General features: G+C 41.3%; 5 protein-coding genes across 17 annotated transcripts in view; 2 read left to right on the top strand and 3 right to left on the bottom strand.

Annotated features, from left to right (window-relative positions):
- Positions 1-63,047, top strand: part of ntrk2a (neurotrophic tyrosine kinase, receptor, type 2a) — a 73,837-nt gene extending 10,790 nt beyond the window's left edge. Inside the window, exons 6-19 of the mRNA XM_086111428.1 lie at positions 1,551-1,684; positions 2,317-2,449; positions 2,604-2,675; positions 4,191-4,439; positions 4,548-4,574; positions 5,514-5,551; positions 5,616-5,715; positions 30,201-30,389; positions 35,826-35,956; positions 42,639-42,811; positions 43,257-43,412; positions 44,642-44,726; positions 53,654-53,812; positions 56,337-63,047. Coding sequence (XP_085967554.1) covers positions 1,551-1,684; positions 2,317-2,449; positions 2,604-2,675; positions 4,191-4,439; positions 4,548-4,574; positions 5,514-5,551; positions 5,616-5,715; positions 30,201-30,389; positions 35,826-35,956; positions 42,639-42,811; positions 43,257-43,412; positions 44,642-44,726; positions 53,654-53,812; positions 56,337-56,522 — 1,832 coding nt within the window. The 3' untranslated portion in view covers positions 56,523-63,047. The remainder of the gene's footprint in view (positions 1-1,550; positions 1,685-2,316; positions 2,450-2,603; positions 2,676-4,190; positions 4,440-4,547; positions 4,575-5,513; positions 5,552-5,615; positions 5,716-30,200; positions 30,390-35,825; positions 35,957-42,638; positions 42,812-43,256; positions 43,413-44,641; positions 44,727-53,653; positions 53,813-56,336) is intronic.
- Positions 63,048-86,087: 23,040 nt separating this feature from the next.
- On the bottom strand, positions 86,088-112,394 carry agtpbp1 (ATP/GTP binding carboxypeptidase 1). Of its 3 annotated transcripts, XM_086110711.1 has the most exons (27): positions 112,090-112,394; positions 110,336-110,394; positions 108,061-108,191; positions 104,796-104,863; positions 104,377-104,440; positions 102,706-102,852; positions 101,708-101,839; positions 101,515-101,608; positions 100,792-100,829; positions 99,731-99,939; positions 98,959-99,136; positions 98,807-98,845; positions 97,845-97,942; positions 97,650-97,766; positions 96,759-97,357; positions 95,200-95,283; positions 95,004-95,093; positions 94,777-94,925; positions 93,953-94,040; positions 93,612-93,756; positions 93,384-93,534; positions 92,741-92,921; positions 92,544-92,673; positions 92,290-92,421; positions 92,035-92,211; positions 89,428-89,579; positions 86,088-86,352 (listed from the first exon to the last, which is right to left on the bottom strand). In XM_086110711.1, exons 2-27 carry the CDS (start codon positions 110,365-110,367, stop codon positions 86,133-86,135), a joined length of 3,645 nt encoding a protein of 1,214 aa, XP_085966837.1. In that variant the 5' UTR covers positions 110,368-110,394; positions 112,090-112,394; the 3' UTR covers positions 86,088-86,132. The 3 variants fall into 3 exon arrangements, with proteins under 3 accessions (XP_085966837.1, XP_085966838.1, XP_085966839.1); XM_086110712.1 differs by lacking the exon at positions 98,807-98,845 and having other exon boundaries at positions 104,365-104,440; XM_086110713.1 differs by lacking the exon at positions 98,807-98,845.
- On the top strand, positions 111,748-119,979 carry naa35 (N-alpha-acetyltransferase 35, NatC auxiliary subunit). 2 transcript variants are annotated; one of them, XM_086110715.1, is made up of 23 exons: positions 111,748-112,140; positions 113,540-113,668; positions 113,742-113,775; positions 113,868-113,982; positions 114,650-114,724; positions 114,813-114,980; positions 115,059-115,125; positions 115,216-115,259; positions 115,342-115,392; positions 115,749-115,832; positions 115,901-116,015; positions 116,121-116,299; positions 116,592-116,651; positions 116,724-116,830; positions 117,249-117,315; positions 117,407-117,505; positions 117,719-117,897; positions 117,971-118,107; positions 118,317-118,384; positions 118,458-118,598; positions 118,852-118,974; positions 119,551-119,631; positions 119,697-119,979. In XM_086110715.1, the coding sequence occupies exons 2-23, from the start codon at positions 113,548-113,550 to the stop codon at positions 119,754-119,756; spliced, it is 2,175 nt and encodes a 724-aa protein (XP_085966841.1). In that variant the 5' UTR covers positions 111,748-112,140; positions 113,540-113,547; the 3' UTR covers positions 119,757-119,979. The 2 variants fall into 2 exon arrangements, with proteins under 2 accessions (XP_085966841.1, XP_085966840.1); XM_086110714.1 differs by lacking the exon at positions 111,748-112,140 and adding an exon at positions 112,449-112,559.
- A 421-nt stretch (positions 119,980-120,400) lies between these two features.
- On the bottom strand, positions 120,401-129,928 carry LOC147205055 (protein GOLM2-like). Of its 2 annotated transcripts, none has more exons than XM_086110716.1 (11): positions 129,502-129,928; positions 125,325-125,460; positions 124,847-125,026; positions 124,719-124,773; positions 124,341-124,443; positions 123,518-123,626; positions 123,309-123,432; positions 122,132-122,281; positions 121,367-121,531; positions 120,900-120,998; positions 120,401-120,765 (listed from the first exon to the last, which is right to left on the bottom strand). In XM_086110716.1, exons 2-10 carry the CDS (start codon positions 125,451-125,453, stop codon positions 120,901-120,903), a joined length of 1,113 nt encoding a protein of 370 aa, XP_085966842.1. In that variant the 5' UTR covers positions 125,454-125,460; positions 129,502-129,928; the 3' UTR covers positions 120,401-120,765; position 120,900. The 2 variants fall into 2 exon arrangements, with proteins under 2 accessions (XP_085966842.1, XP_085966843.1); XM_086110717.1 differs by having other exon boundaries at positions 129,667-129,928.
- Positions 129,929-130,143: 215 nt separating this feature from the next.
- On the bottom strand, positions 130,144-142,950 carry LOC147205054 (G protein-coupled receptor-associated protein LMBRD2B-like). 9 transcript variants are annotated; one of them, XM_086112061.1, is made up of 17 exons: positions 142,803-142,950; positions 141,611-141,840; positions 141,440-141,549; positions 140,924-141,022; positions 140,337-140,504; positions 139,706-139,916; positions 139,530-139,604; positions 139,345-139,449; positions 134,830-135,013; positions 134,324-134,505; positions 133,253-133,386; positions 133,071-133,176; positions 132,190-132,287; positions 131,915-132,018; positions 131,755-131,801; positions 130,706-130,808; positions 130,144-130,628 (listed from the first exon to the last, which is right to left on the bottom strand). In XM_086112061.1, exons 2-17 carry the CDS (start codon positions 141,782-141,784, stop codon positions 130,558-130,560), a joined length of 1,971 nt encoding a protein of 656 aa, XP_085968187.1. In that variant the 5' UTR covers positions 141,785-141,840; positions 142,803-142,950; the 3' UTR covers positions 130,144-130,557. The 9 variants fall into 9 exon arrangements, 7 of the variants coding, with proteins under 7 accessions (XP_085968187.1, XP_085968190.1, XP_085968189.1 ...); XM_086112064.1 differs by having other exon boundaries at positions 141,611-141,700; positions 142,803-142,943; XM_086112063.1 differs by having other exon boundaries at positions 133,253-133,326; positions 141,611-142,945.
- Between the last annotated feature and the right edge of the window lie 1,229 nt (positions 142,951-144,179).

Genomic DNA, 144,179 nt, shown 5'->3' with positions numbered 1-144,179 from the left:
GGACCTGATAAGAAATCTGTCCGGTTAAATGTGCAATTGCTGTCAACGCCTCGCCATCTCCTCTGGCTGACTGGCTTCGGGCCTGTGAGGACTGTCTCTTCATTTTTATGTGGTCCGAAATAACTAATGCATAAGGTGGACATAACTTTCATTACCTGATTGGGATCTAGGCATGGACAAGCAGGTTGGTAACGGCACTTTTACAGTGGAACCCTTTATATGGCACTGATTAAAAAAAATTATGAATAATTATGACCGTAGTGTAATTATAGTGCTGAAAATGCAAGAATCATTATCCTATGGATTCATGACATTATTGAACTTTGAGGTGCAGGTTTTGCAGTAGTTGTGCCATCATTTTAGTGCATATTATAATAATAATAATAATAGATTTTATTTATAAGCAGGGCGGCCCGGTAGTCCAGTGGTTAGCACGTCGGCTTCACAGTGCAGAGGTACCGGGTTCGATTCCAGCTCCGACCTCCCTGTGTGGAGTTTGCATGTTCTCCCCGGGCCTGCGTGGGTTTTCTCCGGGTGCTCCGGTTTCCTCCCACATTCCAAAAACATGCATGTCAGGCTGATTGGACGCTCTAAATTGTCCCTAGGTGTGAGTGTGGGCGTGGATGGTTGTTCGTCTCTGTGTGCCCTGCGATTGGCTGGCAACTGATTCAGGGTGTCCCCCGCCTACTGCCCGGAGATGGCTGGGGTAGGCTCCAGCACCCCCCGCGACCCTAGTGAGGATCAAGCGGTTCGGAAAATGGATGGATGGATGGATTATAAGCGCCTTTCAAGACACCCAAGGACACTTTACAATAACAAAAAACACAAAACAATACGGGTTGAGCAGCGGCAGCCAAAACGCGCCAGTCAGAAAGAAACAATATAAGTAAATTACATATCTGAAGAGTCCACTTTAATTTGATGTGTGATTTTTATTTATTTATTTATTTACATTCCCTGAGGTCAAATTCAATCAACAACTCGATTAAATAAATTCACTGTTGATTTTTTTTCCTTTTTTTTAAACTACATTTACCCTTGCCAGGACCACAATCTATAGACAGAGACAAACATGTAAATGACATATTGTGTCTTGTTTGGACTTTGGCGAGATTACAGTGATTAATAAGGTGCTTGATTTAGGTCAAAAGTCATCTGTCTTTTGTTGTCTGGTCTTCTGAGATGAATCAAATTTGTCATGCACGCATCACGTCCTTGTTATCCTCGTTCATGTGCCCGCCGCGCATGCACACACACACACACACGCAGACACACGCGCACACACTCACAGAGGCACACAAAAGTAAGTGTGTCCAATTAGTTTATTAGCAGTCCGCTTGCCGGAGAAATGCAGTGGTAATGAGTGTAACTGCTTCTTTGTTTGTGTGCACAGTCACAAATGAAAGGCGAGGGCGCCGAGTTTGAATCCAAGGTCTTTCTATTGACTCCTGTGTGTGTGTGTGTGGGGGGGGGGGTGTCTACGTGCAAAGTGTTTCAATGGGAGGAAAAAAAAATTCTAATTCCCTTCTCCTCCATCACATCTTCCTCAGAGCTTCCCATGGCGACACTGACGGCGTCCAAAGTGACCGTCAAGGAGGGTGAGAACATGCGGCTGTCCTGCACCACCTCCGGAGTTCCCTCGCCCGACCTCATTTGGAACATGACACTGGTCACAAACTACGAGGTCCGTACACTCGCAACCTCTGCCCCCTAAACACGCCCATAGACATAAAGTACACGTACTGTACGTAGCTCAGTCATGAAAACGAGCCCAATGAAGCATCGTTGACTAGAGTCATCGTCAGTAAATCAAACTAATGGTTTCAGGATTCGGAAATTAATGGTGCTATTGTAAGAATAATTGCTAATGTCTTTTCGGAGGATTAATTCTACACTTTGCAGCACTTGCGCTTGTCTGATAGACTGATAATATTTGCATTTGGGGTGTTGTTTGAGCATAATTGAAGATGACTCCATATTGAAGAAGCACTGAAGGAATTATGCAATAGAAAATCACCATGATGACTAGGAACATGTATACATTAGAATCAGTTAGATTTGAAATGAGTTACACCAAGGCCGTATTGTGTGTGTGTGTTTTTTTTACTGTACTGGCAATGTTTCAAGTAACACTGAAGCATTTTTCGGTGTCATACCGAAAGTAAGAATAACTGTACGGTACACGGATCAACAATGTATGCAAAAAATGAAATTCCGACAAATATTCTCATGAGTGCAATGAAAATGACACTTGGAAAAGACTTTTGAGCGCACCCATTTCGACTAAAATGGGTTCACGCTTCATTCCGTTGACAGATCGCGACAGCAGGTCAGATCTCCACGCTATGGTTGTCCAACTTGTCATCGTTGGACCATAACAGTAAGATCAGCTGCACCGCACAGAACATCGTCGGCGAGAAAGAATCCTCGCTGCTCTTGGACATACTCTGTACGTTTGCCCCTTTTTTTTTTTTGTGTTGCAAAAATCCAATTAGATGAAAGTCTTCCATGCAGAGCCACACAAGACGGACCTTCTATGCATTTAATGCTTCACTTGTGCTAACCTTCTTTTTTGTGTCTGCTGCTGCTGCTGATCTCCTCAGTTCCTCCGAATATCACCAAGCTGAGTGACGCCATCTCAGACCACCACTGGTGCATCCCCTTTAGTGTCGCAGGTAAGATCGGGATTGCACTGTTGCCTGTCATTCACCACGCACTATTGAGTGACCAAGTGGAATTATTGACATTGACTTTAAATGATCATTTTTCAAACAATAAAGCTGCAATTTAATGAGTCAAAAGCAATAATAACAAAGAGAAAAGGAAAGTGGAAATTTGAAAAGAATGTTTTTGGAATGGGCGGCCCGGTGGTCAACCGGTTAGCACGTCAGCCTCACAGTGCACAGGTGCAGGGTTCGATTCCAGCTTTGACATTCCTGTGTGGAGTTTGCAAGTCCTCCCAGTGCCTGTGTGTGTTTTCTCCGGGTACTCCTGTTTCTTCCCACATTTCAAAAACATGCATGGCCGGTTAATGGAACACTCTAAATTAAGGGTTTCAAACTCATTTTTGTCGCGGGCCACATTTTAGTTACCGTTTCCGTTGGAGGGCCGTTAAAAGAAGTCAAAAGTAACTGTTGATTCAACTCTTGTTTAAGTTACTATCATAAGGGATTTGGTCACAAGAAAATCAGAATCAGAATCATCTTTATTGGCCAAGTATGTAGAACACACAAGGAATTTGTCTCCGATGTAACACTCTGCATTAGTATCATCATAAACAAGGACAAATAGGTATGGAAGGACATTTCCTAATGTAAGTGAACCGTATGCGGTGGTACCACCCAGTGACAACTGTGAGACAATGTGCAAAGTATCAAGCAGAGCTAAAGTGATCAGTGGTAGAATACAATACTATGACAGTTGTACAGTTGGTGTAGAAAATCATTGAACCGCATTGAAATGCTTAGAATATGTCTTTTATTTATAACACATGAGAAATAAAATTTTTGACAGACATTTTAGAAAGAATTATGAAAGTTGGCAAGTTTGATCTGCTTTTACGGGCCACATAAAATGATCTGGGTGGCCAGATCTGGCCCCCGGGCCTTGAGTTTGACACCTGTTCTCGAAATTGTCCCTCGGTGTGATTGTGAGCACGGAATGGTTGTTCGTCTATGTGTGCCCTGCGATTGTCTGGCAATCAGTTGAGGGTTTCCCCCACCTGCTGCCCGAAGACAGCTGGGATAGGCTGCAGCACACCCCGCGTCCCCCGTGAGGACACCCGGATTACAAAATGGATGGATGGATGTGTAATTTTATGAGGAATAAAGTCGTAACCTTGTGCAAGAAATACACATTTTTCTGAAAATTGAGTAATCATAAACGAAAAGCTTTTAAAGTTAATTTCATTCACATACGATAATGCTTTTATTCTCATACAATTGCATCCCAGTCCTTTTTCTGTCATAATACTCTGACTTTTGCCTCATAAAATTTCCACTTCCTTGGAAATCATTCTACTTGAATCCAAATAATCATTTTACAATTGTATTAAGCAGTACAGGGATTTTAATGGATGGATGTTTAGGAGATGTGTGAAAGGAGAGATTTTCAGAGGCCAACAAATAATGTATATTACTGACTCAAGAAGGATTTTCAGAATGCCGAAAGCAAATCTTTGTGTTTCCTAGGCAACCCCGAACCTCACATGCAGTGGTTTCTGAACGGCAAAGCGGTGACGGAGGACAAATTCATCAAGACCATCATCTATGAGGTGACCGAACGCGAGTATCACGGCTGCCTGCAGCTGGACAGCCCCACCCACCTCAACAACGGCCTCTACACGCTATTGGCCAAGAACGACTACGGAACAGACCAGAAGCGGGTCGAGGCCCACTTCATGCATAAACCCTGGGATGGTGAGGACCCACACTTGACAGGTCATTATGTCGCACACCGCATTTGAATTCTACAAAATCCAAAGCCTTCCTGCAGGGCCTTGTCTGTTTGATCTGACTTTCAAGTCATTCTTTTGAATCTTTGTGCAGGAACTGACAAAGATTCGTACTACTACGGTGAGTGAAGTGTTTTCTTGAATGAATTGTTCATAAAAAATAGTTATAATATTAGTCATAATCTGTAAAAAAAAAAAAAGTAAGCGGAATTACTTTACAAGAAAATAATGAACAAGTTAAAAAAACCACCAAATTTTAACTGATGGCTCGACATTTTAAGTCATTTACAAGAGAACTCTTTTTTTTTTTTTTTTTCTGAAGGGCAAGGTCAGAATTTTATAGCATAAACGTGCACCTGAGTCTCAGACTGTTGAGAATTTGGACGCTCCCTCAATAAAATGACCACTTTAGTTTTGTAATAGTCTGACTTCAATTGGAAAAAAAAGAGAATATTAAATGACACATTTTTTTTTTCAATCTGATTTATTTTCATGTGGAACATTTATTTTTCTTTGCTGTTTTTTTTTTTGGATTTCGTTTTGGTCCTCATCATTAATGGCAAATAAAAACTTTTCTGCTTATGTCCTTCAAGTTGTTTTGGCAAGGCGTTGTAATTTTTACATCCTTGCACTGAGGATGACGGTCGACACGACTGTCGCTTTCCTCCTCACGTTTAATTTTATGTCCGTTTTCTCTTCTTTTTTCTTTGCGGCTTTGCATGCTTCATGCGTGTGGTTATTGTGCTTGTGTGGTTAATAAGCTGAATTCTGGCACTCACAAACTTGATAGATGACATCCTTTATTTATTAGCGGCATGGTAAGGAAAAACAGTGTTGAGATATTGCGACTTTTTTGTGGTCTAATTTATTTTTCCTTTTTTCTCTCTTGCTGCTTCTTAACATCACCTTCTCTGGCTGCAGACTTCCCCATAGGTACTGCTACAAATACGTATTTATTTATTTTTTGTGCCACCCTTAGTATGTTCTCTAAAAAAAGTCATAATGATCATTCCCTTGTTGAATGATGTATTTATTATTATTGTTATTATTTTATAAACAGATGGACCCACTTCAGACCCGCCAGAGGACAGAGTCGCCGTAAGTCCTCAATCAACATTCCACCAGCTGCGTTCGCTTGTCGTAAATTCTGCCCAATCTGCAGGTGTACGTGGTGGTGGGCATCGCAGCCGTCGCCTTCTTCGGTTTCCTGATTATGTTGGCCATTCTCAAGTTTGGCGGCAACTCCAAGTTTGGCATCAAAGGTAAGACTGCGCTCATTGTCCGTTCTGTTATGAGAAGACGCGAGAAGAAAGTCGCGATGGAGGGGTCCAGAATGGATGGCTTCATGAAGACAAAATATAGCCGCTCTCCCGCACGGGGATACTGAAGAAATTCTATTTCTTGTAAAGTGGAACACCCAGGAAGTTGTGCAACTGGGATCTTCTCTGGAAAATTATACCTCTCTTAATCACAAAATCAAAAAATACACATCAACCATGGGATCGAAGATCAGTTCTCATTTGATTTTAGGTCTATTATTCTTTCTGCTATTACGGTATATTGCATTCGGCGTGTTGTGATACTGGGCTTTGCATCGCACGGTTTATTGCCTTTCCTTATGATACTTTAGCCTACGGTGCATTACGTTCTGTTACGGTGCATTGTGTTGTGGTTGCATTACGGTATGTGATGTTGCATTACAGTATGTTGCTATATGTTGAGTTATGGCATGTTGCATTATGGTATGTCATACCATGGTCCATTGCATTATGGCACGATGCATTTCGGCAAGTTGCTTTATGGTTACCGCGCAGCGCATTAGACTACGTTACCATATATTGGGTTGCGTTCAGGCCTGTCATGTTAAACTACGTTGCGTTACAATAATTTGTGTTCTAGCATTTTGCGTTACGCTGCATTAGAGTAAGTGGTTACGGTAGGTGGCGTTATGGTATGTTTTGTAATGGTGTGTTACGCTACATTAAATTGCATTTCGGTGAGGACTTTGCGTTGGGCTCTGTTATGGTGCGTTGCTTTGTAGTGCGATACGTTACGGTGTTTTCGCATTACGGCGCTGTTACCCTAGATTGTGTTTAGCTGCATCCTGGAATGTGAAGTTAAGGCAATGCATTTTTATATTTAGGGGGATTAACTTTTTTTTTCTCCAACACTTATTTTAATCAATGAGAGAAAAAAATATAATTTTATTTCAACATGGAACTGAATATTTCTATTTGGATCCCGAAGGAAAATTGAGTTCCAGTCTTTGAGGTTCCACTATAATTGCCACCCTTGTTTTTGTGTTTTGCTGCTCTCATTGGAATAACACAGTGTTCATAAAAATCATTTAAAAAAAACAGAGGCTGCGTCTCCATGAATCCATCCAGTCCAAGTGGTAGGTGGTCGTAACCACTGGGAAACTTTTCTTATTTCTTTCCGCTCAACATTACTGAAGTTTTTGTCAGTGGCTCTCTATGACCGTTTGCTTCTTTGTAATGTGACGTAGTGTGTAGATTTGGCTCATATCTTATCTTGTCTTTCTCATTCTTTGTGAACTAAACATAACTGCTGCACATAACATGCATGTGTTGGCTTTGCGACATGATTCATACAGTATTGGCTTTCAACACTATGTAACCCCTCAAAGCTTTTTCAAATAAATCGTGTGTGCTGGAGTCTCAGCTATGACAGTTGAAGTGCAGTATTTTGGTCGAGATTGATTTACAGCCCTCCAGGGAGAGCTGGCGATCGTGACAGATGGGCCATGAGCTCTGTGTTTGTGTTTTTAGTCTCCTTCTTTCACCAGAAGCTTACAAATGTGGCCATTCGGAATGAAAGACGTTAAAGCTGCCTCAGTAATGTCTACATATGTGTGGGGGGGGAAAAAAAAACATTAGCGTGAATTGTTCCCACAGGAGATGTAGCGCATGTTGTGATGTCAGAACCAAGGGTGTCACAAGGTTTTATGGATGCGGGTAAGACCACAGAAGGTGCAGAGGGTATGAGCCAATGTTGCACACAAGAACAAATTTCACATCGAGCTAAATAAAAGACAGAAATTGCTTTTCAATTTAACAAGATACAATCCTGTGTACAAGTTTTAGGCCAGCATTACATTTCCAGTACCTCTGGAGCTCTCAGTCCTTCGCTGACCGATGCCCATTTTGCTGACGACTGACCGGGGATTTCTTAGAGAAGATTACAATGGGAATTAAAAAACTTCAGCTAAGTCCTACCTGAACAGTAAATGCAGCAAAAAAAAAAAAAGAAAGCCTGGTGATGATAATAACATGTTTCTATACACTTTCACTCTTTATAAATTGGGAAATACAGACAGCTCTTCACAGATTATGCTTCAAAAGCAGGTTGGGATGAGTGAGGTGGATCACTCTCCTTTTTTTATTAGTAAAATGAGGTGGACTGTATTCAAACATTACATTTCAACAAACGACTGGGTTTTTTTTCAACTTTTGAGCTTGTTAAAAAGAACATAGTCAAAAAAAAAAAAAAAGTAATATCATCATCTGTCAAATTATGGGAGTGCTTCAGCCCCTCTAAAAATAGGCTGGACATGGCTATGGACCAAAGACTTTTGCACCGTACTGTACATTGACGACTCAACGGTGCGACAATACATTTTGTTTGGGTTCCAGCGAGGAACCAGAATTTACATTTTGAGTAACAAATACTCCGAATGGTGACACACCATGCATTAAAATGCCAATTAGATCGTAAACAATGTGAAATGAAAAGATCTCTGAAAGTTACAATCAAAACTGAACATTGCATAGCCTACAGATGCACTGATGTACCACACACACACACACACTAACATCAGCGATGTTGGCAGTCAAGTTGGGAATGTGTGAAGTGAGCGTTTCGCGCCGTGTCTTCTCAACGGATGTGTATGAGGGGAAAAAAAGCACTTTTTGTGTGTGTTTGTGTGTTAGTGTGTGTGAACCATTTCCCTGCTATCGCTGATGTTTACATTATTCATCAGTTCCACGCTATTGTGCTCCTCTCTCATCAATAACAAATGGGCAACATTTGGTAGCAGGTTGCTTCTTACGATATGCTCGATTCTTGATACACCTGGATGGCGCTTTTATGTCTGTCAGTAATGTTGCGTGCACTTGTGGGTTTATTGTGCGAGCGTGTCTGAGTGTTATGGCAGACAGCTGCGAAAGTGGCATCCACCAAGGTGCAACGCAGCAACCGGCATGCTGTGGAACTTCCCAGGTCGAGCGCAGTCTGTTCCAGCGCATAGCAAACAATGGGAAGCAGGTACTTTATTTATAAGTATGGTAATTCCTTGTTTTTCCGCGGTTAATAAGGACCAGATCATCGAAGGCTTGTGCATAGTGAACTTCTCACCATTTGAGTGACAACTGTAGTCATTTTTTGTGGTGCTATTTGACACTTCTGGAGAGTATGGCAGTCCCTCCCAGAGCAGAAAGCGTTTAACCGTCTGCTTCCAGACTGCGAATGAATGGTCCTTGCTCAAAGGCATAACTGGCTATTTTAACCTTGTCACACTCGGTAAAAGCAAGCTTCCATAAAGTTTGGATTGTATATTCACTCGTGGATGTTAGATAACTCTTCATCGAGACATTCGAGTATGAGCCCATAACACCTAGTGTGTATGTGTGGTCACACTGCAGCTTTGTTTACTCTTAGGCTTTGACATGATGTGATGATAAAATTTGGGAAAATTCCGACCAGCTCGCTGAGAGACTTTCAGAAATGTTTTTTTTAGATTTCAAATGTTATGCTTGGACAGGGGTGGTGGTGGGACAGCCCGGTGGTCCAGTGGTTAGCGCGTCAACCTCACAGTGCAGAGGTACCAGGTTCAATTCCAGCTCCGGCCTCCCTGTGTGGAGTTTGCGTGTTCTCCCCGGGCCTGCGTGGGTTTTCTCCGGGTCCTCCGGTTTCCTCCCCCATGCATAGCAGGCTGATTGAACGCTCTAAATCAGTGGTCCCCAAACTTTTTCCTGTGAGGGCCACATAACTTTTCGCTTCTCTGATGGGGGGGCCAGGGTCAGTTTGTAACAGCAAAAGTGTGACTGCAAGAGTACCTAGACGTAAAAATGTATTGTTTCCCAGAAACCCACACAAAATCAAATAACTTTTTTTGATACACTCGCGGTATTAAAGACGTCTTTCTTCTCAGGACACACCACCTCTGCGACAGCATTCATGCATTTCTTGACAGCTGGTTCAGCTGAGCTTGGCGTACAAATGTATTTTGCTGAGCTAACGTTCCTCTTTTTAGCGTTGACAGTTTGTCTGCTCTCATTTGCCCATGCAAAAAATTGTACTTGTTGTTGTGACGGGATTCATAGTGTCTCCGCAGATTGTATTCTTTGAATACCGCCACCGACAGATGAGACAGACAATCTTTTCTTTGCATTGAAAAAAAAAATAGTTTCTCCATTTTGGGTTAAATTCCCTGTATTCTGAATAATTTTTTTTCTCTTACCTCACCTTTTCGCCATGATTACTGGGGTTGCCAGATAACGCACAGACCGCAGAAGGATGGAACAAATGTCACGTTACACTGTATGTGTTTATGAAATTGTTACTAGCTAATAGTTAATCATGAAAATAGTTCATAACTAAGGAATATTTTATTGCAAAAGCCAAATTTTATGATAAAATACAAATATACATAGATGAAAAATAAATCAAAAGACTCTGGTATTGTTCAGGGGGGTCGGACCAAATGTGGAGGCGGGCCGGATCCGGCCCGCGGGCCGTAGTTTGGTGACCACTGCTCTAAATTGTCCCGAGGTGTGGGTGTGAGCGTGGATGTTTGTTCATTTCTGTGTGCCCTGCGATTGGCTGGCAACCGGTTCAGGGTGTCCCCCGCCCACTGCCCGAAGACGGCTGGGATAGGCTCCAGCACTCCCTGCAACCCTTGTGAGGATTAAGCGGAACAGAAAATGGATGGATGGATGGACAGGCACCTCAGTTACTACAACCGCAGTTGCCTTGAGATACGTGTCTATTTTATTCTTTGACAATACTCATAAATCAGACTACTTGTATCATATTTCCCCCAAAATTCCAACCAATAATGGAAATGACTAATGTAGATTTAAGGAAACGGCAGCTAATAAAGAATATATGCACATTTCAAATATAAAAAAAGTTTTATCTTGGCTTTAGTTAACCATACCATTAAAATAATGCATATATGACCAACAATCAAATGCAAATCCAAATATTTGGAGTTGCGATAGAGGAGCGAGCCGGTCAAGAGTACAAAAAGACAGGTGAGAGAAAGTGAAGTTGCGGAGCCAACGGGACAAATAGCGGAAACGAGGGCGTATGCTGAAGTTGACGTGAAGAGAAGCTTTGGCTGTCCACATGCCATCAATGATTCATCATTAGCGGAGGTTTCGGCTTTCTCCTTGTTTGGGGAAGTTGCGCGCCCCCTCCCCTCACTTTCCCCGACGCACCCGCGCAGCCTCAGTCTTGATCGATCGATATGACACCCTCAAGGTCATCCCGACTCCACCGTAGGCCAGATGTGCTACTGAGCATGCTCGGCACACACCGCCCCCTCGCTCTCTTGCTCTCCCATCAGACAAGTCAGCTATGGTTTGTCGATCGCAATGGCCTTGCTGCATAAGTGGATAACGTTATGCTCTCTAGCCAGCCGTTTTCTATCGCGCTTGTCCTCGTGCAGGTTACGGGTGAGCTGGGGTCTATTTCAGTTTACTTTGGACTTGGATCATTCATACTCGCACCTATGGAAAATTGAGAGGCTTCAGTGAACCAAATATGCATGATTTTGGAATGTGGGCGGAAGCTGGAGTATCTGGAGAAAACCCATGAGCACATTCCAGCTCCACACATGCCCAGGTCTGAATCCCCAACCTCAGAACTTCACACGCGTCAAAGTCAAGACCCGGGGGCCAGATCCGGCCCGCCACATCATTTTATGTGGCCCGTGAAAGGCAAATCATGTGTCGTGACTTGATCCTTCTTGCTAAAATTGTAATAACCTTAAGATATTGCAAGCATTTTTTTGTTACCAATCAAACTTTGAAAATAAATTGAATACTAGTTGAACAAACTTTTTCTGGATTCTGATTTTTGAATCTAGTTTTCCATCAATTTTTGTGTAAACGTAATGATATGAGGTAATCATACATTAATGTGGTTGCACTCCTAACGGGCCTTCATGCTTTTATTTACAAAATACTTTAGTGTGAATGTGAATTGTTTTTTGTCTGTTTATATGTGCCTTGCAATTTGCCCCTGACCAGTCCCGGGTGTCGGGTGTCCGACCAGTCTTGCCCGAAGTTGGTTGAGATGCTAATGAGGATAAGGTGAATAGAAATTTTCAGGCATTCTTGAGACTTCTTTGGTTCTATTCATGATATATTACTACTGTCGACCAAATTTTGTGTTCCCGAGGGAAATTGGCTTCACGCCGCCAATATTCGGTGACTATTTAAGTATGGCAAAGTCCTCAAAATGGCAATCAAATCCACCACTCTTCATTTAAATTCATGACATGAGTCTATCAACTGCACTATTTTTGCCAGGAGGCACTCATCATGCTTATCCAGCATGGCATCCCCCGCCCCCCCCCCCCCCACCCCATCCGTGCGTAAAGTGTAATGAGGAGGCGTTCAAAGTACTACCTGCGTAAATGTCGGCGCTGCCAGACAGCTTCCGGCTGCGTCAACAGGATTTTTTATTTTTATTTTTTAACTGACAGGTGTCCTCAACAAGGGGCAATGATAATGAGGCTTTAGCTATTGATCAAGTCCTTGTTGCACAAGATGCCGGGTGGCCAACAAACACACACACACACACACACACACACACACAAATGGAACTATGCTGCTTCCCTGAATGTGGAAAAGCGCTGGCAAAGATGATTGCCAATAACATTTAGTGTGGCTGTTTGTTTTTGTGCTGTACATTTGGAGGCCAGTGGCAAGGAGTGTGTGTGTGCGTGTGCTAGTGTGCACGTCTGCGTGTGGCGGCAGCAGCAGTACTGAGTGATTGTGGACAGCACTCTACCAGATAGAGGTTTATTGATCGATCGATTGATTGCATGCCCATCAGGATGTGTCTCTCATCTTGGCCACGCCTCCTCATCATTGGCTAATGGTAAGCATCTCTGCTGGTGTGTGTGTGTGTGTGTGTGTGTGTGTGTGTGTGTGTGTGTGTGTGTGTGTGTGTGTGACTGACAAGCTAAAGATGAGCGTTGAGAGATGGAGACTTAATGAAGTAGAATAGAAGTGATCGAGGGCAGACAACGCATTATTTAGTTACATTTTTTGCTTCTGCATGTTCGCTCAAGGGGCACGTCCTGAAAGACTTCCGAGAACTGTCACTTGGATTTACCTCTTGTAGCTTTGTTTGTGGTTCGGTGCCAAAAGTTGAGAGCCCGTTATTTGTTTTGCCTTCCACTGACATCAACAGCTACCTAAAAGGATGCTGGTGGGCAAAGAAAATGCAGCTAATGAAACAGGCAGATGGTGTAGTCAGAATGACAACAAAAGCATATGGTAGGTTTTGGAAGACAGCTCTTCGGTTTATACATGATCTCTCGAAGCAGACCAGACAGGTTTATGGCTAATGTTTAGTCATCAAAAAATGAAGATATGATGCAAACCTGAGGATAAAGCGGTTCAGATATGGCTGAATGGATCAAAGGAACTTAAAAAGTGACACCACAACACGATTACAAACTCTTCACTCGGTTGTTAACTTTTTTGGACTATCGTCTGACAGAAATCAAGTATGCGTGATTGTAGTAGGCCCCAAAAAGCATGGAGGCGGGAGAGCCAGGGGAGTACTGAACAAAATGTAAAATGAACAAATGAACAAAAAACACTTGCAGGGGTACACTGGAAGAACTTGATCCAAAACACAAAGTCCTAAAAAAAAAAACATAAACAAAAATAAACCCAGTTTAAAAAAAAAACATGACAGAAGCACAAAACAATGTGACAGCAACAGAAACAAAAAAAACATGGCAACGATCCGAACCCAAGTGATCGGTGTAGCCGTCTTTTGAAAAGAAAAGTACGAATGGCATGATGACCAACAGGTGCGAGGCTGGAGGAGAAGCCCTCCAATGCCACCTGTTGGTTAAAAATGGAACGGAAATATAACAGTAAACTATGAAACAAAACCTTATCTAAACAGAACACCCACCCACACACGTGTGTGTGTGTGTGTGTGTGTGTGTGTGTGCGGGTGTGTATATATATATATATATATATATATATATATATATATATATATATATAGAGAGAGAGAGATCCATCTATCCATCCATCCATTTTCTGTTCCGTTTAATCCTCACAAGGGTCGCGGGGGGTGCTGGAGCCTATCCCAGCCGTCTTCGGGCAGTAGGCAGGGGACACCCTGAACCAGTTGCCAGCCAATCGCAGGGCACACAGAGACGAATAACCATCCACGCTCACACCCACACCTAGGGACAATTTAGAGTGTTCAATCAGCCTGCTATGCATGTTTTTGGAATGTAGGAGGAAACCGGAGTACCCGGAGAAAACCCACGCAGGCCCGGGGAGAACATGCTGGAATTTAACACGGTACCTCTGCACTGTGAGGTCAACGCGCTAACCACTGGTCCACCGGGCTGCTGAACGAATCAAACGCCACAGGATGGCTTGGTCGACATGCTGATTGTTCGACTTGCATGGGGAGAACTCGTAGTTTGGTCTGGAAGAATATTTATTTGTGACACCCGTCCAGTGACATTTCTGACACACATCGTAAAGGGAAGACAAATTTAGAGTCCTGTATCAAAAAATGGTGCTTTTGCCCATCAGAAGTTTGATCCTGATTTATAAATCTTTTTGTAAACGTTTGAACTTGGGGTGAATTGTCTCTCAACATAACCGTAACGTAGACATCTGTTCATTATCCGAAGGGTTGAGCCTAGCCCAGACCAGATTGGGCAAACCCAAAAAAGAAGCCTTTAGACTTTGTGTGGCACTGCCTTGGTCACCTTCTGTTACCTCGTTGCATGCAGTTACCATGGCAACTCCCGCCATTGCCGAAAAGGAAATCCTTATCACAAGCAGAGTGAATTACTGCCTTCAGACGCACAGACAAGAAGGCATGAAGCGTGTCAACAAAGGACGTCAAAGCCCCTGTGTTCATTACCCAGGATCTTCTCAGCTGTGTTTGCGGCTCTCAGTTATCCAGTGAGTCATTGCAGGGAAAAAATATTATTCACTCCTTCCATTTATGACTGGCAACCAAGCATCTGCATAGACAAAACAATTTGTTTCTTCCTACTGTGATTGTGGGAAGTCCAGCGCGTTAGAAGGCAAATCTGTTCTATATTACTTGGGAATATTTACAAGCTTTGCTCACTCCAAGGCAAACAACAAGCAGATGCTCACCTGTTCTCAACCCCAATTGATCATCTGTTATGTCCCACTATGAAGACATTACTTCTCTGGAACGTAAAAAGACATTTTTTACAGGAGAATACTTGGACCAGAACTCTGGCTTTGCTACTCATACATGCTGATGATTCCCATGAGACGCACGTATTTTATCTCCACTGCAACCTGAGACTGTTTCTTTACATTCTGGCACTTTTATCCTTACAGGGACAGGACTCCTTAAAGATCGCCTCATTGTCTTTAGGAAATGCTGTGGCTTAGTATGTGTCACTTGCGGAGTTCTTCATAGGGGGCCTTGTGATTTCAGAAGTTGGGAAGAATAGTTTTTGAGAATCTAAGGTGCCCCCACCCCTCAATACCCCATGTCCCTCCTCACCAAGTCTTCCTATAGCGTTGTGGTAACGAAAGTCATACATGACACTGGCCCCGCAGTTTGGGAGGCAGAAATTTGTAAGCTTGCTGACAGGGTGGACAATGACATGGTGGACATTTAGCTCATGTTTGCACTTTATGGGCAACATGGTGGATCTTGACTGAGCAACATGAGTTGATGAGGGAACTGACAATGTACTGTTTACGTAATCTATTGCACATTTCTAAAAAGGTTCACACACTTGATCGCATGCTCGCGACCCATATTTGATAAAAATGATACAATTTAAGTATAAATATATATTTTTTCACTCTTCACTCAATTAAAGATTGTATTTATTTATTTTTGTCATGAGCAGAGCTAACGGGCCTTAAAGCTAACAGAGCTAACGGAGCTAACCATTTAGCCATAGCAAAATCACATGCATTCAATGAAAACCAAAATGCTATAAAATGAAGGAAACACATTTTAAGAAATGTATAATTGTACTGGCATGTGTGCAAATGTTTAACTTCTTATGCGAGGAGTTTTGAGATTTTGTTATCCTGTCACCATAATTGAGTGATTCTGTTATGGACACCAAAGGCACTTTGTAGTGACATTGACCAACGTCACAGGTGTTATTAAGACACGGGGGCACTGTTTGAAATTGTGGGTGGAAACCACAGCATTTCCTTAGATGTCTTTTTTTATTTTTTGTATGTTCAGGATCAACTGCTGGGTTCCAACAATCTTTGTTTAATGCTATACATGCTGCCGTTGTTGTGAAAAGTACTGCATAGCAAATAAATTAGTTTCGCTAGTGGCATTCTTTTGAACTTCCCTAAGTCTAGGTCTGAAATTTCAAAATTCCCAGTCACCAAGTATGAGTGACAGAAATATATATATATTTTTTGGGGTTGCCTTGTTCACTGGTAAACTGATTTCCCCACGCCCCCCAGTTTTCACCAAGTAGAAATGACCAAGCTGGCGTCAGAAAGTTGCGGGCAGCAAGTTGTTGATTTTTGGCTCATCTCGCAATGTCCTTTATCACCAAGTGTCAGCCGCCTGGTGTTGTTTTCTTACTTGCGTTCTCCTCCTGACAGACGTGTGAGCCATTACTTTACCTCGCCTCCACTTCATTTGCCACAGCACATGCTCCTTAATTGCATATTGAGCAGACGCTGCAGTGGAATTGTTTTTTGGGTTTTTTTTTTTTTGTTTTTGCTTTGGAGTTTTTTTTGGAGGGGGGGGGGGGTAAAAACGGTCCAACACATTTTTGCAGCTGCTGACTGGAAATGTAATTCGTACGTTCCCATTGTCAAAATATCCATTCATCCATCCATTTTCTAGTTCGCTTATCCTCACTAGGTTCGCTGGCGTGCTGGAGCCTATCCCAGCTGTCTTCGGGCAGTAGGCGGGTACCAAGGGCTCAGAGGGGATCAGGGTTTTTATTGCTAGTCATTCCAAAGGCAGCAACCATCATCTTTCAACTGTTTTTGTTTCAATATATCTGATTTTAACATTATTTCTAGTACTTTGTATGCAGCTGTGGTTGTTTTTTTTTTCTTGAAATAAAGTTGAGCAGAGTTCGTCAGCGGTTCTTTTTCCAGTTTGAATTTCGAGCTTCTTCCGTGATGATGAAATGCATTTGAGAGGTGTCGCATCTCCGACTTGGTGCCACCTCTGCCGGAACCTTGTTAAGATGGCGCTAATCCTCCAAACCGGGTACTTGGTATTGAACTGCAAATTGTCAGGGAAATACAACAAAGTAAACATGCGGAACAGTTGGAAGGGGGAAGACAGTAAAGTGGACTTGTGTGTCTGTACAAGAGTGACATTGATGGGCTTTGTCGTGGCGACCGTGTGAAAAGGTCACCACACCCTGGCTGTGAGTAAATTGTTGTGTATTTTTTAATATACTAAACAAACACGCTCTTGACTGCCACACGGCTCTGCTGTGAATTTGTCAAACGCGCTCAGAGTGACATTGACCTTTGCTGAATAATTGATGTTTAATATACTTGACATTATCACTCACTGGCAGTGACGCTTGCTGCTTGTTCTTCCCCATCTCTGTACAGTACCTCGGCAGCAACAGTCATGGAAGAGGTAATTTAGGTTGCCTAGTTGTGAGAATCCGAGATTGTGTTCATCATTAGATTGTTCCATTGTGCCGCCGTAAACGGGGATGAAGCAAGTTTGCATTGGTTGTTCATTCGCAAGATAACCCGAACCTTAACTCTTAACACTAACACTAAACTTTAACCCAATGCTAACTCTAACGCTAAACCTAAATGGGCTTCAGCATCTACAAGAGGATAACCACAGGGGGTCTTCGGTTTTCGGTTTACCACATGCAACATTTTAATGTGACAAATGGCGCGTAATTGTACTGCGGTGTAAAAATATGCTTAGTTATTGTTAGAGTGACCGTTTTTCGTCCAGTTGTTCTGTATTTGTGGCCTTAAATTGTTTTTCATGCAAATATTTACTGCAGTTGTGACATCCTGAGGTGACCGAAAAATCTTTTCTGTAATTGTGGCGTTTTGAGGAGACACATGACGAGCAATGACCTCGTTGCGCAGCAGCGTAAGAATACCTGGTCATGTGGTACAAGATGGCACACTCAGGCTCCGCCCATATGACTGATTTTCCATTAGATCGTTTTCTATTTCTGGTTTATTTTTAAATGTTTGTCAAACTGTTTTTTTCTGTAACTATGACTTAACTACTACTTAACCCTTTCAGGGACAGCGGTTACTACAGCGGACAGCTTATCGTATTATCAAGTGACAGGGTGCATGAAAGGGTTAAGCGTAGGTCAGTGATAAACTACGACACTTTTAATTTCTGACTTGTATTGAAAATCGGTTTACATTGTCACCATGGGAAGGGAACACCGTCGTAAACCGAGGACCCCTAAATTCGATGAAATACAGTCTTAAGCTCCATAGAGTGTTATGTCAATAACAAATACTAATACATACAGGCTCATCTCAGCCGCACTAACCTCACTGCCATTTTAATATTATTTTTACTATGATCATCGTTGAATGTATTTCTATTTCTGTTCATATTTTTCTGTTATGTTCATTTTGTTGTTGTTTCCCTTCAGGATGTGTGAACATCCCAGTGGAGGCGATCTCACACTAATGGACGCGGACACACACGAGGCTAAAAGAAAGACTGAAACAATTCTTGCTTGGGCATTGGAAAGAGGGCAAAGAAGTGGTTACAGTACAACTATATACAAACATCAACAACAAATATATACAACATAGTCAAGTACCGGGCCCGGAAAACCTCATTAACCAATCACAGCGAACCTTGAAGCCAAAAGGCTTCACCCATTGACTGAATTATTTACACCAGATGGGTGCAGATGGCCATTGACCTGTATCTCCCACCCACACACGCTCTTCTGACCTGCCCCCCCCCCCACCCCCATTTTCCTACCTGGTGCCAGTGAATACGACAGTACAAGCAACTGCTATTAATCTATTTTCGTGAGGTTTATGTTGGTAACCTTAACAATTGGTATCAGCTTCCTGTGCCATTCAACATCTTTTACATCTCTGCTAGCGTCTCAGAAGGTGGAATATAATGACGAACTTCATTCTCTCAGATCAGTGGCGGCTGATGATGATTTTGCGATGCTGCATTACCATCCAGCCGGCTGAAATGCCTTTAGAGTGGAAAGGTAACAGTGATAGTCATCGTAAATCTGGATGACGGCGTGCTCTCGAACTGCTAGATGGCCATCATAAATAAGCTCTGCAGTTACTCGACATATACCGTGTCTGTCAAAACATCCCGAGTATCCGCTTCAGGACAGCCTTTCCTCCCTCGTCCATTTGCCGGCAAGTCTGTTGGAGTCAACATTTTGTTCCACTCGTAAACCATGAAAATGGTGATTTTTACACCACACACAACCCAAGCGAATGTGACGCTTATGATTTCTCTGTAAATGCTAATCTTAGCTATATGATGATTGTGTATGTTACAATTCGTAAAGGAGAGGGAGCGGAGGGGGGCAATAAGAAAACTGTTACGCAGCAACGTATTTCCGATAAATTCCCAGTTATTAGGCAGATTCATAACTTTCATGTCTATGGCGGGGACATAAATTGTTGCTCAATTGTCATTTGAGTCATTCCAAACCATCTGACGCCGACATGTTGACACTAAGCTCGCATCGTCATCAAAGCACTGCGTTCGTATTTTACGCTGGAATCGGAGTGACAAATTCAGACTCGCATCAGTAAAAAAGCAACCTTTTATTGTTAATCAACTGCTCAAAACATGACCTTAGCAATCAAAGCTTGTCGAAAACAAAGCAAGATTGATTGGCTTTTTCCTCATAACTTGCTTTGTTATCAAATGGCTTCGGAAAGAAAGATGTTTCTTTGATTGTTTAGTTGCATGCTGTTATCGGGATGTGGAAAGATGCTCAGTCAAAATCATTCCAAAGTGCTTTTTCGTTGGACAACGTCATGTCTGATGACATCAAGATGAAATCGTACATGCCCACATTATTTCGTCTGGCACCTCCATTTGTACACATTTCTAAAAGTATTGTCATTGTTTGACCATTTCCTGTCAAGTCATGTTTCTGTACTTTTCGCTGCAGAGTTTCTACTTTTTTGGGGACTGACTGAAACTGAAACCGAGGCAGATGCGAGGGGAATATTTGATTCCTTAGGTTGCGGCGTGAAGATCTTGTTTATCCTCAAGGCCCGGGAAGCCAAGCGACACATAATCCATCTGCTAACGTGCTAATTAGCAAAAACCTAATCATATCCCAAACTCATCATACTTATTATTTGAGCAATAGAAAGGTGATTTCAATTGATTCAATTATACTCCAAATGACAAATTGTGTCATTATGTTTGTGGGTGTGTATGAGAAGACATCAATCTTTTTTTTTTTTTTTTTTTACACGCAATGTCAAATTTGTTCTCATTAGGACCCGGGACAATGTCTGCCATAAAGTAGCACCCACTAATTAGACTCCTTGAATGTTTTGAACCCCTGTTAGCATCAATCGATTCCACAAAATCGACAGAATTATTAATGATGTCTTTATTGATGAGTTCCATCCATAGTGGAAATGCCGGCCACATGAAAATTTACTGTGGCGCGCTAAACTGAGCTGCAACACTTGGTAGAAATGTGACTTAAAGAAATGAAAAAAAAAAGGATCAAAAGTATTATATTCTACTCCTATTGTTTGGCCTGTAGTTTATATTTTTTATGTACTTTAATGCTCTTGTTTTGTAATTCATTTATTTGCACATAATTGTGAATTTATCAGTTTTGATTATCGTGACTTGTACGCTGTTCGATTTTCTAAAAAAGAAAAATAACACAAATATGAGATTCAAAAGTTTTTACTGTGTTGTTTTCTGTTTTATCTTTATTTGTCTTGTTCGTTGAATTTGTTCGTATCTCATTTTATATGTCTCCATTGACAGTAGTATAAAAGTAGTGTCCTACTCCCGGAAAAGCAAGCAAACATTTACGTGTCGGAATTTCAAGGACTTTTGTGGCTCTAGAGCGTCTCCATAAACTGCAGATTGTGTGTTTTAAAGCTACCTTCGAGGGGCTTGGATCTGCTTATTTGAAACATATTCCTTCCTTTTCGGGCATTTCTTTCAATAAAGGCAATTGTTTATTAGTGTTGTGTGTGTGTGTGTGTGTGTGTGTGTGTGTGTGTGTGTGTGCGCGCCTTTATATTCATTATTCCAGTTTGAACACTTTTTACCCAGCGGCGCCTTTCTTTACGTCCCCAAAATTCACACAAAAATGCCGCGGCATCAATGTGAAAGTGAAAAGCGTTGCTCGTTAACAAATATCACCTGCCTCCTTCAAAACACTGTTGCCATCGGCGACGAGTGCACAATCTGCCTCAGGCTTACACCGAGTCTGTTGATATGCTGTCGAGTAAAAAGTTAAATAGCGTGCATCCTGTACCATCTCTGAACAGTTGTGCTGTTGTGAATCGATGAAGGAAATACTGCTTGCCTTGGTATTTTATATATATATTTTTTAAACCAAAGGTGTTAAGAGTCAAAAGCAGAGGTCAGTGCTGACTAGTGCATTAGTTCAGTGTGCGGATTTATTGCAGTTGCTTGCGGCAAAGCAAATGTGTCTTTTGGGTGTTGTAATAATTGATGCAGTGGTTATGTGGGTTTCCTCTTGGTGCCCCTCAGCAGTAGCGTAAGTGGTCTCTATATCATTGTCTCTTACCTGGTTTCTGTTCCAAGCAGTACAGAATGGTTGAGAGGTGGTACGGTATGCATTTTGGAGCATTTTGGACCCCGGTCATCTCTACTCTGCTTTATTCTGTTGTCCACCTCAAAATAGCATGGCGGGAAACTAAAAACCACGCTGCACTGAATGCATCAGTGTGATTGAGAGATGCTTACAAACACCAACAATGAACAATACCACCACTCTTATGTTTTTAAATCTGTGCACGATACGGAGATGCCTTTATTGAGGAGGAGACGAAGGGCTGCTGCAGCAAAATGGAGTCACTAACCCTTTCAGGGACAGCGGTTACTACAGTGGACAGCTTATCATGTTATCAGGTTACACTGTTAAAAAAGCTGCAACCTGCAGACCTCAGAAAGAGCAACAGGCTAAGCGCACGTGTGTGTGTGTGTCATTTCTCGCCACCGATCCTGTCGCAAGACAAATCTGCTCAACCATTATGGGGTCAGCTAAGCATGTTTGAAGCCCCACCAGAAAAGTACCCAAGAAGAAATCAGACTTCAAGCACGTCACTGGAGATGAGGGCTGGAATTTTTTTTTTTAATTGCAAGTCTCGAACCGAGGAAATAAAACGAGGAGGATGTTGAGAGAAAAGAAAAACAAGAGGGTGACTCAAGCAAGTGGGGTGGTGTCGAAGTGAGAGATGATAGAGTGGAAAACATCAGGAATTCCTCCTGATGAGAGGAAGAAATGACTATTTTCATCCGCGGGTGTGTGTATAGCGATGTAGAAAATGTGAGAGGCCTGTGCATCAGGGCCCAAGTGGAGGAGGCCGACTCATGTCGTCATTATCTAACCGCAATGTGGAGGAGCCCGCATCCTTCTGCCGATACCAGCCTTGTGTGTGAAACATGAATCCTAAAAAAATATGGCCAATGTAACCGTTTATGTATGAAGGCCAAGATCATAAAATCTTTAACCATTCGGTTTACGCGGAATGTCACATGACCAAATTCGGCAAACAGGTTAGCGGGATTCCTGTGTGTGCTGAAATAACTAGCGTTAACTACTGCTTGATGAAATTGGACCTGAATTTGCTAAAACGTCCTTTTCTTATTGCTAGCGCCATCAAAAAGAAGTTGGGTGTGAATTTCAAAACATTGAACGCAGCTATGGTCGTGTCACCGTACTGTTGACTGTCAAAACACTCACAGTTGGAAATTCATCACGATGGCCATACTCATTTACTTTTATTTTAGTGTCTTTCCCATGTTTGTTGCAATTAGCATCGGTTTGATAGGACTTTGTATTATTGACCAACATTTGTATACAAAGTACTTTGAGTAGTATATGGCACTGGAGTCTGTCTGTTTGTCCTTTTTCACAGGGAGCAATGTTGACAGAAAATCTACTTGGTTTTGTTAGCTTCTTGCGCTAACTATAAATCTATTCAAGCATCATACTTTGAGTTGTATATGGCACTTGAGTCCATCAGTTTGTCATTTTTGACAAGGAACAATGCGAACGAAAAATGTACTTGGTTTTGTTAGCTTCTCGCGCTCACAATAAATCTGTTCAAGCATTATTGCCTTCGAGGTAACAAATGTAGCGTCCTCACGCCAAATCCCTTCCCTGCGCTGAAAAACACTTTGAAGTCAACTTCAATTTTTAAATTTCACCATTATTCACTAATCACTGTCCTTGTTCCTCCCCGGACATGAGACATGCAAAGGTTCTCTGAGAGTCTATCTGACAGGCCCCGGTGTTCTGAAATCCCACTATAGCCTCTCAACATCTATCGCCCCAGGCAACAGGCGCGACAAATGGCCACACTTTGCGTGCAGTGCACCCGGCGAGCCTGAGGTAGATCAATGTCGTCGCTCAGTCGTCATTTCTATTGGGCTCCTGCATGGGCTGTAAAACTTCTGATCCAATGTCCCCCGAGGCCCTCACAGCAATCACAACAGCTCCAAATTAAAGACTTTAAAAAAAAACCCAAAAATAACCTGTTAACCTACATGGCCCAGTGAGCATTATAGCTGGCTCACAGTCACTGCACAATCTAATCAGAGCCACAAAAAAAAAAAAAAAACTGTTTAAAAATTGTTGCCTTAACAAAAGATACTAGTGTTTGCTTTAAATTGATGTGCTGCACTTTCCAGAACCTAAATAATTCCGCCCACCGTATCCGGCTGGCAATACTCAAGTGAATCTCAATTTCATTCCCCTCTCAAGAAATTGAAGCCACAAAGTGTGGGTGTTCACAAATTACAATAAATAGTATATTTTTTAAGTCCACTGTTTATCATTTTCAAATGTCTTTTCCATCACTGTTATTCATAGCCTCCCAACAGGGTGTCTACTATTTATGAAAAGCCATCTGTTCTTTTTTTTTTTTTTTAACTAAGCAGCTAATTGCATTGTTGAGCACAAACCTCTGCTGAAACAGGCAAGCAAGGATGGCATCGCGCTAATTTGACAGTCCGACTATGAACAAGATGTACTGTGATTAAAGCGCCACCATTGTTCGACCTCGTCTGACACAACGCAGCTGCTCTGTCAAACGACTGTCGTCGTCATCTACCGAGTAAAATGCCTCTTCGCTCGAGGAAATTCAATCCCTTAACCTGACAAGGATTCGTGGAAAACAATTAAGAACTGACAAAAATGATGGTGTTGACCAACAAGCTTTAAAAGCATGAATAAGAAAATTCCATCTCATACAGCACTGGCAATTAATGTTATTGGTTATGAAATACATATGGAGAAATGTAAAGAAGAGAATTATTCTGTTGATTTTGAAGAGTACGCATCCCAAATTTAAAGAACGTAAACATTTTATGTCGCATAGTGGCCTCTACTCCACCAGGTGTCATATCATCTAAACCAGTGTGGTGGATGTTGTTGCCGTTTCCGAACGAAGCAGTAGAGGTCGCTGTGGCATGCCGAGGTTGGATTATACTTTTGCGGAAGGCTTTTTTTCATTGTAGTGAATCTAGGTGCGAGGCAAGAGCAGAGAAAAAGATTTTGTATAACGGAACAGGGGGACCTTTCGTTGTAGGGGGGGGGGCAGAAAAGTGGGCATGGCTTTCATGCATGAAAGTGTTTTCACACTAGGGGGTATTTTCACCCATGTAGGTTTCATTGTAGAGGAGTTTCACTGTACAAGTAAACAGCTCCTTGAAATCAGCGGTGCCCAACCTTTTTTGTGTCACGTTTCAGTTGAGACAAGTTTGTGCTGTTTGAGGACCGGCAACCATTTCTTTTTAAATTGTCAGTTTTAAAGCGCTGGTAACTGGCAACAAAGATAATTATCAAGTCATTAAATTTTTTTCATTGATTTCAAACAGTGCTATTCTATTCTGCAACAAATGTTGAATAAAATAAAATAACACAGTGAACTATTAAGAAATGGACCAATCAGGAATAATAAATGCGCCTTATTATGCAAACATCATAATTTTTTAAAGTTATAGCCTACATAAGGCGTAAGTATCAATGCTATTTGCAAACGTGACTGATCAAAATATGACACGATTGATTGCTGCTTTCATCTGGTGGCTGCTGGCTAGTTATTGGCGATGAAACTGCTAATGTTTACGCGGGCAGGCTGTGCAAACTCTGCTGCCATTTTCATGCTTTCCACATGATCACTTGGGTGCTGCTTGTTTAAATGATTTAACAGGTTTCTTGTTTGGCCTTGTTTTTGACAACATACCATGCACAACAGTTTCCTCCTCCACGTCGCTCTAGAGATACCGCCAGGGGAGGAACTTCTCCTGTCAAAACAGCTTCACCCCTTGGAAGTCATGGCTGCTCATCAGCTGCGCGTTTAGATGTACATTTGCTGACTGCTTCTTCTTTCATTTATTGGTGGATTTGGTGTGTTTCAACTAGAAAAACAACGGTAGAAAAATCTTTCTCTGCATGGCCCGGTCCAAAATTGGACGAGGCCCAGTGTAGGTCTGCGGACCGGTGATTGGGGACCCCTTCTTTAAATGGTATTTCAGCGAATTCACTTTATAGACGCTATCGTTCACACGGACAATTAAGAGTTACCAGGTAAACCCCATTTGAACTCCATTTCTAACCAAAACAACAGCGCCTTGCAAAGTACCTGAGCCACCTGGACCATTGACAGTGGATGCAGGACAACACTGATGACTATCTAGTTTTTATTGACACTACCTTAAAATAACAGAAAGCATATCTTCAATACTTGAACAAATAAACGCCTGCCAAATCCTCACCTTCTTTTGATGTTGACTCAGTGCACTCGCTTTGTGCTGTGCTTCAAATGCACAGAAATCCCATTTGAACACAAACACAAAATGCAGCCGTTTGGATCACAGTGTGACATACGGTACCTGAAATGCCAACATGATGGGAAAGAAAAAACAAGGAATGTATTTTTCTAAATACTAAAAGTATATTTGGATTGGAACCGCTTTTGAAAACTGTCCAAACTGTTTCAACTGTTTGAGTTCGGTCCTCATGTCTCCCATTCAGTTCGTCATGCAGAACTCAAGATTGAGTGGCTTGACTTACGACTTGCTTAACCCACATGATGACGTGACTCAACTTGCTTGAACCTTCACGGGGACTCGAGTTGACTAGCTTGACCTTTGACACAGTAAATTGGGACTTGCTTTGAAAGTTGGCGGTGAAGACTCGAGACTTACTTGGCCACGCACGTGCAGGATGTGATTTACTCCCAACTCAGCTGATGGAATGCTGATTCATACTCTCGTACACTTTGACTTGCTTAACATTTGAAGGTTGAGAATAATTCATTCTGGGAACATGTTTATTGGCTTCCACGATAGCATCTTTTGACCCCATAAGCTGCATTTAGGGGGTATGTAAAAAAAAAGAAAAAGATGTGTGTGTCTGACTTTAACACGCAATCGCCACCCAGCTTTCAGCCATGACCGCTAATGATTTATTGACAGTTAAATGGAGGATTCACCACCCGACAGACCAGTTTAAACATGGCTTCCATGTCTATTAACCTAATCCCACTTATACTTTCACCTCACCCTTCCATCTTCACCTTCATTTATTTTTTTTTTACCAAGCCACGCCACCTCACTCTGCCTTCAGAGACGCACACACACACACACACACACACACACACACACACACACACACACACACACACACACACACACACACACACACACACACACACACACACACACACACACACACACACACACACACACACACACACACACAGCCTCCTTCTGCCCCTCGGCTTAACCACATTTCTAATGATCTGACCCCGAGACCTCTGTATGTTAATGATCTTCAACTCCTCCTACAGACACGCACGTGCACAACAGAGAATATCCTACACGTGTGTGTGTGTGCGTGTGTGTGCGCGTGTGTGTGTATGTCCTTCCTTTTGTTACACAAAGGCAACCTCAGAATGCTAAACAAATGAGCAATTAGCCGGCAGACATAAACAAGCAGCCCGGGTTTCTTGAAGGAATTAGGAACAATGTGTTTGTTCTTCATCCTTGAGAGAAATTGGATTGTCCAAAATGAAGGCCTTTATTATCTTTTGGCACTTGCAAGGTATCCGAGGATCCTTAATCCTTAAACCTGACGTTGAAAGACTTAACAAATACCGGTGCCTCAGACACAATAATACATCGTTATATTTGCACATAATACATAATATAATAATATAAATAATATAAATATATTTGCATCTTAGCATAACAGAGATCGGAATTAAACGAACCATCAAGAATTGTTTTTTTGGGGGGTGGTGGGGGAGCGGCATCTAAAAATAATATTTCTGATTGATCATCTAGATTTTTTTATTAAATGTTTTATTTCAATTACTTTTTTAAATAGCACACATGGCTAATTATCATATTTAGTTGAGATGGCTTAAATATGATCAAAGTGGGTCTTCAGGAGTCTTAACATTGCAGGCACTCTGACATATCGCCAATTGCACAACTGATGCGCAGTTAAGTTCAGGGTTTGTCATTTTCTCTCGTCTTCTGTGACATCAGTTTTCTGCATTTGGGGTAAAATTTGGGTTGCAGGTGATGAGTCAAATTGGGTCCAAGGTTGGAAAGAGAAACTTGTAATAGAATTAACAGTGTGTAATACTATTACACACTGAATAGGTCTTTTTTGAGTTGGTGGTCTGAAATTTCAGATTTCCCAGTGTTCTATAATACAAATTTAGAATACAATTTAGCTCACAGACCCACACAGAAGCACTTAAAAGTGCCATGATGGTCACGGAAGTCTTGCTCTCCAAAACTTAAAGGTCCATAATTATTTCTGAAATAAAAATTAGTTTACTTTCTTGTGGTATTTCCATCGCTGTTCATAACTAGAGATGGGCGTTTGCGCCGTTGTGGGAATGACCACATACAACTTTCTTTCTGGCTAATGGAAGCAGCTACTCTTATTCCCTTTAAATTCATGTGTCCGGTCTAGATGGCCGGAAGGTGCTTTTTGAAAGATATGAAACATGATAATAAAACAAAATCAATTGATTTCTACAATGATGATTCAGAGGGTTCGTTGCGCACTTTTGTCATATTTCTGAATGAAATACGATGCTATCCAACACACACATCCATGGAGCTCAGAATCCTTCTGCCTGCATCTCGTTCAAATGCACCAAAATCACGTTAGACTACCTTGCGCCAAAATTTAGGCCTCGCTTCTTTCGATTCGCTTCTTTCCAGCCATCAAAGTGTCAGGTGCCCTCGGGGAGTGTAAAAAACGTCTGCCGTAACACCCAGCACGGCACAGTCTGCCAAATTCCCATTCTCGCAAAAGGAGACTTGCACCTGCACGACAATCAAGTTACACCGGTTTTTACAAAGTCATCACGTTTTATAGATATATCATTTAGGTATTTAATATAGTGCATAATCATGTGATAAACGATTGAGTCTATGTCGCCCACTCCCTGGGGTCATATTCATTAAGTGAGAGGTCTTAAATTTGATCAAAGTGGCCTTAAAGTATACCATTTCTCTTCTTTAAGCTAGCAGCTGGCAAAAGCTGGCAGCCCCCCCCCCCACCCCGTCGCTGTTCTGTATGAAAAGCGTTCATACAAAATAGGCGAATGGACTTCCAGCACGACAACAACTGCAACAACACACAGCTTTTCTATAAAAACATCTACCGCTGGGCTATTTTCATTCTGCTCCCCTATCGAGGCTTCGTCAATCCCCACGAGTCATCGACATGCGCACGTCCACGCCAGCTGGTCAAGCTTGGACCGCACAACACACACCCGAACAAACGCTTTATTCTTGGCCACGTCCCCTTGGCTGCAGCTGGATGTTAAAATTCATTTGAAGCGGCCGCATGAGAGGAAAGACATCCATTGTCATTTTATGCTCATGGGAAATCAATCCCCGCTCATAATGCACTGGCCTTGAACCATGCTGATGTTTTTAATATGGATGTGTGTTTGTGTGTTTGAATAATTTTTCTCTGTCTGTGACGTGACCCAAACTGAGATGAATTTTCTCCCCGCTGCCAATTTTGCGATGTTGTTCGTAGGCTCGCGCTACTCGCACACAAACTTGGCAACAATATCGAGACGGCGCACGAAGATACAAAGTTTCTGTTTTCACTGTCTTAATTACATGCTAATGACACCTGCACGCTGTTGCCAAAACAAACCCATTTCCCCCTCCGTCGCAGGGGAAGACTCGCTCGCTGTTGCATCTTGTCACTTTCGCAGTCTTTCTTCAAGTTCACGCTGCGTTTTAGCTTTGAATGCCTGCTGGGTGTTGAGTGTGGAGGAAGGTTATTTTAGTTCATGAAAACTAATGAAATAACCAAGATTAGAATTGAAAAAAAAAACGTTTTTTTTTTTGTTAGCAAAGTAAAATTAAAAACAAAAATGCTTTTTTTTTCCTCCAAAAAAGCCAAAACCACCTGAAACTACACTTTCTGTTGATAAAACGAACCAAAACGAACTGGAATTATCCCAAACGTCCTTTGTTTTCGTCTTATATCTTACATGAGGTCTTTGGGTTTATCAGATATTGTTGCACACCTTTAGCTGCAGAAAAAGGTAAATTGTTTGAGAATTATAGTTTACGACACAATGCTTTCTTTCTTATATCTTGCACTTGCCAAATACACCATATATTAAATTTTTTTTAACTTACACCAAAACTAAAATGAAGCTTTTTTAAAAAATGTTAAATATAACACTCAACAGGAAATTTTAATCAGAGATGGCTGCATTTGTTCCTTCATGAATTGTTTTTCGGAGTGCATCACGTTTTTCACTTACCGTATTTTAATTTTTAGCTTAGTTGACTTGCATCTCGGATATACAAAAATAAAAAATAAAAATAGTAAATATCTGTTGACCAGTCTAATCAAAAACAAAGTTGCTCTAAAGACCAATTAAAACTAACTGAATTTAAAAAACATCACTATTTGATGAAATGCAATTATTTATTTTAGAGTCCAGTCATTCATCGAATGTCACACGGAATGAATCTACCCAACAGGTGTTGGGACATTTTGAGTGACAAAACATTTTGCTTCCCTACAGGAGCCTGTTTGGATCAATAACATAACTTAAGTGCCTCTCCTTAAGTCTTCATCTCCTCCATCTTGGCTAATAACAACTTAACAACCTAATAAAGTCGCCCATGCACCTTACACAATTAGAGTGGCTGTGGCGGCCATATGCGGTGTGTGTGGTTCGGCACGCCATCCTCATAAAGATACGATCCGCTTGTCTCCGCTCTCATTCAGGACCGTCCTCGGTCATCAGCAACGACGACGACTCTGCCTCGCCCCTCCACCACGTCTCCAATGGCAGTAACACGCCATCCTCCTCTGAGATGGGGCCGGACGCCGTAATCATCGGCATGACGAAGATCCCCGTCATCGAGAACCCACAATACTTCAGGAGCTCCAACAGCTTGCTCAAGACAGACACCTGTAAGTAGCATACCGAGACCAACCCCGAAACCGATTGTGTCCAAAGCTTGACCCTGCCGCACATTTTTTTTTTTTTAGTGGCCCATTTGACACATCTATAACTATTTGCCTCATCACCTGTATCAGAAAGTTCCGATGCAGCAGTTCTTCCAAATAACTACAACATAACCTACTCACAAAAAGTTTGAGATATTCAGCTTTCGAGTAAAATTTCAGGATGATCTTAAAATGCGTGATTCATTTGGCAGTACGTTTTGCCCAATTTGGTGTTCTCCAACAAGGAGCTGAATGGCAAAATTCACCACCAAAGTTTGATTTATGAAGCTCTGCACATATGCTGGTTCAAATAGAATTGGTATTTAAACAGTCCAATTCAACATGCTGTTCACATTTTGACCCTACGAAACCAAGATAACGCCAAATTCGTTGACTGAAAGTTCCTTGCCATTCGAGGAAGTGGCCACTGATATTATGGTTATATTGTATGTACAGTGCTGTGGAATAATATTTGCCCCCTTCCTGATTTCTGTGTTCTCTGTCTATGACATACAAAGGTTTCAAGTCATCAAACCAATTTTAATATCACACAGTGACTACCCAAGAAAATACAACGTGCAGTGTGTGATAAATATGCAAAGAACACAGAAATCAGGAAGGAGGCAATTTTTTTTGATGGCACTGTAAATGGAATGAGATAATTTATTGATGGATTGGTTTTAGCATGTTGTGAGTCCTCAACTGACAAACCCCATTTTCATGAGCAGCTACATTCTTTGGTGCACAGAGAGATGCTTTTTATGGTGCACAGAGAGATGCTTTTTACACAAGCGGCAGCGCTTAAATTAACTGTGAAAGTTGTTTCTAGGTTGCCGTGGTGAAATAGCGGCTCCTGTCATGGCAATGACCTTGTGGAGAATCAGCCAGTGTCTGTTCTGAGGGATGATTAGAAAGAAGGAACGCACATGTAGGCGGCCCGGTAGTCCAGTGGTTGGCACGTCGGCTTCACAGTGCAGAGGTACCGGGTTCGATTCCAGCTCCGGCCTCCCTGTGTGGAGTTTGCATGTTCTCCCCGGGCCTGCGTGGGTTTTCTCCGGGTGCTCCGGTTTCCTCCCACATTCCAAAAACATGCGTGGCAGGCTGATTGGATGCTCTAAATTGTCCCTAGGTGTGAATGTGAGCGTGGATGGTTGTTCGTCTCTGTGTGCCCTGCGATTGGCTGGCAACTGATTCAGGGTGTCCCCCGCTTACTGCCCGGAGACGGCTGGGATAGGCTCCAGCACCCCCCGCGACCCTAGTGAGGATCAAGCGGTTCGGAAAATGGATGGATGGATGGATGGAACGCACATGTGAGCAGACGCTAGGCATCGTTACCGTTCATAAAAATGTAACGTAACTTACCTGGTACTTGTGATTGGTTCACACTCACCGGTTACTTGAATCATAAAGCCAAAGAACATGAGCATGAATACACGCACGCACGCGCGCGCACACTCTCCGTTATTGACCTGTTCCATCAATGTGACATTATGATTATTGGCAAGTCATAAAAGCTCTTTCAGGCTGCGACCTTGTGTAGCAAATTAGCTAAGAGAGGTGGAGTGGGGTGGGGGTTGTAGGGGTGGGAGGGGGGGGGGGGGTTATATAATAATGGTAAATGGGGGATTGACCTCTTAAGGCCTGCAACACAAGTGAGCAATACAGTAGGATTTACGACATGAGAGAATAATAAAAGCAGCCAGATCAATGCCGGTCAATATTTTGTGTGTTTTGTGTATAATACAGCCATTAAAAGTAATAAACAGGGCGCTTACTGACGGTTTGATTGTGGTGCATATGGACCTATTTTTTTTTTTTTTTGTCAGCAGCTTTGATGAGGCTGCAGTATAATGCACTTAAACGTGGCAAGTGAGAAATGTATTCGATCATCCACTATGCTGATATGCTGTAAATGCCTCATTAACATTAACACCTTACTTGACAACGATGATGTGGCATGAGTCAATGTATGGAAACACTCAAGGTTTACGGTTGCTTTCCTGTGGATGCGATGCAGGGGCTGGAAATGTTACAGTGGGGTGGCCAGAGTGACAACACCTCAGTGAGGAGGTGGCCAGAGGTGCAGCCCACGCGTGACAGATAAGATATTAGACGCCTGCAATCAATTCGATGCGGATGAGTGAGAACGCTAACATGAATGTTAAAGTGAATAGGAAGGAATTTGTATTTGTTTCCTTCTTGACCTCACAGACCGCAATGATATTATCCCATATAGAAATCGCTTACATTCGGGCTAGCGGTACTACATTTCCCATGATTCTTAGACACAGAAGCAGGAAATAGTCCTAGTTCCAGTATGACGAAAACATATAGATGCCTGCTAGCAATGAGATGAGGATGAGAATGAAAATGCAAACATAATCGGAAGGAATTTGAATTCAAGACGACCAATAGAAAAGCATTACAAGGCGCACTGTTGACTTTTCAGAAAAATTAAGCAATTTAAGTGCACCTTATCATCTGAAAAATACAATATTTAAATGTGCCCAATTAAGTGACAAGGTTCGACTTCTGAGACACACGGTAGTTCTCCAGGAAGTAATGGTTGAACTCCAAACTGTCGCACATTTAGAGCCTTCCACTGTATATTATTATGTTGCACAGGCAAAGAGCAGCCATCCAATTTTGTTGATATAGCTTTTATGTGCGGTTTTTATTTCAGGTCGGGTCGTGGAAAGATTTGGAACAGAGATTGCGGAAGGCGATTCAGGAAATAAGATGTTGATGAAGGCGGGTGAAAGGTGTGTGTGTGTCGGGGGGGAGTGTGTCTGTGTGCGAGTGTGCAGATGGCCACATATTGTAAAGGGAGCAGGCAAAATAATTGAAAAAGTGTAGGGTGCTTGATGGGAAATGACAGAGCAGGCGCTTTTAGACATTGCCGCAAACAGAAAAACAACTGACGCAATTAGACTGCTGGAGTTGAAGAATGAGTGAGATAATGTGGCAGGGTGCAAATGATGGAAGGGGGAGGAATGTTAATTAAAAAGCAAGAGGGAGTAAACAACGGGGCCAACAGAGATCTTCCATAAAGACAGAGTGTGACGCAACAGCACCTTTTACACTGCCTGTAAAAGCCAGCATTTTTCTGCTGTGTGCTTTTGCTAGGTTACGTACAAAAGGCAAAGGAAGATGAATGTTCTATTCCAGCTCTGATGTGGCAATTTTACAGGATCTCTGTTGCAAAGAGGCTCAAGTTTACATGTCTACATCCAGTTTTATCAGTTTTACTGCAAAGGAATGGTTAATAATTGGGTATTATGCGTTTCGAGCACTAGAAAAGGGACAAAAGCTATACTGTATCAACAAAATTGGATGGCTGCTCTTTGCCTGTGCAACACACAAAACAATGATCAATGTCAATACAAAAAGGGTTGAGATACTTTAACTCCCTGAATGAAAAGTGGTACAAATATGGCTTAGAAAGCAAAAATACTCAGATCAGTTCTTTACAAAACGCCAGGCAAAAAACACATCTGAGAGAGAACATGGACTAAAGAAAGCAAAAAATGATGAGGACGCAGTTAAAAGTTAAATGACCATCATTTTTATTCTTTGTTCTTTTTTTTTTTTTTTTTTTACATTTTGCGCAACTCTCATTTATTGTGCAATAATCTAATTGTAACATGTATTTGTTACATGTTTTGATGCATTTTTATGCTTAGGGAAAATGTTATGTCTGAATTTTGGGGATCTTGGAACGAATTAGGGCATTTACATGGAAAACGCGTCTCTACTTACAACATTTTCTAGTTAAGAAATGTTTTCCAGAACCAATTAATTTTGTAAGTAGAGGTCCCATTGTATAACATTTGCGATCGTTGACCCCGACTGTTTTCCGCGCAAACTCGGAAGGAAATTTGCTCATGATGTATCCCACACCACAAAGACAATCACTCAAGATAATCTTTCAGCAATGTGTCATAATCGAGCCTTTGGTGACTTTGATCAGAAGGCTGGTTGGAATGCTCAAATTCGGCTAGCTTATTGGCATTTGTGCACCCCGCTTCACCTAGCGTACCGCTACCTCACGCGCTCTTTCTCACTATTCTCACAAGCATGCGTTTTTATTCTTCTATCGAACAAAAACTTTCAGGCATGTTGCCAGTTTTGAAATAAAGACACCAACACATCCACTTAGCCAGCACCCCAACCGTTTAACCAGCTGATTGTCTCTCCGCACTATTAAGCAATAAGCACTGAGCCACATGAAGACTCCAAGCTTCGCACTTCTCTTGAATCAACATCTCGCATTGTGAACTCGGTGATGTGTGGACACCGCTTGAGGTTGTTTGCACATCTTCAAATTTGTGGCGCTATTGCGCCACTGCCTGCTACCATACAGCGTATGCTAAGAATGACAATCAAGAAGGTCCAATGAAAAGCAAGTTATTTTATCTTGCCTTTTGCGTGTGGCTTCTTCTATCCAAAATGAACTTCACCTGTCATAGATGTCAACTTTCACTCAACATTGCCCCTATTTGCTGTCATTTTCAAGAGCCTCTTTCACACACATACCGACAGTCACATTTGCGTTTCTCCTCACTTGCAATCATCGATTCTTGGCTTTCTCTCAAAGATTATCCTGAGTGATTATCATATGGTGTGGGATGTTTTTTATTTTTTTCCCTCCTCGGTCTGCTGAGATAACGGCCAAGTTTGAAAACTAGATGTGCTTACCCCGCTTTAGATAATTAGATGACATCAGATGTAAAAACGCTTCTAAAATTGTGATTTTTGCAGACAGTTTAAGGGGCTTCTCTCATTCTCACTCTCATTCGCCCTCAGTGTAAATCGATGCAGCCTCTAAGGGACCGGTCGGATCTTAATGTGATATTCTGAGTGGACAGCTTTTCTTCAAATGTGCTTCCTAATCACATCATAGATATATCTCGTCGCGCGTGTGTGCGCTGGGATGTGTTCACACGCAAGCCGGCAGTTACATATCCGACTGCACGCGGTACATTGTCACATTCTTAAGGGCTGTGCAGAATAAAGGGAAACACACATCATCACGGTGAGATGTTAAAGGTTCTCAAAATGATCTGACGTGGAGTCACAGGTTGCCAAGCAACAAAGCGGGTTTGCCAAGTGATTCAGCTGTAGGCGAGCAGAAGACAGTGAAGGATAACACACGCACAAAAAGACTCCCCAAATGTGATCAAATAATACCTTTCCCGATGTTTGGAATAATGATGAGCATGATAAAAATGAATGGATTTTGGGGGCTTTGAAACATTGGAGTGTCATTGTACTCCAAAAACGCTGTCTGAAGAAGACGCAACGTAACATTCAGTCATCGGTGCTCTTCTGTCTGTGATTTAGGTTTCCATGCTCACGCTATTTTTCGCTAAGAGGACTTTCTTTCTCCTCCTCCTCTAGTCGTCCACCACATCAAGAGGCACAACATCGTGTTGAAAAGGGAACTGGGAGAGGGAGCCTTCGGCAAAGTCTTCCTCGCCGAATGTTACAATTTGTCGCCTGACCAGGAGAAGATACTGGTGGCTGTCAAGGTATAACATCAATGACATAGAGTAAATTGAATTTAAAGGTGGATTGCTTATCTTGTGTTTAATATTCAGTCCTGCCAACCATCCATTCTCTTTATTGCCCTTACTGCGCCGGAATCGAAGAGATCTGCATGTCAAATCAAGCTGGCAATCGAAGCCGACTCGTTGTACACAAATAAAAGCCAATAACGTTGTTCTCGACGGGGGAAGTTATTGTGAGCGTGGCAATATTTTTGCTGCAGAACTGCATCGCCGCAGCATGTTCGGGAATATTAAGCAGTTTACTGCACTGAATCCAACATGCACTCTCCTGAGAAATCTGGACATTCAATGTGTGTTACACAACTACTTCCTTTGCTCAAAAAGTCATAACCCACTTCTAGTCTATCAACTTGCTGCAGGAAACTCCCAAGCGAATGGTGGCAAAGGGTTACTTTTTTTTCCAAATGAAACTCCTCTACTCACTTCAACATAGTCTGATAATTTACCCCAAAAAAGAGCAAATATGGGATTTTTTTTCACCAGTGGTTCATTGTGTATCTCTCTCTCTCTCTCTCTCTCTCTCTCTCTCTCTCTCTCTCTCTCTCTCTCTCTCTCTCTCTCTCTATATATATATATATATATATATTGATATCGGGATCGAACCCACAGTGCAGAGGTCATGGGTTCGATCCTGGCTCCGGCCTTCCTGTGTGGAGTTTGCAGGTTCTCTCCGGGCCTGCGTGGGTTTTCTCCGGGTACTCCGGTTTCCTCCCACATTCCAAAAACATGCATAGTGGGCTGACTGAACACTCTAAATTGTCCCTAGGTGTGAGCACGGATGTCTGTGTGTGCCCTGCGATTGGCTTGCAACCAGTTCAGGGTGTCCCCTGCCGACTGCCCGAAGACGGCTGGGATAGGCTCCATAGATATGTATATATATATATATAAATGCCACTTCAGGTAGAAATAGTTAAATAGTCATCCTTCATTTTCCAACCCAGTCTTCGTCTGGTCTCGCAGTTCACTTCCTCACTCGGCATTTTGTCGCCAGCAATCCGTCGAATTTGAACCTAAGCCGCAGACTTCCGGCTCGAATTGAGCCAGTTTGCCTCCACCAGCAAATCCTCATGTATTCATCCATCTCTCCATCGGGGATGTGAAACTCAATCTGACTGAGGAAGTCATTAACAATACATGACCTGTAAGAGACCCCCCCCCCCCAACCCCCAAGTATAGTTCACATGCTCCACTTTCTCTTCACCTGCATTACCTTTACTTCTTCTGTCACAATAGCAAATTGTTGTATTTTGGCAGCAGCACGATACTAGTTGAACCTTCATGTCCAAGTTTTTTGAGGTGCGAGTGTTTGCACGGTCAGTGCCCTACTTTGTTGTTGCCAACCAAAATTTTAGTCTCAAGCAGGGTTACTATAGTAGGTTTTTAATTTCATTTGACTTTTGTTGTTTAAATTCAGTTAGGTTCAATTAGTAATTGGAACGGGTAAGTTAATTTTATTAGGTTTTATTTTCGAAAATGTTTTTTTTTTGGGTTTAGTTTACCAGTCTTATAATTCATTTTATTTTATTTTTTTTACATAAGGAGTATTTGTAGAATGCAAAAAAAAGTCACAATAAAGACTGTGTAATAAGGTAAACTATAATTCCCTCACGACTGTTCACTCTTTCTTCTTCCATACGGCCATACAGTCATGCTGAAACAATTACATTTCAAATCAACCCCAAAAGTAATTGACAGAGATGAAAACAAAGGACATTTTTGTAACGATACTTTTACTTGGTTTCATAATTTTAGTTACCTTTCGGACATTTTTTTTAATGTAGACGAATTTTAATTTGATTTTGTTCATTCAAAATGTTTTTTTCAGTTTTAGTTTCAGTTATTTTGTTCATTTTGACAAACTATTATCACCTTGGTCACAAGCAAACTTCAGATACACCCCCGCTCCAGTGAAGTCGGGAAAAAAAACAAAGGAGCGTAACAATCAGAAGTGGACTTTCAGCTGATTATTGAACAGGACAAACAAGGAACACACAAAATGAAAACACTCACAAGGAGCATGAAGGAGACGCTCTCACTCAGCAGATCTGTGACTTTCGGATGAATAACACTACATAAAACGGATTTCTTAAAATTTTTCTTATAATTAGTTTTTTATTTATATTTTAAAATAAAGCGCGTTTCTCATATATGATGATGATGATGATGATTATTATTATCATTATTATGATTATTGATTATTAATCGTGGGTTTTTGATCGGAGGGCAGGAAAGATTTTGATTCGTTTCAATGAGGAAATTTTATTTGATTATCCAGTACTAAGATTGTACACGCGCACCTCAGGTTGTACTCTTAAAGCTGCAGCTTCACTAATGTGCATTCATCATTAAATAATTACAGTCAGTCCATTGATTGGACTCCACTGAGATTTTTTTTCCAATTAGTTAATGTAGCACGTTTTCTCTCTCTCTCTCTCTCTCTCTCTCTCTCTCTCTCTCTCCCCTCCTCCCTCTGCTGAAATGCTGAGTCACCATTTCTCACCAGGGTTTCTCCTCCTCCTTCTCCCCCCCCTCCCTTTTTGCTGCATCAACTATTGGCACATTAAACGAGGCTGTCGGAAATAAATAAGATGGCTTCAACCAACATATGTAATTGTCAATCAAATAAATCGTTTTTACATTGAAATGTGACGTCAGGTGCTCGTAGTACAGTATTTCTACCATCTGTCGGATCGTAGTGTACCGCGGAAATGAAATATAATACAGAATGTATTGACTCAACTGCAGACGGTACTAAAGTGTCTATTAATGCCAAGTAGCAACACCACCAGAGAACTTGGTTCTTCCCCTCCATGTGGATATGACTCACCCAATAGTTAATAGAGTCAGAGTCTGTATTAGAACAAAGGCTACTATTTGAGGAAATGTGTTACTTTACATTATTATTTCGGGTTGTATGTTCATTAGCCATTACATCACGGACTGGGAGACACCTTACAGCAACACTTTTTTTTCTTGATAATGCACCTGCTGTAGTTGGTGCATTATTAGAGAGGAGTTCTTCATTTGAAGAAACAAAGTATTTTATTCTGTTTGATCTGGCTGGATGTTAATCAGCAATCCAGTCACATTCCAGAGTTTCCTTGAAGCAACATTTTGATGTGATACAGGGAGGGAATGTGTTTGTTTTGTTTTGGGGGGTTTTTTTCTTTTTTTAACATCATTTATCCTGACCCTGTGTTAATTTGGCATTAAATTGCAAACTGGAAGATCTGTAAAGCAACACTATTTCTCTTTATGCATAACACACCCAATGATTCATTGGGGCAAGGTGTTTATGAGAGTGGATGCCATACCTGGTGATTATTTGGGGCTTGGCGTTTATCAGAGTGCAGGCCACCATTGGAGGGAAAATGTTTTTTGCAAAAAGATTATTTGATTTTTTAAAAAGTGCACCCTCAAACCGGTTGTACAAGCACATGTGGCATAGACTCTCCGAAACAACCCAGGCTAAACTTACTTCCTTTCTGTATCACCTCATCATACTCCTTTGGACTAATTATTTTACTGTTTTCCTATTTGAACAGGTATCTGGCACCATCTTGTGGCTGGTTCGGGCGTTTCAGAAAGACCACATGAAACATGAATTGCTCGTTTGTTCAGCGAATAGCTGAGTGACAATGTGGCTTTAAAATCTCCACAGATCTTCAACACATCTTCACATTAACCTTCTCTGCATAATCTTTGCGTTTAATAAACACCCAAATTACCCCAACGCTCTGTCATGTACGCTACACTACAGAAACACGTGCACGTCACAATAACATACGCGCTCCAGCAGAGATAATGATCCTGACTTATTGTAAGGCTTGGCTATCAATCAGTCACTGGCCCATAACGCCAAGGCAAGACTTGTACTGTATTATACTGTACTGTATATACTGCTTGGTGGCATTGATCACTGGCTCTCTTTAACAGCATACACACACACAGGCTTCCCCAACTGCGGATCATCAATCATGAACTCTTTCAATAATGCTTCCTCCAACACATGTAAATGTAGTTGCTACACCCCCCCCCCCCCCCCCAGCCCGCAGATGTTGATTGTTTTTATTTGCAGTGGGAGCCAAATGCACCACGCGCGCATTACTTGTATTCATTGAACCCAGCGCATGGAGGCTCAGACGATGCATTCAGGGAGTCATCACATTTGATTGCTGTCACCTCGCGTTGTCATGACGATAAATTTGCACCGTGCCGCACTCATATACTATTATTGTCTACCTGCAGCAATGACTTTTTTCACTTCTCGTTTCACACCGTGACCAAGTCAGGCCAAGTCAACTTTATTGTCAAATGTGCTACATGTGCAACATATATTCCTCTCAACCACAGGACAGAGAGGAGCCGCTGCGGGTACCTGTGCCTGACCACGTCAGGGGCTGACCCCCAGTAGAGCACTCAATGTTTACACAAATGGAGATGAATAAAATCAGATTTTTCGGTCCTATATTTTTCTTTTCGCTGCATCATTGCTCAAGTCTCGTTGGACCGATTCGATATTGAAATAAATACACAAATGCAGCCGGCAAACGCCACGCTATTTAATAAATCATGTTTTACACTTTCATGAATGTTTTATGCTCTCAATGCAAAGCACATTAGCGGTTTTCGAGCTGCTGCTCAGGATTTCTCATCATGAAACGTGAGCTCGATTTGGTTATTAATTAAGAAATCCGCGGGGTGAAATTGGAAAAACAAAAAGGCCGTTATTACATGAATACATTTAGTATTGTGTTTATTTTACAGCGGATCCTTGAAGGTTAAAATTTGTGTTAAGATTTTGCTCCACAGGAAAGAATGAAAATGGAAATGACACTTTAATTATCAAACATTGAAGGCAAATAGTGTTAAAGGACCTCTTGCCCTACCCTGATGCAGAGTGCAGCTCTGCTTACCTTTTAACTTCAATGCCATATCCTGATTGAAATATTTACTTGAAAAAAAAATAAAACAAGATAAAGCATACAGCTGCATCACAATGAATTAAAATATCATTTAAAAAAATTATTCCCCCCACTCCCCAAAATAAGCTTTGGACTGCAAAGGAAACTTTAGACAGCCTACTCCCAGATTTTCCATATAACATCAACATCAATATTTCCATCTTTTGTACTGTAATAATCTCCATTGTCAAGACAGTTCGCATTACAGCCCATAATGGTCTCGGGTGAGACTCGATTGGTTGATAACAGGTGGGGGCGGGGTTATGGTCCATCTCATTTTCTGGCATCTCAGCATTCCAGCTGCCGCGAGGTCATCGTGTCATTTTTTTTCCCGCCCCCTCTGAGCCTTTTTAGCAACTTGTCCTTGTGCCCCGGACCTATATTTGTAACCAGACCTTTTGTTTCTTTCTTTGTGGAAAGAGGAACATATATGCACGACATTTACAGTAGCAAGACTATCTATTATTCATGTAGGGCAAAAGTGATTGCATATATTTTTCCCTGCTCCGAGGCGAGATGCATACATAGCCGGTATCATTTTCATTTCCTTTGTCTCGCTTATGACAGTCGACGTTTTCAATCTGTCACAAACACATGCCTTATGTAACCCTGGCTGATGGGAATGATGACAGATTGGATTCGAGCGAAGATGGGAATATAATCAGCAAATAGGAGGGTCTGAGCATGCAGACCCTTTTCAAAGTGCTTAGTTTCTTCACTGTGATTATTCGTGGGCGAAAACCCCCCAAAACTAAACTAAAAAAAACATTTTGACGGTTTTCCCATAGTTGAAAACGAACCCTGTTGGTGAGTGACTGATGATGTTTTTTTAGAATTCAACCCTTGAAGCCAGTTTTACTTAGCATCATAAAAATAAGCTTAAAAATTACTTTACTGGCATTGTAACAGGTAGAACAAAGCTAAACATGCTCCAAAGGTCCTGGAACAAAAGTCTGAAGGTATCCAGGATGGAGGTCCGCTGTCGTTCTTGTGCAGCAAAAAAAAAAAAAAGACAGCTGCAAGTCATCCTCTGGGCCGAGGTGACAACCCATTGAAATGTTTTCCTCTCTGCCACTCTGCAGCTTGCAAACCCCACATAGACGCATTATATCAGGAAGCTCTTAATGGAGCATTGGGAAGAGAATGCAAACAATTTCTGTTGTTGTTTCTGAGGCAGCTTTGGTGATGGCACACCAGGTCAGATCATCCTCAACGTGTCCGCCTTGTAACTGGATATTGGAGACGCTCTCCACGTAATGACTATCAATGACAAGATGTCTAAAGGTCCAAAAAAAAACACAAAAAAAACCCCACAGAAAGCCTGCCATTTTTGTCGAAGTGGCCATTTTACATGACTTTTGACCTTTTCCATCCATCCCACTCTGAAAACAATCCTAGGCGCTCCACAGGCATAACTCTGATCCCGATACTCTGTACAGTATCCTCACATTGAGCACAACTCTCAACTATTCGTCGCCGCCCGCAGTAATTTCTTCTCATAATCAATCCGTGCTAGGTCTCATTTACCGTAACTCACTTTTACAAGGCGGGAGAATTTCTTTTCCTCTCCATTCAGTAGACATGACTAATTGATCTTTGTAAGTGTGGCAGAATGTTTTTCCATTTGTCAGTTTAATAAAATGTCACCATGCGTGCGTGCGCTTTTCGGTTTGTGTCAGACACTTAAAGAGGCCAGCGAAAATGCTCGCAAGGACTTCCACCGCGAGGCTGAGCTCCTGACCAACCTCCAGCACGAGCACATCGTCACCTTCTACGGCGTGTGCGTGGAGAGTGACCCCCTCATCATGGTGTTCGAGTACATGAAACACGGAGACCTCAACAAGTTTCTCAGGCGAGGATCGTCAATTTTTTTTTCCAGACTGAAGTGCTGTACACTGTGCACAGCCTCTTTCGCAAAGAGATGCCACAAAATGGTTGCAAGACAAGACCTGGCGTGTGTGCACTTGTGCCTTTTGCACAGAACCCAATGTAGCAGCATATTGCCACTCGTGAGTGCACTTTAACCCTTTCAGGAACAGCGGTTACTACAACGGACAGCTTATCATGTTATTAGGTTGCAGGATGCATGAGTGTGTTAACATAGCAGCATTCTCCCATCAATTCCCCACCAATTGGATGTTTTTATGCAGGAGCTGCAGGGAAGGGAACAACTCAAAATTTCCTTCTGCTTAACCTTCCATTTGCCCGACAGTAATACTTTTGTCCACCACAAGCATTAGTGAACATGAAGGACAGAACAAACCTTAACAGGCTTCTCCACATGCTCTCCAATTTAGGGCTCACGGTCCGGATGCAGTTCTGATGGCAGAAGGCCAGACCACCAGACCAGTGGAGCTGACTCAGTCGCAAATGCTGCACATCGCCCAGCAGATAGCGTCCGGAATGGTCTACTTGGCGTCACAACACTTTGTGCACCGCGACCTGGCCACCAGGTTTGTCACTTATGTCATGACTGTATAACACACGAACCATTAATAGGCCCAATGAGGGCATAACAATACTGACCGCCCTTGCTAGGTTTGTTTGATTTAAATCAAAGCACAAGAAAGTGAATTTACTCAAGAACTCCAAATTCAGCAGCATTTTATTTCAACGTGTCTTCAAGCCAATAATTTTAAGATATTCAATAAGTCCCATATTGCACTTCTCATACTGTAGCCCAGGGGTGTCAAATTCATTTTATGTCGTGGGCCACTTCGGAGTTATGGCTTCCCTCGGAGGGTCGATGCAAAATCTCAACGTTATTTATTACCCATGACAATTTGACATTTCGGTACAGATTTCAGCAAGGATCATGAAAGTTGACACACATGATTTGCTCCGGCGGGCCACATAAAATGACGTGGCGGACCGGATCTGGCCCTCGGGCCTTGACTTTGACACCTGTGCTCTAACCCAAGCATTGCCATGAAATAAGGTTTGAAACTAGAATCTTAGCGAGTAAACCAGCCTATTCCAAAATATTATCAGATCATTCTTACAACAAATGCTAACCTACATAGCGATACTCTCTCAAATTACTTCCCATTACATGTGATAATACAGAATTCTTAGCGAATACTAATACCAAAAATAATCCCCGTTCAATGTGCTACAATAGTAATTGTCATAAATACGTACGCTTTTCCTATTATAAACAACAAAATCATTCATTGTAGCAAATGTTCCTGTTTTAATGTTACCTGTAGTAGGACCAACAATTTTTTGTTTGTAATCCTCGGAGATGCCCGATCTGTTGTAATAAACTATTATCTCATATGGTGGTCTGACAGTTCCGCAACGAGCATGTGATTTTCAAAAGTAGGATTTAGTTGGATCATGAGGAACAGTGTGTTTTAAAATGGATTAAAATCAGCCCATTTGTTTGAATGTTAACAGGCATAGTAAATGAGGAAACACAGTCTAGAAAATGGATGGATGGAAATGAATTGTCATCCCAGGCCTGCACAAAATCTGACTTTTACTTGTCCTTTAAAATGTTCGGTATGTACACTGTAGCTGTTTCCCGAATTGAAGCCGGACGCCACAGCTAATCCATAAAACGCAGCTCAATCTGCAGTTGAACCAAATGTAAAAAGTTACACTGCAATTTCCGAGCGTCAAATCAATACCTGACTATCCTGACACGCCATGTTTCTCGACTGACGTGTTTTGTCAACAGGAACTGCTTGGTGGGCGAAAACCTGCTGGTGAAAATCGGAGACTTTGGGATGTCCAGAGACGTGTACAGCACTGACTACTACAGGGTAGGTGTATGTGTCCAACTTCATTGCTTTTACACTTATTGGCCCCACCCCCCACACACTACACTACCTCCATGATAATATAATAATAATAATAGATTTTATTTATAAGCGCCTTTCAAGACACCCAAGGACACTTTACAATAACAAAAAACACAAAACAATACGGGTTGAGCAGCGGCAGCCAAAACGCGCCAGCGTTCACTCAACCCGAAAGTCAGAAAGAAACAAGGGAGGGAGAGGGGGAGAAAAAAAAACCACGCTCGATGCATGAGGCCCCCCTTTTGCTCCCCCAGACCTGCATGGGCATGGGTGATTACTTGCTAGTCACATTCCACAGATGCCAACAAACATAGCATTAAACTGACAACCAGTTTTGTCACTATTGAATTAGAAGTACACATTTTAACAGTGATGTCTGAGAATAAAGTTATTATCAACCCTTCCATGCACAAAATGATAAGCTACATCAGGATTTTTTTTTCTTAAGTGTTTTTTATTAGTCTGTAGGCATGAAAAATAAATAAGGGCAGTGGATGGCAACACACATAAGCATCCATTTTTGTGGTTGATGCACATCTGTGACCTTTAGATTCATTCATATTAGAGAAAACAACATTAGAATCGCTGTCCACTCTCGTTACTGCTGTCCTTGAAAGGGTTCATTAAACCTAAAATAAAGACAGCCTTTTTTTCAACTTAACATCAGTCATTCTTTTTATTTGAACGCGAGTGATTTAACTTGACAGAAATGGCTACTTGTTTTATTATCCATCCATTTTCCGAACCGCTTAATCCTCACTAGGGTCGCGAGGGGTTACTTGTTTTATTATCAAATAAAAATTTAAAAAATTCACCTACCTCTAAACTTGACTTACCATGAGTAACTGACGCTCTTTACGCTGCTTTTGCAGCCAATAATAACCGTGGGTTGTCTCGAATCAAAGTGGCATGTCAATAAAATGTCATACACACTCTAGACAGTATTTTATAATCATAATAATAATAATAATAATAATAATACATTTTATTTGTGGGCGCCTTTCTAAGAACTCAAGGACACCTTACAACAAGCAGTTAAAAAATGTTGCCACAAAAATAATAAAAAGAAAACATTCGACTTTTTTTGGGGGGGGGGTCTCGTAATTGAAAGAATGCAAATGGATGAGATTTTCGATGACGAAAGGAGAATAGTTTGCATTTTAAAAAAAATCGAGAATAGCTGCTTACTTGACTGCCCGACTGTAAAATACAGGGTCCATTGTATATTTATTATTCTGCTTGCAGTTTGCAGTTGTAGTAAAATTTCACCGCATCACAGGAAGATCCGTTTCCAATGTCCTCACATGCCCCAGTTAACTGCATTTGGACGGGAAGAATTGACAGAAGTGCAAGCCCAATGTAGTGTGATTTTAGTGTGTTTTTAGCGTTCTTTATATTCATTCACTGTGACGTATGAGGAGAAATAATAATGACTTTTACTCAGTGACAATCATTGAGATCGCATAACTAATTCATTGAAACGCAGCTATTTTCATCTTTGACACTGTGTAAATTAATGTGCCCTTAACAACAGGAGATCCGAATACACAACTTCCACAGCCAGTCCGTGTGGAAGTTTCTCTTTTAAATTGTCTAAATGTTGTCCCAATTAAATTCAATAAGGAATGTCAGTCTTGTGCGGAATGAAAGGTGATGTGCAAATACGAAGATTCCCCTCTGGCTTTCTTTTGCACACTGTGACGGCAAACGACCGTTCCCCACAAATTTCCCCCAATCCCCTTGTGTTCCACTACTCGCCTCACATCCCCTCTTCTCTTCAATAGAGCTAAGTGTGCTGAGGCTGTCGCCATGGCAACGCACAAAGGCAGCGCCGGTGAGCCGCTGAGTTGTATCCAACGTTTTCTCGGGAAGAAAAGTAATCAGGGAACTTGTGTTTAGTATGCTTGGAGCAGCACTGGAGATGGCGGGGGAGGGTGGTGTGTGTGTGTGGGGGGGGGGGGGGGGGTTCAACGGCAAGTGAGAGCGAAGGAGGCCGAAGTGTTGGATACCAGAGGGGATGAAAGCAAGCTACAAATAAATATACCCCAGCTGAGAAAGAAGTCAGTGATAGAAGGATAAAGAATCACACGGGGGAAATGTACAGTGCAGCTGGAGAGAAACGCATCAGAACAGAGCAAAAAAACAAAAATGATTGCATCTCTCGTAAATGACACAAAGCACGGGGACGCAAGAAGAGGTGCGAAAATTTAATCGTGGTTTGGCATCCAGGCGAGTCAGCAGGACGTGTTTGTGTGTGTGTGTGTGTGCATGGGTGGGTGGGTAAGCGTGTTCACTCATGAGCTTACGTCAGAAAGAAGCCAAGATGACTCATAAAAGAATCAGCCTCCTACCTTAGTGTGTGTGTGTGTGTGTGTGTGTGTGTGTGTGTGTGTGTCTGCGTGTGTGTGTGTGTGTGCGTGCGTGTGTGTGTTTGGGTGGAAATAGAAGCAACGCGTAGGACTGACGAAGCTGTTTTAACGTCACAGCATCCGCTTATACACAAAAGCTGGCAGACGCTTTGGATGCCTCCATTCTCGGATTTATTCCTGGTCTCCCCTTTCAAACCTTTTCTTTCTCCATATTTTCCAGCCAAGTGCTCCTAATGCTCCCCAGGCAGACAGTCTATAGACCATAGGTCCAGACCCAGATGCCTCTCTGTACAAATCAAGAACTTGTATTTGATGGTTTTGGTGAACACTTTTTCATTTTTCCAGCACCGCTTTTGTTGGCTTTAGGCTATTCTAATTTTACCCAGAAAGAGCAACAAAACTTTTAGGAGATTTGCAGTAGTATCATTTGAACATTCACAATGTGGGGGCGAGTATTGATAGTAGTCTTACCAGTGTAACTTTTGGGGGATATGTGGAACTATTGTTTAAACCAGAACAATTTAAAAAAATAATTTACGGTACTCTAATATCAAACTTTTCAACATGCATAACATATTGAAACTTACCTCAACTTTTGAGGGATTTATGGTCGTCTTATTTTATTTAACTTTTTCCACTTTTAGGGGGTTAATGGTGGTTTTATTTTAACTAGCGCAAATGCAATTCGGATGCTTTTTCTCCCCGAACGGCATCACGCATAAATATGATAAAATAAAATGAACTGATTTGGTTGCATTGCTTTTTCCTGGTCACAAAGCAAATACAGAACCCTTTTTTTTATTATTATTATTTATTTGTTTCTATTCACGGCAAACAAAGAGCATCTTAATGAAGAAGCTGAGTGGAAGGAGAACCACACTTATCCCCCCCTCCCCCCCTAAAGAAGAGCGCATACAGCTGTCAGACACGTGACACATAAACACCAGGACGATACGCTTAAACACGTGTTAAGCAAACATTTTACAAAGCTTACAGAGATTAATTTCATTTTGTTTGCTGTTTTATCTACCGTGTGATAATTGTGTGTGGGTCGTTTTTAATTAGGGGATTTACGTTCATTAAAATTGCGTATTTAATCTTCGGCTGGCTGTTATGTAAGATTCCTTTTTTTTATTTTTTTATTTTTTTAGCCCATGAGTACTCCGGTAGAGTAATCACAATATATGCATCAGGAGAGCAACTTATTTCCATCTCATGAGAAAAAGAAAAAAAACACACACCTACACAAAGGCGCATAAAAAAAAAAAGAAATACAAAAAAAATAGTTTTTGTTTCCATGGAAACACCGAGGCCAATTAACGTTTCTGTGTATCAAGGATTGGGTAGATTTAATCACTTAAGCCACACCCACTTTTTTTTTTTTTTTTTTTTTTTTACTGGCCGTGTTACCATAGATGTTCCAGCCTCCGAGTGGTCAACGTTGAGTGGCACAAATCTCCTCCGCTGCTGCTCTTGACCCCTCCCTTTTTACTCGAGTCATGCCCGGAACATTTAGGCGACCGCCTGGCTGTAAAGGTGCATATTCATGAGGCCGGGAGAGAGACAGACGGGAGGGAGGGAGAGGAGAGAGGGAGAGACACGAATGTCAGAAATGTAGGACTCATAAGGGATGTATCAGATTGATGGGTAGAAACAACAGTCAAGATGGATCAATGATGGATGGATGATAGAGTGCAGAGAAGATGGATATACGGCTAGATCGGGCATAATAGAGAGGGCGATAGTGGGGTTTAATGCTCGGGCAAAAATCAGGGTATGATAGCGATACGCATATTAGTTTGAAAGCAACGGCTCAGTTCACGGGCACACCACTAAACAAATATGCTACAAACACTGAAATAATGAGAGTCTCATCTCAATTTATGCCCTATCGGACTTACCGGTAGTCTGGGCCAGTTTAGTCGAATACAAAGCAGCTAGACTCGCAGGGAGTCATGACCCCGTGACTTGTGTTGAATGAATGGCAACAGGTGGAGACGCAGCTTCAATGGATCTTCTGTCATCCCGTGGAAGAGCTTTTAATTGTTCTGGATGTTACTGTGCTGTGTGCCGCTAGCATAGATTGATGAACAAAGATACTATTATTTGTCGTCAACGTTTAGCTGTATTGTATTGTATTGTATTGCCTTTAGGATAGCTCCATCTAGTGGATCCATAACGCAACCACAGCCACTATTTCTATTATTAAGCATTATACGCTTCTATGCGCCGTATAATGCCGTGCGCCCTATATATGAAAACACTTTTGAAATAGGCCATTCATTGAAGGTGTGCCTTATATTCCGAAGCACCTTATCATGCGGAAAATACGGTACTTTGTCACCCTCGGTCCAATTTTTAAAAAACTTAAAGATGAGCCGAAATGGCAATTAGTAGAATACAATGCATTTGTGGATCCTGATTTAATTTAGCATAATTAAGGCTTAATTAAGTCTCTCTCATCCTCCAAATGACACTTAATCCCCGCATCCACTGTTCTAAGGTCTTTAAAATGTGACATAATCAGTAAACAACATTGCAATAGTTGTCAAATTTGTAATTAGTGTTTTGCGTTTTAGTACAAAAGAAGAAGAGGAAGCGCCAGCAACCACCTAGTAGGACGTTGGTGGGCCAAGACGGGAGCCGAGGCTGTGCGCTTTGGTTACCATTCTTTATTTAATTCAAATGTTTTTGTTTGGAATTAATTTTACGGTTGAAATACTCATTTGAAATCTTTCACATATGGGGTGAATGTGTGATACTAATTTCGCACATCCTCATGCAAAACCACTCAGGTTATCTCTGCTGTACATTGCAGAGTCTCCTTTGGAAACAACCATTCATCCATTGTAGGGCACCGATAGCTAAACAATTCAGCCACACTCATACTCACATCTATGGGCAATTTGGAGTCTTGAATGCACCAGCCGGGGGGGGGGGACATGAGCCGAGATTCAAACCCAGAGCCTCAGAACTGTGAGGCAGACATGCTGACCATTATTCCACGATGCTCTTTACCTTTGGCAACAGTAAAACCAAATGTTGCCATTTCCCAATCCCCCCAAATGATCAGAATCAACACACGATGCCTCGGACCAAGAACAAAAGATTTAGCGGGCGCACATGTTGCTGGTGTTATGCATCCATTGCATTGGAGTTTTCCTGATATTGTATGACGCATTAAAAAAAAAATACTGGATCGGCACCAAAGTATAATGGTTTCTTTCGTGGCTGGAGGCCACACCCCTCGTTGAAGTTGACTGGAAATCAGCTCAGGCAATTGTGATGCTGGTAACATACAAACAAAAGATTGAAACCAAAGACAGGTGTAACAAACAATCATACGAGGTGGCTGAGCACTTGAGTTATAAATATTTCAGATCTTCAGGGAAAATGAGCAGCCATGATGAATAAAACAAAACATCTAATGGGTATGACCAGGTTGAGACACGTAAGTGAATAAATGATGTTTGAGAGCAAGAAGAAGAGAAGCATGTTTGTGCTCCACGATGAAACACAACAATTCTATCCCAAGATAAAGAAAAGATACAGTATATTATCTTCACAATGGCGTCCAAGCTAGACAGCGGTTAGCTAGCAGACTTCCCGCAGAAGTAAACCAAGGAGGGGGGAGAAGCATTTAAAAAAAAAAAAAAAAAGCGCTATGTTGAGATGAGGAAAAAAAAAGCAGACTTGACAAGAGAAGAAGAAGAAAGGTTTGCTTGTGAAGACTTAGCGCTCCAGAGATGGTGGCAGAACCTGATGGCTATCTATGTGACCGTCTACATTTTATGATGCCATTAAATAAGCCGCTGACTAGCACAGAAACGGGCCAAATGCGGCGCGCAGGCCATTAATAACGGACATAAACCTCGGAAAATGGACTGTCCTATCGGCGGGGTGCGACGGAGCGAGGACTGCCGGCGAGATTCATGCTCACGGAGAGCAATGTAGGAGAAGCCTGATACGAGACAAGATTTAATTCACTTTTGTGCCGGTTGAAGAAGGAGAAAGACTCGAGCTACATCGTTATATAGCGCACCCTAAAATAAATAAACTGTTTTATACCTTCCGTGTGGATAGGCTATTTAATACATTGAAACGTGTATCGCGGAGACTATAAAATATTATTCCATTTCGAATAAAGCACATAACAGTGGTGGGTGGTGCATTTCGGACCTGGGCCTTCAGTGAGGACTTGCGTGACCTCATCCACCTCATAGTACAACCTCTGTCATGTCGCAATATTACAATATTGGCCCGAATATGAGACAGTGTTTTTTGAATTGAAATAAGACTGAAAAAGTGGGGGTCGTCTTATATTCGGGGTCTACACATTATATCCATTCACGACGCTAGATGGCGCCAGATATCATTGAAGGGAATGCTGAACATGAGTCCCCAGGCCAACGTGAACCCCTGTCACGAAGAATAACAATAAAAATAGCGGTGGCACGAAGAAGAAAAATAAAAAAATAGCGGTAAGAAAGAAAAGAGAAGAAAATAATAGAAGAGATAACAGAAAATGGAGAAACGTAGCGACAATACGGAGAAAAGTGGGTCGAAGATCGGCCAGGTTAACCGGCAGCTGAGGAGAAGTTATGATGTAATTTACATTTCAAAAACCAGAAGCCATTCATTTACGAATATGATTGCACTTTAGTTTACATATTTAAATGTTCAGATATTAAAATTTGAATGAGGCAAAATAACATGCTTTTTCTCTCAAATATATTGTTAGAATCATTTGTTTCAGATTTGTTTCAAACTTGAGTCTTGAAAAAGAGGGGTCGTTTTATAATCAGGGCCGTCTTATATTCAGGCCAATACGGTACAAAATGGCAACGGTGTGTTGGTGTGCCGCTGGGACAAAAGACAGACTCACGCATACACACTCATCACACATATGCAGCACATAACCTTATCAAGGCCTTTGTTGGCTCCTCCTCTATTCCTCTATTATGGCACACCTGCAGAATGAGGTATGGAGGCACTCCACTGTGATTGCTACAAAGCCTGCCCTGTGCAGGAGGGGCTGTAATGCCAGGAGAATATGTGAAGGGGATTTTGTATCATTTGCATGTATTGATGAGCTTGCATTACCCCCCCCCCCCCCCCCCCCGGACAGTCGTTTAATTCAAGTGTTGTACAGTTTCATGGTAATAATGTGACACTCTGGGATGAGGTAACATGTTTTCGTCCAATTTCGTAGTAGCACACACAGAATCAAGACCATCACGCAAACGCGCCAGTGACCCTGATGAGGACAAGTGCTATTGACAAAACTTTTGAGCAATTATCATGCCCATCCCTAGTTTAATAAGGGCAAGTGCTACTGTGTGACAGTCGCCCTCACAGAGCAAAGATGTTCTCCAAGGGCTCATTTGTGATTTTTAATGAAAAGAGCAAAAGTCCCTCGGAGTTTGTGATTAGCCGCTGATTGCTGCTCTGGACTGGCTGACGCTACTGTTGGTTATGACGATAAATCATAATTGGATTATTTACACTGCTAACTTGAGACAACCCAATTAACTGCTATTGACGCAAATGTTTTGCAATGAAACTTACACGCTCGTGCGGGCGCGCGCGCGTCACTGTCTCGCACTTTGAATATTGAATGGGACATTTAACTAGCCAATTTTTACCTGCATGCGTCAATCGCTCGATTCATTGAAATATATTTTTATTGCCAGTCATGGATTCATAACATTGCGTTGATAATAAATGTTGGTGACACTCGGCTGATTCAAACTAAGTGACGGTTTTCGTTTTAGTGTGGTCTTAGCAGGAAAATGCATTTCACAGGATAGTTGGGGCAACAAATAGGGATGGCCTACTCGGTGTTAATCTGGCATTGACAAACAATTCTAATTGGTTATTTGGCTACTGCACTTGCTTTTATGAGGACATGCAAGGGAATACCAAGAATCCAATTATAATCAGATCACACATTGTGGTGGTACAGGAAAACCTGCTTATGTTGCTTAAAACTAATCCAGTTTAAGCCTTACAGTACAGCGGTCACTACAGTGGACAGGTTATCAGGTTACAGGGGCATGAAAGGGTTAAGCATAAGATTTTGCTTTTGTACAATTTCTTACTAAACTCTAAAATAACACTTAAATGTGAATAAAATGTATTGTGTGCAGTTTCCTGCAGTTGTTATTCATAGTTGTTGTTATTCGAACATCATTTGCCGGTTTGGACGATATTCCACTTCATTTTTTGTGAGAACATTTTGGCCTTCTCGTCCTGAGCCTGCCTGAAATGTGCGTGAGTTTGATTTGAATCGGGTGCGAGGTTTTATAATAATACAACCTAACAATAATTCTGAAGTCCATCAAATTCCACTTCCTTAAAATTGTCAGTAAGCACTTTGGAGGAGTGAAACGTTTTGCAGCCTTGTTGAAAATGCACTCATCCACTTGATAGATTCACATTTAAATTGAGGGCCGTGCAAATTTGAATTTCCTCCACATCTCGTCAGCACTCAATGTGTGTGCGTGTGTGTGCCCTTAGGTGGGAGGTCACACCATGTTGCCAATCCGCTGGATGCCGCCTGAGAGCATCATGTACAGGAAGTTCACCACGGAGAGCGATGTCTGGAGTCTGGGTGTGGTCCTCTGGGAGATCTTCACCTATGGCAAACAACCCTGGTACCAGCTCTCCAATAACGAGGTAGAGTGCGCCATTCTAACTCCCATCTCACCATCACTGCGCCGCAGACTTGAATCGGAAATATGACCAAAAGTAATGAAGTGTAATTAGTCCACTGCGGATAATATTTTGACGGTTGATTGAAGAAGCTGATGGATATTCTGAAAATAATAAGCCCAGACTGAAGCCCGCTAGCTTTGACGATGTGAATAAATGTATGAATGTCTTAGTGCACTTATGCTAATGTTTCTGGAAATAGTTTGGTTTCTCACACGTAAAAGCTTTTGTGGAAATTTCTATAAATGATTGTGATTTGAGTTATATAGGAGAAGAGCATTTTTAAAATTAAGAAAGTTATGACAGCTTCTTGAGTTAAGAGCACATATGCTAATTGTGCTCTAAAATAGTCTCATTTAAACACAACAGTTTTTGTACGATTTGGATTCATTGGCTGTTCGAATGGTTTCGCCAGCACCGGCATGTGCGTACTTAAATGTCGCGTATTTATTTTGCTACAATGGTTTACTGTTTTTATGTTCGAATTTACTGATTAACTCGTACAATTTCTAATTGTTTGGGAAATAGTCCACTTGGACTGCTGCTGTGCCATTTCCAACTCAATTATTATGACATATTTCGAAGTTTGTACAATGGCACACATGCTCATTTTGATTGGAAATAGTCCACTTTGAACATAGGAATAGTGCTTTTGGATTCTGATTCGCTCACACAGGCTTTCCTGCTAATGTTAGGTTACAATTTGTTGTCTGGTTCACACAGGTGAAGAGGTCGTTTTTTGGGGGGGGTTTTTTAAATTCTTTTTATTTTTTAGTTTCTTGTCGTTCTTGAAAATTGCTCAATTGAACCCTTTCATGCAGCCTGTAACCTGATAACATGCCAAGCTGTCCACTGTAGTAACCACTTTCCCAGAAAGGGTTAAAATGTAATGTGTGTGGATTTGTGCCATTTCCTACTCATTATACGTAAGGAGTAATTAATTCATTCGTTCAATGTCAATTATTTCAAAAAAACAAATCCAATGTCAATGTCATAAGAGTACTTTTGTAGAGTTGCCTGTTTCCATTTTGGATTCATTTGCTTTTCTTTTGGTAACCGTTTGACTTTGAAAGGGCATTTGAAGATGACGTCCCAAAAGCTCACATGCTGAATTTATGACCACACATTGGGGGTCTTTTAAATATTTAATACGCATACAAATCTCCCTTTTCTTGGGCCCTGACCCAGTTTTGAGGAAAGGCTGTCATCTCGAGCCCTTTAGCCTGGCCTTTTGACATTTCTGACCTCTCTCATCATTTTCCTGCCTCTCCAAGTCACTCTGGTTACATCCATGTTTAACCTTTCGGCCTCCACCTTCCCTTTTACGTCCATCCTTTCAACTCCTGACCTGAAAGGGATCTGCTCAGGAAGTGATGAGGTTGTGTTAGTTAACATTTGTCTGGCGCAATGGTCGACTGACGACACAACAGTCAAATCATCTGGCAAAGTAACACTGGACTTGTGCTCCTCACACACACACACACACACACACACACACACACACACACACACACACACATATATCCATCTGTGGGTTTTCTCCGGGTACTCCGGTTTCCTCCCCCATGCATAGCAGGCTGATTGAACGCTCTAAATTGTCCCTCGGTGTGATTGGGAGCACGAATGGTCGTTTGTCTATGTGTGCCCTGTGATTGGCTGGCAACCAGTTCAGGGTGTACCCCACCTCTTGCCCGAAAACTGCTGGGATGGGCTCCAGGATGCCCACGACCCTTGTGAGGATAAGTGGCTTGGATAATGGATGGATGGATGATATTTTGTGATTATACCGTTTTTTATGATTTTATTTTTTGTCATTTTAATGATGGTGAAGTATATGTATTTATCACGGCTTAATATTTTTTTATCATAATCACTTCATGATTTACAATATATTTTGATAATTCAATTTTTGAAATTGTTTTAAATGACATGATTGCCTTCATTTACACTGCCTTTTGGTTGTTTTCATCATGAATCTTTTCCTCTTTCCCGCAATTCCATTATAGATGCACACCGTATGAAGGGTTCACTGGATGTGCACTTAATCGGCACACTTGCAAAGTCTTTTAGGGACCTAAAACAAGAGCTGAAACAAAATTGCTGACAATGCTCATTTTTGATTGACACTGTCAGAGAATTGCAGCATTCATTTAACGATATGTGCCAAATGGAGAAATTGTTTCATACATCTCTTGAATTAGACAGCGTAGCCTTACTGAATGGAGTGTCTGATTTCAAAGCATCTTTGAAGATTTTTGATCTCCTACAGGCGCCAAAAAGTGACGTCGGATCCGTGTGCTTGTCAGTTCCGATTGCTTCCGACTTCATCACGCGGGTTAATAATTCATAGATGCTGACTTTTTTTTCTTTTTTTTTTAATGCCAATCCTGCGCCGCGAGGTGAAGCGCATGCTCCCGTCACCTTCAGCGAGTGTTCATCTCCCATGTTTGTCGACTCCCTCCCTCCTTCTCCCCCCAACTTTCCCTAGGTGATCGAGTGCATCACCCAGGGCAGGGTGCTGCAGCGCCCCAGGACCTGCCCCAAAGAGGTCTACAACCTTATGCTGGGCTGCTGGCAGAGAGAGCCCCACATGAGACTCAACATTAAGGAGATCCACGGCCTGCTCCTCAACCTGGCCAAAGCCTCGCCCGTCTATTTGGATATACTGGGATGAACGCGGAGGAAAATGCAAGGTGTCGCTGTACAGGATGTGAAAACAACTTTTAAAGGCAATCAAAAAAAAAAAAAAGAAAAGATGAATCTTTAAACACCTCCTTCCAATATTTCCCTTCTCATCTTTCCTGAAAAAAAAGGGAAAAGATCCTTTTGGAACGCTTTGCTGAGTGACTCATTTCAACAGGGAATGCTTCTTGGAGCTTTTCCATGTAAATATGAAACTGTATGAAGGTTGCTGTTTTTTGGGGAGGATTTGGCTCCATGCGATATGGAGCGCAAATGACGCCGTTACCGCTTCCTCTCCATTAATTAGCTCCCCCTGCACACACACACAGATACACGCGAACATACACACACCAACACACGCTCATTGACTAACACCATTTCATCGTTCAGTGCTGGCCCACAAGAAAGGTTGATAAAGGATGGATATTTGGACAAATTTCCTTGGTCGAATATTGGCAAAGTAACTTATTATTTATTTATTGAATGACATTAATATAAAAAAACAGCTGTTCATATTTTAAATTGTATATATTTTTATGAATTCTATTTATATTTAATTACTCCATTAATTTGCCCCTTACATACACACAGTATCTAAACGCTCTCCCAACAAAGTGCACTGAAAGAAATAACATTGGTAAACAGGGAAAGGCTTTATGAGTCCCTGAACATTATTTTTGACACAAGTTCAAAAATATCTTTACTTGTCTTGTAGCACATCCGGGCTTTGAGATATTTTCATATTTTGTTTTGAAATTTGACCTTGTTTGAGCTTGTGCAACACGTATTTGTCCATGCGCGGGTGCCGTGGAAAAGTATTTGGCCCCTTCCTGATTTCTGCATTTTGTATTTCCTTGGGTTGTCTCTGTGTGATATTAAAATTGGTGTGATGAACTGAAATCTTTGCGTGTGATAAATATGCAAAGAACACAGAAATCAGGGAAGGGCAAATACTTTTTCACGGCACTCTAATTTATAGCTATGACGTTGCAGAAAAAAAATCCACCTGGTTCAGAACCCACCTAACCCTTAATACATGTTTTTATCGATTACATTACATTATTATTATTATTGTTACTTTTGTTATTATTATTATGATAAATAATAATAATAATAATCACATTAGTGTTATTATTAAAATCTGATGTGCTCGAGAAAAAAGAAGGGCAGATTCTAGAGAAGTTTACTTGCATCTCCGATTAAAAACTTGTCTTGACCAGTATAATTATTAGAGATGAGCACGGAAATCATTTGGCAAGTAACTGTCATTTATTTAATTAAATTTAACGTTTGTTTAATTTATTAGATTCTATATTTAATTAATTGTCGTAATTTTTCTCATTTTTGTATTTATTTGATTACTACTACTTATTTATTTTTGTGTTTTTTAATTGATAACTGAAATCACAAATTCCTGAAGAAACAAAATTGAAGTTAGATGCGAAAATTCAACCTTGAAAAGGCCGAACAGACAGAATAAGAACCTGAGGCTCAGAGCGAAACCACTTTGGACTCTTCTTGATGAAGTAAAAGCTCGCCAACGAGTCGAGTCGCTAATACCGCTGAGGCGGTGCAGTTGTAGCGATGTGCCACAGTCTATTTGCCAGCCGGGGGAACCTCACTCCATTCAATTTCTGCCAACCTACAATCTACTTCTGCGTTTATCCAGTCCTGCAATATTTATCTTAATTTAATTTTTTTTTTTTTTAAGACGACAAAACATTCCGCTTGACTCCTATTCTTGTTTTTGATCTCCATAGCAGGCTCAAACTAAATAGATGGATTTCGGAGAGCCATCCCCAATTGTTTATCTTTTAAAAAGCATGACCGGGCTTGCTGTGCAACATTATGTCATAAGAGCTTTTTTAATAAGGTGTAACATGATGACCATCCAAAGCCTCTGCCCCCCACCCCGCCTCCCTCCACCCACACTTTGAAAAGTAACAGATGCTTCAATTTTGCTGTGTCGGGGGGTCGATTGATTGACATGGTTGCCTCGCGTTCATGGCTATTAGTTTCAAAGGGGGTCGTGGTAGATGGGCCTCTGAATACAAAACCTCAGAGGAAATGTTCCTAATATACGATAATGCGCATTATTATAGGGAAGAGATGTCATTCCATTGAGCTCTAATTAGTTTAGCCTCTTAATGAAATATTTTGTACTGAGCAAACACGAACCTGAGACTTAAGAGCTAAACCTCATAACTGCCAATATCCTCCCTTATAACTCTGCGCTTGTCAACAAGTGAAAGAACATCCTGATGACAAGAAGCTAAAACACATTTTCCCAAGTTTAACCCTTTCGTGCACCAATAATGATAACCTGTGACCTGATAACATGATAAGCTGTCCACTGTAATGACCGCTCTCCCCGAAAGGGTTCAGGGAAAGCGCTAACTTTGCCAGCATGGGGAACTTCACTCGCTTCACCATCCTTTTTTTTTTTACAAACTTCAAAATGTACCACAGTTCCTGCTAGTTCGTGTCGATTTGCCATTTCTATGGCAGCACATATAGCAGCAAAGATTTGTTTGTTGCGACCACTTTTGCCAAGATGACTAAAGATTAACTGTTACATTTAAATTTTTGTTGTTTGTTTTGTTTTTTTAAATACATTTTGTCAGCTTTATGTTTTACTGTCTAAAGCTTTCTCTACGCAGTTAGATACGTGGCAGGTGCGGTTCTTCTGGTCAACTCATATTAAATGCTCAGGCCTCTTAGCACTCAGACATGCTTCAAAACTGTGAGTGTGTGTGTGTGTTACACAAACTGTTTACCTTCTCCCGTTTTCCCTCCATCTTTACACCCACACACACACACACACTTGCTGAAAGACACTCACGACGGTCGGAGGGGGAAATTGAATTGTGCATGTTTTATTATTTGAGCGCTGCAGTCCTCTGTAATGGTGTAATGTATATTTCATTACGGGGGGCCTAATGGGCTCCATTAGCGCGGGCCTCCTCGCAGACATTCAAGACTTATTGTTTTATGGCACAGGAGGAAAGGGGGGGAAAGGACAGGGATGAGGAGACGTGGTGTGGCAATGGGAGAGAGGAGTCGAGGGCTTGGGAGGAAAAGGTTGCAGGCGTGACGGTGGAGTAGACGACTAAAGGTGGGGTGTCGCCGCGGGATAGTGAGCGTCCTCGAGGAGTCGGTGAGAGTGAGCATCCATCATTTTGCAACACAGTCACTACACACCAGGAGTGGGCAAAGCATTTATCATTTGGGTTTTTTTTTCCCTGTCCTTTTGAGTTGCTTTATGTCTGAATGTTGTGTCATGGTACAGAGGGGTTTGATACACAGTAAACCAGGCTTTACACGGTCAGGATTTTGGAGTAGTCGCTGATGGTGTCTTGGTACACTCGCCTGACTTGTGCGCGGGCAGCGCGGGATCAAATCCCACTCAGTGACGATGTGTATGTGGGTGTGAATGGTTGTTTGTCTCTATGTGTGCCCTGCGACTGACTGCCGACCAGTTCAGGGTGGAGTCTGCCTTCCGCCTGAGGTCAGCTGGAATAGGCTCCGGCAACTCCCCGCGATCTTGTTCAGGATAAGCGGTGTTGAAAATGGATGGATGGATAGATTTTGGAGTCGATCTCCAATCATCAATCAGCGAGTTTGAAAAAGAAAACGAGAACCAATCATCAATCAATAACCAATCAAAAGACCACGAAAAACCAACGGTCAGATATAATTCGCGTTCCCTGAAATGCATTGGCAATAATCATCATAATTAAAGCCTCAAAATTCTCCTGAAAACGCCGGTAACAATTAATACGCGGAAACTGGATGAGAAAACCTGCCATTCGCCCCAAAGAAACCAAAATGATTTGAAAATATTGAATTAAAAACAACTGTACATGCTGAGAAAACTTGGATTAACGATGGCAGCATGGAATATCTCTGGAATGAAGAAGATTGTGTGTGTTGTAAGGTCTTAATTTTGATCAAAGCGGTCTCAAATAGAATACGGCGGGATGGGTCAGGCTGTGATTGGCTGGCGACCAGTTTAGGGTGTATCCACATCAACTGGGATAGGCTTTCGCTCATCCTTTACCCTAATGAGGTCAAGCGCTGTCAAAAAGATCTGGTGGACAGAACAGGACAGGAGTAGTGAGACAGGCAGTGGTTAGTGGTGGTGGGGTTGGGAGGGAAATATTAATTGAATTCATTGATCTCATTAAATCATTAATTTATTTGTACAATTTGAATTGCTAGTAAAATGAACGTTTTCACTCTACCTTTAGCACTTTACTTTTTTTTCTATTCAAATATTCGTAACTACTCAAAGAACCAAAATTAAAAAAGAAAACTGTGTGTGCCCACTCCTTCTACACACACACACACACACACACACACACATTTACATACGTACACAGTCGCCTGCATGCTACAACGAGAGTCACGCTGTAAATACAACATGCATGAGAGGAGGTTTTTTTTTTTAAATTATGTTACAATAAAGGGCAAAAAAAAAGCATCAAATCATAACCTCAAGTATTTGGTGTCCAGAAACCTTCATGTAACAACAATAATAATAATGTTGATAAAAATGATCGTATGTGGAATTAGAGGTCTGACTTCATTTAATGACAACGGCACTTGATGCTATTGATGTTTGTGTACTTGACTGGATGAATTGTTTCACTGGGTTGATTTGTAGTCATTTGGTACATCGTCCTCTATACGTATATGCCGATACTGTCCATGAGTAAGATTGGCCAAGACTGATCCCGATCACATGTATCAGCTGCACATTTTTCACTCTCAGAGAAATGATTAATTTAATAATTGATGAATTAGTCAATTATTTCTTTGTTTCATTGATTAATCAGATTGGAAAAAAACAAAATCCATCCAAATTTCCACTCCTTTACTTGTACAACGTACAAAAAAAACAGGACATTATTTCAAATTGACGTACTGCAAAGTACAAGCTGCGGGTGATCAGTTTTTGTGATCAGCAATAAAAGGCATTGATCAACATATATGATGTATATTCCACAGAAATCAACCGATCGGTGGCTGATCGATCGGAGCCCCACTGATATATGTATACTGTTTTTGTTTTCCACGGTTGCCTTTTGCAGCCCTAAGAACTGATGTTTTTCAAGGTGGTCGAGCGTTAAAGATACTCCGCACAACCACTGTGGGCAATAATGCAGAAGGCAGAGTGCATGCTTGGGTTTAAAAAAAAGAAAAAAAAGAACAAATCTCCCCCAGCTTTCCATAAAAAGAAAAATCAGACAGACAACACTGCTTTGTTACTCAAGCCAAGTGTAAAAGTGTAAAGTCCAGCGGCAGTGTTTGGCTTATTCGTCCTTTGGTGAGCAAGATTTTGGTATTCATACCAAAAGAAAACGTGGATGGAGGAATTAATTTTTCTTTTTTTGTCATTTTGTTGACTCAAAGTAGACTGTCCCCCCCGTCCCACAAAGTATGGTGGATGGTAGAGTTTTATCTGGTCGAGTCCAAATTAATAATGTCTTAGATCGTTTCCATTAACCAGGATTTCGTTTTGGTAAGTAAAAAAAATTCTTTTTTTTTTTGGTGCACTTTTTCTTTTTTTTCAAGTGATAATGTAAGCGTTCCCCCCTCCTTTGAATCAAAATGGTATGGTTGCATCATCTCTCGTGCTGTTTTTCCACTGTTTTTGCTTTTAGAATTTTGGGGGGGGGGTGTAGTCATTAAGCAACTGTCAATCCCTACCCTAAAGAAAAGCCCCCATTTTTTTTTCACTTCTGTTTGTTACTCCTTATCATTTTCAAGATGGTCTGCCAACTAACAAAATCCATCGATATTATCACAGGTTAAACCACGTTAGTCAAAACGGAAGTGCCCCACCCCAGAATTAAAAATGGTTCAGTCCCATCATTTCCCATCCACGAAGTAGCCTCCCAACGAACAAACACAAATACGGAACACTGCAATGTTTTCACTTTTGTTGAGGAATTATTGTGTCTTTTTGTTTTGCCAAGTGTTCCCCCTGCTAAAAACATGTTAGAAGTGTTTCCCTGTCACCTTGGAACAAGAAATGGCCCGCTACTGTCCTGAACCAGGAAGCAGCCTGCAAGCCTGCAAATGAACACCCACCAACGTGACGCCCCCGGATTTCCCCCCACCCTCTGTTTCACTTTCGTGGACTGTCCAGCCTTGGCGCAGGTCTGTACTTTACTGAGTGACATGATGGTTTGAATTGTTTTGAACAGTCAAATTGACAAGTGGAACAGTGGAGTTGTGTTTTGACTCAAGAAAAACAGAGACGAGATTACTGCTGAGGGAGTGACAATCAACGACTTTGGACTTTCTTCTTTAAGTGACCTACTGTACCATAGACTCCTTTTCACTTCTATGCTGCCTATACAGTACGTGTGTGTCTCTAGAAGTGCTTCTTTTTCTTCTTGTTTTTTGTAAAAGGGAAAATCAAAGTGCTGAGGAATGAACAACAACAAAAACACGTGTATAAATGTGAATAAGCTGCTGAAAGAAACAAAGAGTTGCTCACTGTGTCCGACATTGTGTTGCCATGTCCTTTTTCAATCTAATCAAAACACTCAGACACAAAATGGCGTGCCGAGAGCCATATGAGCTCACTTGCGTAAGAAATGGTACAGAAAAGTGGAGTTCCACAATGTGAACTCATAAGCATATGACACATTTGAGTTGTCTCTTGGAAAGTAGGGTTCTAACAAGCAAACATCCACATTCTGAACAAAAATGTCAGCTTTTTATTTGGATCTTCTTTTTATAGACCTTTTGACAGGTTTATGAGTGATGGCAAGCTAAAGGAGAAAATACCATACAATACAATACAATATATTTTTATTTATGTAGCGCTTTCACAACAGCTGCAGCTGTAACAAATCCATGTACAGAACAGTTAACATAAAATAATATAACACAACAACGGACAGTCATGCAATCTTAACCACTTGTCCTGCATACGCTTTGTTGTTTGAAGCATTTCTAGATGAAAGAGGAGAGAATCAAAGTGTCCTTTCACCAGCGGAGTCATGCAGAAAATGTGCACACGTCTGCTACGAGCTAAGTTTGAAAGCAAACAAAGAAGCTGTAGCTTCCATTGACGAAAAAAAGAGATTGGCTCACTTCTCCTGTCCCATGTAAATCCATGCACCTCTAATGCTGCCCATTAGAGGTGCATAAAAACACAGGTGCCCTAGGGCTGTCCAGCGGTGACAATCGACAGTCAAATGGTAAGGATGCCACTATACTGAAACCATCCATACTTCAATTTTGTAACCATGAGACAAAGTGAAAATGAAAAAAGTGATACTGAAAACAATACCTGGGTAAAAGTATTTTTACAGAAATTAATGTAGGTAGAAGTTTGTTAGCTTGTTAACTATAACGTGAAGAAAAATTAAAAGTTACCAGAATTATAACGCACATGAAAATTCAACTTAACCTCATTAACAAACTATTTGTAGCCTCATTACACTACAAGACTAGTTAGACATTTTTTTGTCATTCACAGTTCAATGAAAAAAAAAAATTCAAACTTTTAAGACAATTGAGCTGAAATGTTCCCTAAAATACAGCGTACTATATCTTTCTTTATTTGATAGAAAATCAAGAAATGTTACTTTTCACTTCTTATGATGGGAAACGGTATCATAATTGAACAAGTTCAATCAACGAAGGTTCATGAACCCGTTCATATTTTGGGGGAATGTAAACTGAATGTAGCGTATTTTTGCTCCATCAAGGAGCTCACTCTGGGTATGGTGAACAGTTTTTGAACGGCAGTTTATTTTTGTTCGAGAGCGCCTTGTTATATAACAAGGAGAAAACCCGACTGTACACGCTGTAAACGGGCCTTAATTAGTCAGAAAAGGACACGATTTGGCAACCCGGCCACCAACAGACTCAAAATTATTTGTTTCAAACTTCAAAGCGCAACATTAAAATCTAAAGGTTTTTTAAAAAAATAAATAAAGGATACAATAGCTTAGAAATGTTGGACACATAAGACAGATTTTTTTTTTAAACCTAAAAATGCTAAATTTATTTGTTCCTAATTGTGTTATATTTTACGACACAATGGCGGAAACCCCCTGTGTCCAAATATGGTCGATTTCTTTCTTTTTTTTTTTTTTTTTTCACAAATCGATACCATTGGTCAGTTATTGACGATTCTTTGCTGATGCGATGTTAATGGTTCGCTAAACGTGCCATTTTTGTTGTGACTTTGACATCGTGCGTATTGGCGTCTATGCAAAATGCTCCTAAATTCTCATGAGGACAGCCTTAACCTAGTGTGTGTATGTGCGAGTGGTAATGGGAGAGGGGGGGTCTGGGGTGGAATTGATTTGTTGTCACTGATCACCACTTTATGACAAACGACCTCCTGGAGGAGTATTGATATGGTGGCTACACTGCTTTATTAAAGCCTTTTTGGACATGCATCTGCAATATGATACACTATGGTATGATATAAAACCAGATTGACTTGCGCTATGAACTGCTAGCCTCCATTTAGGCTGTAGAAGTAGAGCTTGCATTCACCATAAAGCTCAGTAACCATTCTTGTGAACATACGAAATATGTATAGTAATGTAATCCTTTGACCGTATTGCGCACGACAGTCACTTTGCTGCTGTGGTTAAAGACTTTGTGAGGACCGGCGCACACATCGCCGGGTCCGTTCGAGTGGATGAGAGCAAGTCTGGTTTTTCAAACAAAGCATTTTTTTCCAGCTTTAAAAGCTAATTACATCTAAGTGAATGAAAAAAAAAATAGTCAAAACGAAATAAAAACGAACGACAATGGCAAATCTGGAAACAATTACAACCCTGGCTCGCGCAGCATCACATAATCGCAACGGACTGAAGTTTACTCCAGAGACAGCCGATGATGCTTCCGTGTGTCTTGATCCATATCCCTTAATCACCTCGTCTTTCACAACCTTTACATGACAGCGTTAGTTAACGGAGCGCAAATACCACAAAGGTCGTGCTTAAGATTACATTTGAGCTTCAATGCTTCCTGCACAGCTGATGGATGAAACTCTACTTTGATAAACTACTGACAGGGAACCTTTTTACGATCAGGATCCATTCCGATTTTTAGGAAGTCCTTTGAGGGTCATGATAAATGTATGGAAAAAAATATGATGAGCTTGTGTTTTGGATTGTTTTTAAGGGTCCGAATTCCAAGTACATGTTCATCGGAGAGTGCTCGCATTTTTGACTGATTTTGAACCGCTTTATCCTCACAAAGGTCGCGGGGCATGCTGGAGCCTATCCCAGCTGTCTTCGGGCAGTAGGCGGGGGACACCCTGAACTGGTCACCAGCCAATCGCAGGGCACACAGAGACGAACAACCATCCACGCTCACACTCACACCTAGGGACAATTTAGAGCGTTCAATCAGCCTGCCATGCATGTTTTTGGAATGTGGGAGGAAACCCGAGTACCCGGAGAAAACCCACGCAGGCGCGGTGAGATGTCCTTTCCTATATTGGAAACGAAAGCACCTTTTCATCACTCCTTCCCCTGATGCCATAATCTAAAAAAGGTGAAGGAAAAGATGCGATAAAGGTGAGCAGATTTGATTTTCCATAGAGGGCCAATGTTTTCCAGCTGGCTTGGGAACCCCCAGGAGGAGCTGGACGAAGTGGCTCGGGAAATGGAAGTTTGGACTTCCCTCTTAAGCTGTTGCCCTCGCGATCCGACCTCAGCTAAGCGCAATGAACGGATGAATGAATTAATCAGTAAAGTGTCATTACCATTGTAGTTGCAGTTATGTTGGTGAGAGGATGTGAGCAGTGCAATTGTGGGTACTTTTGCCGTTCTCGATGTGGGACTTGGCCTTCTCCGAATGCACGTGCAGCTAACTAAAGCTTGTCGTTGCTTTAATTCCACCCTGGTCCTCTCATCCTGAAAGATGCGACAGCTGTGGGGGAGAAAAACTGTTGAGGGCAGGAAGAACGCACACACACACACACAAAATAAAGCAAGAGATTGGCGCTGATGCTTAGTAATGACGCCAGCTACAATTATGCAGTCATCATGTTCAAAGAAACCACACGCGCTTATTAGTGCTTCAACATGCCCCGTGCACCTGTGGGTCACATCAGCCACACCACGGGGAGGATGACTTTGTGTGGGTGCGTGTGTGCATGTGCATGTGCCTACAACGGCACAGCAATGAATGCGTGCCGTGTGTGGTTTACATTGTGCATTATCCCAACAACACACACCAATACCATTTCTTGACTATACTCACACAAATGTCCTGTTTTGTTGAATTACAACTTCTCAGAAAGATAGGGATCATTATTCTCTGCCTATTCCATTTATTGATTTAGTTATTCCGTTATTGAGTTCGATATGATCGATAGGGAGCATTTAGTTTGAATTTTCAAAAAGTGAAGGAAATCAAAAATAAAAATACACATTTGCAGACAGAAATATATTTGGATATAAAAGATCGACACAACCCTGAGAGGTTTTTGTGATATCAATAATTAAGACCGTTTAATATGACCTGTAGTTTGTGCAAATGCATTAAAAATATATATTTTGAAGAGGGGAAGTAAAAATAAAAACCTACTGAGATAATATGGTTGCAAACGTACTCCTGCCTTCTTATGACTGGGGATGTGGCTGTGTTCAGTGTTAGTGCAGTGTTATTACACTCCTACTACAATGCTATTACACTCCCATTTCTATGAAATTGCACCATAACTATAGTGATGTATCGTTGTGACAAATGTATTACAGGATAATTACATGTCAAAGTTTTAAATTTGACCAAAAAAATAAAAATAAACAAGTATCCAGGCATTTCGAGGACCAATACGAAGGATGGCCCAGGAGATGTGAATGTGGTTACAAACAATATTGGGCTTCGGAACTGTGCCCTATGGTGAGTGCCCTCACCATACAAGAGTGAATGCTCCGGGAGGACACAGTGCAAATGGAAAAGGCCGGAAAAAGAAGGACAAACTGGTGAACTGAAGTCATTCCTCATCCCGCGTGGTCTCCTCTCGCTCTCCTGCTCAAGTTTCCTGTTCCAGCCAAACGGAACAGCCAGCAGCGTGATCAAGATTTATGAGCTTGGAAATATAAGACACTTGTTGTCGGGCGGAGGGCGGGGGAGCAGGTGGTGGGAAGACGGCGAGGGCGAAGATGACACCACAAGGAGACGGAGGGAATAAAAACAAGTGGGACAAAGAGCCGGGACGTCGGCGCTCCCTCCAAATGCCATCATGATCATCGTCTCTGATGCCAATCTGACATGCCATTTGGATGCTGTTATGTCGCCGAAAAGCAAGCAAGTGCGGCAAAGATAAAGGGCTAAATGGAAGACATCAAACATGGGGAAAAGCGCCACATCTCCGAGTACATTAGCTAACCTCGTTTGATAACGCACTTATTTGTTGTGGGGTTTTTTTCTTGAAGACAGTACATGAAAGCAGCAAGCAGCAGTAGTAAATGGGCTCGCTTTTCAGAAAATTCTTTTTCCAGGAAAGAAAATAAAATTGGATCCTCAAGCACAAGGTCATTGTATGTCTGATGCTATTGGGCAGCAACGGATCCCTTGAGGACAGGAATTATTCGAGTTTCCTGTTTTATTGCCATCCAACAAAATTTAACAACTGGCTCTGTACACATGGTGGAAACTCAAATGCTTTGCAATTTTGCGTCACCAGTTCATCTTGTAGAAATATAGTTTTAAAAAAAAAACAGCCTCAACCGGATACCTCAACAATAAGTAACTACTGGCCCACGTCAAACCATCCATTTTTGGGCAAAAATCATTGAAAGGGCTGTTTTTCAAAAATGATTCACAAAATGAGTGGCTGAACCAGAATTTTCCAAATTACCACCTGAAAAACGTATCTCAAATGAAAGATTTTCTCTCTCAACCAGACACAGAAAAACTTGTTCATGCTTTTATTTTCAGTAGACTCCATTACTGGGATGGTGTCTTGACAGGTATGATTAAAAAAAAATAAAAATAAAAATCAATCAGGCAGCTGCAGCTGATCCAAAATCCTGCCGCCAGAGTCGTGACAAACACCAGGAAATTGAACCACACCTGTCCTCACATCACCACACTGGCTTCAAGTGAGTCAAAGAATAGATTAAAGGGTTCAATTTGCTGCCATGTTCTGCCCATATGCAATGAAAGGAAAACACATTTATTTTTATTTTTTGCAAGTTAGCGTCACCCAGCCGTCCGGTATAAATCGTTTAAATTTGACAGTAGTCAGACTAAATGTGCAGGACGAGTCTATCCAAGAAAGAAAATGACAGTAAAACAGCTGTTTTTTTATGGACAGTCATCAAACATCACCAACATGCTCCGACACGACATGACATGACATAACGTAACTTAAGATGTTAATATTCAACACAATGCTTTGAGTGTCATTTCTGATGTCATCGTACGTGTGTTGTTCAGACTATTCCTGTTTCCCCATTTGCTCATTACACCGCAAGCTGTCCTTGTCCTGTCATTTGGGATGTCCCCATCCTTTCAAAGTGTCTCGAAGGAAAGTGAGGAGCGGAAGAAAGCAACAACGAACAGCTGAACGTAGCAACATTCGGAGAAAAGTTCACCACAATTGAAAGTTTCCAGATGTTAAAATGTTCTTCACAATAATATAATGTAACATGTAGTCACACTGAACAGAAAAAAAAATGACTTTGTTATTCGACATTGTGTGTTCTGGTGATTGCTCATTTCATTTAACTAGCAAACAGAATGTTTGCATTAACTATGCGGATAATAAAAACTTGAGGATAGTTTGATCTGGAACAGATTATTAATAATCGTATATTTACATCTTTTAGAAACAGATTAAAAAAATCTATCAACATTTCTTGAGTTTTTATCATTTTAGAAACAGATTGAACACTCTTTGCAAAAAGAGAAACTTTGCTTGTAGGACAGATTTTTTTTTTCCTTTCCACTATTTTCTACGGGGGCCGGGGGTCGTCTTTTGAAATCTGACGAAACGGCGTTATACCTTTCAAGCTCCACAATATTCATGACCGGAGAAGGCGTGGGAGTGTGTAAGGGGAAATACAATCAATGGAATAAAAGGGCAAATCATACGTAATAATAAAGCGGCTATTTTTTCTTTTTTAATGAATAAAGCAGGTTGCAGACAGCGCCACGGATGCTCTTGATGGAGTCTCCAGCAGAGCAGTTATGACGGCCCAGCGCCAGCCGGCGTAATGAGCTGACGGACAGATCAATCCCTCCTGCTTTGGGCCGCGCGATCAATAGCTTTGTTTTGACATCCTACATTAACACAAAACTAATTGCCACCATCGCTAAATGCTCTTAAGAAAAACAAACAGACAACACATCACGACAATCAATAACAACAATGACAACGTTGGTTAGTGCTTTGGTTAGGATTCAAACATGTATGCCACATGCATGTCAGATGGATGTGTGTGTGTGTGTGTGTCTTGAGACCTGGAACCTGCGGTTGTGGTAGAGCAGCAGATAGATTTGAAGGCCTCAGCGGAGCATTTGACTCAGTGGGCTAAAACCACCTTTACTGTTTCAAATAGCTTCATGAAGCTTCTCTAAATGTTTATTTCTTCATAATAATCTTTCTGCCATACCACGTGATCTCTTGGCTGTTATGAGCTCAAAGAAGGCAGCTGTCAGCGTCATTAAAATGTACCTGAGATTTTTTTTTGATTAATTGTCACTTGTTTATTTCAGTCCTTCCCTCCTCCAGAAGCTTACTGTACCGTAATTGAAAGTCTCTCCAGTTTTGAAGTTGGAGTTCACGTCATGTCAAACATTTGAAAGTCAACATTTGAATCCATCCTCCCGGCCTTTGTGAATGTTCTGATCCATCCCCTTGATTCCATATTGCCTCTTGCTATTAAAACAACTGAATAATTCATCAGTAATAATGATAATCAATCGATAACACTCTTTCTTAGTGGGCTAGATCGTTTAATAATTGACTAATCCTGAGGGGGACCCCACAGAGTGTGTGTGTGTGTGCGTGTGTGTGTGTGTGTGCACGCATGTATGTGTGCGCATGTAACTCAGACAAGGGTCACGGCGGCTAATTGAGCGCTTTGCTTCTCGGGGCATATGAAACGAGCGTCATTAACGGAGAGTTTAATCAGCCGCAAGAAAAAAAAGAACAGCATTCAAGTCAAATGACAGATTTGGAGCAATTATTATAAGATAGAAGATAATACATTGTTATAATGTATAAATTCAATCACTTTTATATATCAAGGATCGAAATAACTCTTTGATGAGCAATTTAGCGAAGCAGTGACTTCATTTGAGGAGCAATTTATTAATTTTGAGTAGCAATTTTTGCAGGTTAATGCCAGGGACCTGAAGTAAGGCTTTTATTAAACATTAAAAACTGTATACAAGGGTGCGTGAATGAAAGGCTGCACATCTTGAATATTTCAGTATTGGAGTATCCTACTGAAAATTCGATAAATTAATCATGTATTCAGGTGGGGCGGCCCGGTAGTCCAGTGGTTAGCACGTCGACTTCACAGTGCAGAGGTACCGGGTTCAATTCCAGCTCCGGCCTCTCTGTGTGGAGTTTGCATGTTCTCCCCGGGCCTGCGTGGGTTTTCTCCGGGCACTCCGGTTTCCTCCCACATTCCAAAAACATGCATGGCAGGCTGATTGAACACTCTAAATTGTCCCTAGGTGTGACTGTGAGCGTGGATGGTTGTTCGTCTCTGTGTGCCCTGCGATTGGCTGGCAACCGATTCAGGGTGTCCCCCGCCTACTGCCCGAAGACAGCTGGGATAGGCTCCAGCACCCCCCGCGACCCTAGTGAGGATCAAGCGGTTCGGGAAATGGATGGATGGATGTATTCAGGTAAGGCAGCGCAGTGGTCGACTTGTGATCACCTCCGCCTCACAATGCAAAGGAGCAGGGTTCGATTCCGGCTCAGGCCTTCCTGTGTGGAGTTTGCACGTTCTCCCTGTGCCTGCGTGGGTTTTCTCCGGGTATTATGGTTTCCTCCCGCATTCTAAATGTTTACATCCAAACAGAGCATGTGCAAACCGGACGCTCCCCTCAGCGTCCGGTTTAGAACGTTATTTCTAAAGCATGCCAGCATAATTTCATTGTACAAATCAGGGGGGTCAAATTCAATTTTGTTGTGGGTCGTCAATACTAACGGTTTATTTAACTATTGTTCAAGTTACTCTCATGAGGGGTTTGGTTACAAGAACATGCTTACAATATGTGTTTTGTTTCAAGAAATTAGCCAAACCGACTGAGAAAATCTGGAATATCTGCCTAATACATGGGCTTAGTCGGCTCATACCGCCCCACAGCGAAGAGATGTGCCTTATTTATCTGTTGCCATGGCAACACTTCCAAAAATGGAGGTCCTTTGAGGTCACGGATCTTGGCTTGTTATAAAACCGCTTGAAACATCCTGCAGCACGTTTCATTGTAGATTCATAATTCAGTTTGGGAGATTAAAGAATAAAAAAAGTAATATTTACAAACTCCAAATGTTATTTGTTATTAAATAACTCATATAATGAATAAAGGAACACAGATTTTCGTTTATTTAGTTTGTTAAAAAAGAAAAATACTAAACACAATCAACATGCCCAAAAATTTACATTCTGGAAGGTCCATATTTAAAATACGCAATTACATTTAGTTGAATAACATAGTTATAGAAAATAGACATATACAAACAAAATAACAAATTAAATTTCCAATTTATGCCCAAGGAGATATCGAAGGGAGGAAGATCAACATTAGTTGACTAGAGAAACATCCTTCAATATTATGGTACATTATAGTGGCTTTTATTATTATTATTATTATTATTAACAAACAAAATATAAAAATGTATCCAAATAATTCATTATCAAAAATAATAATTAATGAATTTGATTATCAATTAGTTGTTGATTAAGTGAGCAATCGTTGCACCTCTTGAATTAAAATGTTAATTATAGAATCCAGTCCATGTATTTACATTTCTAAAGCTTTGATTCACAACATCAAGTTTTCCTCGAGGACGGGTATTTAAATTGTGGCTTGAAGGTCATGAATATCGGTCTGACAGGCGCCCAGTCATCGACTGGCATCACCCAGTGATCTGACAGCATGAGACCTGACCGGACGCTGACACAGGACGATTTGATCTGGTGTCTTTGAGGGACAGCTGACACGAGACGTATCACATCCTGCATGTGATGAGATGAATTGTGAGACTGCACTTGGGTTTGAATTGTGTGTCCCTCTGCAGAGACACATCCAGTATACTTCTTGTTTCTTGTTTTGCTGGCCAATGATAATTTGATACACCCCGGAGACCAACGCTAACAGGATGGGAAATGACGAGGAAGTCAAGATCAAATCTTTTAGGGTGTACTTTTACACAACAGCGATCCCATAAAAACAAGAATCTTTTTTTTCTTTGGATTTATAAAAAGTTTCAAACACTGTAATTTGCATGACAGGCCAGCAGTTGGGGATGTGATCTGGCCAAGAAATACAACACAGCTCCAAGGTCTAACTTCATTTAAAAAAAAAGAAAAGAATAGAAAAGAAGAGAAGAAAAGAAAGAATAGGGGGAAAGTAGAGTATTCAGCTTTGTGGGGGAAAAAAATCCCAATCTTGATTTAAAATAAACGTACTTGCTAAAATGTGTTTCATATTTGCCTGTCGTGTCTAAAATGTATGTCTAACAAGTGTAGAAATGAGTGAATCACTGGTATTTGTAAGTTAGTGTAAGAGATAGCAAGCTAACTAATTAACTACCCAGTCAGCAAAGGCATCTGGCCCGGATTCGGCATGAAGCTGGCACAGCTGGCCTTGAGTCGGCACTGGCATAATGCATGTGGGCCGAACACGGCCCAGGAGTGGCAAAGGAGGCACTGGCTTGACTCTGGCAAACCAGATGAGGGCCAGTTGTGGAGTGAAGTAGTTGGGCCAGAAATCAATTTACAACTCCGGCCCGTATATGGCCAGCCAGTATTGAGCCACCCTTAAATGCAGTTTCAGATTTATTTTTTCAACACACAGCCTTGTTTTACAATTGCACACCGGAATTCCATTCATCTCACACACACACACACACACACGCGCGCACGAGGTTCAATCAGGCCCGCGGGATAATTTAAAAATGAAAAAAATGCATAAAAGACACAGAATTAATATTTTTAATAAGGTGCAGTTCAGTTAGTATCCGCTAGGGGACACTGTTTTGAGACCCATGACAGCAGACGCTATCAATAGCACTCTCACACATTTACACATTTAATAGCACTCTCCTTAGTTTGTAAGGTGTAGGCAGGGATTACATTTAGATTTTATATGCACGTGTAAATGGTTTAAAACTTCCTTTCTTTATAAATCTTGTTTAATTACTTACTATATTTTTCAATACCAATTACTTGTTAAAGTTTGTACAATCAATGGGATCAGTTGCAATGCATATTTGTGAATGATAAAAGTAAATTGCACATTTGTTGAAGGAAATGTAAGGTGCTTCATGAAATGTTTTGAAAAAGATGCGTTCATGAAATTTTAACATTTTCCAAATGTTCTTGTGCTTCTTTATACCAAAACAAAGGAAAGACATATTGTTTTGGTTGTTTATAGCAAAGTATGGTATCATTTTAATTGCCCGGCCTACTTGACATCTACCGAGGCCGTATGTGGCCCACCATGTGAAATGAGTTTGACACCAGTGATGTATAGAAAGGCGTTTTTAGCCGAAAAAACAACCATGTATAGTAAGGCGTTTTTAGACGGGAAAAAACGACCATGTATAGAAAGGCGTTTTTCGCCGAAAAAAAACGACAATGAATAGTAAGGTGTTTTGAGCCGAAAAAATCTACCATGAAGAGTAAGGTGTTTTTAGCCGACAAAAACCGACCATGTATAAGGCGTTTTTACCCGAAAAAAATCGACAATGTATAGAAAGGTGTTTTTAGCCGGAAAAAACGACCATGTATAGTCAGGCGTTTTTAGCCGAAAAAAACGACCATGTATAGTAAGGCGTTTTTAACCGAGAACAATGATCATGTATAGTAAGCCGTTTTTTGCCGAAAAAAACGACCATGTATAGTAAGGTGTTTTTAGATGAATAAAAACGACCATGCATAGTAAGGCTTTTTTAGACAAAAAAAAACTGATGAAAAAAACAACCATGTATAGTAAGGTGTTTTTAGTCGAAAAAAACCCGACCATGTATAGTAGGTTTTTTTAGCCGAAAAAAACGACAATGTATAGTAAGGCATTTTTTGCCGAAAAAAACCCAATCCTGTATCGTAAGGCGTTTTTGGCTGAAAAAAAAACGACAATGTATAGAAAGGCGTTTTTAGCCGAGAAAAACGACCATGTATAGAAAGGCGTTTTTAGCTGAAAAAAAAAACGATCATGTATAGTAAGGCGTTTTTCGACGAAAAAAAACGACCATGTATAGAAAGGCGTTTTTAGCCGAAAAAAACGACCATGTATAGTAAGGCGTTTTTCGCTGAAAAAAAAACGACAATGAATAGTAAGGTGTTTTGAGCCGAAAAAAACTACCATGAAGAGTAAGGTGTTTTTAGCCGGAAAAAAACGACCATGTATAATAAGGTGTTTTTAGCCGAAAAAAAATCGACAATGTATAGAAAGGTGTTTTTAGCCGAAAGAAAACGACCATATATAGTAAGGCGTATTTAACCGAAAAAAACGACAATGCATAGAAGGCCGTTTTTTGCCAAAAAAAACGACCATGAATAGTAAGGCGTTTTTAGCCGGAAAAAACGACCATGTATAGTCAGGCGTTTTTAGCCGAAAAAAACGACCATGAATAGTAAGGCGTTTTTCACCAAGAAAAAACACAATGTATAGTAAGCCGTTTTTTGCCGAAAAAAATGACCATGTATAAAGCCGTTTTTTGCCGAAAAAAACGACCATGTATAGTAAGGCGTTTTTAGACGGGAAAAAACGACAATGAATAGTAAGGTGTTTTGAGCCGAAAAAAACGACCATGTATAGAAAGGCGTTTTTCGCCGAAAAAAAACGACAATGAATAGTAAGGTGTTTTGAGCCGAAAAAAACTACCATGAAGAGTAAGGTGTTTTTAGCCGACAAAAACCGACCATGTATAAGGCGTTTTTACCCGAAAAAAATCGACAATGTATAGAAAGGTGTTTTTAGCCGGAAAAAACGACCATGTATAGTCAGGCGTTTTTAGCCGAAAAAAACGACCATGTATAGTAAGGCGTTTTTAACCGAGAACAATTATAATGTATAGTAAGCCGTTTTTTGCCGAAAAAAACGACCATGTATAGTAAGGTGTTTTTAGATGAATAAAAACGACCATGCATAGTAAGGCGTTTTTAGACAAAAAAAAACTGATGAAAAAAACAACCATGTATAGTAAGGTGTTTTTAGTCGAAAAAAACCCGACCATGTAGGCTGTTTTTTGCCGAAAAAAAACAACCATGTATAGTGAGCCGTTTTTAGGTGAAAAAAAACGACCATGTTTAGTAAGGCATTTTTAGCTGAAAAAAAAGACCATTTATAGTAAGACGTTTTTAGCCGAAAAAAACGACCATGTATAGAAAGGCGTTTTTTGCTGTAAAAAACGACCACGTATGGTAAGGCATTTTTAGCCAAAAAAAAAAACGACCATGTATAGTAAGGCGTTATAGCCAAAAAAAACCGCCATGTATAGTTAGACGTTTTTAGCCGAAAAAAACGTCCATGTATACTAAGGCGTTTTTAGCCGAAAAAAAACGACCATGTATAGGAAGGCGTTTTTAGCCGAAAAAAACGACCATGATCAGTCAGGCATTTTTAGCTGAAATAAACAACCACGTATGGTAAGGCATTTTTAGCCCAAAAAACCCCACCATGTATAATAAGGCGTTTTTAGCCGAAAAAAACGACCATGTTCAGTCAGGCGTTTTTAGCTGAAATAAACAACCACGTATGGTAAGGCATTTTTAGCCCAAAAAAACCCACCATGTATAGTAAGGCGTTTTTAGCCGAAAAAAACGAACATGTATAGTAAGGCGTTTTTAGCCCAAAAAAACGACCATGTATACTAAGGGGTTTTTAGCCGAAAAAAACGAAAATGTATAGCAAGCCGTTTTTTGCCGAAAAAAAACAACCATGTATAGTAAACTGTTTTTAGTAAAAAAAAAAAAAAAGAAAAAGACCATGTATAGCAAGTCGTTTTTAGCCGAAAAAAACGACCATGTATAGTTAGGCGTTTTAGCCGAAAGAAAGTCAATGCATAATAAGGCGTTTTTTGCCGAAAAAACCCCCAACCATGTATATATATATATATATATATATATATATATATATATATAGTAAGCTGTTTTTAGTAAAAAAGAAACAAAAAAGACCATGTATAGTAAGTCGTTTTTAGCCGAAAATAACCGACAATGTATAGAAAGGCGTTTTTGGCTGAGAAAACCATCATGTATAGTAAGGCATTTTTAGCCAAAAAAAACGACCATGTATAGTTAGGCGTTTTTAGCCGAACAAAACAACCATGTATAGTAAGCTGTTTTTAGTCGAAAAAAAAACGACCATGTATAGAAAGCTGTTTTTAGCCGAAAAAAACCGACAATGTATAGTCAACCGTTTTTAGTCGAAAAAAAACGACCATGAATAGAAAGGCGTTTTTAGACAAAAAAAACGACCATGTATAGTCAGGCGTTTTTAGCCGAAAAAAACGACCATGTAGATTCTAGTAAGTCGTTTTTAGCCGAAAAAAACGACAATGTATGGGAAGGCGTTTTTAGACAAAAAAAACAACCATGTATAGTAAGGTGTTTTTAGCCGAAAAAAACGACCATGCATAGTAAAGCGTTTTTAGCCGAAAAAACCGCCAATGTATAGTCAGCCGTTTTTAGTCGAAAAAAAACGACAATGTATAGGAAGCAGTTTTTGGACAAAAAAAACAACCATGTATAGTAAGGTGTTTTTAGCCGAAAAAAAACGACCATGTATAGTAAGGCGTTTTTAGCTGAAAAAAACGACCATGTATAGTCAGCCGTTTTTAGTCGAAAAAAAACGACCATGAATAGAAAGGTGTTTTTAGACAAAAAAAACGACCATGTATAGTCAGGTGTTTTTAGACAAAAAAAACGACCATGTATAGTCAGGCGTTTTTAGCCGAAAAAAACGACAATGTATAGTCAGGCGTTTTTAGTCGGAAAAAACGACCATGTATAGAAAGACCATGGTCGTTTTTTTCGGCTAAAAACACCTTACTATACGCGGTCCTTTTTTTTCGGCTCAAAACGCCTTACTGTACATGGTTGTTTTTTCAGCTAAAAACGCCTTACGATACATGGTCGGGGGGGTTTTCGGCTAAAAACGCCTTACTATACATGGTTGGTTTTTTTTTTTGTTGAAAAACGCCTTACTAAACATGGTCGTTATTTTCGGGTTAAAACGCCTTACTATTCATGGTCGTTTTTTTCGGCTAAAAACGACTTCCTATACATGCTCTTTTTTTTCCGCTAAAAGCGCCTTACTCTACATGGTTATTTTTTTTTCGGCTAAAAACACCTTAGCGTACATGGTCGTTTTTTTCGGCTCAAAACACCTTGCTATTCATGGTCGTTTTTTTCGTCGAAAAACGCCTTACTATACATGGTCGTTTTTTTTTTCGTCTAAAAACGCCTTACTATGCATGGTCGTTTTTTTCGGCTCAAAACACCTTACTATTCATGGCCGTTTTTTTCGTCGAAAAACATCTTACTACACATGGTCGTTTTTTTTCGTCTAAAAACGCCTTACTATATACATGGTCGTTTTTTTCATCTAAAAACGGCTCATCGTTCACTTCAAAGAGCCGTTTTTAGAGCCTTTGTACCGGCTCGTTCGCGACCGACACATCACTTGTTAAAATGTAGGTGATTGAACACTCAGAGGTGCTGCCAAAAAGAACCCTTTCTGCACTGAAATACAATGAAATTAATTTTGATTCAGTTTGCTGCAATACAAACCGGATACTATATACTTGACCATAAAGTTAATTTAAAACTTAGTACCTCAATTCAAAAACAAAATCCGACGTTGAAAAAAAACTTGGACATGGAGAGCGCAACAATTTGATGGACAGAAAAATACCGTTCAAGAGTAAGCTGCATCCCAATTTTGACTTTGTGTTCACTGTTAAATAAAGAAAAGTTATATGTAGTTATATGTGAGGTTCACAAATTATGACAATAAACATATTTTTATAACAGTCGTTTTTAAGACTTTTTTTTTAAATGTGGGTCACATATGGCTCATGAAAGATGTGGCTTAGTTGAGGTTGAATTCAGGCTGATATCAGGAACCTGTTCTGGCCCAGCGTCGGGCCGGAGTAGGGCCAGATATGGTTTTACAATGCGGCTCAGATCTGGGCCGAATGTGGCCCACATCATGGAATCCAGACATGGGCCACTGCAGGACCGTCATTCATTGAGGTATGTGGGCCGAGTCTACGTGCCGTGTCTGCCCCAGAGCTGGGCCAGACCAATATTTCTGACTGGGTGGGTAGCTAGCTAGCCAGATAGATAGCTAGCTAGCTAGATAGATAGATAGATAGATAGATCGTTTCAAATAATGCTATTCCACATTTTTTATTTTTTATGTTGTGTTCTGCCAGTGCCAGTTTTGTCTGGCCTTTCCTGTAACTCTTGTACCTTTCTTGTGTTCAAAATGTGAACGTGTTCAAGGTCACGGACTCATGGCTGTTTAAGCCTATTTTGATTATCTTGCATGACATTGTCACGATTGTTGTTTTGATCGTGACAGTATTTTTCCATTTTTCAGTACTATGAAAATAATCACACGCTGGTTTGAAAAGCTTCCACATTTTTTAACATTCACATTTTCCCTCTCCAAAACACCGGTGTATTGTTTCTACCCTAAACAAAATGTTAATAACAAATGCTGAAGAACATACGACCCGAAATTGCTCATCTTACGCTAAGAAGACTCAAACACAAATGTTGAGTTGAATTCTTTTTCAGTTGTCAGACCTTCCGAAAAATACCAATACGTTATCATCATTTTCTTTGCTTTTTTAAACTGGTGTCAGATAAACGCATTTAAATTCACTGTTACGTAACGGATAGATTTCCATTTCCCGAATTGGCACCGCGATGTGAGTTACTCCTTTGGTTTTAATTAGTGTGGATGGCCACCTCATTTGCATATGCCAGCCAGCGGGGTGTCTCGTTGGAGGAGAGCTTTGAAAAGTGCCAATGAATGAACAAAAAGTAGCGGATAACAGACAGGATGTGAGTAAGTGCTCCCTGAAAATAAATAAATAAATAAATACTCTGTCACCGGTTGCCACAGCAACGAGAGGTGCACGTTGGCTCGGCTCCCAACGTAGCCAATTACGTCGTCGGTGTGTGCGTGCGCGTGTATCTATTGGACTGCCATTGAAATGTAAAATTGGAATGGGGCCCTTATGATACGCACTCGCAACCATTTTGATGCAAACATGATTCGTGCACACATGTACAGTACGTGTTGCCATGTTCATGCCATGTTTGATGAAAGGTTTTTCACACATACTCATGTTTGCAGACGAAAATGGAATGTGGCAACGCTTCCCCTAGTGGCACCTCATGTGCGCATGATGTCAATGATTTATTTTTATGTATTACTTTGTTGCTTTATGGTCATAGTTATTTTGTTTTAGTTATTATGTATTCTTTAGATATTCCTTTTTACTTATTTATCCTCTCGTTCCCTCAGATCTTTGTCCTCCCTCCTCTCCGATTCGTTGTCTCAGCCGCTCAGCCCCTTATCTTAATATATCCATCCATCAATTTTCTGATCCACTTGATCCTCACAAGCGTCGCGGAGGGGTGCTGGAGCCTATCCCAGCCGTCTTCGGGCAGTAGGCAGGTGACACCCTGAACCGATTGCCAGCCAATCACAGCGTACACACAGACAAACAACCATCCGCACTCACACTCACGCCTAAGGACAATTTTAGAGTGTTCAATTGAAACATACATGTTTTTGGAATGTGGGAGGAAACCGGAGTACCCGGAGAAAAACCACATAGGCCTGGGGAGAGCATGCAAACTCCACACAGGAAGGCTGGAGCCGAGATCGAGCCCACGACCTCTGCACTGTGAAGTCGACAAGCTAACCACTGGACCACCGGATCTGTTTTCGGCCAAAAATTTCGAGTTTTTTATGCCTCGGATTACGACCGAAAATCGGTTCTCGGCCAAACTGACCGCACTTGAATGCGTCATTTGACTCCTCTCTCCTTCCTTACACTAGGAAGTGACACTCCCTCGGGTGGACGAGGAAGTGACGCTTCCTCGTGTAGCGTTCCATTTTGAGCAGACGTGTTCAATAAATATATATATTTTTTTTTTAAAGAGCGTTGTTTCGGTTTTCAAACAAATCGGTTTTCGAACAGCCTTCTGGAACGGATTATGGTCGAAAACGGAGGTCTGGCTGTACATCAAAACTAGGAATCAGGAATCACAAACAGTACAGAAATACATTTAAATAAATCAAATGAACTTTAAGAAACTCTTTTCATTAGATTTTCACCAAGCCCTCATCTTGGCTGCCAAGTCAGACTCGTCCTGCCCCGTAGCCTCTGCGTTTCACACAGTGATGTGCGCGCCGTCATGGCAGACAACAAGGTGCGCTGAAGGAATTTATCCAAAGGGAAGATGCATTTTTGGGCTGTAGGCAAAGCTCTAGTGAAATCAAGCAACACACACACACACACTGCAGGCCTCTTGTTCCTTGCGGTCTTGTAGTTTCTCACAGGAGCCATTGTGTCCCCTCAGGAGGACCACCAGAGCGCTTGACGAGCAGCCAAGTCGGACCACTGCGCTAATTGGCCCGCTGCGAGCTCCCACACTGCATCACAACTCTCACACATGCACACGCATAAAGGAAGATTGATTTGAAAGCAAATAGCGGGGATTCAATGTCTTTCTGAGAACAAGTATGCAGTTTTCTGTACTTAAATCAAAAATAATTCATGGATGATGTTCAAGGGGATTTGGATGAGGGGACGAGGGGGCTTGGAAATGCAATAGATGTGTGTGTGGGGGTAGGGGGGTGTTTGTCAAGTGCACTTCAGCAATTGTGATTGACAGAAAGGAACTGAACCTTTTTTTTAATCCTTTGCTTTCTTCATTCCTCAATGAGGACCTTTTGGAGCCTTTTTGTCTCGTTCATTGTGGCATCAAGATGCATACATTTTTTTTTGCATACTAATCTCACACACACACGAAAAAAACGTATTTTTATCCAAATACTAAATTAACTTTCTTGTCCATTTTTATGCGCAATTCATGTTTTTTTTTTCAATTTTGGCATTCAAAAGAATTACAATAATAACACCCTTGCCAATGGAGGAGGAAATCAAATAATTAAGAAATATAAGCAGGCTAAACCAGCATCTGTCCTGCAAAAATAAACAAATACACATAACTTTAAAAAGAAAATATAACCCTTTCCACTGAATTGGTAAATCTATTTAGATGGCCGTAATGAGTTGGCTAAGCTGTTGAAGAAGAAAAGAAAAGCAGCTGTATAATTTTATAGTGGCCCAAATAAAAGATGAACGCCCTTGGCAAAAAAGAAAAAGAAATAAAGATAACGAGGTGGCTGAATGATGTTTTTATCCTCACTTGTACGATGACGTGCATTCAAGTGTGTAGCCTATTACAAAAGCAAAGACAATCAGCTTATTTGCGTGAATATAAAGTCGAGTGGATGCTCCAAAGTTTAACGAGCTCATAAAACTTGAATAAGACCAACATTTTCAGGGAAAATACATTTCTAACCCTAGATATCATAACCATAGCCTTACCCTAACTGGAACCTAAAGCCTGACCCTAAACCTCACCCCAAACTTGATCTAGCCTGTTCGTTGGCAGTGAAACGCACATATTTGTGATTCGTAACATCTTCGTTGGATTGTAGCCTTTTGCTAATTGAGGCGATTACTTCGATGTAGACTCAATATCCTGGTGGACAAAATGGTTCAATCCATACCACACACACACACACACACACAAGTGCGAATGAGTCACAGTTGATCATGTTCACATTTTATTTCTGGCTTCTCTTTTTGACAGTTTTATTTCAGCAGGCCCCCAAAAATTCTGTTTTACCATCATCAGACACACACACACATACACGCACACATTATTAAGACGAGCATGAGGGAAACAAAATGCAAGTTTAAAAAAAAAAAAGGATGGAGAGGTTTTTGATGGAGGGAGAAAATGGCGAGAGTGAGGGTGAGAGTGGGGGACAGGAGGGGGAGGCGTAATCAAATTGAGAGAGGGAACACACAGTGCCGAAGCATTAGTGTTGCTGAATAATGGAATAACTTCAATCGTGTACACACACACACACACAATTAGGCACTCCCATGCTGAGATGCTTAATATACATCCACACAGGTCGCATCCCAGAAACAATACTCCATTAACATCTCAGTAAAAAGCAACAAGTGGAAAGAAAATGCATGTTCACAAGCAAGTCAAACAAACTTCTAGGTTATAGTTGGGACTCTCGATACACAAAAGCACGCACACACATTCACACACATATTACATACATTCATAGACACAGTGGGTAAATATAAAGGTACAAACACCATTAATGTGATCTGTGCGGCTTCTGGCCCATTTAAGCTCGATATTTACTGCTGCGTGTTATACAACGTATGTGCAGTGCACTCTTTGTGAACATTTAGCATTTGTGTCATATAAACACATTATTTTAGATATATATATATATATATATATGTTTTGGGGGCTTACGTAAACAGCAGAAGGGCACACAAGGGAACCTTGAAGGGGGAACCTCATATTTGTTGCTGTCTCAAAGCAGTTTTTTTTTTCCAAACCAAAGAAGGGACAGTGAATTCATCCCTGCCAGGGTCAAACTGTGGCCGTCACTGAATATTTATAGACGGCTCGGCTAGAGTTTAATCTCACATATTCTCATGTAAAAGTGAAAATGACCCTCTAAACTTTTAACGAGAAGTGACGACGGCTCAAAAAGCTTTCTCTTAGCAGTCATTCGTATGGAAAAATACTACTGTATTGGCCCGAATATAAGACGGTGTTTTTTGCATTGAAATAAGACTGAAAAAGTGGGGGTCGTCTTGTATTCGGGGTCTAGACATTATACCCATTCGCGACGCTAGATGGCGCCAGATATCATTGAAGCGAATGCTGAACTTGACTCCCCAGGCCAAAGTGAACCCGTCACGAAGAATAAAAATAGCGGTAGCACGAAGAAGAAAAATAAAAAATAGCGGTAAGAAGGAAAAGAGAAGAAAATAATAGAAGAGATAACAGAAAATGGAGAAATGTAGCAACAATCTGGAGAAAAGTGGGTCGAAGTTCGGCCAGGTTAACCGGCAGCTGAGGAGAAGTTATGATGTAATTTACATTTCAAAAATCAGAAGCCATGCATTTACGAATGTGATTGCACTTCAGTTTACATATTTAAATGTTCAGATATTAAGATTTGAATGAGGCAAAATAATTGAATTATATACAACTTTGTCAAATAACATGCTTTTTCTCTCAAATATATTGTTATAATCATTTGTTTCAGATGTACTGTAATTATTTTCTGTATAAAAATTAATTTGGTGTTCAAAAAGTATTTTTTCAAACTTGAGTTTTGAAAAAGGGGGTCGTCTTATAATCAGGCCAATACGGTAATATTATGATTTTTAAAATTGCGGAGACATTTTTTAAGACTATTTTTTAAGGTACTGTATAATACTGCAACAATATAATAATAACTAAACAGGGTACGCACGAGATAAGAATGATGGATGACATTTTATTTTACAAAAAGCAGTAATTCTACTCAAATCTTTTTTTTTCCTTTGCAATGTTGGACCCCTAAATTGTGCACCCCCAAGTGACCAATAACTGACCCCTCAAAAAAAAAAAAAAAAAAGTTCACTGATCTGAGATCTCACATGAGATGTTGTAAGATGGTGTGGAAATGTATCCACAACATTTCTGGTGGAATTCAGATTTTTATAACATCAGAGGTGTTCCATTTTCAAGGTTCCGCTGTATGTGCAACACACTTAAAGGGGGCGGAGGGATGCTTGCGAGGCCAAGTTTCATCAAGCGTCTTTCTACAAGGGGGACACTTGGGTTCAGTCGTAGAGATTTCCGCCACAGCTCACGTTAAGACAGTAAGTGGGGAGTAAACAAGTTAAAGAGCAGGCGAAGCATGAGAAGGCATGCGTTTCGGTAGTCTGGGAAGCTTTGGTGTCATGACGAAGGCCCTTGCGAGCCTCCGATATCACCCCAGGGTCATTACGGAGGGAAATTTATTAGCAAGTCCAAGAAGTGATCTGCGGTGAATGTGTGTGTGTGTGTGTGGGGGGGGGGGGGGGGGGGGTTGTCTTAAGTGGCGCACCAAACAGGTCAAAAGGACCTGCGGTTACAGAGATTTTTATGCAGTGACCGGCTTTAAGGCTTGATTTACACTACATGGGTCAAGCGAGGGCAATGTGAGGTCGTCAAGATACAGCAAATGTATGGCATGTGTACACACGCATTTTGACCCCAACAAATAAAATAACCTTTTAGAGGGAAAGCATGCGGCATTAAGTGAAGTCCAGATATGGTAAATTACAGGTGTGTAGGCGGTGTTTCTCAGTGGATGCCTCACAGACAGTGAGTTCAGTCGTACGTTAAAAATGTGCATTTAATGGTGTACTTGGCAGGCTGGGATGAAAAATGTCTAGTTTTGGAACGTAATTCTTAAGTTATTTTAAACTTTCGGTAATATTTAGGACAGTGATGGACAAACAGGCAGCTCACTTGTCCATAACACTCTCTGAGTGGCCCCTTGAAAATAAATACATTTAAAAATCTGATACATTCATTATGGGCAAAATTAATTTTAAAAAATCCTGGGGAAAAAAATTGAAAAATGCAGAATATTAAAAAATATATTGTACAGAAAGAAGAAAGAAAAATAAAATGAATGAATATTATCGACTGTAGTTTTAAGATGGAATATCTAAATTACACCAGGTCTTATACTGTCCTAGACTACACCTTGAGTCTAAATAACTTTGAGAAGAATGAACAGTATTTATAAAAAAAAAAAAGTTCAAATACCAGCTATTGTATTGTATTATTTAAAATTCTTATTATATTTTATTACACATTATTATATTTTATTTGTAATTTTTTTTTTAAAAAGACCAGCAAAAAACTTTTGATTGTGAATGTGGGGTGAAACCAATTCAGAGCACTTTGTGCAGACCAAGTAGGTCACCTTCTGTGTTTAGTCAGCACTGGCCGACTAAAGTGTAACAGTTAACATTTGTCTTATACTTATTAGCGCTGTTGCTGTCCTATGTTCACACTTGTTTACGCGCATGCTTGTATTCAAGTAAAGGTAAAACAGTCATATTTGCAGTGTAAATCCAGCCTTCGAGACAGAGATACATCAACAGTAAAAATAAAATGGAAAATGTGAGTGTTGTTACCTTCAGTAGTTTTGGAATTGAAACTGCTTGGGGGGGGGGGGGGGGGGGGGGGGGGGGAATGAATAAATAAATAAATAAATAAATGTTTGTTTTAAACAGTCATTGGCTGCTAGTGACAGGCTCAGATTTCCAAGCGTGGCGTTTGTTCTCGGAGTCTGACAGCAGCTCCGGAACTTCGCCGGTGTCTGTGGTGGCGGAGGCGGCGGCGGCGGCCCCCAGGTCCACCTCCGTGTCCTCGTCGTTGCTCTCGGCGCTGTAATCCACCGCCTCCAGGAAGGATGGCTCATCCTCGTCCATGACGTAGGTGGTGGGGCAGCTGCTGCAGGGCGACACAAAATACACATGTAGTGTTATCAAGACTAACCCTTTCAGGGACAGCGGTTACTACAGTGGACAGTTTATCATGTTATCAGGTTATAGGTTATCTTTATTGGTACATGAAAGGGTTAAAAATCAGGAAAAATTGGTACCTTGGCTTTCCTGAGTGACCAATATTGCTACTCTGTTTATCGTATATATAATCTATTTTCCCTATTGAAATGAACTGAAATGAAAGCCACTGCGATTTTTTTGTTACATCTGCCATCGAATGAAAGAGCCTTTTTTGCGCCTGTCACTTTGTGTCATTGGCATAGATAGCAGAACAAAGATCCATTCGGTGCAGGTAATACATAATTTTCAGGATGTTCGAAACCATTTTTTTCAGACTGATAGCCTGACGAGTATTCAACTCTTGGGTACTCGACAATACCAAGTAACCGACACCACTATTGTTCAAAGTTCAAAATAAAACACGAACAACTCACTCTGCTTTAGGATCGATTTGAAATAAATGAAAAGTGCAAAATAGGAGTTTCGGTCAAAATAAATCAAAGTTAACTCCCACTTGTATCTTTGGAAAGGTTTTTCTTTTCTTTTTAGTTTAAAATGGCTTATGTTAACTAGCGTCGCAGTGTGGCCAAAGGTAGAATCCTGGTTATTGTGTCTTTTGGTGCTGTGGCAGATGCTGCATGCTTAATTAGCAAGCTAGCTCCGGAGGTGGTCCCTTCATTTTATTTATTTTTTGCCATGAGAGGCGGCAGCAAACTCACATCATAGATCACGTTAGTTGCACCAATTTTTTTCTTTATTTTGTTGTTGTTGTTGTTGTTCTTCTATTTCTTCTTCTACTTTCTTTGGGTGGTTGGCAAATACTTTTGAGGCATTACCGCCACCTTCTGAAATTGGAGTCCCAAAATCATTATTTCAAGAAGCCACTGAAGATGACGCAGAATTTTAGTTCAGGTAAGCAATTTTAAACTAAAAGGAAACATTTTCCAAAGTTAGAAGCAGAAGTTATGTATTCAACCAGAACTGCCATCAACACGATGAGGGATAAAAAGGCATCTATCTATATATTATTAAATGGCCCCAAAACTTTTAAATGCATAAAATCCAAATGTTTTTCCATTATTACAAAAAAGTATAATTTGGAATCAAAATGGCTAGTGAAGGACACCTCTTTCTTTCTTTCTTTCTTTCTCTTTCCCCGTGGGTCCAGATGCTTAAACGCCTGCTGCATCTTTTGAGGTTTTAGTGGCTTTTTAATGGTGTTGATGGTTTGAAATGCGATCCCGGGGAGACAGTGTCGTGCCGGCACAAGTGGGAGACAGACACACAAATGGTGTACTGTAAGTGTGTGCGTGTAATGGTGATGAGAGTTGCGAGTGGACAGGAAATGTCCTTTTCTTTGGGTTCCAGTAGCTCTTTGCTCCATTCTACACTACACATGCGCCTCATCATTTCCATCCACGCGCACGCGCACACACACACACACACACTGACCGTATCTTGCCTTTTACAAACTGGCAGACGCTCCCAATGGCCGCAATATCATTGCAATGACGACCTATTAAATGCTAAGTGCTAGCACGGGTGGGCGCGCGGCTCGGCCTGCCTGCCTGAGAGCATCCAATCTCCGAGGAGAGAACTTTGTGAGTCCCTTAATGATCAAAGGCATCAATGATGAATGAACACCTATCAATATGAGAGCAGAGGAGACGGAGAAGGCCAGAGGAAGATGCTCAAGGGAAGGGTGGTGCTGGGGTTTGGGGGCAGGTGGGGGGAGCATTAAGTGGTTTTGGAGAATTAAGCCATCAACTGACTTAACAGAGACAGCAAACATCCAAATGATTACGTAAACAAATAGCTTGTTGTTACAATTTGTAGTCTGTTGACGTTTGGAAGAGAGCTGCAAAACGTTACGGTACAATTTAGGTGACAGACTATGTCTGCATCACCGTTAGGTAGGAAGTTAGTTGTACTTTTGTCCACAGTGAATCCTATAAATAGACGTATTAAAACTGTCAGTCGGCATGTAGACTCCAAGTTAATTCTACAAATATTACTGCTTCATTTGACCTTGAAATTTCTGACATTATTTACATAAAATACATTTGCCCTTGTAAGATGACGTTATTTTTCAGCGAATCAAACAATTGCTCTACAATGATTACAAATTAATTGTATATATCAAATTAAATCTTTGTTCTCTCAAAATGAGGCTTTATTTCTCCCCAGAAATATTTTCGCCTACTATCACAATCACTGTTTGTGCTAAAATGCTGACCGCTCAAGTAAAATTACAACTTCTTTCTCTATTACTATTACTTTGTTTGTCCTAGAACTATCACTATATTCACATAAAATTAGATGCTTTTTTTCTTTGCACTCTATTTTATTACAAAATAACTTTTTATGTGGCCTTTTTTTTTTGCCCTGCTGATATTACAACTTTGTTCACATAAAATTACAACAGTCGTATTGACTTTATTTGTTCTAAAATTAAAAATTTTCATGTAACATTTCAAATTAAAAATTGTCCTAAAATTACGACTTTATTAATGTACTTTTCCCCATGGTATTTTTTTTCTCTGAATATTTTAGGCCTAGAATTCAGATTTTATTCACATCAAAAGGCACACTCTTTTAATATTTCAATACTTGATGTGTCTCACTGTAAATTCCCATCGATATTTACATACCTAAGTTGACTTGTATGATTCCCAATTTATTCACACACAATTACAACTTTTGTTGTTTTTTTTGGGATAAATTTGGTAAATATCCCAAATCATTTTTTGAATTAAGCTTGGGGTTTGGCGGCATGGTTGAGGACTGCGCCCTCATACCAAATACTACCTCTGAGCACTACAATGTGAGTGTGTTTATGCGGTCCTTATCAGGAAGAGTGTGCTTTTTTTTCCCCCAAAATCACTCTTAATAGTTTCCAAATCGTCAGCTAAACAGGCTTCTGCCCAATTGTATTCAGCAACTTTCACCACATCAAATGTTGCTTTATCTATCTTAAGACGCAATCAACTCACTGTTATGTCCTCTGGGTGTCATTTCTAACCTGACTACTTTAGGCTGTGTCCCGATGAGGTCGCTCTCGAGGTCCAGCAGGTGCTGATGGCTGTGAATCCCCGTCATTCTCTTGAGCCTTAGAAGGGCCACACAGAACTGAGCTCCCATCTCTTCCAGCTCCCTGGTACCAATCTGAAAACCCTGCACGGATATAGATTCATCATAAGATCAATTGCATATAAAAGATAACCTGTCACACCATTACTTGGACATACTGTATATTGACTTGAATTTGGCACTGCGGTTCAATGCTGTAACGACCAACCCGAGGAAAGGCTTGACTGTCAATACATGTTCATATACTGTCATCCCATTACAGGAAGTGCGGATTCATGTGCATCGTTATGAGGCCGTGAAGTCTCAACAGAGAAGTGCTCACACACTTACAGTACAATACACACACAGTCAACCACACATTCACAGAGCACTTTTTGTTCCTTCTCTGCAGGAAGGCCAATGCTGGGCCAGATTCGTGTGCTCCTTCACATCTCAGGGTACAACATTAATGGTGGCCCGTTGGTCCCAGGCCAGTATGCCTCTGTGTTAGGCCACTACCCATCTTCAGACATTGGCTCAACAAGGGCAGTCCAAATTTCGAAGTTACAGTCACCAAAAAGTGCCTTTTTTTTGTTGTTGTTGATTCAGACCAAAAACACTTTTATCACTGGAACAACCTGGCAGAAACAGAATGTGATGACGCAATGACAAAACGCAACCAGCGGACACTTGACTGGGTCAACGGGCATGAATCGGAGTAAGCCTCTGGCGGCAATCAGCTGACCCGATTGCCGCTAGCCTTAATCGATTCATGGAAGTGCCAGCGGGACCATAAAATAGAACGACAAGTGCAGCAATTCAAAACGACGCTTTATCACCAGATTATTATGTCCTGCAATATGTGGATAAAAATTGTGTGCTAACAAGCAGAACGAAATTAATTACATACGTATATTGAAGGACAACACGCATCAACACCACCACACAAATTTGTCTCTAACACTAGTTGGAATACAGCATACGACAGGCCTTGTTGAACAGTGAATTGGGAATTTCTCCATTGCGAGACTAATAAAGGTTTTCTTATCTTAATATTGAGTGCTATTTTTAATCATGTGTTTGTATTTGTTCCAATGTCAGCCCTTCAAAATAGGTCTTCACATGAAAACAGTGAGTGGAACTACAACGTTTGGGGGCCGCTACCTTGAAATAAAAAATATATCTATTATGTGTTGTGCATTGTTGGATTCTCGGCAGAAGTGGGGTTTTTTTTTTTTCCCTCTCCCTACCCAGCGTTTTTCCTTTCTGAATTCTGATTGTAATTTCCCCATTGTGGGACAAATAAAGGATATCTTATCTTATCTTATCTTATAAGTACATTTTGTAATTGATTTATTCGTTGAAGCATTAATATTAATTTGTGCAGTTCCAAATGCCTTGATTTTAGTAGGGTTAGCATAGAGTCATAGACATTTTTGCAATGATATGAAATAATTGTTCTGGACAGTGCTTTGTTACAGCTGAAGCTGTTGTGACAGCGCTATCTCAATAAATATGTATTGCATTGTGTATTGTAAATTATTACTAAAACATAATGTATTCCATGGTTACTACCGTATCGTGGCCATTACCACGGGGCCACCAGAACTTGGCTGGTCGGGCCACCGCCCAAAAAGACTTCATGTCGGGCCCTGCATATGGACAAACGCTATAACGCACAAGAAACAACGGGGGTACTTTTCAATGTCCAAAGCCTTTCATCACACAACAGTTCCTCTGTTGCCAAGGCAGCCTGTTGGACTGCAGCACCACCTGGTGGAAACTTCCCTCTTCGTTAGAGGTTGTGCATCAGAAAAATGTGTGGCATGTAAAATTACAATTTTACTCAAATAAAATGTTGTCTTTTTATGGGTATTTTACAATGTTATTCACATATAATTATGACTTTGATTCTTGTAGTGTTCAAAGTTTCACTATTCTTAAATTCTGGCTTTACCGATGTAAAATTGCAATTGACTTTGATAATATTACAATTTTATCTGCTCTTAAAGTTACAATATATTCTTATAGAATGATGTATTTATTACCCAAACCTTTCCCCAAAATACAATTTCATTCACATAAAATCACAAGATTTTTGAGTAATTTCTTTCTGATAATTTTACAACTTAAAATGAGCATCTTAAAATCGTGTCTTTTGTCTCCTAATCTTCTAAATTTGTCATATAATTCTGGCGCTGTTGAAAAAAACGGCTAATTATTTATTTGAACCCTTTCATGCAGCCTGTCCCCTGATAACATGATAAGCTGTCCACTGTAGTAACCGTTGTCCCTGATAGGGTTTAAAATCATGACTTTATTTGCTATTGGTTTATTGTTACGATTATATTCTCCAATAAGATAATGTACCTTCTCACAATATCACATGCTGATTTATCCAACTTTCTTCATCCAAAGGTTTACAACTTTACTTTTCAAAATCACATGAAATTCAAACTGCCTCTGGCAGCAAACCATTCAATAAACAAAACATATTAACAAAATGCAACTTGGCACGGTGTCATAGCCGTGCAGCAAAAATGAGGTCACAAGACGTTACCTTATATTTGCCCTGGTCGCAACCGCAAACGGTACTCTCCATGGTGTAGCTGCGCTGCACGCCAATCTCTCGCCACACCACCACACGCGCCGTCGATTCCTTGGAGCGCTCCACCACAAAACTACAGCTGGCCATGCTGAAGGCCGGCGCGATCTGGGAGAGGATCTTTGGTAGGGCCTGAAAACATCGGCAAAAGTGAGAAGCAGACCACTGTGTGGGTCTAAGCGTGTGTGTTAGGAGCGTCTGCGCGCTCACCCTGTATGCGAGGTCCTCTTCTATGTCATTGGACGCCGTGTTGATGTTGGACTGCCATATTGTTTCCTTCAAACTGCAGCCGTACATGAATACGTTCTTCTTTCTGGAATGGCCGTGGTAATCGCAGAAAACCTGAGCACGCACACACACACACACACACACACACACACACACACACACACACACACACACACACGTAACGTCACAACTCCCACAACCAATCCTGAAATCAATAATGTGGTATGAAGGTGTACCAGTGGTGCTCGTTGAGTGTGTGCAAGGTACTGCAACAGGCTCTTGGTGTGGTAGATGGTTGGGTGCAGCTCAGGATTGGGGTTCTGCCACTGGCGATTCAAATCTTCCCCGCTCAGTGAACAACGATGACTAAACCAAAACAAAAGCGCTTTTAAAAGCAGCCGGTCTAGTCTAAGCTCCCGTTTTGCACACTCACTTTCCATTGATGACACCATCCGGGTTGAGCATGGGTACGATCTTGAAGATGTAAGACTCTCGTAAGGTGGCCGCCAGCAGGCTCGTACCCATCAGAAACTCCAGCGTCCCTTTCATCACCCAGCTGGCATTGGTTTCCCCAGGGTGCACTCTGGCTGAAAGGAAGATCAATGGACGATTTCCTGCAGAGAGGGAAGATCATTTTTTTTCTTTCAATATGTATCAAGTTTAAACTTTTTTTTCTCACAGGAATAAAGTAGATTTTTTTTTGTTCATGTTTTTATGAGAATAAAAGTCTGAATTATATATTTCAGTAAATTCATAATATCCACCCATCTATCCATTTTCTGACCCGCTTATCCTCACAAGGGTCACGGAACAAAATCTAAATTTTTGTGAATAAAGTCCTCATTTTTGGACAAATTGTAATATTAGGAGTCAGCATTTTTGTCACAAACATTGTGATTTTAGGACAAATATCAACTTGTAACTTCATGACAATAAAGCTGTAATTTTAGGACAAATGCAGTTATAATATTATGACCATAAAGCTATAATTGTATCTGACAAAAGACGAGAGAATAAACAACTTAATATGTTGCTATGGCCCAAGGGGAGAAACAAGGTTTACTAGTTTGACTTACTAAACTGGCATATGTGATCACTGGAGTTAGACTCCGGCATGGCGGTGACGGTGAGGAGCGGGCAGCTGTTTCCCCCCAGCGTCTCGCAAAGGACATCCTCTCGCAGGTAAATCTCAGGGGCCCTCAAAGCCTCTAGCTTTGACAAGTGCATCTGAAAACATACGATGCCACAAATTGGCATTTGACTTCTGAAAAATTCTGCCAACGTCCGGCGATATGTAATAATACCTTAAGAGAGGAATACGTGTACGGGTAGTGATAGGAAAAGTAGCAGACGTCATCCTTGTGGCTGAAGGCGGTGCTGAAGCTCATTGTGTAGTAGGACTTCCCTTTCTGACCGCCAGTTGCAATTGAACTCCTGGCAAAATGGTTCCTGGGGGGGAGGGGTATTGCAAAGAAAAGCCTTAAAAACTGTTTGTATAAAGCACAAAAGTTGCAATTTTAGAATGAATACAATCATGATCACGTAATGTCAGAAAATAAAGTTATCTGATCTGAATGGAGAAGCAAATAAATATAAATATCCAGAAGAAAAAGCGATATTCTTGTTCTTTAAGAATCCGACCTACTTATAGTAACAGATGTCTGTTCCTGTTCTGACCCAGCAAGGCCTGCCACTGATGGCCTCCTGAACCGAGTACATCAGCGGCTGCATGCCTAAACACACACACACACACACACACACACACACACACACACACACACACACAATCGGGGCTTTGAGAAACGAGTGACCTGTCTTCGGAGTCTTTATGATGGAAGCGAACTCAACTCAGCCCACTTCATGATGCGTAGCAGTTTGGCAGAAAATGATTCAAAAAAGAGATGTAAAGCCGTGGACTGCCACCCCCAATTGAAGTTTACTGTCAAATTAAATTGACAGTACAACGAAGAGAATGACATCTTTTGTATTTGAAACAACCACATAGCTTTGCTTTCAAGTCTGTTTAGCTAAATGCTAAATAACAATGCTAAATGCCATAGATGGGCTAACTAAATTATAATCCTTTATTCCATGGACATTTGAACAAAAATGAAGGAGCAACAACGGTAGACAGACAATACAGCAATACTCACAAGCATATACGTATTTTTATCCACTGTGAAGAACAACTACTATCTCCACGGAACTGTACGTGTTTCTAATGAAGTGCTATTTTTCCTTTTAAAAAACACATTACATCATGTGTTGTTGTGGTTGTTGTTTTTTTGGGGGGGGGGCTAGAACGGATTCATAACATTTTCACTCATTTCAATGAGGGAACATGATTTGGTTTTCGAGTCGGAAGCGTGGTCAGGGAACAAATTAAACTAATATTTCAAGGCACCACTGTTTATATCTTGAGTAATTTCACTTTATTTCATAATAAGAAAAGTGTAGTAGCAATCTCACCATAATTGAACTGGCTGTTGGACTTTTCACAATTGATGATGTTGAAGCGGTACGTGGTTCCCACACGCATGCCGCTCACCTCAAAGTAGAACCACTGGTGGTGGTGGTTGCTGTTGATGTCCGAGTTCAGAATCAGGTCGTACTCGTACCTGTGCACAATATCTGTATCATGTGCCGAATGAACAGAACATCTTGTCATCACAATGGTAACGGATCTGCATGCTTACTTCCTGATCTGAATGGCCTTCCGGAGGTTGCCGGACTCAAACTGAGAATTGAACCTCAGTGACTCGCCATTGCTTTCAATCACGGGACAACTGCAAAATAATGAAAATAGAATAAGATTAAATAAATAAATAAAAGGCCCTATTCAAAATAATGTAGACTAAAAAAGAGGTATGAGATGAAAAACTAAAAACCTACCTGGGAATGTCGAGGTCGTAAACGACTTTATCCATGATGTCGTTTGGATGAATCAACCTCTCGATATCCTGGAATATCTTAGACCTGTATGGTTACATGAGCAAATTTAGGAGCTTTATTGCATTTTTGGAACTTGGAACTCCGCATAGTCACAGTTTGGCGTGGGCAAATTCACATATTTGCTGATTTTTTGGGGGGGGGGGGGGTGGGAGGGGGTAATCTATTGTCCATTTTTGTTGCTGCTAAACTCACTTATTCACTGATTTTGTGCTCAGCAAAATTCCTGTATAATATAGAGATATTGCTTTAATGCCATTGTGGTGCCACGTAACTATGTAGACATAAAGGGAGAAGCACCATTAAGTCAGGCCAGAGCCTTGAATAATAGAAAACAGATGCTTTGTCGCAATCTAGTGGCATCTCCCAGCAATCACAAACCTTTTTTTGAGGGGGGAGAATCAATATACAGTAGGGCTCTGTCCCTATGACCGTATATGAAATAGGTTGAACAAACCAAGTAGAATGGGTTCTTTTTGACTTTTAATTTGAAATTACTCCAATGCAAATAGTTGGGTTTCTGGAGCGCCTACCTATCAAGTGTGAAATTAAACAAGTACATCAATGTGTTTGCTGCGTATGCCATAGGCAAGAATCCTGCACACTAATTCACAAAAAGTGATTTCATGGCTTGGTGATGAAATGTTGCTTCCGGGAGTGAAAACATGATCTGTGTGGTTTTTGTGGGTGTTATCAGTTTGTACTCTCTTAAAGATTGGACAAGTAATCCACCCACAGGCTCTGTCTCTAGTCTCCATGATTTAAAAAAAATGCCTTCAAGTGTTTGCCCGCTATTTAGGGATAAGGGCCAAGCTCGGCCATGAATAACAAACATCGGCAAGTAACTGACGGCCCTGTTGAAAATGCTTGAAATTGCCAAGACAGTGGCAAAACATCAACTCACGTCAACATAGCTCCGTGGTACTAAAAAGCCACAATAGGGCATGAAATTAATACTTTTATTGCGGCCTGAGCACTAAAAGAGTGACGAGGGGAGTTTTTGGGTGAACAACTGAGTGGTTCACTGTATTCTGCAATGTAGTGTGATTAGGGGTACATTTGCATGAAACGGGGCAGTCGAACAGACGAATTTCTGCAAGACAAAAAAATATCATAACTTAATCCCTGGCACATTTTAATGAAAGCATGACATGCCAGGCAACAGTTTCAAATTGTGAACAAAATATAGCGTTTCTCCTCATTTTGATCATGAGTGAGATGGAGGCTATATCAGTCTTCACTCTCACATTCACAGCTAAGAACAATTTTGAGTCTGACATGCATGTTTTGGAATTGTGGGAGGAGTACTTGGAGAAACGCCACGCCACATAACCACAGGGAGAACATGTAAATTCCACCAAGAGCAGCCTTAAGCCGAAACCTGAACCCAAAACCTCTCAACTATCATTCCGGCGCGCGAACCATTACATCGCTGTACTTCCCTGGACTGCGTCATTTGTATTAAAATGTTCAAATGATTTTCACCAACTGCGTTTTCTCACCTCTGTACCCCGTACAACCTCTCCAGAAGGGGCTCTCTATACGTGGGAGCCACGTGTCCAAAGTAGTCCGGGTAGGCTACCTCAGTGTAGCACGGCACAGACTTTGTCCCCTTCACCATCTTCACGTAAAGGTCCAGGTCATGCAAAGGGAGAAGCTGAGCTGTGTCGGGTACCTCCAGGACAGCCCCTTCGCCGATTTCATCCTCTGCGCCCTCTGAGCCGCAGTCTGATCCACCTCCTGCTAAACAGCGAATGGCGATGCCCTCCAAAAGCAGAGGGGGCTGCGTGGCCTTCAGCGCACTAACTGGCGTTTCTTTTTGTTTGACTCTCAACGGAGCCGCATTTAAAGAGACACGTTTAGGCAGTTTCTGCTCCGCCGGTTGATTATGTGCCTCCTGGTTTTTGTTGGGGCCCTTGGCAAAATCACTGGCGTCCAGCTGCAAAGGGCGAAGAGCGGGAGTGGGAGCAGAAGAGTCACAGACATCTTCAGTGCTCCGTGCGGTGACGTGATTTGGGGACGGCACTTGAGCGGTGGGCACAACGATGGGCTGAGCAGATTGAGCCGATGAAGATGTGGTAGAGGATCCAAAGTTGAAACCCTTTGTGGAAAACATGTGGAAAATATTATTCTCATGTGAACTCTCCACAATGTTTTTTTTTCTCTTTCCTCTGTCTTCAGGCTCCTGGATGCTACTGCACGTGACTTATTACATTATAGTCTGCCTCCGTTCTTGGAGGTTCACGATTTTATTATTATTATTCGTATTCAGTAGTTAGTTAGTTAGTGTCTTGATAAGTTCAGTGCTTAAAAAGTGCAGTCGACATACTCACATATTGTTCGGAGTATGTGTAATTACAATTATATTGTTTTTCAAAATCGTTCAGCCTTACCTGGAAGTCTTGAGACAACTCCATGAAGAATTTCTCATAGACTTTTAACTCTTCGTAAGGTCGGCTCGGGATCTTCTGGGGGCTTAGCTTGTTTATATCTTTTTCAATGTCGTCATTCTGTATAAATGAAATGCACGACAGTATGTGGGCGTTTGTATACGTAGAGGCAAGAAAAGAAACCAGTTTAAGAGTTACCAGGGAGCGACAATCGTTCTCATCTTCCTCGTTCTCCGTGTCTGCCTCCGTGTCCTCGTTATCCTCGTTATCGTCACTTTCATCCACCACGTCGTCCACTGGTGGGACACACATACACACAGCGCATTACTTATTACCCTTAAAAATGGCACATATTATTCTTGTGAGGGGTCACCAGGATGTCTCCAAACACAAAATACGTGCAGCCATGATCAAATGATAATGTTTTTTGAAGAAAGTTGAACATTTCTTCAAGTACATACAAGATGAATAATCGTGTATTCAACTTCAGTGAAAGTTAATAGACGACGGTTGGTGTTCGTGGTTTAAATCTATCGTTTGATATTTTTATTTTGATCTTATATTACGAATTAACAGTGGTTGAGTACGTCACAGTGAAATGTATATTAACCCGCCTGTTAAACTGCTAGTCAATTTGACCCCCATTTTAAAGTTTTAAAAGCAAAGAAAATATTTTCTTAAAATTAGAATGACACTTTTTGCTGGCCTTATTTTTGTCATTTTGCTCTTTCATTAAGCAGATCATATGTGTACACACACACACACACACACACACAGATTTGTTTTAATTATTTATTAAACACGCCTTGGGTTATTTGAGAACAAATTTGTTGTGGAAAAAAAAATCTAAACAGCAGGGTTGAAACATTGCATGTTTCGTTAATAAAAGTTTGATGATGGAGAAAGTTTGAGCCTGAAACAGATTTGTTCAACCTAAATTATTTCCAATGGGAAAAACTGAATAGTTCAACTTAATCTCTGTAGCAACAGCATTGTATACAAGGAGTCCTGGGGGGTAGACGAGCTATATTGTTGCACAATGATCTTTGAGAGCATGAAACGAGCATTATATGATGCATGTATACCACGAGTTTAGTAATGATTCATGCAGGGATGATGAATGGTAAATGTTATTCTCTGCTTGTCTTGAATAGTCTTACCCTTCTTTAAGGGCTTGCTGAGCTGCGTATGTGTTCTTCCTGTAAGTGTAGCAGTGTGTGAGAAACATTGAGTGTGCATATGTGTCCATGAATTGTACGGAGACCCCCCCCCCCCCAACCCTCCGTCATGTTTTTGGTGCATGTTTTCTTACCTCCGGGAGGTTGGCTGTATAGCTGTGCGACAGGCCCTGAAGCCAGCACGTGTTCCAGCTGATAATGGAAAGCCGACTTGATGGTCGGCAAAGGCAGGCGGTTTTTGGGGAAGCACTTCCTCATGATGAGACTTGAGCCATTGACAAGAGGATCCAAGGTGCGCACCGAGAGGCACTCCTGGAAAAAATACCACAGTGGAAATAGCACTACTCATAAGAGGACATTTCAGTATGAACGTAAAATGCACGATGAAGGCCAAATACCGGTAATTACATTCCACCAATAGATAGAAGCAAACACCAAGGATGTTTGCTTCTCTACCTTCCGGTTTCTTTGGATCGCTATTGAAACCTGCTGATGACGCTTCCCTCTCACATCATCCTTTTTGAGGGCCCATAATGGTGGTTTACTGATGATCAGTTATTAGGAATCCTTTTGATCTCAAAATGTCGAAATGTGAACAGTATAGGGTGCATTTGAAAATCCGCCCCAAGCCTACACTGGTTCATTCAGAGTGCACGGAAGACGGAATGCCAGTGTGCACTCTAGAAAATTAGTCCATTCATGGATTGAACACCTGCTGTGAATTTTAAATTCAAGCACCTTGTTCGAGAAGACGTGCTCAAAAAATTAAAAATGCTCAAATTATGCTCACTAGTAAAAGTTACAGTGCAATTTAGGGCCATACTAATATTTTACCCGTCAGCCAAACAACCCAAACTTTTTTGGAGGACTGTAGTGTGTTGGCATTCACTCAATACTCTCACTCACGGTGGAAGAGTTGTACAGAATGCGCATGCCATCTGCTTTCGTAAACGCCCGCCTGCCCAACTTGATGTTGGTGACATTGCGCAGACAGCCCAGGAGTCCCTTGCGGATCACCGTATGACGATGCCACGTGTCGTTGCGATGCCAGTCCAGGTAGAGGGCGAGCAGGGTGGGAACGTAGTCACCCTCGACTGTTCGCCGAGCATTTGTTTCTGGATGGAGGATGAGAAGATACAATGAATTACAGGCACATGAAAAAGCATTTGCTCCTTTCCTGATTTCAGATTTTTCTTTTTGCCTCTTTATTTATCATATACATATATCACATGATATATTGTCGCTCAGAGGGACAACCAAGTGAATACAAAATGCAGGTGCTTAATTGATGGTTTTATAAAGATGAAAAAAATCCAACCAATCTGTCCTTTTGGGAAAAACTAATTGTTAAATAATGGGTCACTATGGTTAACTGCAATTTTTGGAAAGCTGAATTCAATTTCCAAACTCAGGCCTGATTAGTACCAGATAAGATGATTCAAGAAATTACTTCTACTACCTTGTAGACAAATTGAAGTAGAGAATAAGATCTTAATGCCACAATACTCCCCCCCCCCCCAAATTATTTTTTTATATAAATAAAAGTGAAAAAATAAAACTAAAACACAACAAAAAACAGTGATGATTTCATATTAGTTGTGTAAATATTGTGTAATTTCCTGTTATTGCATATTTGATAAAATACCCTTGTTTGCATAAAAATTAAAAAAAATCAGTATCAATATTTTAGTCTCAGTTCCATTCCCATCTGTCTGCTGATTGATTCTTTTAAGTGACCATTTTATTTTTGTTTCATTTGTTTTAGTGCTGTTGCTTCCCTGTATGTGTTCAAACCCTTGCATCCAGGCTTGCATTATTACTTGCAGCATCAATTTTGAAGCAGTTGTGATCATCCATCCTAATTATCAATCAAGGAAATTGTTTTGAGCCCACCCGCAGTTCAGAACAGCTTGACATCAGACTGTCACGTGGGCACAACCAGTGCACCCGGTAAAATCAATACTCACTGGATTTGAGCAGAGCAACAAGTGCATCCACAGCGACCCTGCAGAGTCAAACGCAGGGAACATCATTACAAATGCAGCTAAGGAGACACGAGACATTTTTTTTTTCACAAATTAGGCTGTTCTATCAAATGAAGAGTACAGTTTTTGTTACCATGACCACCATGGGATGAGCTGCAGTATTGGGAGAGGCAAGGACTACTCAGTGCTGCGCACTCAATGACTTTTTGTGGAGTTTTTGGAGACTTCGAGATAGTCCAAGGCTCCTTCCAGGACAAGAAATGTTATATCCTCTGTGTCCAGACTGCAACTGAATAGGTAACAACCGACCTTGGCTCACTTGTTTCATGAAGCTAAGCCATGATTGGTTATTAAATGAGCTCTGACCAACTATGATGTCATCGTCAGTCGACAGCAAGTGGAAAAATAGCCACTTTCTGAGATGGGTAAAAACGGGTGGATTTTACTTCTTAACTCATACTCCACAAACTCAACATTAATCAGAATACTGTGTTTAGATTAGCGGATCTGCATGAAACATTTTAGTCAATTAAACATAGGTTGAACATGATTTGCAAATCATTTGTTTTCTGTTTTTATTTATTTTTAACACAACGTTCCGACTTAATTGGAATTGGGTTTCTTGAATAGCTCATTTACAAACATGCATTTAAAAAAGAACCTTTTGGTCGTGTAGATTCATTTAGTTGTCGTCCAAATACGTACTTAATCAGGCTTGCGTTCTTCTTGCTGTACGGTGCCACAATCTTGAACATCATGTCGATGGCTCCGCTTTTGCCCAGGGCTATGGCGTTCACAACTTCACAGAGCACAAGTAAAAACAAACATCAAACAAAATGTCGTTGTTTTTTTTTCTTGGAGAATGAATGACAATTGAGCAAAGTTCCAATTGACTTACTGTTGGCCGAGTACACCCTAAGAACCTGCAAACAGGGCAGGACCAGCTTGACATTGTGGAGGTTCTTCTTGATCAGGGTTATTGTGACGTGCAGAGCACCAGTCAGACGCGCCTTTACGCCCAACTTCCTGTCTATACAACACACACACACACACACACACACACACAACACACACACAGGCTTAAAGCTCAGCAATGCAATGCGCTAGTCCTACCTTTTGTACAATGTACTGATCCTTCGCAATATCGTGGTTCACATGTCACTTGTCTGTCATAGATATCCATCCCTATAGAGCATAGGTGTCAAACACAGGTCCTGGAGGGCCACTGTCCTGCATGTTTTCCAAGTTTCCCTGTTGCAACACCCTCATCCATCCATTTTCCGAACCGCTTGATCCTCACTAGGGTCGTGGGGGGTGCTGGAGCCTATCTGTTGCAACACACTTGATTCAAATGAGCAGGTTCAATGTCAGGCTTCCACAGAGCTTGCTGATGAGCTGATCATTTGAATCAGGTCTGTTGCAACAGGGAGACTTGGAAAACATGCAGGACAGCGGCCCTCCAGGACCTGAGTTTGACACCTATGCTATAGAGTAAAAACCTGCAGTTTATAGAAATCGTTTTTTTCCCGCAGGATTTTACAGGACAGTACGCTTGCTTACTGTAATGCCCCTGCATGTTCGAAAGGAGTGCTATCTTCATCAATGCACTTTTCAGCAGTTCAATGAAGTCCAGAAGAACAGTTAAATACATACAATGAGCACACTGTAGCAGGAGATTCTGTCGGCCACAGCTCACGGCCAGCCACTCACCCGGAAATGTCACCACCCATCCCGACAAGCCCGACCTCTTAAAGGCACTGACACTACAGTAGATATATAAGTGTGTTTTACTAAGTTTAAAGTATGTGGGAAGTGTACAACTATCTCACAGATTTTAGCCTTTTGCAGGTGGATGTGGAACATATTCCCCCGTATGGTCTTTGCAAAACATCCTACCTTTCGGGCCCACCTTGGCCAGTAGGGAGTGAAGATGCAACATGAGCTCCTCGTTGGGGTGAAACTCTTTGTTGGCATTGATTAGAATGCGGAGTAAGACGGCTGTTCCTCCTTTTGATACAAAGGCCCCCACCCTGCGTCCTTTGCCTAAAATAACAAAGAGATTACCGCAAGTAAAACATTTTGAATGTAATGATTATAACTAGTAACGGTAAAATGTAGTCCATAAAAAAAGTGGCAAGGGAGATGGAGAAACCCGGTGTAAAATGGTGCTGTATTACTAGTGGCAGAAAACTTAAAAACTAAAATGATTAGAAATAGTGATCCCACCAGGCATCCTCAGATTTTTTTATGGGATGTAATAGAATATTTAATCCCTTCAAACAGATTTCATTTCCACACTACATAGTAAAAGTAGAGTAATCCCCCATGTATCTGCAGTTCACTATTCACCTATTCAGTTTTTTTTTTCCCTGTGGAACCAATCACTGGCTCGTCAATGAAAAATTTACCGTTTTGTACTTTTCGTGCTCTTTCTAATCTATGCCACACGATCAGGCGTGTCAAACTCATTTCACATTGTGGGCCACATACGGACTCGGCAGATGTCATGTGGGCCGGACCATTAACATTATAGCATACTCTACTATAAATAACCAAAATATCATGTATTTCCTTTGTTTTGGTATAAAGAAGCATTGGCGCATTGATACCGTCTGCTGTGTTGGGTCTGTCTCAGGGGCAGATTGAGACTGTTTTGTTCTCTGATCAAAACAATGTTGTCTTCTACTCTGATCAAAACGGTCTGCCCCTAGCGGATAATCCATGAATTGCATTTTATTAAAAATATTCATTCTGTGTCTTTAATGCATTTTTTTTTCACTTTTAAATTATCATGCGGGCCAGATTGAACCTCCTTGGGGGCCGGTTTCCGGCCCGCGGGCCGTATGTTTGACACCTCTGCACACGATAGTATCAAAGGAAAATATGGGAGTTCAGGAATGGTGCTGAGGAAGTATGTAGAAGTGAAACACCTCAACTGAGAGTCAAGCTGTTGTTGTTATGTTAGGCAGGAACTAAGTTTAGCCTGGACTGTCAGTAGAAGTTAAGGACAGTCTTCGCTGCATGTGCACATACATGCACACGTTTGGTGCATTTTTTTTTCTCGACCAAATCATCCATTTCTTTTTTAGGTGTAAAGTTGTAAAACAAGTTCGAAATGATATTTAATTACTTTGGTTTTATCGAGTGTAGTAAACTACTACACGCAGTTCTAATCATTTTTAGTGGGGTCATCACTCGTGTTTTTCCTGCTACATCCAGCAGGGCTTTGTCACCATCACTGTCCTCCAAGTCTGTTTTTATTGGATAACTGATACTCGGAGGGGATTACTGCATGTTATGCTGTTTTTAAGGAGAGCAGGAAAGTAGTGGTTAGTACAGGTACTGCAGCTTCCTCCCATATTCCAACGAAATAAATGCTACGTTCATCGTCGACTTTAAATTGTATTTATTTGTAAATGCGGAAGTGAACGCTTGTCTATCTGTGCCCAACAACCATTTCAGGGCGTACCCCGCCTCAAAGCCAAAATCAGATGGGATAGGCTCAAACTCACTGTAATAAACTCCACAGAAAAGATGGAGAAAATATCGACATACATCTTTTCTCACCCAAGGTCAGTAGTTCGCTGAGAATGCATAGGATGTTCAGAATCGTCTGGATGTCCCGGGTGGTCTGTTAAGAGTCAGATTGTCATGAATTAGCTTTTGCAAATGATCAAAAAAAAAAAAAAGGAAAAAAAACTTGACATTCATGACAGTATGTGTATTGTTTATTTAGAGGTTTTTATTCTTGTTTGATATGCAAAACCCATTAGACAATTCATTAAGTACATCTGCAGGTAATGACATCTAAAGATACGTAGGGAGGTTGGTGGCTAAGTAGGTTTGGTTGGTTGGTAGGAAGTTACATGAGTACGTTGGTAGATGGGCGAGGTGGATAGTAGGGTTAGGAGGAGCCGGTATGTACAGTAGGTAGTTAGGTAGGTAGACTGGCAAGCAGTCATGTGCGTGAAGTGGTGCCAACTGACCTCCAGTGAAGTCAGGATGACCTCCATGCCGCTGGTGCCTTTGGACATCACCTCCTTCGATGTCTTCTCTGCGAGACAAACAGGAGACAGCCGTTCATCCGTCTACTGGAACTTTCTTTGCAGTCACCACAACATGTCACTAGGTCAGGCTGGTTCGATGCATATCATTTGGACAAAATTTGTGTGGCATTTTGTATTTTGTGGTATTTATTTCTTTTTTATGCTGTCACTTGTCTTTCACTTCACTTTTATGTGAGTAACTTGAAACATTTGTGAGTGCCACACATTTTGTAGAAATCATCTGAACCGTTCGATGTAACTTTACCTGAAGAGTCAGGGTGGTCGCCGCAGTACCTCCTGGTGTAGCGGCGTTCCATTTATAGGTTCTCAAACACTTATTTTTTGCTAATTGTATTTCCAAAGCAGCATGTCCTGACTGCACATAGAACACCGTCTGTCTGCACAAAATATGCCATGTGTTGTCTTAAAAAAATAACAACATACTGTAACTTCACATATTTTTCCCAATCAGCATGGGGAACCATGAGGCGGGGCAACAAAATGAGAAACAACTTGAGTAATGTGCCTCTCAAGACACATTAGACAGTCCACTAAAAAAAATCCCGCTGTCATCCTTGTTCTTGACCTGCAAGTCTCGCACACTTTAAACGCGAAACCTGAGGACACCAAATTGCAGCCCAGGGTTTACAGTTACCGCCAAACAGATCGGTACTAGCGTCACACACCCTATAGGGGGGGTGGTGTTGCTAAGTGTGTGTGTGTGTGTGTTGCAGATGAGAGGAACAGCTGACAGACAGGGAGGAAGGGGGAGCATGAGCGGGCGTGAGAGACATACGACATTCTTGCTGCACCCATTCGTCATAGTAGGGAGGTATAACCACGTTCAAATTCCAGAAAAGTGAGAGGTACTATATGGTGGCCTCCATGGCTCAAAATACCATTTTTGAACACAGACAAGAACTGAGAAGCATCTCTGACCACTAGAGGGGGACATGGGACCCATCCCAGCAAAGTCCCGGACTATAGTTTTTAAAAATCCTGTCCCGTCCCACTCCCTAGTGAAAATAACTCCCACTCCCGTCCTGCTCCCGTTCAGAAAGACTCCCACTGGAGGGCTGCTTCCACTTCGCAGGTCATCTGCATTAAAAATGGCTGTGTATCTGTCCGAGGTTATTTTGTTTTCGTACTGGTCAATCCCATTCTTGTATGCTCCCGTGAAATGTTTATCCCGTCCATCCCAATCTCACGATGAAAGGTAAAGTTGACTCCCATTTCATTTTTATCTTTTTTTAATTCAGTTATTGGCACAGAAAAGACTGATGTAATAACTTATCAAAATTAAATAAAAACAAACAAATTAATAAAGATTAATCAATACATTAACAAGATGTAAGAAAATAAACAATACGCTAATCATAAATGCAGTGATTTAATCATTTAAGAGAGTCCTTGGCCCTTACTCTATACATTTTAGTTATTTGTATTATTATCACTAATACCAATGAGTTCTTTTACTTAATCCTCAACCTTAAAGTTTGTACACATTTTCAGAAAGATGCATCGGGTGTTTTCCGAAAAAAATGTTACTTGATATTGTGTGTGACATGCGTGACATCACGTGTGATTTCACTTCAGTAACTGCAGGATTTTCACCCAAGTGGGGCTCATGTTTTGTGCTGTGTAGTACATGCCACGAGAGGTCAGTATATTAGCAGCGGTAGGACAGTAGGTAGTATGTTGACAGATTTAAGGCTTGAGTCAACAATTTGTGAAACTATTTCAGTATTTATCCAACCTTTAAAATGAAACACACTATATAAGGCTACTCGTCGTGTAGTTTTAAGGCTGTGTTAAACAATTAGGCTGGTGTCCATTATACTTGATGTTTTGGCTCCAACAGAGAACCACATCCACACCTTCATTCACGCTTGCAAAACCAGTTTCACTTTGGTTTGTTCTTCTTGTCAGTTGTTATGTTACGTCCTCGTAAGATTAGTCTATTTTTCTTTGAATCTAGTCTTTTGGACCTTTGGGGTGATTCCAAAGTGCCTTGTGTTCCTTTTTAAGTTTTTTGAAATCAAATACTTTTTTGAGAGAGCACCTGCCTTGCCTCACTACTTCCCTGCACTTGGATCCTCGACAACGCGTGTTCTTGACACAAGCTTTCCAGTGTCCCTTTAGAAGAGGCTACTCCACCTCGAGGCAGTCTTTCGATCTTCTGTGCACGTGGGCTTGGCGATTATGGAAAAAAAATTCGAATCACTATTTTGAGTGATATTGAAATCACGATTAATTTAAAAAAGAATTTTTCATTGATTTCAACTCCTAACTATTCCAAACTACGATTATACCCCCGTGCCTATATTCCCCCTGCATATTGAACACGTTATTCTTGAAAATTGTATTCTATTCATCAAGTCCAAAATTACTATCATGTGGAAATCCAGACTTGCATTTTCATTCTGCTGCAGCCACACCTTTGCTGCATTGCATCTTGCTTCTCTTTATCATATTTAGTTTTTTTTATTTTGTTGTTATATTTTTATTTTCACACGTCTTGGCACTTAGTGTGAGAACCTGGGCCCTTGGATATCCTACTGCATGGCATATCATGTGGAAATGGCTTCATGTGTTGCCTCGGCAAATTCGTTATTTGAAGGAATGTCACGAAGTCGATGCTAATTTCTCATTAGCATGTCAATGGGACTTTACACTCCCTTGAGCATCAGCTCTAGCAATGTGTTATTAACTAAATGTCTTGTATTTAAATAGACAATGTGTGTAACTATTTTTGTTGTGTGTTTAGTTTTACAGTAAACTCCAACTGGAGTGTCATTAAACAGCTTAAAGCACACTCAGGGAGGACAGAACCACAAAAAATTCAGATGCTTGGTGCATAAGCGAAATGGTTCTTCCGCTATGTCGGAATCTTGCAAATGCGATGTTTGGCATATTAATCATTGTTCTTGAGCCAATAATGAAATTACAATTTAGATGAATTGTAAAACAATTTTTGATACAGTATTCACTACATTATTCCTCCTCACCCATAGGTTTCGAATGCATTAATTTTGAAATGGAAAAATACTGCTTCCTAAATATCGCTAACATACATTTTTGTCACGGACTGAATTTCAAGTCAGCAGTCATCAATCTCTTTCTGCCACCCGGTAGACCAATGGCACCTATTAGTTAAAGATATTGTACAATACAGTGTATAGATTTATTATTCGTGAGTGCTTACCTTGTGTCTGTATAAGATGTAGGAGCTTGGAGGTGATCTGCCGCGCCATCTCAGGATCCCTCACCATGGAGTCCCCGGTCATCTTCTCCAGCTGGGTCAGCAGGATCTGCACTCTGGAGTTACTGGGAACACTGGGAGAGAAATGAGTGTGACCATCAATTGGATTGAATTTGCTTGAATTTTGAGTTTTGTGCAAAAAAACAACTGCACTGTAGAGTAGAAACCGAGCACAGCATTGCTTTCATCCATTTATTTGTGTATTGGAATGTTTGGGAATAACATCCCGTTGGGATACATCAGGGTCATCTGAGGTTAGCCATTTAAATTCTGTGTTCTCTTAGTTTATCCCTGTTCAGTTCAAAGACAGCCCAGGCTCCAAAATGACACTTGATACACAAAACAAATAATCAACGGGTTTCATAATGACATCAACAACAACAACAAAATTTTAATCCTCATGGGCGAATGATTAATAACAAGGCTGCATTTAAAACAGCCATGTTCCAACAGACAGGGGTGGTATTTATAGAACTAGCAAAACACCAGGGTCTGCAATGTGGACTTTGGTAGACACGATTTCAGAAAGTTTAGGGCAAGGCCTTTTGATCAGCTGGATGAGCGGGGTGAAAGGTTGCTGCTTGGTACGGCAAGAGAAGAGAATCCAAGTTGTACCCAGCGCAGCTCAATGTTCCCCATGTCCTTATAAAGACACAGCAGAGAAGAGTGCACACTGGGGACAGCGCAAGTAAAAATGGCAAGCGAGCGCATAAGAGCGTTCAATACATGCCCAAATAAACACATTGCATCAGTTATACATGAAGGGTCATGAGGGCCACACTAAAAAGAAATACCGAAGCATTTCCTCATATTATGTTACTCGTTATTCTCATTAAAATATTCTGGAAATAGTTATCCTCCGAGTATCATGAGATTTGGTCATGTTTCATAATCTTGAGAATTTCTTTGTATTTATGAATGTATTCTCACTTTAAAAAATGACTTAATTCACAAAAGATTGTAATATTGCAAATGTGGAATATTTGTCCAAAAAGGGTTTTGTTTAATTTTTCTTGTATATGAACAGTTTTGATATTAAGACTTTTGGGGGGTTGGGTGGGGGGGGGGGGGTCCCCTACTCACAAAACCAGGGGGGGGTCCCCTACTCACAAAACCATGGCTTTAATCTTGTAAAGCAATTTTCTTGTGACATTATAAATAAAATTGTATAAAAGTTTTTTTTCTTTATTCCCTTAAGTACAACTTTATTTTGTTTTTTTGTTTTTTGTTTCAGGCTGGGCAGATCTGTTCCTAGAGGGCACTCATTCACTCTCCACTTGCAATCAGTTGATCAGTCATCAACTCGGTCTAAGTGCCTGCCTGATCTTTATGCAGGTGCCAGATGATTCCCACTTCTGGAAGTGGTATGTTGGCGAACACAACGGGGTGTAGCTGCGTGTTCGACAGTGTCCTCTTTTACTCTTTTCCTTCTCACTCATACCTCCACACGGCTTGCTGCCGAATCCTTGGTCCAGCCTTGTTCCACCTTGTCACCAAAGTCCCACATTTACTAAGCACACCCAAAAGAGCCCATCGCTTCACTAAGAAATTTCTCCTGCACCCTGCTCATACACTATGCTTTTTTTGTCATTAAACCCTGCCTCAGCTCTAATCCTCTGTTTCCTCTTCACTTTTGAGTCTACAAAAAAAAAACATAACAGCTTTATTCTCATAAAAGTCATGTTTTAACATTAAAAAAATGATTGTTTAACATTTTTATTTTCTCCTAGGATTATTTTTTTCCTTTGGAAATATTACAAATTTTTGCAGTAACTTTTTTCCCCCTTATAATAAGATAAGATAAGATAACCTTTATTTGTCCCACACTGGGGAAATTTGCAGTGATTTAATTCCCATATAGTTTCAATTTGGTGCATAATATTTTTTCTTGTAGCATAGCATTACAGTTCTTTCTTGCAACATTGAGTAAATGTACATTATACATTTGCATAACACACATAATTTTAAAATGGAGAATTGTGACAATAACAAAAAGCCTCTGCATAATTGCCCATGTTAACCTCATTCACGTGAAGTTTTTGTGCACAAAAATAAATAATAGGACACAAAACAAGCATTGGTGCTACACTGGGAGTTCAATAGGTATGAGAACGCACTCAAGGGTGCGTAACAGTATGAAAGAGTAGAAGCGTGGACAAATGGCATCATTTTGCTTGGATGAAATTGGGCTTTTAAAGTAAAAAAAAAAAACACTCACCCCTTCTCTGAGGCCATCTTCGGTTTGTTCATTTTCGTCACATCAACGTGGCATGTCGTCTATGAAAGACATAAACACTGAATGCATGCAGTTTCAAAACTAAGTGGCTTGAGTGAACGGAGCCAATACGGGAGCACTTGAGAGGCAAAATAAGGCCAGTCATAAACCGTTTTAGAAGTGCATCAGTAGTACATTGAATCTTAACAATATCATGCTTTCATTGAGTGTATAATGTGTCATTGCAGGACAACATGCAGCTGTGTTGCTGTTGAATGGGCACCAAAATGGGTCACGAGTCAATTTGTATTGACAACAGTCAGAGGCAACTGTTTTAATATATTTGTTTTATTCATTCAGGCATATCCTTTCCTGGCAAAGGGCTTCATGATCCCTGCTTGTTGCACTAAATTAAAGTGTTCTGTGTTATATTTAGTTCATGATAAAATGTTTGGGTGCACGATATATGCTGGTTACTTCCTGGTTGGGTGCCACAAAAGCACTTCCAAATATGGGCAAGCTGGGACTCGGGTGTTGTCATCCATGCCTGTTGCCCCGCGACAAACGCATTGAAAACCAAGTGCGGTGTGAAAAGACAATGTAGTCATACAGACAATGAAGAAGAGTTTCATTCAACTACTGGAAGTAACCCAGTAATCTGCAGTAATCGTACCTGCTTTTCGCATAGGATAAAGAACACATGCCTGTAACTGTTATTAAATTAGATTGTCTATATGTGTTACTGCACCGATTGTGTACAAGCCTCTAATCCTGAAAACATTATATCACCCCCATTAGTCGCTATTCATTAGCATTAAGTTAGTTGACTTGAATGCAAATCATGCAGTCGTTTTACATACCAAGTGTGTCTTTTTGTTTGTGACATTAAACTTGACTCGGAGTTGCATCAAAATGCTTGAAGTCTCTTTTTTGAAGATTTACTCACAATGACTGAATCGCTGCTTGTTGTGAGTGAGCAGAGTTGAATGCCTTGCCACCATACACCAAACATAGCAATTTTTCCCCAACAAGTCATAGCATGACTCTTTTTCTAAAAATAAATAAATAAGCAAATAAATAAAAATAGCCAATTTGTAGCAATTTCATGCATTTTATGTACTTTATTTTGCATGTATTATGTATTTTGGTAAATGTGGGTCTGCATGGGGGAAAATATATTTATTTCTAATTAAGGTTGACAAACGGTCACATAAAGTAAATACTAAGCAATAAGAAAAAAAAAAGATTGGGCCAAATGGTTGAAGTAAGGGATGAGAATTGGGAACTTCCTTTTATTGTTATTAGACATGGGCACTTATGTTTTGGGGGCCTTGTGGACTGATTTACAATTGCAGGTTTCCAAGCCCTGTTTAAATATTTATCAAGCGAGCTTGACGTTGTTGTTACTATCAGGTCTTTCTGTCACTTGACAGCCATTGCAATTTGAAAAATGGCTGATAGCCTTCCTATGACCCCCTTACAAATCCATCACAAAGCAAAGTGAAATAACAACGTAGATGAAACACGAGACCGCCGCTGGTAACCAAGTCGCCGTAACTGTCTGGAAGGGCGTAAGAAAACACTCAAGAGGCTACAAGCGTTAGCTGCCCGGGGGCCGCTGCACCTGCCGTCGCGGACGAGTGAGTCTGTTACCGCCGGACTGAGCTCACAAGAAAGCCGATTTTAAGAACGCCCCCGCCGCGTTAAGACAAAGCGGTCAACCCGGGCGGCGCCGTACGGAGGATGGGATGACTTACCTCCGAAGCAAGGAACGGCTGTCCTCCTGAGATAACGGCGGCAGCTAAACGGTGTGTATTTATTGTGTAATAGTGTGTTTCGTCTGGCTGGCTGGCTGAAACGCCCTGGTGATGTTGTGATGAGTGGCAGCCCCAAGACTGTCAGAGAGAGAGAGGCTGTCAAAGTGAGCGAGCCACGCGAGAGTACGACTCTTACTGCGGTTTTACGTGCTCATACGCCTTTGATACAGCCAGTGCGCCATGGTCGTCACCAAATACAACACTTATGGTATAATCTTCAGCATTGGGCGGTGAATTACAAGCGGGAAGTGTCCCGCGGGGGCTGGGTTTTGAACGGGATGCCAAAAAACTACAAATCCCAGCAATTTAGGTTTCCTGATGACGTCATATTATTGTGTGTGTGTGGGCTGTAGGTCCCGTGAAATTATTCCCCTTCAAGCTAAAGCTACATGGCTATTAAAAACAATAAGGTATGTATCGGATTTCAGTCAAAGCAACACTTTTAAACTGTTATTATTCATGTGTGGGACTTGGATGGTTAAAACAATAAATATAAACATGTTACCTAAGACAAAATGGGCTATTTAGCATTACTGCCTCTAGCTAGCTCTGCATCTTTTTGTAGAATCGTACATATTTTCGTATTGCCTATGTCCCTCCAGTCATTTACTTTCATTAACCAAACAGTGTGTGTGTACATGTTCCTTTCTTTCACTCCGTTGCATGATAAATCAAGTTATTGTGAACTGTCACTGTTTGTTTGTTTATTTAGTTGGAAAGTAAATGATACTGGCACGAATCTTCCAGATTAGAATCTGTCTAAAGTAGTAACGTCCTCTGATTTTGCGAATCTGTTATAATAATTGACTGGAATCGTTATCCAAACCCAGTTAGACATGTCAGTCTGCTTTGAACCCCTAATTTGAGATCCTGATCCTTGTTCCAAATCCTAATACAAGCTTGAAACCCCGACGTTCTCTTCAAACTCTAATTTGAAACCCTAAAACATTTTTGCTTTTGCTCTCGTTACTTATTTTAGTTGTAGTAGAGCTCTTGTTCTAGATAGGACTTCCAAAGTAGTTTAATGCTCCCATGAATTTCTTTTATAGTAATTCACTGTAGCCTCAATTGTTATCCTAAGCCAGTTCGACATGCAGCAAGCAATGCAGTATTAAATAAATACATACATACACACATACATAAATGCTCTTGTGATTCTCTAGTAGTGTGACTGTAGTAATTGTTATCTTAATCCAAATAGACATGGTTTAGTCGTGATGGGCACTCTCCCCTATTGCAGTTAACCAGAGAGTATTTAGTGCAGCCAAGCATGCCATTGACCTACCATGAGCTGCCTCTTCGTGTGATGCCAGAGTAGCGTTTAGATTTGATAGGTAGGAAAATTAATAAGAAATGTGTCTCTTCATGTCCTCTGTGTGTGAATGCGCAGTTGTCACCATGGTGATGAAGTCATCGGGGGAAGAGGATGATGCTGGCTGGGGTCTGGGCATCCCGGAAAAGATGAAGAACAACGCCAACTGGGTGGACATTACCCATGATTTCAAGAGTTCTTGTAAAGGTACATAATAGTGGACATCAGGTAGATATGTCTTCCTCTCTTTTTACATTTACCTTCATTTTTTTTAATGTAGAATTGAGCCTTGGGGAGTTGCTTCATGACATGCTGTAAGTATGGAAAGGACCAGAATACTCAAACAGAGAAGATTTAAGTGTATTTACAGCAACAACAACAAAAAACACTTTTCTGACGGTGGCAGGTTCGGCTTGTTTGAGGCCATGTCGGCCATCGAGATGATGGATCCCAAGATGGACGCCGGGATGATCGGGAACCAAGTCAACCGGAAAGTGCTCAACTTTGAGCAAGCCATAAAGGTACACCACTGCTCGCATTGAGCACATGTGAACACAGCCCATTGCACGCACAAAGTCAATTTAATGTGCGTGACGGAGAGCAAAGTTTTTCCTTACAACAGACCTTAAACCTTAGCTTGAAACCCAAACTCAGACTTGAAACCCTAACACAGGCTTGAAATCTTGAAACCCGATTTGAAATTTCAACCCATGCTTAAAGCCATAATGTGAAATCCTAAACCAGGTTTAAGACAACGTTTGAAACGCTCATTTTAAACCACAACCCAGCCTTGAAGCCCACAGTAGAAACCGTGTCCCTTGTTTGAAATCCAAACTTGGGTTTGAAATCCGAAAGCAGCTTTGAAACCCTCATTTGAAATTATTTCCCTTGTCACAAACTCAGAATCGAAACCACAATGTGAAACCCTAAAATGGATTTGCAGCCAAACTTAGAATTCGTAATCCAGGTTTGAAACCGTAACACAGTTTTGAATTGACAAAACAGGCTTGAAATCTACCTTAAAACCATAACCCTTGTTTGAAACCCTCTTGAAAAACACTAAGCTAGGCTTGCAACCCTAATATGTAATCAGAGTAGTGGCGCGTAGAACATATTATGGAAAAGAACATTTTGGACTTGACTTCCCCTTTAGATGTTCCTCATAAGTGTCCATTTTATTCCCTGAAGGAACACGCCATCAAGGTGAAAGATCTGAGCCTCCCTGAACTCATCGGAATCATGGACACGTGCTTCTGCTGCTTGGCGAGTCTCCCACTGAACATTCAACAATCTCTCACCAACGTACCCGTGCAAATGTTTGAACATGTACTGTACGTGTGACCGGGTGCAGATCACATGGCTGGAGGGCCACTCCCTGGCTCAGACGGTGTTCACTTGCCTGTATGTCCACAATCCGGACTTAATTGAGGAGCCCGCCCTCAAGGCCTTCGCCCTGGGCATTTTGAAAATTTGTGACATTGCACGGGAGAAAGTCAACAAGGCAGCTGTGTTTGAAGAGGTGGGCCGTAGGTTCGATACCTTCATGGATGTGTGGGAGGACGAACCCGGGAGTGACATCTGCTCTTTGTTTCTGTAGGAGGACTTCCAGGCCATGACGTACGGCTTCAGGATGGCCAACAATGTCACTGACCTGCGGGTGACAGGTACAACATGGTTACGCTTTCGCATGTTGTCTCATCCGAAAAGGTCAAACAAGAGCAAAGATCAATACCGTCGCCCCACTTGTCTTCCAGGTATGCTGAAAGATGTGGAGGATGAGTTACAGAAGAAAGTCAAGGTAATCTATTGATCATGGTTAACCCGCCGTGCCTGCCGCCTCCTTCGGTGTTTTATGTTTTGTTTTTGCGTCCACCTTTCAGAGCACACGCAGTCGTCAGGGCGAGCAGCGAAACCCCGAGGTGGAGCTGGAGGTGATTGTCTTTTGGGATACATAAACGCTAGCAGATAAGTGTGTGGACAGCTTCAGATGTGTTGGATAATAGAGGCTCACTACAAATAGCTAGACCAGTTCTTTTTTTTAAATGATCGAGTAGTGGGTCATCCATCACTGCTTTTATTGTCTTATAGAAGCTAAATAAACATGTAGCTTCCCTTTCTTGCACAGACAGCAAATATTTAGTGTGTCTCGTGAATAAAATTTGCCAGGGAAATCAGATCATGTTCCCAACTTGTTGTTTCTACTTCCACTACTTTTTTTTGTAAGGGAAGCACCGACTTGTTGCTAATGTTCCCTAAATTGCTGTTCCTGTGTGTGTGTTACTTCCAGCACCAGCAATACTTGGCGTTGTTCAACCGCATCAAGTTCACACGTCTTCTCTTAACGGCACTGATCGCCTTCACCAAGAAAGAGGTAACTTGGCTAAGTTCCCCTTCAAAAAAAGGCACGGAAGTGAGTGACACGTTTGTGTTGTGTAACAGACCAGCTCGGTGGGGGAGGCCCAGAAGCTTGTCGCCCAGGCAGCTGACCTCCTGTCAGCCATTCATTCTAGCGTGCAACACGGCATCCAGTCACAGAACGACACCACCAAAGGAGGTTAACAAAAAAAAAAAAAAAAACTCACACGTCTAATATGTATTTTTAATAAAAATGACTTGCTCGGCTAGTTTTTGGGGGGAATAAAAAATATTATAATGGCAGATCACCCCATCATGATGGGCTTCGAACCACTGGTCAACCAGCGCCTGCTGCCACCCACTTTCCCTCGCTATGCCAAAATCATCAAGAGGGAGGACATGGTGGCTTACTTCGGCAAACTCATCGAGCGCATCAAGACCGTCTGTGACGTCATCAACACCACCAACCTGCACGGCATTCTGGTAATGGCGGAGGATTGTACCTAATGCAAGTTGAAACCAAAAGTTTACATCCACGATATAAAAATGCAGATGCTTTTTTTTTTTTTTTTTTTACTAGCTGACATGAGATCATAGTAAACGTTTCTGCCTTCTCACATTTTTCTGGCATTTAGCAAATAAAAATAATCTCGGTCATCCAAACAGGAAAAATTATTTTGATTTCATGTCAGAAAGTGAAAAAAAAAGTACAGTATATATTTTTACATATTGTGAATGTCTTCTGCTTTATTATCTTGGTTACACTGAACTATAGGACTTTTTCTGTGAGTTCAGCGAGCAGTCTCCTTGCGTGCTGTCCAGATCTCTACTTCAGGTGAGCTCAGGCCCGAGCGTATGCTTGTTAAGGCACTGTGGACACTGAACGTGATTGTTGTGGTCCATCTAGACGACCTTTCTGATTGACAACAAGAAAGTATTTGGCACCCATCTGATGCAGGACATGATCAAAGACGCCCTCCGATACTTCGTCAGCCCACCCGTCCTTTCATATAAGTAAGTCTGAGATTTCTGGATCTTGAAATCCTGTGCATGGAGGCCATCACTACATCCACCTGTGCATCTGCTTTCTCGTCTTGCATTTTGTAATGAATACAGAGTTTCATTCTATTGTTCCCGCCCATGGCTTGCTGTTCCTGTTCCCGACTTGCTGTTGCTCTAAATCTCTCCGTCTTGTGGCCTTTGTCATTCAGAGAACCTAGTGAGCATGTTTGTCAATTTTTTTCCATTGGCCTAGCAACATAACTACTCGTATTCGCACCGATGGACAATTGAGAGCCTTCAGTGAATCGAACATGCGTGTTTACAGAGTACATGCATCAGAAATTAAAAACGCAGAACCTCTAACTGTGAGGCATCCGTTATTCCACCAGAGGAAATAGTTATGGTACTTGTGCGTGTCTCGTGTGTGCAGGTGCTGTCTGTTCAACAATCACCAGGCCAAAGACTACATCGACTCTTTTGTCACACACTGTTCCAGGGTATTTGAGCTGTTCTCTCTGCTTCCTGCCCAGTCACTCTTCTTCATTGACGTAACTTGCATCCTATTATCTTCCGGTTGATTTTTGCCAGCCGTTCTGCAGCCTCATCCAGATCCACGGACACAACCGAGCTCGGCAACGGGACAAGCTGGGTCACATTCTGGAAGAGTTTGCTACCTTGCAGGATGAGGTGACATTACCTTGACGATAGTACGCAATACGAAAACAAATATCGATCACCTAAGAAGTAACGTGATCCATGCTGAGACAGTTTTTTTTACCCCATAAGAAAAAACAAAGGTGGTGGTATCTCACTGAGCGACCCCCCCCCCGCCCCCGAGATTTCACTAATACAGTACAATACAGTAGCCACGTGTGTCCCCCCTACCCCTCTCACCGGCAGGCAGAGAAGGTTGACGCAGCCCTTCACAGCCTGCTGATCAAGTATGAGCCCCAGCGGCAGCACTTGGCCTGCCTGGGTACCTGGATCCTCTACCACAACCTGAGGATCATGATCCAGTACCTGCTCAGCGGCTTTGAGCTCGAGCTCTACAGCATGCACGAGTACTATTACGTCTACTGGTACGCCGCTCAGCCCTCGTAGCCGCGACAGCTGCCCTCAAGTGAACCGACTTAACGGCTCGTCGTTGCGCAGGTATCTGTCGGAGTTTCTGTATGCGTGGCTGATGTCCACGCTGAGCAGAGCGGATGCGTCACAGATGGCCGAGGAGAGGATCCTGGAGGAGCAGGTGAAGGGACGCAGTAGCAAAAAGAGCAAGAAGAAGAAGAAAGGTACATGGTTTTTCTTTTCCCCCCTCCATGAAAAAAAGCAATCTGACAATTTAGCATTCCTGTAGCATATATTTTAATAAATGTATATATTTGCTCATGTATAGGTACCGTATTTTCCGCAATATTAGGCGCACCCAAAAGCATTCAATTGTCTCAAAAGCCGACAGTGTGCCTTATGAATGTAGCATTGCTTCACAATTTGTGTGCAGTTCGTCCCCTGAGCAAAGAGATCACCATGAGTCAAGCCTACCAGAACATGTGTGCCGGCATGTACAAGGTACAACAGCGCCACCTTTCTTTGACCTCCGCTCAGTTTGTCAGTCAGTAACCCTCGTTCACCCTGCGATCAGACAATGGTGGCACTGGACATGGACGGCAAGGTGCACAAGCCTCAGTTCGAGTTGGACAGCGAGCAGGTTCGCTACAAGCACCGCTTTGCACCCTTCAACAGCGTCGTCACCCCGCCGCCCGTACACTACATACAATTCAAGGTGGGTGCTTTTGCTTTGGACTTGTAGGGTTTCTTTTATCAGGGTTTGAGTTATAAAGTGCTGAGACACTTGCAGAACATTTTCACAGAGTTAAGATTGGGGAATTTTGGAAGTATTGGAGGGAAAGGTATCATATTATATTGTTATCTATGACGCTTTAACCTTCAAAGCATCATCACACATCATGTCGACAAACCTTGTGAGATTTCAGTTCAGTGAGAATGTAAAAGGATGAACGCCCTCCACTCCACAGGAAATGTCTGACCTGAAGAAGTACAATCCTGCTCCGGGCTCTGCCGACCTCTATCTGGCTGCCAGCAAACACTTCCAGCAGGCTAAGTTCATCCTGGAAAACGTCCCCAGCCCGGACTCGGAGGTCTGAACATTCATTTATATTTGCTTACGACCTTAAGTTATTCCAATTTACTCATGTCGCAAATGAACAAAAATGCCATTACCGGTCATCCATTGGCCCCTCCTCCCCAAAACAAAACAGATTACATTTCTCTATGCATGTAAAAAAAGATCCACTATTCAACATCAAAGAGTTTGAAGTAAACAGTAAAATAAGCAGCTGCTGTATTTTTTTTCAAGTGGAAAGGAAAATGCACAAAATGACCGTTCAAGGACGACACAAAGCTGCTGAATAAAGAAACCAACGTCCAGTGGAATAACTCATTTTGTACATTTTTGTACATACAAAAATCAATTGACATTTTTAAATATTATATAATAAAATATTGGCCTTGTTTTTTTAAGAATCTTTGGGCTTTATTAAAAAAATATGGTGGGAGTGGTCGCAGTTGCCCATGCAGTAATAACATGATTAAATAGAATGTAAAGATTGAAACCATTTTATTCAAAGGCTGTTTTTGGTACGCGCACCTCAACATGCATACGTACAATCCATGTAGATTTGATGAATAAACATTTTTGTGTTGTGTGATCGCAGGTGAACGGTATTCTGAGAGTGGCCAAACCCAACTTTGTGGTGACCAAACTCCTGGCTGGAGGACACAAGAAGGAGACCATGGTATGGATAACTAGAATTCTTATTACCACTATGTCACTTGAATTCCGTTGCATTTGAATCACCAGGTTTTGCCCGAGTTTGACTTCACGGCTCACAAGTACTTCCCTGTGGTCAAGATCATGTGACACTACAGATGCAATCACCTGCCGTGCTTCAAATCCACCCATCGCAACCGTGTGTGCGCTTTTGTGATGAAACTGTAAATTGTGTGTGTGTGTGTGTGCACGCGCGTGCGTGTGTATTGCCAATGTAAGTGTTAAGACCAGTGGCGGCTTGTCAATGGAGGGTGCTGCCCTCCTGCTGAGCTGAGTCAAAGGGACAAAAATGAATAAAAATGAGAAAATACTAGTAATAAGTGTGTTTTTAGATGAGCAGAGTGGCTCCTGCATTACACGAGAACATGCCACATCCAAGTTGCGACTGGCATGTCATTGGATGTTACTCAGCCAAGTTCCTAAAGCGTTACCTCGTTTTATTTTGTCTTCATATTCACCTCAATGAAGTCACTTCATATTGAGAACGCTGAGCCCGGGCATGAATAAGGAAAGGTATGGTGGATTTATTCGTTGGTTTTGTGACAAAATTAGGCACAGGATAAAGTGCAACTTCACTCAAAACTACCATAACGCTCTTTGGCTACTTTCAGAAAAGTATTGGCTTGAGTGATGGCTACTATATGTAAACTATATTTTTGGTGACAATATTTCAGTCATAGTTTACCTTTTTTTTCCTTAATCTTCCATTTTATTTGCAATAATGATAAACTAAATCCTTTCAACACCACTTTTATTGTATCATTTTCATAGTCTTTCTTCAGCAGGTCTAAATATACACATTAGAAAAAAATCTGTCTAGCACACACATTTAAAATCAAAGTGATCTGCTGGGCAGATATGATTTGACTTCATTCTTCAACGGTTCTGGGTCCATTTGTTTGTACGGGACAACAAATGTGCTTTAACTACATTCAGTAGTCATTTTGGCGAATGAGTGACCACGTCCACCTTGCCAGCTCAAATATGACACGGAAAAATTGTCATTAAACTATCATGTTGGTGCTGTTGAACATGTTCAACCAGTCAACTGGCAGTCAAAAAAACAGCAATTCCTCACATGTCCACCGGGTGTGCTTTCCTGCAGGGAAAACATCATCCAGTGACATAAGATACAGTAAGACAGTATATGGAGTCATATTCTACTTATTTAGGTTCTATTAATTAAAGAATATTTCTAAATATGAATATGCTAGAATATATAGAAAGTCTCACCTTAATTCTGAGCCAGTTCAGCTTGCTTGTCGGCCTCAAACTCTCCCTCGTTGTCGTCGTCGCCGTTGTAGTCGGCCAGCTCATCCTCCATTATTTTGTCTAGGGGGTTACAAGATCACTTTTGTCACTTTTCCGCTTCTGTGGTGCCGACACACAAACACAAACCAAGCTCAAGAAAATTCAACTGGTTGAGATGACATTTACAGAAACACCAATTCACACACGTATGATCATTTATGCACAAACTCGCGTACGGACACAAAGACAAATTCAAACAGCCACCCAAACAAAACACAGAAGCAAATACACAAGCAAAAATTCACACACACACACACACACACACAAACAAATGCAAATTAACAGTTTAACAGACATGCAAAATAACTGACACAGTAACTCACACAAATACACCACTTACATATACCGACAGACAGACCCACACTCATGCAAACAAAACACACACATACCTATGGTTTCATCCCGTCTCATTTGCTGCTGTTTGTCCTGACCCAATTCTCCTCCTCCCAGCACCTGCTTGTCATCACGGTCATAATTCTCCAGTTTCTCTTCCAAGGCGGTCATGTTGGCTTCCCCTGGGCCAATCAGAACACGTCCTGTTTCCGGGTCCACTCCTTTAAAAGACATCATAACAAGGAGAACCCCAGCACAGAAACTGACAAACTGGCAGACCGGTGAATTTTACTGTCTGAAGCGGTTAAAATAACATGACGGACTGACGATTAGCTTGGTTTGGCTTCGCTTGAAAAAATGACGGACTGACAAAGGCAGCTGATGAATGACAGACCTTCAACATTTCGTAAATTGTGGGTGTAAAAAGGAGACACAAAAAAATATGTATATTTGAACTAAAACAATTAAGGAATGACAAAAAAAAACAACAAAAAAAAACCAAGATCAGCTGTTTCATTTTAAGTCCTGCTCCATTCACGATTAACTCATTCAGTACCGGCCAATTCTAGACCAAGTCTGAAAAGACGTTTAAAAACGTCTTTGGGAGTGAATGAGTTAATGACACACGGCCATTTATATGTTTCTGTCGAGTAGCAAAAAAGCCTTCAGCAAAGTAAGGATCAGTGATTCCTTGATTGTAGCTTCTCCAATGAACCTCCTTGATGCTCAATCCTTAACTCCTCTGTGCACATTCAGGACAATTTTTTGGTTGTGGTGGAAGTACCGCGAGTAACACCTGAGATTCACCCAACGTGTCTTACCTTGGCCCGGGGCAGCTAACACGTCCACTTGCGTCAGGTTATTTGACAAAGAGAATTTGCTGGTCTGTGCCGGAAGGGCCATGGCAGGCTTTTTTGTGCCATCTTTTGTCATATCCGACTGGTGGACGTCCTCCTCATCCGCTGCAACACCTTGCAGGTTGAAAAAAAAAAGTAGTTATTTTCATTTCAATTAAATGTTAATTAGACAACTTGACGCTTGGACTGCAATTAACTCGTTTAATCATCCATCTGTCTGTCTGCTCCGTCAGAATTTAAATAAAAAACAAATAACTTTTTTTTTAATGTCTATCCATTTTTTTCAAAAATAGGACATCAAATTGACATAGTAAAAAATGTACAACAAAAAAAAATTATGATTCATTTACTACCATAGTTTGGCCCGTACCATATCAGAGAATAGGCTAAAATGCTGACCAATAATTTCCAAACGTAAAAGCAGATATTCGTCCATGTCTTATTTTCATTGAAAAAAAAGAAGGGAACACATTTTTTGTTGAGTTAGCCCCACACTATCACACTGCCACCACCATGACAGCTGTTTTGTGGGGTGCGGAAGCCAAAACTGACCTCATTTTTTTTTCTATATCATGTCACAAAAACGTTTGTGATTTATAGGATTCCCATTTTCTTAAAAATAAATGAAATAGATGTGAAAGGATGTAAATAGCACTAATCGTCTTAATTCCTACTAGGCTAGCTTTCTGTTTGCAAATATTGAGAGTGGTGACCTATTGGGAGCCGCACACCCCTCTCACGGCACTGTCTCAGTTGTGACTACCGTATAGCTGTAGATGAATCCAACTGTAATCAGGTCTTCTTACGACAGTCTGACTATGGCTAATCGGTGGAATTTTGTTTATCTGGTGGATAAGCTGTGGAGAAAAAAAAAACTTGACATACTGGAAAAAAGACTGCAATTTTGGAATCAGCATGGCAATTTGAGTTGTAAACGTCAGAAAGGTCGACCTCGATATTTGTTTTCAAATTGTTCCCCAGTGTAATCAGACTGTTTTCATATTTTCTGTTGAAAAGTCTGAAATTACAAGAACTCAAAGTTAATCAGCCCTCTCTATGATGAATGGAATATCTAAATTATCAATTTGTTTGATAATCAATGTGCTGTCAATTGAAGGAACCATACAGAATGCGTTTTTACCTTTCTCCTTAAATATGTTGTTGGCGTACGGTGTAAAACGCTCGTCGGCTTTGGCCGTCGTGAGATTCGAGGAGTGGCTGAAGTCGCCTTCCGCTTTGACACCATTGTCCTCTGCCTTCTCATCCTGCCGACGGTTTGTGAGTCATTCAACGTGATGTCACTCAAAGGGTGGGCTGAGACGGAACGGGCGCATCAGAGCTTTGGGTTACCTGGATGTTGGCGAGCTTAGTCATCTTTTTCTGGACTTCCAGTTTGGCGGCGGCCACTCGCTCGTCACACAGTTCCTTCTGTGTCAGGATCTGTGAGTTACATTGTGTCCTACACACGCATACACATGACACACCTGTTAACATAAGACTACTGACGATAGCATATCATTCTTACGTGTGTGTGTGTATGGAATAAATTAGAGCTGTCTCACTTCATTTATTCAGTACTGCCCCTGAAAGTGAAAGTTTTATCAGTCATCATGAAATAGAGTAGAGTCGTCTATCACAACAGGACTCACGAAAAAAATCACAGGAATCCATGACCGGCGGTCGGAAATGACTGTGTGAAGCGGCAAAAAAGGAGGCCCTTATTCGCCAATCATCACAAACTGACGAAAAACTGACGAGAAGGTGGGTCATTTTAGTTTGAAGCAGCCATTTTGGTGAATTCCAGGGCTCAAACTCCTTCGAGGGAATCCAGCCAAATGAGGCCCCATGGAAGGCGGGGATCTGAGATGCAAAAAGTGGGTGCAAGAAAGTATCCATTGCTGCTTGAATCGGTTACTTTATTTCCATTTTACCAAAAACTATTTTGGATTCCCACATCTTAAAATGAAAAGTATTTGCGAGGGTCTCTTTCCAGGTATGGCTCCACCCACATTTCAGTCAGATTCAATGAAGACACTAGTTCCCGAGTCTGTTCATCAGAGGCCGCTATCCTGCCTATTTTCGATGTTTCCCTCCTCCCACGCACCCAATTGAAAACATCAGCTCATCAGCAAGCTTGGCAGCAGCCTGATCGCAACTTGAAGGCGTTTCTTACATGTCATACGTGAGTTTGTCGTTGAGGGTTTTGACGTTGCTCTGGCAAGCCTGCAGCTCCTTCTGAAGCTTCACCAGGTCGTCATTCATTTGATTCAGTTGGCCTGGCAAAGCAAAGGACGCAACTTTTTTTTTTTAAACGGCTTGAAATTGACAAAATGGAGACAAAAACAAACCATATCTCCTAACAATGATCACAGGATCAATTGGCATTGGCCACTTGTCAAGAGGCAGAATTTCAAAATGACCCACAGTGGCATGGGAAGTACGGGGATAGTCACCACAAACAAGAAGACACACACATGAAGAAAATTTTCGAATTGGGTTAAGCACATATAGGGGGACGGCGACTATTAAAGCAAAGCAATAAAATGGCTACCTTTAAGTTCTTGTATGGTTTTGGTGCTGGTGGAAATGTTCTGCTGCAATGTTGCCTGCAGGACAGTGTAACGCAAAGTGAGTTTCGATTCCTCAAGACAAGGAACTCTATTGTTATATTTACTGCACCTTCTCCTGGATGCAGGTGTCCCGCGCCCCCTCCAGCTGGTTCTTATAGTGACTCTCGAGGAGTCCAATTTGATCCTTCTGCCTGTGGATCTCTTTCTGGAACTCAGATTTTTTCACCTCGTCAGCGCCGCGCTCTGCCGCTCCGCGACGCACTTGGCCCTCCAGTTCGTACAGCTTGGTCTGTCGCCAAGACACACAGGGAGGCAATCAGATGACGCCGTCACATAAACCCTCACCGAGGCTTCAAACATTCAAATACGGCCGGTGGAAATCACAGCATGCACTGCATTGAACAAAAGTTAACTTGGCATAACATGACTTGACAAACATTATTTCGTAAGGGGGAGGTGTGGAGAGGACAACATCACTCCCTCTCGTGTGATAATGCCTATTCTTGTTACCACCCAATAAAAATGATTAAAACAGGAAATTAGCATCAAAACAAAGCTACACACGCTATATAAAGGTAAGAGGCTACCTGGAGCTCGAGGTTACGCGAGCTGGACACCCAGTAGTTGAAGCCCAGAACCAGGATGCACGCGACCAGGGCGCCGATCATTAAAGGCGGAGACCTTCCTCCACGCCGCCCGTTGACCAGACCACCCATTGCTTGTCTACAAACACACCATAGAAAGGGTTCATCAACTTATTATAATTTATTCAAGCCATAAAATCACTCTGCTTTGGGAGGAAAAAAAAGAACATTTTCAAATTCTACCATACTGACACAAATAGAATTTGGTCAATCTAACGTTGTGGCGGGCGGCACGGTAGCCGACTGGTTAGCACGTTGGCCTCACAGAGCAAAGGTGCGGGGTTCGAGTTCGGCTGGGGCCTTCCTGTGTGGGGTTTGCATGTTGTCCCCGTGCCTGCGTGGGTTTCCTCCCACATTCCAAAAACATGCATTGACGTCAGGGCAACGGAAAACTCTAAATCACAGGTGTCAAACTCAAGGCCTGGGGGCCAGATTCGGCCCGCCACATCATTTTATGTGGCACCCTGAAAAAGAATTGTCAACTTGCATGATCCTTGCTAAAAAATGTACCGAAAATGTCAGAAATTGTCATGTGTAATAAATAACGCTGAGGTTTTGCAATCATTTTGCTACCCTTACAAGTAATAATGTGATAATGCAATTAAATGTGTTTTGTGGTTTCACTTCACCAATATCTACATTTCTTTCAATGTTATTTTATGGATATCTTTATAGAACTTGGTGAATTGTTATCACTTTGTGTTGAGTTTATGCTTTACTGACTTTTTACGTTTGATTTTTTTTTTTCTCCATTTGAACTTTTTCCCAGTAATCCTGAAACCTAGCAGAATAACAGTTGACACGGCCACATTAATAGATAACATATTTATAAATAAGATTGACCATAAAATGGAAAGTGGACTTCTCATTAATGACATAAGTGACCACCTACCAGTTTTTGCAGTTTTTCATAATTATTTTGATAGAAAAGCTAAGTCAACAACTCACATAACAGAAATAAGACTAAGAACCCAACGCTCCACCGACGCCTTTAATCAAGACCTAGAAAAACAAAACTGGACCGAGGTCTACTCAAACGAAGACCCAAATACAGCGTTTGAAGTATTTCAGTCTACCATAATCTCCTTATATGATAAACATTTTCCATTAACTAAAGTCTCCAAAAAGTATAAAGACCCAAGTAAGCCATGGATAACGAAAGGCATAGAAAACGCATGTAAAAAGAAAAACAATTTATATAAATTGTTTTTAAAATTGAGAACTGAAGAAGCAGAAAAAAAATATAAGACCTATAAAAATAAACTAGTAAATATTATAAGAACCAGTAAAAGAGATCATTATCATGCACTATTAGAGCAGAATAAAAGTAACACACAAGAAATATGGAAGATACTTAACCAAGTAATCAGAAATAGTCCTAAAAAAATGGATTATCCAGAGTATTTTATCAAAGGCAAAAATACTATTTTGGAAAAAACTGCAGAAATAGCAACTGAATTTAATGAGTATTTTGTCAACATCGGCAGTAACCTAGCAAAACAAATTCCTGATCCAACAAACTTGTTTGAAATAGATAGATATGTAGAAAAAAACTCCTCCACGATGTTCCTTACTGCTGTAAAACAAGAAGAAGTATCAAATATTATAAAAACTTTTAAAAATAAAAAGTCAACTGATTGCTTTAATATTGACATGACAATAATAAAGCAGATTATAGAATATGTAGTGCGACCTTTCACGCACATATGCAACCTGTCATTCAAAGCTGGTATCTTTCCATCAAAAATGAAAATTGCTTAAGTTATTCCAATCTATAAAAGTGGAGAAAGACATCGGTTTACAAATTATAGACCAATATCACTACTACCACAATTTTCAAAAATATTAGAAAAACTATTTTCTCGCAGACTTGATAGCTTTATACAAAAGCATGCGCTGTTAAGTGAGAATCAATATGGCTTCAGGGAAAAACGGACCACCTCAATGGCAGTTATGGAGTTTGTGGAAGCAATAGCCACTAATATAGACAACAAAGAATTTACTGTTGGGGTTTTCCTAGATCTAAAAAAAGCTTTTGACACAATAGATCACAGTATATTATTGAAAAAAATAGAAAGATATGGCATTAGAGGTGTATCTTATAAATGGATAAAAAGTTATTTAGAAAACAGATATCAGTACGTGCAACTCAATAAAAAAACGAATCAACTGAAAATCACTCACGGAGTTCCTCAGGGGTCAGTGCTTGGTCCAAAACTATTCATCTTATATATAAATGATATCTGCAAGGTCTCAAAACAATTTAAATGTGTCCTATTTGCTGATGATACAACTTTCTACTGTTCTGGAATAAATCTGAAACAGCTCCTGACAACCGTAGAAAACGAATTAAACAAATTTAAAAACTGGTTCGACAGAAATAAATTGTCACTTAACCTGAAAAAATCGAAGTTAATTGTTTTTGGCACAAGACCAATCAAACACCAAGCTAAAATTATGGTAAACTCAATTGAGATAGAAAGAGCGTATGAAACCAAGTTTCTCGGATTAGTAATAGACTCAAAACTATGTTGGAAGCCACATATCGATAACGTAAAAAGAAAAATAGCCAAAACCGTAGGGATCCTCTACAAAACCAAGGAAGTGCTAAATAAGAGATCTTTGTACACATTATACACTTCATTATTATTACCATATATGACCTACTGTGTGGAAATATGGGGAAATGCCTGCAAAACAAACACACTCCCTATTCTCAACCTACAAAAAAAAGCAATTCGAATTATTAATAGATCAAAATATACGGAACCCACAAATCCACTATTTATCAAATTAAATACGATGAAATTTTATGACCTGGTTGACTTTAAAATCGCCCAATTAATGTACAAAGCACACAATAACCTGCTCTGCCAAAACATTCAGAAGTTTTTCGAAATTCAAGAAAGCAGCTATGATTTAAGAGGTACCAACTTATTCAAAAAACTCAAAACAAGAACAAACATCAAGCAAAGAAGTGTATCTATCAAAGGTGTTAATCTGTGGAATAATCTCGAAACGGACCTGAAAATGAGTAAATCGCTTGCTGAGTTCAAAAACAAATTCAAAAAAATAGTACAAACAACCTACATCAATCAGAGTTAAAATGATAAATTCAAAACATTAAATATAATGATAAATCAGAACTAAGTTGATAAATAGAGAAAGGTATATAAATATCCATTATGAATGCAACAGAAAATTGACACAAGAGTGTCAGGGTGTGGAAGTATATAATCCCGATACAAACCAAAAGTTGTAAAAATATCACGGTTAAGGGTAAAGTATGAGCCTTAATGGAGACTTCTTTCTTCTTACTTTTTTCTTTTCTGATTGATATAAAAATGATTTATTAGATACAATCACATAACGGGGTAGGACTAGATACGTTTTTTACTTCTTCCTACTCCCTTGAACATAATAACTGTGTTGAATGAAGATTGATTTCTTTCTTTTTACTTTTTTTATCTACCTTATTTTCTGTCAAATTATTACTGTATATATGTTTTATGTTCAATAAACAAACAAACAAACAAAAACAAACTTAGTCACTCCCAAAGACGTTTTTAAACGTCTTTTCAGACTTGGTCTAGAATTGGCTGGTACTGAATGAGTTAACGTTTGGCTCAACAACACTGGATTGCACCTGCACAAGCTAACGAGATCTAGGACAACTGCCGTCTTTACGGGGACAATGCTCAGTTGTCATATTGCTAACGTGTATTATTGCGGTTGCAACTTGCAATGGCAAAGGGTGTCTCTGATGTCAAGACACACCAGCATTAAATCAAAGCGGACAAGCAGAAAAGATGAGCCGAGGAATCTTCCTGAAATCACAGCTATGAATAGGCAATGCTTTTTAACAGCAATCTGCCACATTAAAATCAAACCCAAGCGGCGTGTGACGCATTATTCGGTCTCGGACAATGGCAGAAACTTCATTACAAACCAAGCGTCAGTGTTTATTTTAAAAGACATGCTGCAAAACCTTATCGATGACGGTTTCCTTCAAATTGGTCGAAGCTAAACCTAACTCTGCTAGCAATCTATCGGCTGTCCTTTTTTCAGTCCTTCCTTCCCTTTGACACGTTAGCTTGCTAAGAGGTTAGCATCATTTTACCCGGTAAATCCAAAGAGAGGAGCTGGAATGCCTCGGCAAGATGATCCGACGGCTTTTAATCTTATCCAAAAGTGTCGCAACGTTGACCCAATCGACAACAAAGACGCATCACGATGTGTTCAAATTGAAATTTGAGCTAATGGTCAAACACGAATAGCAGCATACTTGTTTACAACCCCCGTTGACTGGGACGGCAGGTGCGGCGTTCCAGTGCTGTCGTAAAAAAGAAGCGCTGCTCTTCGCACGGCAAAACGTGACAAACTCCGCTTGTTAAAATAATCCACCGACGGACGACGTATTCGAATGTGGAAAAAAAACGTTTAACCGATTTAACATTCGGGATTTCGGAGATAACCTCAACTACGCCAAACATTTGACGACAGCATTTTTGTCAAATGTTTATCAAAGCATCGTGTCGATTCCTGGTGTCTGCATTCTTTTTACGGCGTATCATGGAGGCAGCACAACTTTTTATACAGTGTATTGCTGAGCACCGCCTATTTTTACAACTGACCCGAAAGCGCAGCACAAATTGTCATTGTCTCGGGGGAGGAGGGACGGTGCCCTCCTCGAGGGTGTCACAACTTGATAATCTTGAAAATGATGACATAGAAATTCGGGGGGGAACGACCGCAAAAAACGTTAATGTTTCATCTGTATTCTTTAATAACTTATCAAAGAAATTCCTCATAAAAATGAACATATGCAGAAAAAAACGACACTCTACGCCCATCACTCATGTATGGTCAGTTTCTAGGCGTGCATAATGGAAAGCATGTCAGAATACAGTACATGGCATTAATGCTCTTGGCAAACGTATCTTTCCCACTTGATAGACTCAGATGGGTGTTTTTCAGAATTTTCCTGAGAAGTTTCATTAAGACCTTCTTAAAGAAAGCCAATGTTAAACAACACAAGCATCCTTTCATGCTTCAGGATGTCATATATCACCAAAGATTCACAGTCACAGGGTAGACCTTATAGTTCCAAGATCAAGTTGGACAACAAGGTTGTTCAGTGTTAAACAAAACAGTCCCTTCTAAAGCAAACATTTTATTATCCATCGTCACTGGTGTGCAGTAAACTCCTCTGCTGCTCGTCTGGCTTTCGCCAACTGAAAGAGATAACTGCAAAGACAAAATAATATTACGTGAAACTTCTAGCAAGAGTACCAATTTATTCTACATGTTTCATGAGTCCCCACTGCTTTTCTTGACTTCTGTTTCCCGGTCGTCTTTAATTTCAGTGTAACCAGTTCTGCTCCCACCGGAGGCCCCTTGGGTTCCTCCATATCGCTCTCTCCATGCCTGAAAACACAAAGCAAAATCACAACAACCGAAGTCATAATTAACATTCCTAAATGTAAAAACAAGTTAATCGCTTTGAATAGATAACCAATGAATATGTAAAAATGGCAAGTATTTTTTTTTTGCGAACATGCTTGTCAAGAAAATAAACAATTGAGATTCTGTTCTTGTCTTACAAGTGTATAATGAGGTTAAACACTGAATATTAATGTTTAAATAATTCTTGTTTTTGTTAACACTCTTCTCCTGTCAAACATAAGTTAACCACAGTGATTTGTAAAATATAAAAGCAAAGCTAGTAAGATTTAAATTCTTATTTGTTAGCGTGAAAGGAACGAAAGAAAAGATTTTTGTTTAGTCATGTCATACAAGCGTAAAAGGAAGTGAACCACAGCAAAAGCAAAAATGTTTCACAGTGTTCGGAGTTCAGTCACCAAACGCAAGAATTCATGCGAATGTGAGAGTGCCAAAAGGATGAAAACTTTCCTATAGATGCCCTTAGATGGAGGCAAAGTACTACATTTTTTGAAATGAAGCTTTTCAACTCACAAACCAAAGCTCGTCGGCATTGAGAGGCCAAAACATGGAGCTTACATCATCACAGATTTTGGTGGGGCAAATTCTCCATTATTTGCTGAAAAAAGACCCATTTGAATTTTTGTAAGCATTGTAAAGCACAAAAAACGCAAACTGCTGATTTGGTTTTTGCAGTAAATAATGGAGAATAGATTCCGAAAATACAAACTTAAATAATTTAACCACTCCTAATGTCACCAGAAAAAAAAGAAAAAGCGAATGCATGTTTTTCATGATTTTAGAGCAGATTAAAAAAAAATGTAGACAATTTCCAACTTCAATGACCTCATTGGATTTTAAGGCTTCCTCTGAACATGTGAAGGAGAATTCATAAACGTGTCATTGTCAGAAGTACAAGGAAAATACTAACAAATCTTCTATTTGCTGCATCGATACTTTTCTGTCGTTTTCTTCTTTCTGCAAAACAAAATATCAGCATGATTAATATGTCCTTAAGGGGGAAAGAAAAGCGGAAGTCATAATCAGGCAATGATTTTAAGCAACTGGTGAAGTGATAACGCAAAGGCAACCTCTCCTGACAAGCTCCTTGCCCTCATCCACTAGATCCAAGCTCAGGTCGTCATCGGTGACATATTGATGGACGCCCAGCAGATTCAAACAGCGAGAACCAAGGCTATGAACATTAACGCATCAAATTCCCGTTAATTATTTCGCATTTTATGTACAATACGCATCAAACGTTTAAAGTACACTTCATTTTTCCACGAATGCACACCAATTTATGTATAACGTCACTTAAGGCATACATGATACAAAAAGACAACAACAGTTTGTAATAGCTTACTTGTAAAGTGTGGCAAAGCAGAGCAGCAATACCAACACGGGGTAGTAGATGTAGAAGCCGTTGGATATGAAGGACAGGAGATGCATGGAGCCCATTATCTAGTAGACATAACAATAAGCGAGTGTCCGTCATAACATACAGTGGTACCTTGACTTACAAGCGCCCCAACGTACCAGTTTTACAGTTGCAAGTTGTCACTCGTTTGGGTTTTTTTTTTTTGCTTTGTGTTATAAGTAAAAATGTGTTTATCAAGTGTCATTCAGCTATCCAGAAAATCACAACATCAGCCGCCATCAGTTTGTATTAGCTACCTGGCACTTGCCGTGTTAAGTATCTGTAGTGTTTTGTGTTGCCATTTTCTATGGCTTTTGTGCCACTAAATTGCCATTTTCTAACATCGGATCCGAAGAAAGTGCTCTGAATAAAAGACCAAGACCATTGAATTAAAGCTCGTAATTATAGAAAAACATGAGCAAGGTGTTTGTGAAATCAGCTTGGCTTTGACTTGTCTTATTATTCAGCATTTTTTCAAATAATTTTGTATTTACTTGTGATATTTTCAGCATCGTTTTGCCTTTCACGAGGGAACAAAAATTTTAGCCATTACGGAAATGTAAAATTTCATAACATTATGACAATGTTTTTGTACAGTCCAATAATGTACAATCCTATTTCTATTATTCAAAATCAAATGACAAAATCTTTGGAGTGGTTTTAGAAGCGTGGAACAGATGAATGGCATTTTGATTAATTTCAATGGGGACAGTGATCTGAAATCCAAGTGATTTGAGATTCAAGCATTGTCACCGAACAAATTCAGCTCCTAAGTCAAGGTACCAATGTACTTCATGGGACTGCATTCTGACAGTAAGTCCACCCACAGATGTATAGGACGTGTGTAATCGGTCCTGTTGGGATACGGCGGGATCCATGTGGATCAGACCCAGGAAGTTGAGGCACAGGGGAGGAGTCAGGCGACAAAACAACCTTGAGAGAAGATACGCGACACCTTACATGCGTGCAGGTTTATATAATAATGCGACCATGAGTGTGCTGTGCATACATGCCGCTGAACTGCAGGCTGTAGGCGTCTGTCTGGTGATGCGGCGCCAGGTAGTAGTAGTTGAATACACGGATCTGGAACACGGTAGAGTAAACGCAAACGCACAGGAAGATGATGGTGATGAAACACACCGCCTGGTGGACATGGACAAAAAAAGGCCATCAATTAAGGTATTAATGTGGACTCATTTCAAAAGAGACGAGTTATGCATTTTTTCCACAATTCAGAACACTTGACTGTGAAACACTTTGATCAAAATATTCCAAGAAGAGTAATCTACAATTAAATCAACATAAATATGAAAACCAAAATTACAGACATCTTACACACCCTATATGTGGTATTTACTGAAGTTAGTAAACCATTTGATGGACGACCTATCGAATGCTAGCGAACCCTTCCTCCTCTTCTTGTCATGGTTGCATTTTTCTTTTTGTCATGGTTGCATTCTTCTTCTTCTTGTCAAAGTTGCATTCTTCTTCCCTAATCCTGGGTCACATTCTTATCTCAAATTAGTTTTCCCCATTGAAATATTAATGCCATAAACTGAATCACATTATCCATCCATCAATCCATCCATTTTCCACTTATCCTCACAAGGGTCGCGGAGGGTGCTGGAGCCTATCCCAACCGTCTTCGGGCAGTAGGCAGGGGACACCCTGAACCGGCTGCCAGCCAATCGCAGGGCATATACAGACGAACAACCATCCACGCCCACACTCACACCTAGGGACAATTTCGAGTGTTCAATCAGCCTGCCGTGCATGTTTTTGGAATGTGGGAGGAAACTGGAGTACCTAGAGAAAACCCACAGCTGGAATTGGAATACCTCTGCATTGTGAGGTCGACACGCTAACCACTGGTCCAACGGGCCGCCCTGATACATTATTATTATAGTATTAATCCTTTTCAGCACCCTGGACATATGGACTGCTTACACTTAATAATGACAAAATGTGACTTTAAACATTGCCTGTACGGGTATTTCAATGGTGACGTTGGGAATGATTCCAAAGAAAATGGATGTCAATGGGAAATTTAGTTTTGAACGTCAACCAAGTAGGTGCCAACCTCAGTACAAACATAGTAGCGTTGCTGTTCAGTCATACGGACAATAATGGCGAAGAGGGAGAGGACGGGACGCATGCTGAAGAAGGTGCACTCGGACCACACCACCGCCACAGAGAGGAAGAAGAGCAGAAATGCCAGCAGCTTGTAGAACACCTGACGGAACACACACTCCCAGTACCACTCTGGACAACACACACACACACACACACACACACACACACACATGTAGGCACACATCACCAAGCAAAATCCAAATTGGGAAGAATAAATACGTCCATTTTAAAAAATAAATCTATTAAGAATAAATATCTATACATATATACTGTACATGAAGTAAAGGTGGACCATCTGGGCGTGCATTGGAGGCCTACATGAAGTCCTTGCCAGTGCTCTCATTTTGTATGTGTGTTTGACTGTTTGTTCATCAAAATGTAATCGGCGACGGTGGTGCTCCTTGTCCCCAAATATTAGTCAAACTAGTCTAACAAAATTCCCCATTCACTCACCTACTTTAGGTGTGTAAAGAAACCTTCGGATGCAGCCGTCTCGCTCAGTGGCGGTGAAGCTGCGCACAAAGTGGCACATGGGGCTGCCGCGGCTCTTAGCGGCATCTTCAAGATGGAAAATCCGCTCCAACAACATGGACCACTGAACGCGAGTCTGACGGCACCGCTGCACAGCAGAGATCACCTGAAAAACACACATTGTCACCGTCGGGGGGGGGGAGGGGAATCTCCGATGTCCAAATTCGGTTAAGTTGATGTTGTTTCACAAATCTACTGTATCTATTTATTTATAAATCATTGACCAAACTTAGGTGTTGCAAATGGCGTGCTCTTTTGACCATGCAATGCTAATGGCTCAGCAAATGAAGGGCATATAGAGAAAAACAACCATTCCCACCCATGGACAATTTAGCCTTCTAACATGCATGTTTTTGGCATGTGGGACCAAGCAGGAGTGCTTGGAAAACTCATGCAAGAAATAAGGTGCAAATTCAACACAGGAGGGCAGGAGGCGCGATTCAAACCACAATCCTCAGAACCGTGAGACAGATGTGCTCACCAAGTCAGTTATATTTTACGAATGTTCCTCCCCTCACCCCTCCGTGAGTCGTCACCTTACCGTGGTGGAGGGGTTTGTGTGTCCCAATGATCCTAGGAGCTAAGTTGTCTGGGGCTTTATGCCCCTGGCAGGGTCACCCATGGCAAACAGGTTCTAGGTGAGGAGCCAGACAAAGCACGGCTCAAAGACCCCTTATGATGACAAAAATATATGGACCAAGGTTTCCCTTGCCCGGACGCGGGTCACCGGGGCCCCCCTCTGGAGCCAGGCCTGGAGGTGGGGCTCGTTGGCAAGCGCCTGGTGGCCGGGCCTACACCCATGGGGCCCGGCCGGGCACAGCCCGAAGAGGCAACGTGGGTCCCCCTTCCCATGGGCTCACCACCCATGAGAGGGGCCAAAGGGGTCGGGTGCAATGTGAGCTGGGCGGCAGCCAAAGGCGGGGACCCTGGCGGTCCGATCCTCGGCTGCAGAAGCTAGCTCTTGGGACATGGAATGTCACCTCTCTGGCAGGGAAGGAGCCCGAGCTGGTGTGTGAGGCAGAGAATTTCCGACTGGATATAGTCGGACTTGCCTCCACACACAGCCTGGGTTCTGGTACCAGTTCTCTCGAGAGGGGTTGGACTCTCTTCCACTCTGGAGTTGCTCAAGGTGAGAGGCGCAGAGCAGGTGTGGGCATACTCATTGCCCCCCGGCTCAGTGCCTGTACATTGGGGTTCACACCGGTAGACGAGAGGGTTGCCTCCCTCCGCCTTCGGGTGGGCGGACGGGTCCTGACTGTTGTTTGTGCATATGCACCAAACAGCAGCTCAGCATACCCACCCTTTTTGGAGTCCTTGGAGGGTGTGCTGGAGAGTACTCCTGCTGGGGACTCCCTTGTTCTGCTGGGGGACTTCAATGCTCACGTGGGCAATGACAGTGAGACCTGGAGGGGCGTGATTGGGAGGAACGGCCCCCCCGATCAGAACACGAGTGGTGTTTTGTTATTGGACTTCTGTGCTCGCCACGGATTGTCCATAACGAACACCTTGTTCAAGCATAAGGGTGTCCATATGTGCACTTGGCACCAGGACACCCTAGGCCGCAGTTCGATGATCGACTTTGTAGTTGTATCATCGGATTTGCGGCCGCATGTTCTGGACACTCGGGTGAAGAGAGGGGCGGAGCTGTCAACTGATCACCACCTGGTGGTGAGTAGGCTCCGATGGTGGGGGAAGATGCCGGTCCGTCCTGGCAGACCCAAACGTATTGTGAGGGTTTGTTGGGAGCGTCTGGCGGAATCCCCTGTCAGAAGGAGTTTCAACTCCCACCTCCGACAGAGCTTTTCCCATGTTCCGGGGAAGGCGGGGGACATTGAGCCCGAGTGGACCATGTTCCGTGCCTCTATTGTTGAGGCGGCCAATCTGAGTTGTGGCCGTAAGGTGGTTGGTGCCTGTCGTGGCGGCAACCCCCGTACTCGCTGGTGGACACCAGCAGTAAGGGATGCCGTCAAGCTGAAGAAGGAGTCCTATCGAGCCTTTATGGCCTGTGGGACCCCAGAGGCAGCTGACGGGTATCGACTGGCCAAGCGGAAGGCAGCTTCGGTGGTCGCCGAGGCAAAAACCCGAGCGTGGGAAGAGTTCGGTGAGGCCATGGACGCCGACTTCCGGACGGCTTCGAGGAAATTCTGGTCCACCATCTGACGTCTCAGGAGGGGGAAGCAGTGCACCACTAACACTGTGTACAGTGGGGATGGGGCGCTGCTGACTTCGACTCGGGACGTTGTGAATCGGTGGGCAGAGTACTTCGAAGACCTCCTCAACTCCACCAACACGCCTTCCTTGGAGGAAGCAGAGCCTGGGGACTCTGAGGTGGGCTCTCCTATCTCTGTGGTTGAAGTCACCGATGTGGTTAAAAAGCTCCTCGGTGGCAAGGCCCCGGGGGTGGATGAGATCCGCCCGGAGTTCCTCAAGGCTCTGGATGTTGTGGGGCTGTCCTGGTTGACACGCCTCTGCAACATCGCGTGGTCAACAGGGAGAGTGCCTCTGGATTGGCAGACCGGGGTGGTAGTCCCTCTTTTTAAAAAGGGGGACCGGAGGGTGTGTTCCAACTACAGAGGGATCACACTCCTCAGCCTCCCTGGTAAGGTCTATTCAGGGGTGCTGGAGAGGAGGGTCCGTCAGGAAGTCGAGCCTCAGATTGAGGAGGAGCAGTGTGGTTTTCGTCCCGGCCGTGGAACAGTGGACCAGCTCTACACCCTTAGCAGGGTCCTCGAGGGTATGTGGGAATTCGCCCAACCAGTCTACATGTGTTTTGTGGACTTGGAGAAGGCGTTTGACCGTGTCCCTCGGGGAGTTCTGTGGGGGGTGCTTTGTGGGTATGGGGTACCGAACCCCCTGATACGGGCTGTTCGGTCACTATACCACCGATGTCAGAGTTTGGTTCGCATTGCCGGCAGTAAGTCGGAATCGTTTCCAGTGGGGGTAGGACTCCGCCAAGGCTGCCCTTTGTCGCCGATTCTGTTCATAACCTTTATGGACAGAATTTCTAGGCGCAGCCGAAGCGTTGAGGGGATCCGTTTTGGGGGCCTCAGTATTGCATCCCTGCTTTTTGCAGATGATGTGGTGCTGTTGGCTCCTTCAAACGGGTCTCTCCAACTCTCACTGGAGCGTTTCGCAGCCGAGTGTGAAGCGGTTGGGATGAAGATCAGCACCTCCAAATCTGAAACCATGGTCCTCAGTCGGAAAAGGGTGGAGTGTCCCCTCCGGGTCGGGGAGGAGATCTTGCCCCAAGTGGAGGAGTTCAAGTATCTTGGGGTCTTGTTCACGAGTGGGGCCAGGAGGGAGCGGGAGATCGACAGGCGGATCGGTGCAGCGTCTGCTGTGATGCGGACGTTGTATCGGTCTGTCGTGGTGAAGAAGGAGCTGAGCCAAAGGGCGAAGCTCTCAATTTACCGGTCGATCTACGTTCCAACCCTCATCTATGGTCACGAGCTATGGGTCGTGACCGAAAGAACGAGATCCCGGTTACAAGCGGCCGAAATGAGTTTTCTCCGCAGGGTGTCCGGGCTCTCCCTTAGAGATAAGGTGAGAAGCTCGGTCATCCGGGAGGGGCTCAGAGTCGAGCCGCTTCTCCTCCACATCGAGAGGAGCCAGATGAGGTGGCTTGGGCATCTGATTCGGTTGCCCCCTGAGCGCCTCCCTGGTCAGGTGTTCCGGGCATGTCCCACCGGGAGGAGACCCAGAGGAAGACCCAGGACACGCTGGAGAGACTATGTCACCCAGCTGGCCTGGGAACGTCTCGGGATCCCCCGGGGAGAGCTGGAAGAAGTAGCTAGGGAGAGGGAAGTCTGGGCTTCCCTGCTAAAGCTGTTGCCCCCGCGACCTGGCCCCGGATAAGCGGTAGATGATGGATGGATGGATGGATGAATGTTCCTCATATTTTTTTCTATTTATCTATTTCGTTTAATATATTGTAATATTGTTTTTTGTTTTCTAATATTTTTCGACAATACTTTGTCACATTTTGGCATATATTTGTCCAACGGTATTGGTAATGTATGTTTAATGTTTGTTAATGCTCAATATGTTGTGTTTTTGTCATTTTTCCTCTACTAACAGTATTTTGTATTATTACATTTCTCCCGCTAATATTCTCTTTTTTTCTAATGGACGATTTTTGTGAAGTATTTCGTTTTTGGTGACAATTTTGCTTGGTCTAATATTTGGGGGGTTCGTGGATAGTGTAATGCAGGGGTGCCCATTAGTACCGGTATTTATTTTGATCCAGAATATTTTTGTATTGTTGGAATATTTGTAATTTTAATCAAATATTGAATATTTGTGCCATTTTCCTCCTAATATTTTTGTTTTGGAAAAATGTTGTCAAAAATGTTAGTATTTTGTGGCAGATATTTCTGTGTAATTTCTGAGGATGATTGCTTATTATCATGTGAACTGCACTGAAGTCACTTTGTGTACTTTTTTATGAAGCTGAACGAGGCCTCTTTTGGTTGGAAGGACGGTCTGATCGTTACAGGAATGTTCCGCGTCGCTGCCCATCTCCTGCTGGTACTCTATGGGACACTAAAGTGAGATGATGTTAGCATATTAACAACAAAAGAAGAGCAAATAGGGTACGGTACTTGAAATAGGGTACGCTTCACCTTGGTCAAAATGGTATCCACACACTTCCTGAGCGAGTGGTTGTACTTGACTGACACATTGATGACTGACACCTCCTGATGATGACATTGGAATAAACGCTCATTGCTCTCAAACATAATGCAGTCCGTTCATTTGTTTTAAAAAAATATATGAAGAAGCATTTCAACACCCTCACCTCCATGACATCGGCCAAGTTCTCCTCAGCTGACACCTTTTCGCTGGCCATCTTTGCTACCTTGAAGTAAGTCTTGGCCAATAAGTGGGCGTGGCAGGATGACAGCCAGTAGGAACGTGGGATTTCTACCAGGCCATAGCCCAGCAACAGCACCAGCAGAAAAAGGCCCCACGTGTTAGCAGATGTGATGCAGATGGTCTGAAACTCAGCCCTGAACACAGGTGAGCGCGACATTTTTGAAACCGCTCGAAGACAGCTGGGATAGGCTCCAGTACACCTTAATGAGGATAAGCGGTATGGATAATAGATGGATGCCTATCTATTACTGTTGTATTTTTCCTAGTATTTTTGTATTATCTGTTTTACAATTTTGCATTTTTCTCTTCTAATATTGAAATATTTCTCGGATTTTTGTATTTTTTGACCGATATCTGTTTTCACTCTTCTGTACAAGTTTTGTACTTTTTAAAAAAAATGTTGTTTGCATTTTCTTTTATCGACTTCTCATAATATTTGTCATATCAAAGTTGGTGACAAAACTGACAAACCTGATCCTCTTTTCTTCCTATAATTGGGATCTGAAATGTTCATTCAGTTTCATGACTAGAATACAGTGAGGCAGAGAACTGACCATGTGAGTCGCCACTTCGGGTGCGCAACGACGTAGATGACCAAAAAGATGAAGATGAGCAGGTAGGTGCCATAGTAGATAGCATTCTCAACAATTGCTGCTTTCACCTTTCCCACCAGGGAGAACGCGCCCGACCGCGCGTACGACTGCATGAAGGGCAGCAGCAACCTAAACACATGCACAAAGGAACGGTTATGACCATCTACTTCTTTACAATACAATACATGCTGATTTATATAGCGCTTTCAAAACAGCGGCAGCTGTAACAAAGCGCTTCACAAAACAGTTAACATAAAGTAAAATAAATAAACACAACACATAACATAAAACATGAACAGTCGTGCAGTCCTAACCACTTTTCCGTCACACGCTTTGTTGTTTGAAGCAGTTTGAGATGAAAGAGGAGAGAATCAACGTGTCCTTTAACCAGTGGATCAGAGACGTCATGCTCAAAATGTGCACACGTCGGCTACTTTAGAATGTGTACGTGTGTGTGTGTGTGTGTGTGTGTGTGTGTGTGTGTGTGTGTGTGTGTGTGTGTGTGTGTGTGTGTGTGTGTGTGTGTGTGTGTATGCACGGGATCTTACCAGGTGAGAAACTGAGAGGTCCAATACACAACTCTCCAGAAGACAGGTAGCACACCCTCTGGTATGTAACTCCATGGCTTTTCACACACACTTGGTGCACTGTCAACACACACCATCACTAATATATTTTTTTTTCGAATGTTTTTTAACTGTTTTATTATATCTTTGTATTTTTGACAGATGTGTGTGTGGATGTTTTGAAATATTCTGGTATTCGTCAACTATTCTCTGTGAATAGCAGAGGTGAACTATAAGAAAAAAAATACATATTATATACAGTATATCCACACACACACACACACACACACACACACACACACACACACACAGACACACACACACACAGACACACATAAGATAAGATAACCTTAATTTATATATATATATATATATATATCCTGTATATATCGCCCAGTCGATTAATCAGTGGGGTCCTAATAAGTGGTACCGAAAATGGATGGATGGCTGTATGTGCAGTGTATACTGTGGGAGACGATCACCATGTAGCTTAGTTACCTCTCAGTTGGGGAAAGAGTGGAGCCATTTTCCGTCATATAAGAGATTCTTGTTGGCGAAACAGGGGAAGGATGATGTGTGTTATCCAACAGACACTGCTTGTAGATGGTCTGAAAGAGAAGTGCATTTGAAACTCCTCACTGGAACACACTCAAGAATATATGTACATACCGTGCTGACATCCAGCGGCAGGACAAAGACGATGAGGAAGCAGAGGTACCAGGATGCCAGAGTCCCCAGCAGGACCATCGGCTGCTGCTTCTTCAGGTCACCATAGCGATGGAGGAAGGCAAGCGCCAGGAAGAACACAGATGCGAGCACCAGGCCCAGCGCCACGCCGCTCATTGTGATAGGCAGACGCAAGCGAGGGCCAGCATCAGGACGTCATAATGAAATATCAACTGCACATCAGTAGAGGCATTCACTTTATTTGACTGTTAGGGCCTGTATATATTTATCAATTGAAAGTGTCATTTAAAACAAGTTTATATGAAAAGAGCAGTCAAAAATGATATTTTAGTTAAAAGAAAAAATATTTGATAGATTTGTATTTTTTACTAATCGTTTCATACAACATATTAATTTAGTACTTTATTTACACTTTATATATATGTTTGTGGCTGCACAGTGGTTGACTGGTTAGCACGTCAATGGTTTTAATGTTTGTGTTGTTTAGTTATTCAAAGAGCCTGTTTCTTTGAAGGTGAAGTGGATGAGGTTCACCTCCAACTATTCAATCAGTGCACTGAGTCTAGTAAGATGCTATAAAGTTAAATCGTGTTTACAGGTCAGTGGTACCCTGATTTTACAACTGCCCCAAAGTGGGAATGTTTCCAGTTACAAGCCATGCCTCTGTAGATGTTTTGCTTTGTCCAAGTCAAAGCCAAGATTTCAAGTCCAAGCAAGCTTCTGTGCATTTCATTAAAAAAAAAAATTAAACATTATTTCATTTGCTATTATGTCTTAAATATTTGTTTTCAAATATAGAGCTACGTATTTCTGTTTATTAAAACGTGTTTTAAAGGGACACGAATGGATTAATTGCATTTCATTCCGCTGTAATTTACATTGCAGCTAGCCGGAAATGTTTCACTGGCTTTTAAATATCTGGTTGCGAACATATTGTAGTTATTTCACTAGTTATACCAGAACGCTCTTCATAACGCTAACATGATCGATCATATGATCAGTACTATAGACAAAATTGTATTTAAGACTGTTTTGAAAAGCTTTATGGTCCAAGTGTCATTCCCTAGGGACCGTTGTTTCTATTCATTAGCGAAATAGATTCGTCGGCCACTGTTTACAGTGACATTTAGCCCTTTTTATCCCCATTTTAAGATGTTCAAAAGTGGCTTCTTACCTTCTCTAGCGTCAAGATGCTGACACTCTGCTCTTGTGACGTGGAAACCCATACAAAAGCACACAACCTTTGAAATTACATTGCGTAACAACTGAAAATATAACATTCGTTTGCTAGCTAGTCAACTAACGCGGCATGGAATTGTGGGCGTTACAGGTATACTGCCCGACCGGAAACCATCGTGCAGAATATTGCATATGTTACCTTAAACTTGACATTTAAAAAAGACCAAATATTGAACGGCTATTTCAAACTGAATGTAATTACATTACTGGCAAATAATGCGACTTTGTATTTATTTTTAAAAATATATACATGGAGCACAGGAGCAATGTAATCATATTTTGTCTTGTATGAAAGAATACAAGAAACCATGCGACCAGATTTCCGTTTATTTTGACATTTTTGGAAAGATGTATACAGTAAGTAGGCAAGGTATCAAAAACGTAATACATCACGTTTACTATAAGCATTATTATTATTATTATTATTTGTGTAAAAATGTTTCCAATATTTTAATATACAATCTCTCTCAGGAAGCATTTGTTTGGTGGGACATTTTACTTCAGATCTTTTGTACTTTAAATTACAACTATTTTTTTATCTGTGCCAAAAACAAAAAACAAACACCTTAATAGCGAACACATGAGAACGATGGATCTTGAGACCAATGTTTACTGCATTTTAGTGCAGACCATTCAATCCTAAAATTGTTGAAACGTTGGAGAAATTGCAGTTCACAAGACACTCTAGATAATTTATATCAGCATTGCGTGTTGAAATGAATCTGCATTTTCTGATCAGATGTGATTAAACAGCCACACGTAGAAGTCATCCGAAGAAAGTGGGCCTGCCACACTGACATACGTGTCTCTGTGCTCCAGCAGAAAGTCCATTTGTCCCAGCAGGTCCAGGCACATGTGCTCCACCAAAATCAGACAATTGGGCCACCCTCCTTTGGGGCTACCTATCCACCCTGAGCCCAAAATGTCCAAATGTTCGGACCCTTCCTCCAGAAAACTCTCCATCTTGGAAAATGTCCTTGATCGTGTCCAACAAGCAGTAGTTGCAAGTACTAGTGTTGAATAGTGAGGCCATCTGTCAATCTAAACGCGCACTTCATCCCTTAATGGGATTATTCTAACTATAGCCACAATACTCTAAACACTCAGTTGTTTTTAAATGTATTATTATTATTATTATTTTAAATACAGCAGCCATTCATCCATTTTCTAATCTACCTATCTTCACAAGGGTGACGGGCATGCTGGAGCCTATCCCAGCTGTCTTTGAGTAGGAGACGAGGTACATCCTGAACTGGTTGCCAGCCAGTCACAGGGTAGCCTATTCCAATTCATGAAATTAACATGCATATAT

Source organism: Hippocampus guttulatus, chromosome 5 (genome assembly GCF_054856545.1).
Source record: "Hippocampus guttulatus isolate MCC_2025c chromosome 5, RoL_Hgut_1.0, whole genome shotgun sequence".
NCBI classification, from domain to species: Eukaryota; Metazoa; Chordata; class Actinopteri; order Syngnathiformes; family Syngnathidae; genus Hippocampus; species Hippocampus guttulatus.
The sequence above is the reverse complement of the archived record's forward strand: the minus strand, read 5'-3'. Positions and strand labels throughout refer to the sequence as shown.

Excerpts from the sequence above, each read along its gene's own strand:
- agtpbp1 (XM_086110711.1), bottom strand. The coding sequence starts at position 110,367 with ATGAACAAACCGAAGATGGCCTCAGAGAAGGG. Across the intron at positions 100,830-101,514 it reads AAGAACGCAAGCCTGATTAA|GGTCGCTGTGGATGCACTTG; the intron begins GTACGTATTTGG and ends TTGACTCTGCAG. Across the intron at positions 89,580-92,034 it reads GCGACCAGGGCAAATATAAG|GGTTTTCAGATTGGTACCAG; the intron begins GTAACGTCTTGT and ends ATATCCGTGCAG.
- naa35 (XM_086110715.1), top strand. The coding sequence starts at position 113,548 with ATGGTGATGAAGTCATCGGGGGAAGAGGATGATGCTGGCTGGGGTCTG. Across the intron at positions 115,126-115,215 it reads CACTGACCTGCGGGTGACAG|GTATGCTGAAAGATGTGGAG; the intron begins GTACAACATGGT and ends CTTGTCTTCCAG. Across the intron at positions 115,393-115,748 it reads ACCCCGAGGTGGAGCTGGAG|CACCAGCAATACTTGGCGTT; the intron begins GTGATTGTCTTT and ends TGTTACTTCCAG.
- LOC147205055 (XM_086110716.1), bottom strand. The coding sequence starts at position 125,453 with ATGGGTGGTCTGGTCAACGGGCGGCGTGGAGGAAGGTCTCCGCCTTTA. Across the intron at positions 123,433-123,517 it reads CTAAGCTCGCCAACATCCAG|GATGAGAAGGCAGAGGACAA; the intron begins GTAACCCAAAGC and ends AACCGTCGGCAG. Across the intron at positions 122,282-123,308 it reads CAACATATTTAAGGAGAAAG|GTGTTGCAGCGGATGAGGAG; the intron begins GTAAAAACGCAT and ends TCAACCTGCAAG.
- LOC147205054 (XM_086112061.1), bottom strand. The coding sequence starts at position 141,784 with ATGAGCGGCGTGGCGCTGGGCCTGGTGCTCGCATCTGTGTTCTTCCTG. Across the intron at positions 140,505-140,923 it reads ACCTCTCAGTTTCTCACCTG|GTTGCTGCTGCCCTTCATGC; the intron begins GTAAGATCCCGT and ends GCATGTGTTTAG. Across the intron at positions 135,014-139,344 it reads TCGTTCAGCTTCATAAAAAA|GTGATCTCTGCTGTGCAGCG; the intron begins GTACACAAAGTG and ends TGTGTTTTTCAG.